At 43.1% G+C, this 123,020-nt stretch overlaps 1 protein-coding gene across 5 annotated transcripts; it reads right to left on the reverse strand.

The window, feature by feature from the left end:
* Window positions 1-20,206: 20,206 nt before the first annotated feature.
* On the reverse strand, window positions 20,207-84,620 carry RAP1A (RAP1A, member of RAS oncogene family). 5 transcript variants are annotated; one of them, XM_067558809.1, is made up of 11 exons: window positions 84,465-84,619; window positions 83,186-83,342; window positions 82,254-82,303; window positions 51,568-51,627; window positions 42,134-42,217; window positions 38,241-38,309; window positions 36,979-37,035; window positions 34,221-34,361; window positions 27,301-27,444; window positions 23,427-23,542; window positions 20,207-21,189 (listed from the first exon to the last, which is right to left on the reverse strand). In XM_067558809.1, exons 5-10 carry the CDS (start codon window positions 42,188-42,190, stop codon window positions 23,456-23,458), a joined length of 555 nt encoding a protein of 184 aa, XP_067414910.1. In that variant the 5' UTR covers window positions 42,191-42,217; window positions 51,568-51,627; window positions 82,254-82,303; window positions 83,186-83,342; window positions 84,465-84,619; the 3' UTR covers window positions 20,207-21,189; window positions 23,427-23,455. The 5 variants fall into 5 exon arrangements, with proteins under 5 accessions (XP_067414910.1, XP_067414912.1, XP_067414911.1 ...); XM_067558811.1 differs by lacking the exon at window positions 51,568-51,627 and having other exon boundaries at window positions 84,465-84,620; XM_067558810.1 differs by lacking the exons at window positions 82,254-82,303; window positions 83,186-83,342 and having other exon boundaries at window positions 84,465-84,615.
* Between the last annotated feature and the right edge of the window lie 38,400 nt (window positions 84,621-123,020).

Here is a 123,020-nt window from a genome sequence, read left to right on the forward strand (position 1 = left end):
CTCCCTGTACCTCAGTTTCTCCATCAGTAAAAGGGGGATAATGGCACTGCCCTCATCTGTAAAGCGCTTTGAGACCTACTGATGAAATGTGCTGGGTCAGCACTAAGAATGAGTATCCTGTGATGACTGGCGCAGGCCGTACGTGGAGGGTGACAGGCAGGACGAGTTTTGGCAACCCTGGGACGTGGCACAGAGCACTCACTGTCCCCTCGGTCGGTCCCTTTGAATCCTCTGACCTGGGAGGTCCAGGCAGTCCTTGGTCAGCTCAGCCCCATGCTCCCTCCTCGCGGTGGGGCTGACCGATGCAAACCCTCGCCCCAGCCCAGTCCATTGTGCCAGGCCTGCACGGCCAGTGCACGCCTGCAGAGAGACAGTGCCGAGCGTTTCCACCATGCCTATTGCACTGAGCGGAAAGAAAGCCCCGGCTGGCAGAAATAACACAGTGAGGAGACGCCAGTTCAGCTCCCAGGGTTGTCAGGGTCTATTTGGGAAAATCGCTGTGATGGGCAGCTCGCATAGACAACAGCTGTCTGCTGCTAGTGCGGCTCTGTCTGACGGCCTGGACATTAAGCAATCAGCATTAAACCCTTTAACCATAAATCAGGTCTCTACCCTTCCTTCCCATTTAACTCTTTCCAGCCATTTGCTTTTCTTCCTCCTCATTTTCCGATGCTCATTACAAAAAAGCTGTGTAGCCAACTGCAAATCTCCGTGAGCCCCCTGTCCCATTTTGGGGTGCAATCCAGACCAGTGAGGGTTGTGTCACCACCCACCCCACAACCTTGGGTGCCCCACAGTGCTTTGCTGTTGTGACTCCCAACCTGGGTCGTTTACAAACAGCTTATCAGCATACAGGTGACGCCTCAAGTGTGTATATAGCCACAGCCCTGGTCCAGCAACTCTGACCCATTTTTCCCACGCTTGACATTCTGGCCCAAAGGGGTCAATTCATGCGGATTTTGCTGGTCGTTTCTGTAGTGGGGATGCCTGTCTCATAGGAAACAGATTCATTTTGCCTGGGCCACCAAAGAGCCATCAGCTCATAACTGCCACTTGATACTAACCTGGGCTGGAAAGGATCCTGCCCCTGGAAGTGGAAAAGCTCCATGACACATTCCCCAAGCCATCTAGGCCCAGAGCCACAAAGCTATTTAGGCACATAGATCTGGAGTTAGGCAAAATTACCTTGGAAGATCTGGACCTTAGATCCTTATGTGCTTTTTATAGACAAGGTGTTTTCCTGCACTCCTTGTTACTAGTCCTGAAGAGCTAGTTCCTTAGTATTGCATGACACAGAGAACAGGAGAGGCTAGAGGAGTTTGTGCTGGAGGCATAACCACATTAGATTGTCCTTCCCACCACCAGCATCCCAGCTACCCAGACACAGCAACCCTCTGTTGCTTTTCATTTCAGCAGACATTTGTTTTCTCTGTGGCACTTGGAGTCAAAGGATCTTTCTTATCTTTCGCATGGTTCTTGCTTGGTTGGCATTTAGCAGCAGAGAGGAAATGCTTGGCAGATGTTTTCACAGGCTGCACACAGCACAGCCCTCATGGCTCAGAGGGATCATCCGGGGACATACCGGAAGTGCCTCAAACGGCTAGGACTTTCCTGACAGCATTGCCAATATTCTAATATTAATAGTCTGTTAGTTCTGCTGCTTTTCTTACCTCTGCCCCACCCTCTCCTCCACAACCTCTCTAGGTGCCAGGGCACGTTGCAAGGAGGCTGCTGCCACTTGCTACCTTCCCATTTTCCAACATTAGGCTGGATGTTGGGCTGCCAATCTGCAAACACATACAGCTCCTTTGCCTCTGAGCGCCGTGCAGGCTTCCTTCTGCACTGCTGCTGCTCTGATGCTTGTTAAGAGAATCATACAAATTGGAGACCTATTCGCTCTAGTGCAAGCCCCTCTGGCCAAGGCAGGTCTGTTCTATCCATCTAGGCAGTGATTCTCCACATTTTCCATACAAAGATCTCCCTCCCATTTAGCTGGGATTTAGCAACATGGGAAGGGGAGGCTGGTTGCAAATCTCACAACGCCTCTTTGCAACCCCAGTCTGGGGAGTCACAACCCTCTCCATAGTATCCCCAGTCTGGGGAGTCACATCACTCTCCATAGTATCAACTCACTGTTAGGGCGTCTTCTAATGTTTGACCCAGTCCGCTTGTGATTGTCCCAAAGAGAGAGCCTTGCATCCCTGGGAGGGACTATTCTCCTCTCAGGAAGCTTCACCTGATATTCAGCCTCCACGCCCCTCTCCTGAGTTCCATCCCGTTTTCCCCATTCATACCCCTTGGCCCCTCTTTGGTGTTGATCCACTTCAAAAGCTTGGAGACCTTGAAAGAGGTTTAGTCGTTCTGTAGCTGAAGTACAGACATTCAGGTCCTGCATCCCATCCCACTCAGCAGGTGGGGCCATCGGTGACACCTGTGCTAGATGGTGCCTTCCCCAATGTGCTGAAAGGAGCAGCGTTGTACAGAGGTCAGATGGATTTGAGCTCCACACAGACCTTGGGACCTGGTCCAAAGTCTACTGAAGCCAAAGGATTCCTTGCATTTCCTGCAGGAGGATTTGGATCCAGCAAAGTGATGGGAAACAAGCCCTGGGATGAAGAGCAGGAAAGACAGACAGGTCCCCACGGCCTTGGGAAAGGTTGCAGAGTGGACAGCGTATTTCATCATGTTCTACTCCTTTGCTTCCTCATCTGAGGTAAATCCCAGGTGTGTTCTTGCTGGTCCTTAGTGAACAATGCCTAAACATTGAGTCTCAGTGGTGGGGTTTGCATAATCTGAACAATTTCCCCGTTCAAAGCCCCGCCGCTGGGCACTCATCTCTGCATTGATCAGTAATCCTTTGAGAAAGGCCACAGGTTAGAGTCCTGCCATCTCTTGAAAGAGAAAACACACAGATAACTTCCCATAGAAAGACCGCCCCCCTCTCCTCATGCCTTCAGTAGATGGCAGACAGAGAATCCAGCAGGGAGAAAAGGTCATTATCTCGTTTTGCAATTTTTTTGCTACCAAAATTGAATTAGTTTGACTGAAATGTCACTAAAATTGTCAATGGGGCAAATTTGCACTTGGCTTCCTGGCATTTGCGGGTTTTTTGTTTTTTTTTCCTTTTTGGTTAAAAAATAAATCATTCTGAAAACCGTCTGCAGGTAGCTGGCAGAGGTGAGCAGGGGAACGTTACTGGGGGTTTTCTCGGGGAACTCCCAGAACTGGAGGCACCTTTGCTCTGGCACTGCTCTAAGCCCTGCCATTTCTGCATGGTTTCACCAACTTTGCTGCTTTACAAGTCAGTCACGGGGGCAGACTTACCACAGAGCAGGACATTTCCCTTTGCAAGAAATTAGCAACCCTAAAACACAGCGATGTGATTTCTCCGCTGATCTAAGCCATGCACCTTCGCTTTCTGCTGCGACGTGCCAAGCGTCCCAGGTCTGTGCCCTTAAACTCTGGGCTTCTGGAAGCTTCTCCTTTCAGCACGAGTCTGCCAGTCCTCACTGTTTGCCTTGCCTCTGTTTGCACAGGCAACATAAGCCATCCCCAAGCACCCCATGTGCCTGACCACATTGTTTCAGCGTTGCTCTGCAGGGTCTCTTCTCGGAACTCGGCTGTTTTGGTTTGCAGGCCTTGGAGGTGTGTATCTTTCACGGCCGCTCAGTATTGCAAGCTAAGCATAAATTCTAAGTGCTCTGTCCTGCATCCCAGGCATGAGTAATCCTTACTCACAGCAGCAACCCTGTGATCTCCAGTGGAACTACATACAGGAGCGAGGACAAATTTGCTAGGCAAAAGCTGCAGGACAGAGCCCTAATTTTTGCATCCGTATTATTATTATTCTTCATGTCATGACAGCAGCTAACATCCCCCACGGCTGCACCAACACATGTTAAGACACGGTCTCTGCCCCGAAGAGTTCACAGTCTAAACAGGCAAGGAAGACCAAGGGTCGGAGAAAAGAGAGAGCATTATCCCAAGATACGGCTAAGGCACAGGAAGATCTTGCCTGAGGTAACACCAGGAGTCCATGGCAGAGCCAAGGCTTCAGACGAGGCCTCTTAAGTACTTGTCGCACTCCTTAACCACAGCCTTCTCATGCAGCACCTCATTTACTTACCCGAATGTTGGTGTTGCAGACATACTGCTGGCCTGGAGTCCGAAGGCCACCCTGTATCCACAGGCAGTGGGAGCAACAGCACGAGCTTCACCCAGGCTCTCGCCTGCCAATGTGCCTCCACCCTGGCCTGGAGGGATTGCCCTGTGTGGAGTTCAGTCTGCATGGCACGTCTGACCCTGGGCCTCTTAGCTGAGGCTCCTAAGAAAAGGGCCTGTAAGTGCCAGCCATCCCGTGGCCCTGGTGATGAGGAAGAGATCCCCTCAACTAATTCTGCATCGGCCACTGCACAGCCATGCAATGGACACGACTGTCAATCCCTCCTCCCAAGCACCCAATGGCCAATCGCACCCCAGGGCATGGGTTCCCATTTGTGTGTCCTTCTGCCTTCCTTGGGGCTCACCAGAAGGGGCTCAGTCGCTCGGACGAGAAATGGGATGGCTAAAGTGAATTTAAATGGAGAGGAAGAGGCTGGGTGGCTCTCGGTAACCTCTGTGTGTGTGTGGGGTCGTGTGTGTGTGTGTGTGTGTGTGGGGTCAGCAAGGAAGCCTGGCAGCCTCTGCCACGCCTTCTCTTTTTTCACGTGCTGCTAGTCATTCATTCATGAACAAAGTAAAGCAGCCAAAGAAGGGAAAAGTTTAGTTGATGTGGGCTGCCGAGAATGCTGGTGACACCCCCACGCCCTCATCCTAGGGTCCCCCAGTCAGCAGGAGCATCCAGGCAGGGCACATAAAGTTACATTTTCCTCCACGAGGGTGGGATTAGTCAAGAGATCAGCACCCATAATTGGGGCTGGATTCTCGACAGCACTCAGCCTATTGTGACCCTAGCAGCTAGGTTTTCAAAAGAACCTGGCCTGCACAACTCTGAAAATCTGGCCAGTTCTTTTGCTGCCTCTCTGGATGGGCTCAGCTCTTTTGAAAATCTGGCCTCAGTCGCTGGTGCTGAGTGCCTGAAAATCTGGCTCATTTTGCCAATCACTGCACCCCTCATTGACACAATTTGCAATTGCTTATAGTTATTGTCCCATTGTCCGTGATTTCCTCTGTCTTGTGCTGTACTATCTGTTCTTCTGGGTGACATTTTGTTTATCCCTCTCTTCTGGAATTAGATCTGATTGTAGAATTGTTACATGAAATCATAACGTGGGAGTCTATCTAGTCGCTTAAGATGTTGGCGTTGTTATATTGATTTTTCAGAAAACTGGTCATTCGCAAGGCACTGCTTTTTTGGGTGGTGAGTTCTTGCTTGAGGAAGTTCTCTCTGTTTTTGCTAGGAGGTGAATTTTCTCTTGCTGAATTAATAAAAAAACTATTTCTAAAAATAAATATCTTTTCTTTCCCCAGACCATCTTCCTCTAAATAAAAAATAATCAGAAACTAAAGGAAATGGCAAATGAAAAGGCGGCGCACTGGCTCTGCTCCCTGAATCCTAGTAGGAAAGTGCAACTACACAATACAATTGAGTACAAATGAATGCTTTCACAGGGAAAACAAATCATTTCCCGAGGCAGCGGATAAAAACAGCATTTAGGCCACAATCCTGCAAAAAAATAGGCAGCTGCTTAGCTTCACATATGTGAGTATTCCCAGTGAACTCCCCTGTGTAAAGCAAACCATGTTTTCCAGCTGGGCCCATAGATCTGATAGGGCTTTTACAAAGCTACATTAGCATTACCCCTGTGCTACACATGGGGAAGCTCAAGCACAAAAAGCATCCTCTGATTTCAGGTGAAAATTCAGAAGAGCCTCCTACCCCGCCATTCTAACTGAAGTCAGTGAGAGCTACAGGTGCTCAGCACCTCTAGAAGGCAATTAGCGAGCTGTCACGCAGAGCCGGAAGGTGACACGCTTATTTATTTTCACTGTACATCAGAGGCCCTAATGGCTGGTTTGTCAGGTCTGAATCAATCCATTCAGGTTGGGAACTGCTGCGCTAAGGCCACCTGGAGCATGCGTTATCCTTCCGTCCCTTAAAGCTTCTGATACAGGGAGGGGATGAATAAGTGTCTCCCAGCATTAGCGCCACACAGGAAATTGGGGTCTCCTGTCTGTCCTTGCCACCCTGATGTACGTACATGAAGCCTGCTACAAGGTTTGTGGGACGCTAAGGGCTCCGCTTTGGGGCTTTTTGCTTAGGCCAAAGACTCCAGTGCTTTCCCATTAAGCACGGCTGGGATTCAATGGGACATCAGTGCATTAAAGTGCAGGGTGGACTCTGCAGAAAGCAGAGCTCAGGGGGAATGGCTAGCTTTTCTCAGCCCTTCATTTCCTGTGTGAATGGGAGACACTCCTGTGGTTTAGAGCTACGCAGAATTACATGACTTCTCTAGATCAGCTACAGCGATTAGTCACTGCTTTGTCAAAGCCCAGCCTTTGTGCTAGGCTCTGTGTGTGCCTGATCATATCTTGCCTGTTGGAGCTACCACAGCTTAATAGAAGTTGGTGCATTAAAGGCCTTGTCCGTCTAGTAAATACCATTTATTGCAAGAGAACATCCCACGTGAGAGCCTGCACTGTCATATTTAATAGTGTATTCTGGTTAAAATAAAATGGTTTCCCTACACCCTAAGCCACATTGGCACAGCAGTTTGGTAGTGCCTGCTTCCAAGAGCAAGCTAATAACGAGTCCCCTGCCCTCCTGTAGCATCTTCCCTCTAAGGCCCTCAGAGTTTTACATCGAATGAACGAACACCCGTGGAAACAAGTCTAGCTTGTCTCCAGTCCATGGAGACCTTCTAAATAGAGGACATCAGTTATTCCCATTGTACAGACAGGAGAAAGGAGTCCTAGGCTGAGTGACTTGCGTGAGGTCACACAATGAATCTGAAACAAAGCTGGGAATAGAACTGAGGAGTCCTGGCTTCTCTCCTCTAGAAATAACCTCACATCCTAAAAAGGAAAGTTGTGGTTTGGGGTGGGACCTTCTCTCTGGCCAGTCAATCCTTACCTCTCCCTTTACTTCTCTGTAAAATGTGGATAACTACTTCCTGGTGCTGGCTGGGAATTTTCTGTTAAAATGACATTTTCTAAGAGGTGAAGTTTTTTGGAACTTTTCATTGCACACACTGTCACTATTTCACCTTTTCCTCCTTGATTTGGGTTGAAACCAAATATTGAGGAACTGGAATTTCCCCACAGGATGGAAATTCTGCTCACCTACCTGAGAGAGGTCCCAGGAGGCTTAATTAATGTGTGTAAAGGACCCAGATCTTTTTGGACAGGAAGGGAGATTATGGGCAACCCGAGTTCCACTGAAAAGGAGTTGGGCGGAAGGGGCTGTTTGTCTCTTGATATGGTCATTTCCAAAAACATGCAGTGGGGAGAAGAGGCAGATAGTCAAGGTGTGGCAATCCCTGGCACGGGGGAGAGGGGATGGAATGTATAGCCAGCAGCATGAACTGACCTTTTCCTGTCAGCCTATGTCCGAGCCAAGGAGCTGAATCTCACTGACTTTTCCATCCATCATAAAGTAAAGGCAACTTTCCAGCCAGAACAAATGTCAGGTTCAATATTTCATGCATTGAAACAGTTGCAGATCTGATTTCTTGTTAGTCAATTGAGAGAGACAAGATGGGGGAGGAAATGTCTGTAACTGGACCAACTTCTGTGGGTGAGAGAGACCAGATATTGCGCTACACTCACCGTCAGCACGGTGCACTGGCCTTGTCTTACCTCGGAGAGGAGAGAGCAGGGAGATCTTTTGGTGCCCAGCACCGCAGGAAGAGGAGCTGGGCTGGGGTCAGCCATTTGGGCCAGAACTGGTGAATCCGGTCAGGGCGTCAGGAGAACCTGTCTGGAGACAAACAAAGCAGAACAGGTTGTTATGTGGCCAGCAGCCTCAACAGCGACTCCCCTCACTATTCATCACAGAGGAGTCCTAGCACACGAGATGCCGGAGGCTCCTTGGCAATACCTGGCTCAAACGGGCAGGAGGAGGATCTCATACGTGCTCTCCTCCAGAAGCAACAGCAGGCGGCAGTAGAAGAGGAAAGAGAAACCCATGCCAGGCTGCAACCTGTGGGCACCAAAGCTCGTGGCCCGCAGAGACAAATGAACCCAGCAGACTATTTTAACAAGGTTGAGACGCCGTGTTTAATTCCTGCCCTTGGGCAGCGACAGTGGCCCCATTCCTCCAGGTCTCATCAGACGACAAAGGGGGAGCTCTGGTTTTTGAGAGAGTGGTACAAGAAATCAAACAAAGGTGCCCGTAATACGCTGGTGGGGTTCAGGCAGGCAGCCTCCGTCAACCTCCTGGTAGATTTTAAAGGGGCGGCTTTGCCTAACTCTGTTGTGCCCTTAAGATACAGAGACACGAGTGCAGGAGGCCACGTGTGGTTCTCTCACTAGAAAGGACCCTTCTAAGAGCGCAAGATACAATCATTGTCCCATCCCGCTTCTTTTGCAAATGAACTGAGAAAATGCTTAGCATGCCACCCCCCTGCTTAGTTAGATCCCGGGAGCACTGGAGGGGCTGACGCGCCACGCTGCCGTAATGCCCAGCCCTGTAATGTTGGCTCTGCACATGGATTACAGAGCAGCACGATCACTCTTTGTGCCTTAAACTTCAGCTGTTGCTGTGGAAAGCATCTGCCAGCTGGGCTCCCCTTACAGTGGGCCGCGCTGCTGCGTCTCTGAGAGCCTCCCTTGTGGGGGACACAATGACTGGACCCCAGCCAGAGGCAGGAGGGTTGGGGAATGGCTGCCACCCAATTTAATGTCCTTTCTGCCATGAGCACAAGGGGGTCATTCTTCGCGCCAGTCACTAGGGTATGAAGTCAGGAGAAATGACTTCTGGCCAGGATCGTTGGACCGGTTGAAAGAAGCTGCTGTGAATATCTTAAATTCACGCTTCCGCTCACGCATTTGAAGCTGGCTCAATGGGAACGCAGAGGCAACAAGTCTGCCATTAAAGAGAATCCCACTTGTTTCGTGGTATGAAAATGGTAGCGCTTGCCGGGGAAGTGACACACATTGAGGATCTGCTAGGGAGGGAGGCGTGGCTCTGGACAGGATGCTGCTGGGCAATGAGAGAAGTCACTTCATCTCTGCTCTGCCTCCCACCCTCGTCAGCTGTGCATGAGAGGACAGTGTCCCCTTCCGCCTCTGTGCGGCAGGGAGCACAATGAGACTTTGCTCCCAGCTGGGGCCTCCAGCTACTCCTGCCATGCAAACAGAACAACAAGGGATTCGACATTGCTTTGAACTTGGCTTCTCGTTCAGGGTATTAAAGCAAGAAGGGGCTAAATTCACTCCTAGGAGAATGGGCACCCGTGCCCCAGATCTGCCACCAGCCAGTGACTATGCTAGCAACAGACTTTTCCATAGAGCCCCCTCCCTGCGGAGTCCGGAGTCCTTTACCAGAGGAATCACTTCACCTGCTGGTGCAATGCAGGCCCCTCTGTCGGGTCCCCCTCCCGCCTTCATCTGGTTACATAACACAGACAGTGTGATCCGCGGGCGAGCCTGGGTCACGGCCTCGCTCTTGTCAGTTCTGCTGGTGGTTGGTATTTTTGGAGCTGCGATGAATTTGCTCTTCTTCTCAGCAAGGTCAGGCAGGCGCATCCCTCCCAGCTCTGTGCTCGAGGGGAGCAGCAAGCCCACCCCATGCCTCAGTGCACACGTTAGGCTTGGCCCAAAGAGCCAGGCAGGGGGTGGAAGGAAGAAATCAGCCTGTTTTAGGAGCTCACTGGGCAGGAATGTAAACAGAGGCACCCAAGAGAGCTGCTGGGACAGAATGGGCCATCCCAGACTATCCCTGGGAAAATCCATCCCAGCCTTTCCTCTGAGCCCTGTGCCTGCAGGAATGAGGTGCTGGGATGGTCGCAAGTGATGCCCGAACACTCGTACAGGACAGGTGCTAGCCACCCAGACTGTAGTTCATTGCTTAATAGCCACTCTCCGGTCTTTCATTAACTGAGCTCCCAACTAACCCAGGTCACAGGCCCCCCAGTCATGCTAATCCCATCCGGGATAGGGGAACTGGCTTCCCGGGTGACTGGTACATCAAGCCATCCTAGCGCACACACACTGTACATTAAAGATATTGACCGGAGAAGTTCTTTACTGATAAATTATTCAGACTATTAATGCACGGAAGAAATGGTAGCTAAACTCAGCTGAGTGGATGTGAGCTTTTTTCTTACCAGGCATTTTGTTTTAAGAGGTCCTCCTGAAAGCACTCATAAACCAAACCGCCTGTCAGTTCAATCTGCCTCTCACTGGGCACCATCCTCTCGAGAAACAAGCTTACAGAAAGAGAACTGCGTGTGGTCCAGGAGCTGCGTGAGAAGGAAGGCTACTCTTTGGCTGGTTTGGAGGAGCAGCTATGAATGGTCAGGGAAAGAGTTAAGAAAAGACACCTGAGAAACACAATGCAGGTGATTGCACCATAACTGGGATACGGGTGCTGGAGATAAATTGCTGCAAAGCTCCACCCCCAATCTTCTCCAGCCAGCTGTCAACAGCCTCTACCAGTGAAACACCAAACAGGGGGCATGGAGCGGGGGGGGGCACTGCACCATCAGACCCTCACAGACGATACTCTAAAAGGCAGGAGGGGGAATATGAATCTCTGCTCCCTTTTGTCATTATTTAAATCTGCAAAGTTGCAGCACAGGTGTGGAATGCCACCATGCTAACTTGACAGAGACAAGGCAGGTGAGATCTTTTTTTTATTGGAACAGTTTCTGTTGGTGGAAAAGACAAACTTTTGAGCATTCCAATTTGATAGAACGTGCCTTCTCTTTGCACAGATGTAAATGACAATGTCACGTGCAAAGCAGTGGAAAATAAACTCTCTCTTTCCAGCAGTAACTGATAGCTGCTCCCCGCCCTCCAATCACTCATTCATGGAGTGAGTGTCATAATCACCACAACGGTTACCAGTTGCAAGGCAGAAGCTATGTACATTTTTATCCAACAAATCAAGCTTGTGTGTTCCTTTGCTGTTGACGACCTAGGGATGTGTTTTCCCTTCTATGATACGTTATGGGTAGCCTGTCTGTAGCAGAGTGGAAGCAGAGCCCTTGCATCCTTGCTTGTTTGGGTTGGGCTTATTATACTGGCAACATGAAGACAGCAGTGTTGAGTCCCGGCTCCTGTAAGACTCTGGGATATTTAGCAATTTTGTCCTCTTCTCTTGCATTACACTTTGCCTGGAAGCAGGCTCCCCAGGGAACAAAGAAGACAGAAAGCTGTACAGGGGAAGCATCCTGGTAGCTTATTTAGCTGTGAGTGTCTTGCAGTTTTCTTACAGAACTTTCCTTCCCTGTCCCAGGGAGAACTCCTCTGAGGTCACCCGGGCCTCTGGCTAGAAAAGAGCCATGTCAGAGTGACAGGTTGTCCCATCTCAGAAAAGATCCATTAGAACTGAAAAGGTGCAGAGAAGGGCAATAAAAATGATTGGAGTATGGAACAGTTTCCCTCTGAGGAGAGATTAAAAAGAGTGGGACTGTCCCACTTAGAAAAGGGATAAGTAAGTGGGAGGGATATGAAAGAGGTCTATACAATGATGAATGGGGGGGAGAAGGTGAATAAGGACAGAATTTTAATTCAAAGGAAGGACTGTACAGTCAAGCTGCAGAACTCATTGCAAGGTATGTTATGAAGATGAAAATGTAACCGGGTTAAAAAGAGAACTAGAGAAGTTCATGGAGGCCAGGTCCATAAATGGCTGTGAGCTAAGCTGGTCAGAGAGGTGCTCTGGGTGTCCGTCAGACTCTGACGGCCAGCAGCTGGAATCGGAGGACAGGGATGGGTCACTGGAGAATCGCTCTGTTCTGCTCATTCCCTCGGAGACATCTGGCACTGGTCGCTGTCGGAAGACAAGACATTGGGCTAGATCAGCATTTCTCAGACTGGGGGGTCCTGACCCAAAAGGGGGTTGCGAGCTAATTGCAGGGAGGGGTCACGGTATTGCCACCCTTACTTCTGCGCTGCCCTCACAGCTGGCTGGCTGGAGAGAGGTGGCTGCTGGCCGGGCGTCCAATCCTGAAGGCAGAACCACCGCCAGCAGCAGCGCAGACGTAAAGGTGGTATGGTGGGGGCGGGGGTGCTCATCACTTTTGTGGGAGTCATCACAGCCTGAAATATTTTATAAGGGGGTCCCAGTAACAAAGTTTGAGAACCCCTGGGCTCGATGGAGCATTGGTCTGACCTGGCCTGGCTTTTATCCTCTGCGGCTTCTATGCTAAATGACAGTCTCCTTGTAACTCATTGCTTCTCCGTCCCCTCTCGAATCTCAGCGGGCAGCAGGTCTTTCTCTCTCTTCCTCTGCGGACGACTTCACCCTGGAAAGTGCTAGGGATGTGGCTGAAAGATGAAGCTGGATTATTGTACAGCATTATCTTTGTTCCCTCGTTGTCCACGACAAGGTTCCTTGCTCCTTCCCCCGAAACATTTGGCAGAGGCCCCTGCCAGAAGTAGGATACGGGCCCCGGGTCTGCTCCAGTCTGGCCATCCCTATGATCCTCTGCAGCGGCTTCTGCACAACCTAAAGCAGATCAAGCATTTAGTTCGGAGAGGACAAACAGCAGCAGCAGCGCTAGACATAATATGGGCTGTAAAGTAGGGATGAGTCCGAGACAGTTGGGATTAGTCTGGGGGAATCTGGCACAGACGCTCTTACACTCTGTAGGAGATGCTAGTGGGAGAACTTGCTGTTCTCCGTAGCAAACATGCACACTGCACAGGTCCACATATATATAGAAAAAAGGGTGAAATCCGGAGCTCCTGTCATGTTTGTCTGCTCACGGCTTTTTCAGTGACTAATGCAGCCTTGGATGCTATTAGCAGCCAGCTCCTGAGGCTCCCAGCAGGGGATAAATGGAAGATAAAAAGATAAAACCATTGCCACACACATTCCCCAGCCTAGTTTTAAAAAAAAATTCACTTCTCCCATTAAGGAGCCCTTGCATAAGACACTGCGCTGTAGGGCAGCACTCTGAAAAAGGAAGCTACAAAAATAGCCTTCAGGATGAACTCTGGGGGATGCTCCACTGAGCAAGAAGAGCACCTGGCAGCTCTGCAAGACGAGCACGCTCTCTTTTGCTCCCAGAGTCAGCACAAGCCTCCTACTTCCTGAGCACACAGCCACACCCCCCACCTACAGAGCAGCAGACACGGCTACGTCACAGGGTGAGCTCTGAGTGACGAGGCGGTGGCTAAACGGGCGCCCCGCAAACCAGGGAGCGCACCTGGGAAGCATTGCCAGGACGCTAAGCCCAGCGTGACCAGCAGCAGCTCCCTCCTGGGCACATGTTCACGAGCATGAGATTAGGCAGTGGCTGCTGCAGATGTTTTCTGATACTGATCCAAAACGGCTGGGACATGCTGCGGGCGACTGGACTAGGTGACCCCTCAAGGTCCCTGCCAGCCCTACGATTGTATGAGTGGGGAGCAGTCCTGGGCTTTAGTGCTGGTGCGACAGTCCTGGAGACAGGTGTGCTCAGCTCTCCTACATACCCCTACAGTAAGAACTCAGCCAGGACGGCCCAGAGCAACGCGACAGAACCGTCTGCAAGTGCACCAGGGACTCTAGCTCAGCCAGCTGGCACCTGGACCCATCTCTTCCCATCCTGCCACTCCCAGGGAAGGCTGGGGAGTGAACTGGGCTGGGAGGCAATGCTGCCAGGCACTGCCCCCTCCTTCCACAGGGGCTAAAACCTGATGGCTCACAGGTGCCCTACGAACAGCTCGCTCCAGACCGAGCCTGGCCTTGGCGAGCGGCAGGCGTTTAACGAAACGTAGCGCGTCCATTTCCACAGTCTGAGCGCCCGCAAGTACGGGAATCTTTCTTGTGGTAGCTGGGGGTCAGCTCTCCGACGCAGCCACACAAGCCTTCTGCTGAGCACTCTGCCAGTCTTCACTTCGCCTTAACACCTGGTCCACCCCCCCTCCCCAATTCTCCCCCTGTCGTATCCAGCCCCTGTCACAGGACACACTCCCTGATCACCAGGTTCGCTGATCCCAGAGAACAGAGCAGACAGCAATTGGTTTGCTTCAACTGAGGAATCACACTTAGTTTTATACCACAGCACTGAGAGGTATTTGTAACCAAAACAAGAATACGTTTATTAACAAGAACAGAGATTCAAAGATTCAGATGAGTAGGGAGTAAGAATATTGGAAGTAGAATTGGTTACACATATAAAACAAAACCTAAAATGCAATCCTAGGGTTCATAAAAGGATTGGGATTTGTTTACCCCCTTTTCATCTCTCTTTTCAGCAGTAACATGGGGGTGGGGGAAGAAACGGAACAATCAAAAACTGGAAATCCAAAAACTGAATTTTTTCACATCAGACTTTTTTTGGGTCAAAATGTTAACTTTTAATTATTTTTTTTAAATGTTCACAAAACATGCCATTTTTTGACTGGCTCTGATTATATGGAACCATCTTTCCTAGGAATAGCCTGACTGCCCGTGGTCCATATACTTCAGTAGCTTGTCTCTGTGAGGGGCCAGCAGCAGACACTTTAGCAGGAGAAAAGAAACCCTACAACAGGCAGATGTAAGATAAGATGCCCTCAGGGAACATTTCCTCTTGACTCTCAAATGTTAGAGGCTGGTTTATGCCCTGAATCCACAAAAGTTTATATTGCTTCCAAAATCCATGTTACATTACTATTTACTATAACTTTATCCTGATATCCATAAAGGCCCAATCCTTTTATGAACCCTCAGTTATATTCTGTGGCAATGAGTTCCACAGGCTAACTGTGCAATTTGGGGAAAAGTGCTTTCTCCGGCACTGGCCAATTATGGACTATATGGTACTGGACCAATCAATCTCCTCACTAACTTCTCTCATTTGAAATGCTGTTGCTACAATGTTCTCAGCTAAGTGTTTCTTTGTGAGTAATTACAGGCCCCCTCCCCCCCCATACCCACGGCAGGGCTGTCTCTGCTCACAGCAACTGGCTTCTTCTATTCATACCCGTGTAAATATCCCCAATGCCTGTCTTCTCATTAAATTTGCATTTCAGGATTTCAGTCATGGGGAGTGCCCATTAATATCTGAATCTCAGAATAAAATAGTCACTTAAAACCGTTTATCTTTGGATGTAATTAGCATAACAATGCTTCCGTTGACAGGGGGCAACAGGGAAGCTGTCTGCCCTTGTCTGCCCTTGCAACAGGGACTGGAATTATAATCTCAGTGGGAAAGCTGACACACCCCCAACCGAAGGGGTTTCAATGAAGCATTCAGCAGCCGCCTAGTAAAAATTAAATATTATGGGCTCACTGAATTGGAGCGTGCTATAAAACACAGCCATAAGGAGCTGATTCCATGTATTATTTAAACGTTAAGGATTTTATTGCTCACTAGAAATAGTTGGAGTCTTAATAAACCCACACGGCCGGTAAAGGCGTATGGGGCTGGGTTCTGTAGAAACCCTCCAGAACAATAGGAGGTTGCATTTTGTGGCTTTCCTTCAGGTTAGCACTTTCCTCTGCCCTTCTGCATAATTCCTCTGTGCTAACTAGAGATTCTTGTGCAGCATAAATAATTCATTAAACAGAGAAAATTAATGGGACATTGCTATCTTAAAAATTAATTTTCTCCCGGCACAATAGCCATCCCTGAGATCCAGAAGCCCCTGAGATGGTTAAAATTGAAACAATTTTTAAAATCCAGCTTGCTCTATTTACACGGATTACTTTTTTTGCATTTCATTTCGTCTCAGGCCTGGGTCTACACTACAAAGGGTTTGCCACTGTGGATAGACTGGTACAGTTACACCAACCACCCTCCCCTTAGCAAAGACACAGCTTATCCTGGCAAAAGCGTAGCTTAAACCAGTGCCCTGAATGAAATAAGACTGTCTACACTTAAATGCACTCCTGTCGCGCTTCAATGTAGACACGTGTTGCAGTGATGGGAAGGGTTTTCCCAGCGCTGTAGGCAGTCCAGCGCCACAAGAGGCAGTAACTGGGTCAGCAAAACAATCCTCCCATGCACCTGCCGCTACCTACCCCAGGGGTTAGTGCAGCTTAACTACATCTCTCCTGGGTGTGGATTTTCCGTGAGCGACATACCAAGGCCAATGTGAATTTTCAGTGTAGCCCAGCCTTAAGCTATCCTATCAGCAAGGATTTTCCTGCCGCTATAATCGGGTCTCACCCTTAGTGCTTTTGCCGGCAGTGCTCTGTTGGGCAGGGGTCTGATTTTTTCATACTCATAACAGACGTAAACTATGCTGGTGCGACTTTCTACGGTAAGCTAGACTCAGCCACAGAAAGTCAGGGTCAGTGTCAGCATCGCTGTGGTGCAGGGTTTGTGTTGCAGACTCCACAGCTGGGGTATTTTTAGGTAACAAAAAAATATATCATGGACACATTTAGGCCTGGTCTACACTTAAAAGTTTTGCTGGCATAACTGTCAGGGAGGAATATAATTTCCCCCCCCGCCCCGACCAACATAACTATGCCAGAAAAAGCCCTAACAGACAGTTATACTGGCACAAAAGTTCTTTTGGCAGCATGGGTCACTCGGTTCTCAGAACTGGTATAAACACTCTTACTTCTACAAACTGCGTCTACACCCGGAGGGTTCTCTCATATCTGTATCAACAAACCCTTTCTAGTGTAGATGAGGCCTTACATTTTGCACGGTTGGTTATATAACCAATCTAATGCGCTGCCCCCATTGGTGCTGAAACTGCCACTGTACCAGCGTTCTCTCTCACCCACCCACCTCCACCCCCAACTGCCCTTCGAGCCTTCGCAAAACATCTGCCCATCAGCTTTCCTGGGGCTAGAGTGGGCTGTGAACTAGAATGTGGACCTCGCTTTAGAATGTTTCTCCAGTTTAAACACAGAGTTTTAGGGGAGTGCTAGGTACAGGAAATCAAAAGCAGCAAGGGATGTGTAGGGTAAATATTTGCATATCCTTACCCTGGATGCCCTTGGCAGCTCACAGTTGGTGGGTTAGGCGATAGGTAGAGAGTTTGTTTTTCTGCAAGGCAGTATCATGCAATCATTTCCTCTTTCAGCCACAAGCCTGTTGGCACATTTGGATTAAATCAACATCTGCAATAATATACAGCTGTTTTTAGTAAGACAGGAGTTACAGTCCAATATATTAGCTGATCAAAAACTAGTATAACAACTCTTGGATGACACTGGCTCCAGCTGAATGAAACACATGTGAGCTGATGAGTTTCAGTTTGGAGAACGGTGTTTCTACCGATGGTGATAGAACACATGAACCAAGTTCATGAAAAGTGTAACAACTGCAGTCTATGGTATTACATGCAGGATGACTTTAGGGCCTCTGTGACTCAACTGAAATTTTAAACGCTAGATCCTGCTTTGTGTGATTGGCTGTTAGGAACAGGAATGCTTTAAATCGGTGTTTAGGGAAGATCTTTATTTCAACATTTATCTAGAACATTCTTGAGTAAACTCTTACTGAAACTGGTGAAACATTAAATGATGTGCTTCAGGATGCATCCTCCCTGCAAACAAGAATATGTAGCTCCCCCTGACGTCAAGAGCAGTAGTGTGCCCCAAGTCCATTAGTTATATTTTTTTTTAAAGTTAGCTCTGAGAACACGAGATTTGTGTGTAGGACAGTAAAGAAGTTCATCAAGGCATCCTTCTGGAGTGCATGCCAGCCATAACAGACAAGGAATTTTCAAAAGGATTCTGCTTTATGTAGGAACTGGAGCTGAGCACACCCAAAATCCAGTCCAAAATTTGAGTGTTCAGCGTCTGCATGGATCCCGCTGTCAGGTTCCATCTCATCTCAAACAGGAACTAATATTTCACATTTTAAACATTTTTTTAAAACTAGAGAAGTAAATTAAAAACCCATTTTTTAAACCAGATTTCTTCATACTATGCATCATGTGAAGCTGTTTTCCAACAGTGCCACCCGGCGGTAAAATGAGAAAATACACAAAGATTAAAAAAAAAAAAAAAAAAAAAAAAAAAAAAAGTCTAACTCAGTTTTACAGCTGCCATACTAAGTTTTCAATTAAATTTTTAATCCAAAGAAAATCCTGAGAAAAACAGTCAGCCTTTACCTTTTCAGGGTGGGGACCCTTAATGTCCAAATTTGCAAGACATGCATCTTACACCCTGGCTTTGAGATGACCTCTAGTAATAAGATGCTTTTGAGCACCAGAGTGGGGTCATTGGTTTTGTGTATATCCACATCCCTCACTTTGCTTCACGTCCTACTTCTCCAACTCTGAAGCTACTCGAGAGAGTGCATTGCACCCACCAGGGTGTCTCTGCATTCCTTTGTCACCCATTCTCCCTCCAGAGCAGGGGCTTTGTGGATGCCCTCTTCCCCCCAATCCCTGGAGCTCAGTGTGCCTTCCGTTTTCCACACCAAGTCCCTGTCCCCTCCCATCCCCACAGTCATCCCCAGTCCTCTGCACATCCCTGTTCCCCCGCTGTCCCATCCTTCTGGTCCTGGTTGCTTTATTTCCCCACCCCTCCAACAAACTGTATTTCTGTTAGAGTCCAGGCTACAGACAATATTCCCAAGCAGTAAATTAAGCTACTGTGTCTGACATGCGAGGACAGCAGCAAAGGCCAGCAGAGACATTCCTCTGCCAGCAGCAGCAGCCGGTCGGGGGCCTGCTTTTCCCATCCTTCAGGCTTTCGGGGCGCTCTGATTTGCCCCACTGAGTAGGGTGGATGCAACGTTCCAAAGGCGTCATGTGATAGAATGCCATTGCGTCATGTTAGACCTGGCTTAATGTTTTGGAACGGATGGGACTAAAGGAAGTTCTAAGTTTACTCAGTGAAGGATAACGCACCATTGAGTTCACACCACCACTTCCTGCAGCACCTGGAGTGGTCTTGGCAGGCTCTCCGCCTCACGCTGAGCACACCCCGCCGCGTCAGTGGAGGTGGAGCAGGGTGCTTTGCCCAAAGCACTTGTGCACAGGCGCTGATTTGTTTAGGAAAAAAAGACATTTCCCTTTTAAATGCAACGTACGTGACCACGGCAGCTGTATTACTAAAGCACCATCTAGTGGCTCAGTTAATTAGACAGCTCAGATTAGATTTCTATTTTTGTACAACAGACATCTGTAACCATGATCAGCAGTTACATTAAAATTACTTTATTACTAAAATCATTATTAAAAATAATTGTACATTTAGTAAAGATATTGACTAACCTCCAGGGACCATGCTTCTGGCCCCCCTACAGACAGAAATGCATATTCAAGTCAGTGAAGAGACGCAGCTAAGCAACTAAAATTTTTCCTAGTAACTGATGAGTATAGATACATATGCCATACCATTCTCATCCACATTCTTTCACTGTCTTGTCAGAGCTGCATTTAGAACTAGGATCTCTGCATAATTCAGCAGCTGCAGCACCTCCACACCTTTTAAAAACATTTTTAAGGAAGTTCCTGGTTTCCAGTAAAATTGCATATCGATCCCTGAACAATCTCCTAGCTACAACTAAGTTCTGATTTCCTATTTCGTTCTTTTGGATAAAAAGTGCAAGAGGGTTGCTTGAATTGACTCCACTGTCACAAAAGGGGAGATAGAGAGGTGGTTCTCTTCTTACCTACTCTGGAGTAAAGCAGAAGTCAGTCACCAATGCTGATGGAATCTCAGCAGTGTAGATCAGACACGGGGAAATCAGGCCCAATATCAATAACAGAAGACTTTTTTTTTTTTTTTTGCTCGTACATAAACAAGAGTGGTTTTGACAAACACATAGGTGTCTCTCCACACCTCATATCCTGTTTTTTGTGAAACTGGGAGGTAATTAAGTAAAACACATTCAACTCGCTGTACTCATCAGGCCAAGTTCACCAATCTCTTCGATACTAATACTTGCTGAGAGTTTTGTCTAAAAAAGTAATAGCTGGTGGTAGCTTCTGTGCAATTACATTTACTCATAATCAACTCTCCAGTCCACAGATTCACTTGAGATGTTGAACATAACACTTCATTCTTGGGCTCCTGCCCTGCAGATTAACAATATTATAACAAAGATTTCCTCAGTGAAATACACAATGATCATGTCAGACTGATGATCACAGACCGTGATACAGTAGTAAACTAATTTTTTACATACAAAAATAATTGTACAGAGGGATATTTTCAGCAGAATACAATCTTTAAATATCCAGAAGAATATACAAAGTATTTAAAAGTAGCCTGCTGTACTTCACCGTGTAGTTTGATTTAATACATCAGCAAGGGCCAGTGTGAAGACAGGTCCTTGGCATAACCACTGTGTGCTTGGGGTTTATTATAACAGAACACTTGATCTACTGCAGGGGCAGGAGGGAATTCACAAAACACTTCTTTAGAAAAACCAAAACCTGAAAACTAACAAAAACACACAAACAAAATTAAAATGTACTAAAATTTAATCATTCATAAAAGCTGTAATTTAACCTGTAACAGTAAAACACAAAAGCAATATTAGAGTTGGTTTAGTATATTATATATTTTTGCTTTGAAAGCCATAGAAATCAGTTATCCCAGGTTTTTTCTCTTATAAAAGACCCATTTTTCCAAAGCATTATGCACAAACATTTTTTAATTAGAATATAATGGCAGAATGAAAATAATGATATTCCGTAACTTTTAAATATAAAATGAAGTCAATGACTCAAAGTTATTTGCTGCAGTGAGTTCAAAGGGAAACATCATAGAGTATATATCTATATAGTTATAGATATAAAGTATAATGGTTGAACATTTTTAGTGCTTGATGGGGGAAGAATTATGATAAAAGTTCAATATGAAATAATTTTAATTATAGTAGCAATATCTAACATTTGAAACGCAACCATGCTCCTTTGTGTAATTATACACTAGAGTCAATTATATTTATTTTCACATTTGTTAACCGCTATTGCAAAGGAGAAATACTATTGTCTTAATTTCCAAGAGATATAAACAGAGCAATTTCTTTTTCCAGGGACCTTGTGCAAACCATTATAAGATCTAAATTCTTCACATAACATATAAAAACAGGAGAAGCCTCTTCAGATATGTTGTTATTTTGTCATTTTTTGAAATCTGGAATGCTGGCACTTTCCAATTAGGCAACAGTTCTTCATTCCTGTAATCTAGGATGTGTAAAAAGAAAAGAAGTTAGGACCTTCCTTAAATCATCAGAGAAGAAAGATCTTAAATAAAGGCCCAAAGATACGTTCCTAATAATTGGTCACAAAAGAGAAAGCAGAGCAAGACTCATACCAGAATGGATAACATTGTGCCACACAGGGCTGTTTTACTTCATCATTGTGATTGGTTTCCAGTGCAACGTCTAAATCTGTGTTTCGAAGTTGAGGAAGAGAAAAAATTGGATTCTCTAGAGACAGTCTGTAAACTCTTTGGAACCAAGATTTTAGTGTGTGTCTCCACAGCACAGAACCATGCAGCCCCTCTCCTGATCGAAACATCTGGGTGATACTGTCACAGCCCAAGGTCTGCATTTCATCGGAAGTTACAGCACAACCAATTCAGATGATTTATAACCACTCACTGATTTGGGAAGTCAGGAATGCAAAAAACTGAGTTGCTGTGGTGTTATTTCATTAACAAAATGACTATCTTACTAGAAATATCCCCTTTGATTTTCTTTTAATGGACAATGAGTTAGTGAACCTCATTAAAGCCTCTCTTGAAAACTTGGGTTGTAACAAACAGATTTAATTAATGAATTAAAATGAGGCTTACAAACAATGATAAGCACAGTGGAGAATCTGATATTTTGAATATCTGTCTCAGACGCAGACATTTCTATTAACACAGAACTAGCAATTCCTCTACCAGCAAAACTGCACAGCCACGTTTTTATCAGTAATGTACAGTATCAGCAGCATGTTCTCTCTGTGTGTACTCATTTAACGGCTGCTACCGTTGCAATCGGAACACACTTGCTATGCTACTGAAGCGATCCATCACAGCATTCCATTTGTTCCAGTGAAAATGACACTAGCTGCAAAAGAGTTGCAGTTAAGGGCTAGCAGCAAATGGCTTAACTTATAATAGGGACAGACCAGCAGATGGCACCTCTTCTAAACGTCAAGAGGAAGGCTGTGTTACAATGGAGTCTGCTTGGCGGATGACACTGGCTCACTTCAGATCCATTGCCTCTGGTGTAGGAAATGGGACATGTCTATGAAAAGCATACTAGTTGTACCATGCTACTGATTTTTTTGCACCACATTTCTTTCCCCTCTTTACTAGCAGACTGTAAACCATTAGAGTCTGGAATTCAAATCACTAAGGAAAGATAAAGGTAAACTGCATAAAGACCTAAGCCACTAGAAACCAGCCAGGTAATCATCTGAGAGCTACTCAGTGAAAAGACATGTTGACATTTCATGAACCAAGTAATGATAGGTGTAGAGATTAGAGAGACCCAGGACACAATGGCTGGTCAGAGGACCAATGATTCATGCAATCTTCAGAAATGAAACAATTCATCTTAGAAATCTTTTGGGGATTAGTTTTCCCCCCAAAGATACATGGCTGCTTCAGGACAAACTGATATTCTGCTTCTCCAGATAAACTCGACTTGTACAACATTAGCAGAACTGAAAAACATGCATCTATGGATAGATCAGGAAAAGTAACCAAGACACATCGTCAGTGAAGTTTAAGACAACTTTAAGTAACTGAAAGCCCAGAGCAGTCACTGGCTATGTCAAATTAATGCTGCCTCCCCACTCTTTTGATCTAGCTGGGCGGGGCTACCATAGCTCGCATGGTATGCGAGACCATCTGCTTTTCTGGGGTCCTGAGACAGAGGGCGCTCTGCATTGCAACATCGACAATATAAGATTTTCTTGTGTTCTGAAGATGTCTCTCCGGCCCAGTAAAGTTGTTTTTGGAACTGAGGGAATAGGATTTATAAAGCAGTGTATGTACAGCCAGCATAGCACCCTTAAGGGTGTCATGCATGCAAGCTGTGTTACACCAGTGTACACCTGTGCAACTCTGTTCAGGGGCATAGGTAAGGGTAAATTTCTGTCCAAAACATCAAGCTTAAGAAAACGATGGTCTCCTTTCACAAGCACTTTATAACAATGACTGTAGCACAGAGCATCTTGCCAAGATACACAGGAAGATTATTTATAGCACATGTCCAACTTTGGTATTTTTTGGGTGGACAGCTTTTCATTTCTTTGCCATTGAAACTCCTGGTCCTCCCACATCGATTTGTGATTGTCCTTGTATCACCTATGGCTGTGCAACAGCTGCAACAATACCACAAGCAGGCCACCAGATTTCAGCATGGGATAAGAGGGTAGAGAGAGAGCTCTGTGTCTTAGGCAGTCACTTCCTTGCTTCATACCTGGCTCAGAGCTGCTGCGTGATGTGATTCTAAAGCAGCAGACATGATTTCTTTTTAGGCTTCTTCTTTTCCACTGGTGTTTTTCTATTTATCTGTCTGACCAGGTCATAAAAGATCTGAAAAAGAAAGATGTGTTTAGCAAACCATGAGTCACAGACGTAACTCGAACTATATACGGGTCTAACTCAGCTGGTTGGCAAGCTGATATTTTTCCTTGGTGGCTGCAAACTTAAGCTAAGGAATTAAAGTTTTTGTTTAATTAAAAAAGTTAAGGAGCAGTACACGGACTGAGACTAAAACTGGACACAGCTTGGGTCAGTACAAGTGGTGCAAAGGTAGCTTAAAGCTCACCTTTGCCTCCACTGCTCCTAGTGCAAGCAGGTCCCCCTGCTCCACGTCAGAGCAGGGTTGTAGTCATTTATACCAGGCAGCAAATGGCCAAAAGGAACTGAAGCTCAATTCAGTGCAGGGGTACCCTGACTATGTCATTGCTTGGACCTTTCTGGATGCTGAGCGGGAAGTGTAAAGAGGCCAAACAACGGTGGGGATTGTCTTACATAGGAGCTACCCTCCTTGGGCTGATTAATATGGCTTCAGGGCAACATTATAGCCATGGCTCAGCATCAAGGGGCCCCACCATATTGGAACAACTGGCCCTCAAGTTTCTGGCTCTTCACCTGCTCTGTGTGAGAGCTGCACTTTTAAAGTTCTACTTTTGCAGCATGTGTTGGGACTATCTCGTGACCTCCCTCATCCCCCATCCCTTTCCCAAAATCTTAGGGAACCCCAGACTTGGCTAATAAAATTAGCACAAACCAGCGACAGACATCTGCCCTGCAGTGAAACTTATCCATAAGGCACCAGTCTCGGGTGTCTCCTTACTGCTGCATAAATGTATTTTTTTTAACTCCTTTGCTCTGGTTTGCTCTGCCCACAATGATCCTTAACAGCTTATTCATGGCAAAACTAGCTTTGGAAGGGTGTTTGGAGCTACATCATAGTATCAAAGAGGATTCTTTATCCCCTCGGAAAACCCCACCCGACTCATTGTTTATTTTTTCCCTTCTAGATGCGTCTGATGGCTCACAAGTGCCTGCTGATTCCTAGGAGCTTTAAAGACAAGGGAAAAAAATAGCTGTGTATATGAACCACAACATCTGGAAATGTGATATGTTCCTGATATTATCTCCTTTAAAGCACTGAAACATAGCCAGATGGTTTTAAATTAAACGATAAAGCCAGCATCGTGTTCAAGCTTTAAAAAGAAAATATGTTAACAGCATTTAAGTTTCTCACACACCCTCCCCACTGGGTTTACTCTTGCAGTTTTATATTGTCAGCCTCAGGCAAAAACAGCAGCTTGTACTCCATTAAGGTCAAACCAGATTGTTCCTAACAGCTAGACATGCTTTGGATGTTAAAGAATAATTTGGATGACATATGAGGAAGAAGGTTTCTGGAAGGAAAAGGACAGCTCACTAACTGGCATTTCCCCTGCTAGTGACAATTAGCTTCCAGTATTTAAATCTTTATAAGCCAGAGGCCAAGATTTTTCAGAAGTGATGAGTAATTTTGGGTGCCCAACTGCAAACATCTTGAAGGAGCCTGAACTTCTGGACTTGCTGAGCACCCCCACTCTGAAAAAGAAGCCTCTTTAACAGGTCTAGGTAGGCAGGCAAAAATGGAGATACCCAACCATCACAAGTCACTTTGGAAACTTTTGGCACTCCACTCTTTTTAATGGATGTGAAAGATTATAGCTAAACGTCTGCATAGAATATCACAACACAGGAATGACATTCCCTTAAAAAGAGAGTCAGCTAAATGTAAGTTATATAAGCCACCAGAAAGATAAACTTTGAAGAGCTGCTATTGAGTATGTACAGCATCAGTTTTTGAAAGAAATTGCTTAGAAGTTACTGCATACTTGAAAGGTTTAACATTATGTTTTCAGATAATGACATAAGGAATTTAATCCCGCCCCCACCCTCCATATTTTAATAAATTTAAAGAGCATAAAATCCAACATTAGCCAGAAAAATCAAGATTAAGGCCAACATTTCTGCCAATCAACAACTCCAGCCTAAACAAATGTAGCATAATAGCTGGCTTTAGAAATGGAGTGTTCCTTCCCTTTGCTTTTTCCAGCTTTTATGTTTGTCACAACCAGATTATGGAAAAAACACTTTTGCTATTGTCTCCAATTCACAAATTGAAAGTCCTGTGGCAGCACATCCCATCAGGTTCAAACACCTTGGGGCGCTCTGGATATGACATATCTGGACAAAGACAAATTTCACAAAACTGATTAAGCTGCCACTTGTGAGTCAAAGAAATCTTAGATACCATGGCAATGATCCCTGTATAAATGCATGTGGGAAAGAAGCAATCTTGGATAACAGGAGGTTCAGATACTTGCCTGGACTAGATAAAGATTCAGCCTACAAATTTGTTGAAAACTATAAAGTCCCATTGAACAGAGTGTGCAATGTAGAGATGAATTTCCATGATAATCACCTTCTCTATGACATGCTAGTGGAGTGAATACACATTATAAGGGGAATGGAAATATCATGGTTCGCTTGTTAGGGATGATTTTATGTAACTCATGAGTGACTATGTCAAACGCAATCACAAGACAGTTAAACATATTCATTGTGTACAAGTGAATCTCTCTCTCCTGCTCAGTTCCCTGGTGTGTGTTAAGATACCTCTGGCCACAAAACGCTCAGTCACCAGTATGTAGAGTGTAGAAATGGTATGTATTTTCCATAAAACTGATGATTTTCTGACTACTCTCCGTAGGCCACTGTGAACTACCCGGCAATTGACACACTGGGCTCATGGTATCATTTACAGTGCACTGGGGTCTGCGTTTTACTACCATTTGAATTTTCACACAAGGCTGAGTTAACAGTACCCTCTCTCTGGGGCCGACTCCGAGTGCCACTTAGTGCAGCATGGAGTACGCTTCTTCTGACTTGTTAGCTTTGCACTTTACATTAGCTGGCAATCCAAGGTTCTACTGCTTTTCCTGATCTTTCCTCCCCCGTATGGGCCCACAATGAGGGTACTTCACCCTTCACGGCTGCAAACCTTGGCTCTGTCAGCCTAGAAATGCTCAGTACTGCTGGAGAGCAGGTGAAGCCTGAATACCTGAGCCTTGTGACCGCAGAATGAAGTGCAAGGCACACCTATTTGCACAGGTGTTTTCCAGTTAAACCTGTCACAAACTGCCCTGACATCACTCTTGTGCTAGGACTTGGCCACAGTAAAATAGCGGCTGAAGAGAGAAGGAAGAAGAACTCTTCCTTTTAGAGAATGAAAGGTGTCTGCTTGTTTGGTAGGGCAGCAAGATACTACAATACAGACATCAAAAATGTGTAAAGCAAATTCATTTTGAGCAGAGCAGACAACACAACTAGTAATATGCTGGGGAATAAGCAAACACCAGCAGTCAGAAGATGGCTATCTTAAGAAGTTACATATCCTATATAGTTATATATCCTATCACGGCTACCCCTCTGGAACTTTTCAACATATCCTATTTGATAAAGCTTATTTTGGGTGAAATCCCTCCATTTATACTCCCCACTTCTGGCTGAAGGGCTGTGCAGGAGCCATTTAAACGGAGACGCATCTTACCTTTTGGTACTTTGGAGAGACCGAGGAAGGGTATTTGATTACAATGAACAGAATACAGCTACAGTAGCCAAGATCAAGACTCCAGAAGTATCCTAAACCTAGATGATCAAGACTCATAAAATGGCCTGCACACTACATTAGTGATATTTATGCTGGGGTCATGAAGTTAGAATATACACAGTACAAAAGTGATCCACTATTGCCTAGCAATGAAACAGTCAGTAGTTACCTCATTAACATTGATTTTAGACTTTGCCGACGATTCTAGAAAGGCACAGTTACACCACTGTCTTGCTAAGTTCTGACCCTGTTCTTTGCCGACTACACGCTCATCTTCCAGGTCACATTTATTGCCAACCAGAATCATTGGAACCTGTGCGGAGAGAAGAATGAGAAGCCTATGAGCAAACACTGTTCCAACACACACAATCTGCATAGAACCTGGGCTGGCCCAGAAAAGCCACCAGTGGCAAGTTATTTCTGCAAAAAAAAAATCACTGTCTCGGTTTGACAGGGCTTCGTTACATAAGAACAAGAAATAATATATAAAATGGAGTATATAACCCAGAGAGTCAGAGCTACATTGAACTAACAGACTAGATTACACTTCAGGTACCTGCTGGAAAAGGGCTGAAGGAAAACTGTGGCATGCAGCCACCATGACCAAGTTTCACTGACAATTAACCACACCCTAAAATACATGGAAATACTCTAGCTTGAGACGGTTACATTAAACAAGGTTCATTTTGAGGTCGTCCACTACCACCACACTAGTCAAAAACATAATTTATTATTGAAACGCTTTCAAGCAACAAGAGGTTAAACTGCTTGTCATCTTAACTGATTTTAGACAACAGAGTATACAGCCTATTTCCTGAGATACATGCTGTATGTTGTCGGGTCTAGTGACCCACCAGTCTGTCGTCAAGTGACAGAAAATAAACGAGGCCACCTTTGAAAAGCACTGTCTTGATTTGGAACGAAAGGGACTAGTTGCATTCACCTAGGAAAAGAAAATTGTAAAGGCTATCCTTGGCCTTCCACATGCAGTGGGGTGCTGCACTCCTAATGGGAAAAGAGACAGTGCATTAAGAGCTCTATGAACACAAAATGGAAAGATTCCTGCAAGAATATGTACTGGACAATGCTCTCTGATTCATATTTATTTATATTAGTGTAACTGAGCAAAAATTGCAACTAATTGTTGTGTAACACACTCTCAGGAGTCTTGATTAGTACGACTGGATGAAATGCCATTTCTTTCTTCCTGTAATTACACTGCTGCCAATAGATACTAATGTTGTTTAACATCAAAAACCATGCTTACTGCATTAAAATCTTATGCGTAACCCGCACCATTGAAGCCTAGGCCCACTGTAGTTAAGCTCAGCTCAGGAGGTTCAAAGAGTGGACACAACTGTATGTATGGTACAAAATGAGGGTAAACCATTTGTTAAACGGCTACCACCTGCTCACCAGGCTGTTGGCTGTCTGAGGAGTCACCTGCCCATTCTCTCAGGACAGAAGAAGGGTCTAAGAGAGCCCACGATCCCTGCTAACCTTTCCTGTGGAGCATTACAGGAACTGGAGAGCCTTAGCAAAGTGACCTTGGCTACAACAAACACTCGTTACTGGTTTATTTGCATTAGGCCAAACAGAAAGGAATAGTCTTTACACACATCCAAATATTGAAACAGTTTTTCAATGAACATAAAGCAAATGATGGATGGAAATGAAGGGTTCTCTTGCACATTGGGAGATGACTGGTTAAATTTTGTTCTACTGTAAGCTCTTCAGGGCAGTGACTCTTTTTGTCATATACTGTACAGAGCCAAACGTTGTCAATATTCAATAAAACAAAAATTTCCCCTTCAAAGAATATACTCCCCCCAAAGCTTCCATGGCAAGCAATAAGATGCTCCCATTCAGTAGCTTGTGACAATCTGATAACCATAAAAAACACTCGGGATTAGTTCAGCCAAAAAATGTGAATTTTTCCATGAACATTTTACCAACAGGCTCCAGCAGTCAAACACCCTTGAGGTGGTACCAACATGTGAATTTCAGAAGACTTTTCCTTTTCCCTTCAGCCTTGTGGTCTACTCATAGATATCCGTGCCCACCACCAGGAAAGAACACATTTAAAATGGCAGGGAGGAAAGCCAAAAAAGTTGGTATGACTTTATATTTAAAGTGTATAAGAATGCTAAAGAAAAGAGCTCCCACAACTGCACGTCTAATTACATTAGATTTCTAATCTGTTTTACGACTCCGGTAAACAAACTCTTTAAGCAACTACAATCTAGTGCAGAAAGTCCTGGGTTGCATACCATTCTTTAAAGCCTGCTTTTAAATTTGCATTTTACATAAATCCCAGCTCCTGAAATGCCCATGGAGTTAAGGTAAGAAATCTCTGGTTCCTTGAGCATTTTTAAGCATACAGGTAACAGCGAGATGTGCATTACATTCTATTGCAGCATTTTACTTACACACACAATGCATATACCACCGTTTCCTCCTAGCCGTGTAAAAGCACTCACTATAAGAGACAAAATTACAGAAGTGCTGATAATGGGTGTGCATGCCAGTCCATGCCACAAGACCTGTACCTTCCAGGTGGAAATTAAGTTGCTGTACATTTCCTTCAATAATTTATAAAGTACAGTAAATTTTCAAATTATGTCTATTATTTAATACTTAATTTTGCACAGAATTGTTCTTAAGCAGAGTCTTAGTCAATTACATTCAAGACTGTTTTCATAAACCTCAAAACAATATGGTTTCAAAAGAGATCAGACAACATTTTTTGAGGGGGGACTATGTTTTGCTTACTACAGCAAAACCAGAAGTTATGAAACAGAAGCTGCAGGCAAAACAAAGTCTCTGTTTCAGATCAAACCATTCTAAATATTCACAATTCACATATGCTTAATTAGAATCTCTTTCATTTTGTATGAGACCAAAAGAAATGATCCATTTTCCCAGCCATGGAAACTGAAGTACAAATGGGAATATTGGAACACATTCAAAACTTACTAAAACTAAATAATGTTAAAAAGTGGTGTAAGTAGAAAAAATGGAACACATAAATAAGGTATAAATGTGTCTAAATATGGGGAGATATGAGAGCCAATAGTTAGCTGGTTTTAAATGGCAAGCGTTAACTAATTGCTCCATACCAATGAGATTTTTAGCTTATTACAGTAATTGAACTTGATGTAGTTTGGTTTTGATAATTTGGTAATTCAAACACAAGACAGCAATTAATACTTTTGTTGCACAGAAAATATGTATTAGTTCAAATACTGAAACTTTAACAGACTCATTCTGCTAGCACTAAACACAGAGTGATCTGTATTCTTTTTCTCACAGGAACATGGCTTAAAGCGGAAAAAAATCTGGTTGGAAATTTGAATCCAATGACTAACGTCCAACTAATGAAAATGAATAAATAAGTTTTCATTCTCATCCAGCAGAATTCACGTAACAGTCTCCACGGTCTGATTAGTTTGACCAACCTATGGTAGAAATGCCATTGCAAGCAGTGTCACAGGTTGAACAGCTCAGTGCATTGACCTAACTGCTAATAAGAGAATCATGTTAGCAGCCAGCATAATCCAGGCAATGAAGATTGGTTTTACTTAAATAAAAAGTTTACCCCGTTAAACCAAAGAGGGTATCAAAATCTGAAAAGTAAGGTAGCCAAGGTTAAGGAACAATGAAGATCTAACAGTAAATACAAAAGTTAAGGGACTACCCTCATTTAACATCCCGGTATGTTTATCCTTCTCCAGAGCAGCCTACTGCATTGTTCAAATAGCTTTTTCATGAATGGCTATTTAAATACAATGCCTATGGCTTACCTATGGTCTGGCCTAAACATGTGCAACAACTGCAGCTCCGTTTACTGATCATCAGCACTACTCTTAACTGGATGAGAAGAAGATAAGGGAACAATATGTGAATGAGAAGCTACCTCAAGCATCCCACCTCACTTACAGGGACCATATAAATGACTAAAGCAATCCAACTTCAAAGAAAGGAGATATTTTTAAGTTGTCAGTGGTCAAAATCTTTTTCACACTCCTCAGGATAATTCCTTGAAAACATTACTAACAACTGTATTAGTCACAGAGTTTAATTTCACTTTCTTGTCATCTAAGCATAAAATAAGAGTCACACAACTGTACCATTCACCCAACACTGTCCTGTAAAATATCTGACACTTCAACGCTATCCGAAGTTTTGGAAATATAGATTTAAGATGAAAAAAATCCAAGATGAAAGATAGAAGGCCCCAGGCAACAGAACTAAAACCTCTAACGACAAGAAGAGCTCCATCTACAGGGTCCAGAGTCATGACATTACTGCATATAATTTCCTCCTATGATGTACAGGCTGATCAGTGCTTTGCCAACTAGAGGATTCAGTGTATGTTCTTTTTTAAAATCATTCCTCACTTTTTTTCAAGTGCTCTAAAATTAACCAACCAATAATTAATTCCTATCATTAGCTGAGAATTTTTCAAAAACTAAAACTAAAATTATTTACACAGCTGTTAGACCCTCTTGGGACTGTAAGGTTTTTGGAAATAGGGACTCCTGTAATAGAACAGTGGGAGGGACAAAGAAAACTGGCCTGAGTTTACAAATCTCAGGCGTTTTATGAGCTGTATATAAAAGTAGACCACAGACCCACACACTTGTAATTCAGGAAGAACAGCCATGTTCAGAGTCTGAGGCCAAAATTCCCACATATGGGTGCCTAAAGCTGGGATCCTAAATCCAACCATCTAAATAAAAATTGCCAGATTAACATAAGTGCTGAGCACTCACATATCCTACTGCAATCAATGGGAGCTACAGGCTCTCAGCATCTCTGAAATCAGTCCCAAGATGGACTTAGACCAAAAAATTAGACATCCCAGTATGAAAGATTTTACTCCCGAATCCCTCCTCCTCCTACTGCAATCAATGGGAGCTGCCCCACACGTTTTCAAGTTTGCTGTCCAAAACCACTGTAACGAAAACCGGTACTGTGCTCAGGAAACAGCCCAAGACATGTTGCTCCATTCAGCCTTAGCAACAACCATGTACAGATAAACCAGCAGGATAAATATGTATTTGGAAAAATAATTATTGACAAACTGTCAGTCAAGTTTTAATGATATGCTGTTCCAGCAATAATCAGAAGTTTAAGGCCTTAATGCTCAAAGCCAACACTGACAAGTTTTGAGATACAGCAATATTTTTTGTTGATTTTAGACTAAGGAGTAATGGAAATAAACAGAAGCAACCCCACCTCACCTGGGCCTAAGAAGGATTTATGCAAGTTGCTGCCCAGAGGACCTCAAAGACCAAAGTCCTCGCCTTCACAACACAGAGAGAAGCACAGGATTCTCCAGGGAACTACGGTTAATGGAATAGAAAGCCTTTCAAACTCTGGTTCTCACACTGGTCAGTAGCCATTAAAAGTAGTTACCCATCTGACAGCTGTTTGCTGGCCAATGTGAAAATGAATTCTTGGTGGGCAGGTACACACATCATAAACGCTACCTCAGATGAAATCCTTCTTGGCAGTCTCAGCAGAGACCGTAGACCAAAAGACCATGGAAACAATCACCACCTCAACCCTAAAGGCATGCAGATCACATGCCTTGGACATTCATTTCTACAAGGTAAAGATCACAATGAAGCACAAATGTGATTGCTATGGGGAGTTTGTTAGAGACTTACAAATATTAACTGTTACGGTTTGAGTTCCGCAATAAAGTTTGTCTGAGTAAGCAGAAAACAAACTACTACTCAGCATCTAGAATCAAGACTTCCTGATAAGCAAGTGCAAAATGAATTCTTATTCTCCAGGCCAGCTACTATGTAACACTATCGCTAGAAGGTTACAAGAGGTGCATGACACTCTTCACTCACCCTAAATCACTTGGCTGATATTAATGCAAAGTAAAAAAGTATTCTCAATCACCAATGAGGGCTGGGGGAATTATCTTGCAGAAAGAAAACTGACTTCGATCCAGTTTATTAAGACAGGAAATTGAACATGTTTTCAAAATGAAGTTTGAGTTCAAAAGTGTATTAGGGAGAGTTCTTTGCTACAAGCTCTTTATCTGTATTCCATACGGTTATAGCTAAACAAAACCCATCCAACGTACACTGAAGCAAGCAAGACCTTGATCTTGGTCATGTGTCAAGCGAACTCATATGGGGGGAGGAGGGGCTGAATTCATTAGAGTAACAGGTCATACAAAATAAATCTCCGCCTCATGCAATATGACCTGAGGCTATGTAACTAAGCAGACTGCTCAATGCTATTATTATTATCCATACAGTTGGAAGAAAAGTAAGAAGCGTGGTCAACAATAAGATTTCGTCCCTCCCACATACTCAAGCTCTCATTTCAGTGCTGGCTGCCTCATCTTTAGGCCATACAAAAATATATGTAAAGTAAAAAGAAAGCCTGACAACAGCTGTAACCAATTTTATCCATTACTAAGGTTGTGACACAATGCAAACATGCGATTAATTTTTTTGGTCAATAAGCTGATCGTGTCTTTTCTAGTTACAGCCCAGGTACAATACATTCAGGATTATCCTTCACATGTAAGCATCCTCCTCAATTTATGGTACAGTTAGAGGAAAAGAAACTAAAGCACAGTAATTAATTTGCTTAATTTTTTAAAAAACAATAATATTCTGATATAGCCCATCTGGAAAAAAGAAAATGCAATCCTGGGAAAGAAAATCCAAGTTAAAAAACAACTAAGGACAGATTTTCAAAAAGTTCAGCAACCAGCATTTCCCATTGTTCTCACCAGGGACAGCTGGAGGCTGAGCACTTTTGAGAATCTGGCCAAGTTATTTGTGTGCTCAATGGGAGAAAAGCGTGTCTGAGAAATCTAGCCTCAGTTTTGGATGCTGAGCTCTTGAAAATCTGCTCAATAATGTTAATGTTTTAGAAAAAGCTTCTTTTTTTGTGTGTGTGTTACATGTAACACAATTTTAATATACCGTAAATAATGTTCCTAGGCAACAGTATTCTTCAGTCATCCATCAACTTTGTGCAAAAACCAGATGCCTGCTTGTTTAGTTACAGAAAGATTTCAATGGCTCACAAAGCAAAAAATCCTTTACTTACATCTTCAGTGTCCTTAACCCGTAAAATCTGTTCCCTCAGGTCCTGTAAGTCATTAAATGTGGACTGTGCTGTAATAGAATATACTAGTGCAAACCCTTGACCGTTCTTCATATAGAGATCCCTCATTGCTGTAAATTGCTCCTGTAATCAAATATTTTGAAAGGTAATTAATTAGCTATTCAATACAGATCAACATTTCAGAAGGAATCCTTTTATTCTAATAGAGACAAGAATGTAATAGCTAACATGACTTTTACATTATTACCCCTTACAGAAATCCAATGAAGCACATGAATTTAATAAAAACATTAACTCAATTCCTTCCCTTCTTCCTTGCCCCTCCCTCAGGAGGGGGGCAGAGGAACTTAGGAAAAAAGGCAGGGGATGCAACAGAATTAAATTGGGTACATATCTTGCAGCGAAAAATACAGATGAATGTATAGTCTAGAACAGTGGTTCTTAACCTTTCCAAACTACTGTACCCCTGAAGCCTGAGTCCCACCCCCACGGGGCTGAGGCATGTAACTTAGTTTCATGGCGCCCCTGTGGCTCCAGGCAATTGCCTTTCTTGCCACCCCCAATACCAGCTCTGCACTTGCGACCCCTCTAAAACCCCAGGTTAAGAAACACTGGTCTAGAATCTATAGAGCATACTGTTAAGACTTGGTTAACACATTAGCAGTAATCTTTCAAGTATTGTATACTATCTGTCCAGCGTCAGCCAGCTATTAGATTTTACTGCCAGAGAAGGGACAGACTGCAAATATGGTCCCTGCTCTACTATTGTGCACAGGCTGCCTAGATGCTGCACACTTTCGGTTTTTTGTGAACACCACTGGGTGAGAGAAAGAGTGAGCTCACATCTAAGCACATGTAATTGTACAACAGTGATTTGCTGAATGTAAATGTCTTGAAGGTTTGGTTAAAAATAAGGCTATGCAAAAGCAGGCTGGAGAATCTAGGGTCAGACCCAAGAAACAGCTTTTGTAAAACTGAGTGGAAGAAACTTCACTAGAAATTCTAACCGTACATACCTTGCATTTCTATCTGTCTGTGCTACTTGCAACACCATGGTATCCCAGTGCTTCCCAAAACAAACAGCAATTGTGTTTTAAAGCTCTTTTAAGAAGCAGATCCTCCTCCCATAGTGTTCTCAACCATTAAAGTCTGTTTACCTAGTGACACCCTCCCACAGGATGATAAAGAGGGTTGGTGAGCTTTTACAAAGCTCTTAGTAGATGCGGGCGGGGGATGCCAGAGGATTCCCTCACACATGGAACAGCTGGGCAGCACAGAAAAGCAGCAACAGGGGAGCTGACCTGGCCCCCAGGAGGCACAAGGCCCTTATATGCTCAAACTGCCACCCCAGTCACACAGGGTCTGAGGAGGGGTTGGGAAGGCTTCCTCAGCTTTGCGAAGGAGACGCCTCCCTTCAAATGTGAGCTCTGGACATGCTGTGTTTCATCCTGCCCTCCCTAACATTGAAAGCAGCTGACAGAGAAGAATGTCCCTTCCAGCACTATCTGGGGGAAGAGCCATGGCGTGGCAGGTCCTGTTTGCTGTAGGAAAGTGCTCTAAGAAAGGAGGCAGCAGACACAAAGGCAGTGACTTGACAAGGAATTTTGTTTGTTTGAAAAAAACAAACAAACAAACAAACAAAAAAACCCACTGTTTCAATGATGCAGGACCTTCAAGTCATGCCCATTGTTAGCTTATGGAATGGTGTGTATTTACGACGGTCACCCTCCCACCCACGCACCCACCTTATCCTCCTATTGCTAGTTATGTCCCTCATGCCTCTGAGTGCAAGCTCTTTGGGGTACAGACTATATCTTCTGTGTGTGTTTGTACGGTGCCCAGCACACTGAGAGCTCTAGACATGAGCATAACATCTTAATTACAAATTATCATCCTCAAATTATAGCACTGTGTTCTAAAGATACCAACTGACTCCTATGCAGAGTTGATGATAAGATGGTGTTTACAACTTGGAGGAGCACTAAGCCATTTATATCCCATCTGTAAGGGAAATTTAGCTGAGTAACACCACTAAAAAGACAAGGTGAGGTAATTTCTTTGATAAGACCAACTTCTTTTGATGGGAAAAACAACCTTTCAAGTTGCACATAGCTCTTCTTCCAGTCTGGGTAAGGTACTAAGAGCGTCAAAGCTACATACAAGATCGAACAGATGGTTTAGCATAAGTAGTTAGCACATGTTGCAAGAGACCATTCAAGATGAAGTGGCCCTTCAACACCCCTGTAGTCATAGGACCAAAAAAAGGGGGTTAGTGGGTTACAGGTTGTTATAATAAGCAATAAATCTAGTGTCTTTATTAAGACCAGGATTTTTAGTGCAAAGTTACAAATTTAAGCTCCCAGGCTCATCTTTCCGAACTGTAGTGCAGGTTTCCTTTGAGGATGAGGACTGATAAGTCAGATACAGAGTGATCACTTTGTGAAAAGTGTTCGCCCACTGGTGAGAGGGTGTTTTTGTATTTTAGTCATTTTTCTATGCGAGTTCACTCAAGAGTGCAGTGATTGTATGCAGTTTTCCTGGGTTTGGTCATGTTCAGGTGACAGCTTCACCACATTGTCTTTTGGGTTATTTAACAAAACACTGCAGTTTAGCACAGCAGCAGTCAATTTAAAATTTTTCTTTTGATAGGATGGGGCTATTCCTATGACAATTCCTGCTTTTAAAATGCAATCTCATTTTTAACATTAAAAATTCCATATTTTAGAGAGATTTTTCTTACTGTGCCTGCTGTATCGAGGATTTCAAGCATACACTGTTGGCAGTCTACTTCCACTTGCTGGAAAAAAAGGAAGAAACAAGCAATTTTCATATCCTCAAAAATGTGCTAGTGTGAGACATACAGAATTAGAAACTAAGGATCCCTTTAACTTATGTTTTCCTTCATTTCCCCTCAAACCCCCCAAAACCAAAACCAAACCTTGTATAACTACAGTTACGTTTTCTCAGGGTCCCACTTACTAAAAATCATTTCAGATCAAAAAGGGTAATTCCAGAAAAAGCAACTCTTGACTTAACAATTTTTTCACTTGATTGTCACACGCACAATTCGTTTTCTGGTTTGGGGCCTTTAATTATGACAACAATTATTCTAATCTCCTAGACAATGGGGCTCCTGACATCTATCTGAGTGGAGAATGCAGCTCACGGCTAGAATTACATCAAGCCCCTGTGTCAAGGAGTCTAACAAAGGCTTCTTCTTTGTAACGGCAAGCTTATTTCCAGAAAGACAGTGAAAAACTTCATATGCCTTCAAAATAAGCAACATCTATTTAAACTAAACAGTGAAGGGGTTGTTTCTTTAAAAAAAAAATTACCATACTGCAGTAATTAAATCTGTGATATTTGTGTTATTTCCTTTACGTACAGTAGGAAACATTGCAAATGCCACAGAATGGTAAATTCTGATTAATTTATTTTCAAATGGCAATCAGTATTATGTCAGCATACTATGAAGTAAGACTGCATGACATTAAGGGTACATCTACATTGTGATAAAAAGCCTGTGGCACCAAGTCTCAGCCCGGGCTGTGGGCCTAAAAATTACAGTCTAGACTTTCAGACTTGGACTGGAGCCTGGGCATACTCCCACCTTGCAGGGTCTCAAAGCCAGGGCTCCAGTCCAAGCCTGAACATCTACACTGCAATTTTATAGCCCCACAGTCTGAACCTCATGAGGCAGAGTCAGCTGACCTGGGCCAGCCACGGCCATGCCACAGGTCTTTTATCGCAGTGTAAACATACCTTAAGGCCCTGATCCTTCAAAGAGCTCCGTACAGGCACAAGGAACCAGCTGCATGGATCAATTTGTAGGACTGGAGCCTAACAAGCCAACAATACTACACCAATATAGATCTAAACTCACACCTTTTATTCAGACAAAATTCCCCAGCGACACAGAGAAGTTTTGCTTGAATTTTTTTTAAAAAGACATGGGATCAGATCCTAAAAGTTGATAGAAAACAGCACCATTTTATACTTTACCTTTCTGTATGAATCTTCTATTGTGGGGTCATATTTTTCAACAAAAATTCCCTGAACAAATTGTACAGTCTGGAAAAAAGTGAAAACAGTTAAAAAATAAACTCAAACATGGTCTACCGACCTTCAAGTAGCAGCTCTTCAAAAACAGAATAGTATAAATTCTGCATCATGTCAGCACCGCCAACCATTCAAAATCATGAGCCCCCGCCCCACACACACACAAAGATTTTTAAAAATAATAAAATTTGGGTTTTTAGGTTTTGAGCCTTCAAGGTTCACGTTATATTTTCAAGATTTTCTTCGTAACCCTGAGGGATAGAAAGTTATTTATTTTTTAAAGTGAAAGCTGAGTGTCCCACAAAATCTCACAAAGGAACTGAGCCTTAGGAAAACCACCAAATATTGTGAGACTCGCGATAAAATCTGGAAGGTTGGCAACACTGAAAAGCAGGTCTGTGAAAGCCTCTGTACTTATTCAGAGCATCTTGGTCTTATTAAAGTGCAGTAACTTAGACTGTATGCTCTTTAAGGCAGGAACAATTTTTTTTGTTCTGTGTTTGTATGGCGCCTAGGGCAACGGGGTCCAGGCCCATGATTAAGGCTCCCAGATGCTAAGATAACACGAATAAATAAAATACGAATAGTGACACATTCAGAGAGAGACCAGGATTTTAGAATGACAGATTTAAATACTATCTGTAAGTCATTCACCATTTAGTACTTTTGTTTTTATAAAAATCAAAAAATGAATAAAAACCAACGAGAACACTACACCAGACCCCAATTTATATTAAAATAGAAGAAAGGAGATAGCCCTGGTTTCAAAGCTGAAGTTCTTTCCTCTGCTATGCATGCAGTCAAAGTGAAACCAGGATAGGAAGCTTTTGACATGGCTGGTGTCTGGACATCCAGTATTTATTTTATTTTGTAAAGGACCTCTATATTTTTACTCTGTTCTTTTAGGGCTTTTGGATGGCAACTTTTGCTCTTCCTCCAACCATACTATGATTGTCTACTTTTCCCCACTGAGATGCATGAAATACATGTTCACCTATTCCAGGGCTTCACAATTTTTTTCCATAGCATATCTGAATAGAAAGGCATGTGGATTTAGACATTTCCTCTCCCATTTGTGATTGAAGAGCATCCCTGCATTTACTTATATAGAAGAGTGAGGTTTTTAGCATCTTTTAATGTGATTTAATAGCAGAAAATAAGAAGACAGTAGCACCGAGTGTAAGTAGCCAGATCTCTGCCCATCACAATTTGAGAAATTCTGAACTGCTCTATTTTCAGGATGGTTGTTTTGGTTTGTTTCAACCAGATACCATTACATAATCTAAAACTTGGGTTTGTGAGCTACTAAATTCTAATGCTAATCTGTCACTAACTTACTATGTAAATACAGGTAGCAGCCACCTCCTGGGCCTCATTTTCCTACTCCATTAAATAGGGATTAAACTTACATTGCAGGATTGTAGGGAGCTTTGATTAATATTTTTTAAAAATTTTAAAAATATAAAGTGAGGGATAAATGCCAACAATCTAGTATTTATCACTGCCGACTGAAAGGAAAAATAAATAGATCAACAATCTCTCCTGCCAATGTGTTTTACATAAAAATTCTCTTCAGTCACAACCTTGCTCTTACAGCTGCCTCACTTTGTTCAGGTAGAAAGCTGAGGTGGGGTGGGGTGGGGTGTGTGTGTGTGTAAAAACAGAGCTCAAACACACTATTGCTCCTAAACAGATGGTTTCAAATTTTGAAAGAGTAGCATACAGCTAGGTATCTGCAAAAGGCAGACAGAATACCTACTGGTTTCTTTTAAACTAGGAAGAAAACAATTTTCGTGTTAAGAGAAGATTTCCTGCAGAAAGGAGGCGTGTGCCCTCACACAAAAATCATTCTACCTCACATGGTAAGCCTATTCTGTTGTCTAGACCCCTGGGGGTCTGCAGACTACGTCTACGATTTCCAAAGGGGTCTGCACCGCCATTCAAATGTTTTAGGGGTCCTCAAATGAAAAAAGGTTGAAAACCACTGGTCTAGGAGGACTTAAAGTCTCTTTTCTGCCATTTCTCTATCACACTGTATGGTTGTTGTCTCAAATGTCTCTTCAGATAGAAGATCCCAGAAATACCACTGTAAATTAGATCATTAGTAATGCAATAAGCAATGGTGTTATATAAGGCAACAGGAGCCTAATCACAACAGGCAGCACTCCTTTACATTGTGGTGAGATTTCTTAATGGTTACTCCCAAAAAGTATCAAGAGACTTGTTTTTGGTTAGGAGGCTAACACCGGAAAATGTGATTCATTCATGACTCAAAAAAACAATTGTCTCTCATTTGTATACTGTTAATAATTTTCCCATGTTTGTAAACTGGTCTTTAACAAAGGGGCACTAGAACCTGGCAGACTACTCCCAACCTCTTATCCGTCTACTGTGCTATCCCGACACAACTCATTCTGTAATCAAACATATGGTGCATCTCATGAAGAAAGTTACTAACTGAATCCACAGGGCCTGATTTTCAGAAGAAACTGTTCAAACACAGCTCCAGCCAAACAGCCTGGGAGCTGCAGAGGGTCAACACTTCTGAAAATTAATTCTTTTTTTCACCAGGTACAAGAATGCCCATTACATAAAAACATCACTGTATTTACGGTTAACTACACTGTGGCTCTATCTATGTAGTATTCTTCATCTTCCAAGCACTTTACAATATTTGCTGATCTCCACACCACTTTCTGTGAGGTAGGTAAGTAGTCCCCGCACTTTATATGTAAGGTAATTGAGGCAGACAGGGGAAGATAATTCAGGATTTCCTGACTCCCAGACTCACCGTGCTCTGTTACTTATGTCACTCCCCCTTAACATGGAACTTGCTCGTTTACTCATTTTGTGTTTTTTCCTATTATACATATGACATTTGCAGCCAGACGCTGGCAATTTTACTTTCTCACTGATTCTTCAAAGGATGTCACTTGCCATTAGAAGGGAGTAGAAATACATCACACAACAAATGACTATTAAAAGAAAGCTTTAAAATAATTGTGTATTAGTTACTATTACAGGCTTTCTGTTGTACTGCCATTAGAGCCAGAAGGCACAGCAAAGAAAAGTGTTGCACAATCAGCATCACATTGGGAAGTAGGAGTTGAAACAAGAAAGGAGGCTTTGCAGTGAAACACCACTACATTGTATACTAAACTTTCGTTCAAACGCGGAACAGAATATAAATAACAGCCTCTTTCTAAGTCATACATAGCTAACTGCATGTTCAGTGCTGAAGTCTCCATTATAGTGCACTGGCATTGCTGTCAGCACTGCAACACAAACCACTGAGAAGCAACACTCATACTTCAGGAGGGAGCAGCACCATCAGTCCACTGTTATTCTTCTACACTACCAGTGGTCTGCTGTTTCCTGCCATAGCAGTTTTAGTTTAGTTCCATCTGCAATGGAAAACACACAGCCTTCAAGGTAAGCCACCTATCCTGCGCCTGAGGCATCACCAATTCACTATCATTCAAGCCAACACGCTGTGCTTCATTTTATTCTAGATTACATGCTTGCCACTTAGAAGAGATATATTTATACGCTAGGTTATATATGTAAAAACTAAAAATGAAATAGTAATTTAGGTCTTTTCACTGAAAATAATCTCAGTGCTCCACCTTTAAAGATTTGGAAATTTTAAATTTAATAAATTTACAACTACTTGAGCAGTTCAATAGCGATTATTCAATATACTGCTGTGTATGTAGGAAGTAACAAAAATGTCCCCATATTATAAAATAAAAATATTTGCCACCAGACGTTGGTATAATTTTTGAGACTGCCCTCCAATGTGCAATTTTCAAATCATTTACTGAGTGTCCACTCACCAAAGCAGACTTCCCCACGCCTCCTGAACCAAGGACCACTAACTTGTACTCACGCATGATGCGGTCTCTTCAAATTCAGGCAATCTGAAATATAGGGGGAAAGCATGGAATTAGGAGCAATGTTTATAAGCATAACCTCAGAAACATTACATGTTTTCCCAAAGAACCACTGTCATAGCATGTTTATTTGTGAGATAGACTATTTTGTATAGCTAAGCACAAAAATCTCTTCAACAGCAGCAAAAAGATTTTTATTTTAAACCTGGGTACCTATGCGAATGTGTCCTTTGATGGCTGTAATTTACTGTACTCAGTGCATTAACCATCAAATTAAAAAAAGAAGCCCACAATATTCTTTTCACCAATATCTTCAGCAGGATGCTGGTATATGTACGAAATCTTTTTATCGTTTCTATTCAACACAGTAATATCATATGGGCTCGGATTTACCTTTTGTTCGTTTTATAGACTTTAAATTATTCAAGTATTTCAGGAAACTTGTGAGAAGTCTGACTGCGGAATTCATTTCTGGAATACTGAAAAGTAAATCTTTTCTTTCAGGTGTTTGGGAAGAAAGAGGGTCAAATGTGGAACTTTGATGGTGATAATGGCTTGTTGTAATGATAAACAGCCATCTTGATATATATCCATCCATTAAAAGGAACAATTCTTCCCTAAAATCTAGCTGCACAAAATATTACTACCTGCTTATGGCACCTTTTCCTTCCCTTCCCTTCCCCCTCCCAACATTTAATTGCATAAAACTACAAGCAATTAAATAAGAAAATTGAACCAGTGAAATGTAAGTACAAGAGTTCACTTCACCCACCCACCCCCAACAGGGAATGATTTAGGAGGTCAATATTTTCTTTCTGAAAAAGGTCAGGCCTAACTTACTGCTGCCAAGTCAGAAACCTCTCTGCTCTTCCAAGCAATGCCTGTGCCTTTTTATGGAAATCTCTCAACTCCCTGAACTCACTACGCAGCACCAGAAAATTTCTCACTCTCATCAAGATGCCCTGAGAAATAAAGAGAATGACAAAGCCAGTGATAAACATTTTACACTATGTTTACATTATAAGCCACGCTTGGCTGCCCCATCAACAGAGCCCAAGCAAACAATTACCTCACCAGCTAATTATCTGTTCATTCTTCCCCAAGTAAGATAGCACTTTCTTCCCAAGTAAGGATTCAGAAATATGAATGCTATGAAACTGGATTGGTTTAGTTTCTCAAAGGGATTTCAAACTAACTTTGCCACATGATTTATGGGCCTTTCTAACTACAGTTTTACGTTTTGTTGTAAAAATAAAGATGTATTCCCTGTAACTGATATAAAAATAAGCCAACTTGCTCACTGGAGTTAACAGTGTACAGGGGGCATGGACAGTGTTCCCAGCTCTGCCACTGATTCACTATGTGACCTTGGACAGCTCATTTATAACCTGTCTGTGCCTCGGTTTATACATCCATAAATTAGGGTGAAGCATGTAACCTACTTAAATTCTTGAAAAGAAAGTTGCTCCATGAACATAAAGTATTATTAATGGAAAACTGGTCCTGAATTCCAAAGATGCTCTGTAGCTAAATTACTTGGAGTTTATGTTCTTGAACAGAATGACATACATCCTCATTTGTTTTAAGTTCAAAAATGACGTAGGGTGAGAAAGACACAAAACTAAAAGCATTACCTAAAATTACCAGGAGGGATAAAACAAAAACAACAGGTCTAACTTGTTTTGATTAGAGGATCAAACAGTCCCTCACTATAAAAACACTAACAGAAGCACTGATGGGAATATGCAAAATTTTGTAAATGTACATGCACTTTTGAACACATCCAGTTTGCTCAAACCCTAATCTGCATGTGCAAGTCAGAATCTGTGTGCACGAAACAAAATACATACGAAGGTGTACACCGAGAGTAGCACGTGCATTTTTTAAAATGTAGCCCACTGAATTTATTGGCTCTGAACATCAGGAAAGGAATGGATGGCCACTTCAGGACGAGACTTTATTTTAGAATGTTACGTTTATAACATTTTGCCCTGGGTGGTAGGACAGGATTGTGACAGAGAAGTCAATCAGACCCTGGTGTACTGCTTAAAGGTCTAGTTTCCTCCTACAGTGCAATATGTCTGCATACTGCAGTCCTGCTGCTTAAATACTCAATTTTAAGCCTTTTTGTTGTAACACACTTGACCTGTGATCCAATGTTGAGTAACACACACAAGAATGGTTTTACTTAATCTCTGTGTTTTATTACTGTCTAGCTTTTAAGCTAGTACAATTTACAATGGATCTACCTTCCTCCTGACCTACCAAAGTACGTAGGTGAGTCCTTATGTGTGTAGTGGTGGGGGGAGAGACACGGGATGGGACAGGGGAATGGGTGTTTTCTGGATCAGGCCCTTAATGCTCAGTTTTAACAGCTGAGACAGTACTGCAGTGAGCTCATCACTGAATATTCACATGAAGCTATATTAATTTAACAAAATGTATCCTAATAGATTAGTACAGTGCCACAGGAAATTAACAAACTACACTTGTCAAAATAAATAGAAGTAATTTTAGCATTGAAATACTCTTGGGTTTTTTGCTTATTCGTTCCTTTTACTCATTCATTTGCAACACTTGATTATCTGCAATGGGGCTCCCAGGCAGTGTTAGCTGGTAGAACTCTTCCTCTACCACATTTAATGTCAGTGGAGAAAATTATGCTGCATTAATTATTGCAAATATCATCTCTGAAGTCCTGTCCTCTGAGACAAAAAAAAAAAAAAAAAAACCCCAAAAAGGAAAGTGCCACTAACATTTTTAGGTCAGGCTGATTTATATAGAAGGCTACATTTTATGGCCACTAAGGTATCAATACCCTTTACAATTAGAATTATATAAATAAATCTTGGATACTATATTTAAAGAGCTAATACAGTAACAACCTACAAGAATTCTTTACAGAAGTAAGATTATTTGAAAATCAGCATTTTGAATGAGACCAAAATACCCAAATAGCTGTCTACTCACTGTGGGATCTGGGTGACTCTCAAACAACAATGAATTTATCTTTGTGTTTGTGAAATAGGAAAGTATTATCCCCATTTGCAGATGCAGATATTGAAGATGAGAGATTAAGTGACCTGCCCAAAGTCACACAGGTCTATGGCAGAGCTGGTTATCGAACCCAGTTTGTCAGAGTCCCAGACCAGTGCCTTAACCACAAACCATCCATCCATGCTTATGTGGCGATAGATACACAATACAACACAAAAATCAGAGAGAAGAAACCTGTTAGGCCAAATCTCGTCATCTACTCTGGTCACTTCCTTTTAATTAAACATAAAGATACATAATTTATGAATGCTGGACACAAATCAGAATCTCATACGTTCTAGTATGTATGTCATGTGGCTAGTGTGTTTTACAATGTATGTATCTGTAGCCACATAAAAGAGTAAAATATTTTGCAAATTACTCTGTTCACTGGGCCCTATGGAAAAAGCACTCCAGCTCCCTGCAAAATTACCCCAGCAGCTCTTACCGAAAGAAGAGTTGCAGCTGATTCTCTTGACTAGGAGACTGTCTAATGAGTGAGTCACTGTGGTTCAGTGGTACACAGACTGGGAGTCAGCACTCTAGGCTTCTATTCACAGCTCTGCTACTTAATCACTGACACGCCTCAGGCAAGTCACTTCCCCTCTCTGTGCCTTAGTTTGCTCTGTACAATGAGGCCAATGATGCCTCCTTCGTAAAGCACTTAGAAGAAAGGCACCCTGCAAGTGCTAAGTGTTGTTTATTAGTAGTAGTAGAAGCCTCACTCCACGTTTTGTAGCTTGAGGCTCTACCTATTAATTCACACAGGACCATGCTAAACCTAGACCAAACCAAATCTCTCTCTCGAAGCTGCAGGTAAGACTCCACCCCCTGCTCTGAACAGGAACTCTATCCCAATGCAAGTTTCTCATGCCAGGCAGAATGGTCATCTACTCATCTCTCTAGGTATCCTTATGCCCCCTTTGCTGTGATATCAGAGCACTTGAATGCCTTTTTTTTTAAAACCACATTAAAATCAGGATTAATACATTCTGTGTCTCTCTGATCTTTAATGGCTTAAAGTAAGTAGTCCTCATAAGTCTGTATATAATTGCATAACTATATCTAAACAGGAAATACTAGCATTTTGAGAACAAACTGTCAGAGCACTTGGTAATATGGAGGAAGGGAAAGGAAAGCAAAGCAAACCAAGAGTCCAGAGCAGCCAAGTCTGGTCTCAACTACTATATCCTACAAAGGCACAAATCTTTTTTTTTTGGTTGGTGGTGGAAAAGCAGGGTAGCTAGGGAGAAGTGAACACGAAGGCAAATTGATTTCTATGGTACAAAAATTGCAAGAACAAGTTAAGTTATTAATGAACCAGACCACAGCAGCAATGCACGCAACGCACTAGGTATACAGAAAATCACAGGCAATGTTACATGCAGGCTCTTTCCAAAGGGAGTACATCCTCTCTGGGCTGACCAGTTAAACTAAAGTTTATGCAACCCAGAGACTGAAAAAATACTTGACGTAGTCCTCGCTACCATGTTAAGCAAGTCACTGGGGTCCGGGGAGGTCTTCTCACATCCAGTCCAGTGCCCTATCCATTACCTATCATGACCTGAATTTGACACAGTTGTTGGTTTTTTAAGTCAATATGCCATTTTAATATTAAAGATGCATCCATGTTTTCTTTGCCAATTCATTTACATGATTTTGCACCTATCACCCTTTTGATTTGAGCCTCATTTTCGAAAGCTGTAATATGCAAACAGTACAAAGGCCAGGTCTACACTACAGGCCTATACTGGTATAACTATGTCACTCAGGGGTCTGAAAAATTCACACATCTCAGCAATGCAGTTATACTGACCGAACTCCTGTGTAGACAGTGCTATGTCGACAGAAGAGCTTCTCCCGCCAACATAGCTTCCACCTCTCAGGAAGGTGGATTGACTACGGAGAAGCTCTCCCATCAGCACCGGAGCATCTTCACTAAAGCAGCATAGCAGTGCCATTATAGTACCGTACCTGAAGACAAGGCCTTACTCACCCGCCTGTGGCTGGGACATTTTAAGTGCTGTATCTCAGATCTTGCCTATATTCAGTATCACTGTCCTCCCCCACCACCCAGATTTTACAGATGGGGAACCTGAGTAAGAGAGGTTGGGATCAAAATTAACTTTGGGTGCCCAATCTTACACAACTTAGGGCTGTTTCTCCAGTGCTGATGAGATGAGCACCTGCCACTTCCATAGACTTCAACTTTGTAAAAACTGTAAAACTAAAATCAATCTGTAGAGGATTCTCCAAGTATGGCAACTTCAAATATCTAAAAACATGTGAACAATATTTATACTCTGAAATTAGCTGGCAATATGTTTTTGGTTAAAGTTTTGAGCACAGTTTATTTACGTAAGTTCTTCCACTTGAAAATTTCTCTGAGTTCAGACATTTGCTTCCTTTTTTCAAAACCATCATTTTGGACTGAAAAAAGAAGGGGGATTTCTGTTAGTTTAACTGTGGGTAATATGGAAAGGAAGATCTATTCTTAGGATTTAAAAGGAAATAGCTTTTAAGGGAAATATAAAAGCAGTTTATTTTATCCAGTCTACCCTTTCTTTCTATAACTCCACACTCTGTCCCTCTCATTCAAAAGCAAAGTAATCAAGTTAAGGCTTAGATTCACTTCTTATTTATAGTAAAAAATACATGCGAGAAAGTTTCAGACAGGGGTATTACAATAATTACTTCTCACTTTTCTACAATATATCCCAGCTACTTCTTTTGGATGCAAAAGGAAGCTAAGACCTTGCGCACTTGTGATTAATCTAGGTACTCATCTGGCCTGTTACTGTAGTATCTGAATGCTTTAATTATCCATGGCACTTTTGCAGGAGTATTAATATCTGTTTATACTTCACCAACAGAGGGCTAGGGGCTTTTCATACAGGCATTATTATGCAGTATCCTGGTCAGCTTTTCATTTGGATAATTATATTATGCCCATCTAAATTCCCCTTACATTTCAGTTAAACACAGTATCATTCATTTTCACCCATAACTTTGTGTAGTGGTACTATGTGCTGTTAAGCAGTGACTACATTTCAGTGGTGTATGCAGGGATTCCTCTGGTTGAAAAGTACTTCTTTCAGCTCAGTGATGGAGCACATTCATTGAGCAGTTTAAGAAATCTGTATTGCTGCTATCCATGCTGTGGATAAATAGATTTTTTTTCTGTTCTTTGTCTTTAAATGAAATCAGTGCTTGTGATGGGTGCCAGATGGACAACCTGGGAACTGAAATCTTCTAAGTAAAAGTCCTCCCTGGGGAACTGAGTAATATACCGGCACTTATTTTATAAACATCCAGTTAAAAGGGCCAAGAAAGCCACTAGGCAATCACAACAGGCACCCTTAAGATATAGGGCAAATGCAGTAGACAGCATTTTGACCAGCATATGTTTAGTACTATATCAGTCAAATAGGACAGGATTAAATAGAACTGCCCTACACACATGCACAAAAAGCTTACACACATGCACAAAAAGCTATCTACTGTATTTAAAATAGATACACAGCAGGGCAAAGGAATGATTTCTGATTTATTAGGCAGCTGTTGGAATAAGCAGCAACCCCAAATTACAGAATATTTGAGAAGAGCAACAGGGCAAGTCTAGGCAATGAAAAGGACCCGTTTCTAGAAAAACAGAATTAAATCACCCTCTTATTTTCTTCTACTATTACTGTCATAAAAGACAACTTTCTAGAAAGCAACAGAAACTGGGACATTTTATTACTTATGCCAGCACCCACAATGTGCCAGGTACTTTGCAGACATTCAAGAAGGCATGGTCCCTGCCCTGTGCAGATCACAGTCTAAAGACAAATGGACAAATTAGGAGAAGGGGAAGAAGAGTGTTATTTTAATACAAATTAATTAGATGAACTGTAGACAGCCTGGTAGAAGTGGGTCTTATAGGGTATGTCCACACAGCAAAAAAAAAAAAAAAAAACCCCACACAGCATGGCAGTGAGTCTCAGAGCCTGGGTGACTGATTTGGGCTCACGCTATGGAGTTATATATATCACTGAAGCCTAGGTTCTGAGACTCAACCCCCCATCACTAGGTGTCACAGCGGGGGCTCCAGCCCAAGCAGGAACATCTACACTGCTATTCTTGGCCCCAGAACGTAAGCCTGAGTCAGATGAGCTGGGCTCTAAGACTTGATGCTGCGGGGTTTTTTTGCAGAAAGACGTATAGCCCTAGTTGAGCAGAGCACTCAAGCATGTGCGTAGGTCCATCCCAGCGAAGCACTTGAACACACGATTTAACCCCAAGTACTTTAGCATGCGTTTAAGTGCTCTGCTGAATGAGGGCCTAAATAAGCAAAGTGTTAGGGGACTTGCACAAGGAACTGAGGAAGGCATGCAGAAGGGCCATGCAGGACAAGACCTACAGGGTATGTCTCCCCAGATATTAAACACCCACAGCTGGCCCAGATCAGCTGACTCAGGCTTACAGGTTGGGGCTGTAGGGCTGTAAAATTGCTGTGTAGATATTTGGGCACAGGCTCCCGCCCAAGCCCAAACGTCTACACAGCAATTTTTAACTCTGCAGCCTGAACCCAAGCCAGCCAACCCAGGCCAACCACGACCATGCCTCAGGTCTTTTATCCCAGCGTATATATACCCAAAGAGCACTGCAGGAGCTCTTGACAAAAAACAAACAAACAAAAAAAACCCTTTTTTGCAAAAATGCAGCAAAAAAATTGAGACATGATCCAATTAAAGTAAAAGGACAGAACTGTTGCTGACTTCCATGGGACCGGGATCGGGCCTGTCAATTTTGACAATTGTTAACTCAGTATTAAAGCAGAATGAAAACTGTTTGTGGGATCCCAAATGATTCCATGTTTCAGCACGACAGCAGATGCCAGAAGTAGCTCAGAATGCCTGTTTTAATTACATAATCTCTTCACACACATCGCACGCTGTGAAAGATCGTGTCCTATCAGGAGAGGGCAATTTTATTTATTGCTCAAGTCAAGTGCGGTGGCATTCCAGGTTTAAGAACTGTGTTGTTTACCAAGATAAGAATTTAATACATTTGTTGCAAGTACAGAAACATGCAGATTTGAATGGAAAGGGCTGATCAAAGGGTGGAACATACTATTAAAGGCTCAATCCTGTGAAGGGTGACAGCAATGACAGCATGCAGCTCTTAAACAGCTCTCTACATCTTCAAAACACTCTACAAGCACTAATTATTCCTCATATCTGCCCTGTAAAGTAAACAAGTAATGTTCATTTTGTACTGCACAGTGGCCACAGAGGAAGAGGCAAGACTGTAACTTGAGCAGTGGACAGGGAGCCAGGAAATCCAATCCATGACATGTTCCTTCAGACAGTTAATATTTCACGAAAGGGCTCAATCCCATTTTCACACACATCTGTGCTATGTAAAACCAGCTACTGTGCTTGTGCACAGACACAGATAGATTTTACACAAGATTTAAGTAAATGCATACACTGAAACACTATATAAGCGGGATTGGAGGGGAGGGGGAATTAAGACATCTGTCAGCCAGTCTCTATTTTCAAAAGCTTTACCTGCAACCATTAAGAGGATTTAAATACTTGTGACTTTATAATAAATATGAGGATTGTCTTTGGGAAGCCCTTCTGGAACTCACAGCTGGTCCAACCCCTTTTTTACACCTCCTTCCCAAAAAACCCTAGCAACTCACCAGGAAATTCCTAACATGGGGGGGGGGGGGGGAATGGGGGGAAGCCAACCCAACCCAACACTGAACAGATGTCAAGCATAAGAATTTCTCACTAACCTGAAATGTGACGCAAGCTCTTTCAAACATAACTAGATGAGTACAATTTTATATGTTTGAATAAGGTGGTTTACATTTGGTTGGTTCCCCCTTCCTCCAGCAACTGTTGATGGAACCACAAGTAACATCAGGGGAGTGTCTGTTGCTAAGCATGTGGAGAACGGGGCAGAAGCGTGGTCTGAGGGTTTTGCATATCCTGATGAAATGTGCAGCATGACTGAAGACAAGTCCCCCCATTTAAACAAGACAGTGACAATGGACTTTTTTTAAAGCATAGTAAGTATCCACATTGCTGATTGCCCCTGAAAGAATCTAGAGTTGCCTTCAAAAGGGCATGGCTCGCACCACTATGGATGGAGTTTGGAAGAAGTAACACACACCTCCAACTTTTTGTAAGTGCAGGAAACAAGGTTTAGATAGTTTAAAAAAAAAACCAACCACTTGTATTATAAATTAGTCATTCTTAAACTTCCCTTCTTGCCTCCCCAACCCCCACACTTTCATAATTGGCAATCTCATTTGAATATATGCTGAGAACATGAAAAACTCATACCTTGGCATAAAGATCTTTCATCAGTGTTAACAGCCCTACTGGAGGTGTTTGCCAAGCTCCCTACAAGGGATTGAAAGGACAAAAACATTTGCAATTTAAATATTTCAAAACACTTTTTAAAAGGATAGTGTACCATAATAATCAAATCTAATTCTTGCTTTACAGTTTACAGAGCAGTCCTGTTTTTGGTTTCAGTTTCAAGCCATTAACTGTTTTGTTCCTCCAAATGAACTCAGACCAACTTTTGCCTATTGTAATTAAACTACCCCAAAGTCACAAACTTCAAGGTGCTTTGGAGTCACTTCTGGAATGGTGCAAGTTTGACTGTTTAAACACAAGTTAAATAATAGATTCACAGATTCCAAGGCCAGAAGGGACCATTGCGACCTGCTGAGTTAACACAGGCCACAGAACTTCTCAAAAATAATTCCTACAGCTGACCTTTTATAAAAACATCCAATCTTGATTTAAAAACGATCAGACTCCACCATGACCTTTGGTAAACTATTCCATGATTAATTACCCTCATTGTTAAAAAATTACATCTTATTTCCCATTTGAATTTGTCTAGCTTCAACTTCCAGCCATTGGATCATGTTTTACCTTTCTTTATTAGACTGAAGAGCCCGTTCTCAAACATATGTTCCCCAGGTAGGTACTTATACTTATGGATTATACTAATCAAGTCACCCCTTAACTTCCTCTATTCTAAACTAAATAGACTGAGCTCCTTGAGTCTATAACAATAAAGGCTTCTTGTGGCTCTTCTCTGAACCCTCTCCAATTTATTAACGTCCTTCTTCAATTATGGACACCAGAACTGGACACAGTATTTCAGCAGCAGTCATCCCAGTGACAAATACAGGGGTAGAATAACCATGGGTTGATCTTTAATCTCCCATAATGTCCACTGAGTCCCTCGTTTTCCTCTCGCCTTTCACCTCCCAAGGATAGACTGTACTAGTCCTGCAGAGCTCCTCAACCTCGCAGACCTGGGAACAAAGCCTTGAACACATACCGTTCCCTTGGGTCCCTTTCTAAACAAATCCATGACTGTTAAGTACAAGTACTGTTAAGAGGTCAATTAGAAAACCTGAAAGTGAGCATAGTTGACCAGTACCCTGCATTTGTGACCTTCTCAAATCACCCATGGAAAATGCTTTGAAATTGGAGGCAATGTATATTGGGTCAACAAGATTTAAAAAAAACAAATAGTACAAAATACTTCTATGATATGTCTTGCAAGCTCAGTCATAAAACACTTGATGCAATTACTGTAATTAATACAATTAAGGAGTTGAATCATTATCATGGTCATTAAGCTACTCTCTGAAGAGAGATTAAAAGCACAATGCTCCTAGACATGGGTTTCCAGAAGCTCAGAGAACATCACACTTCCCCAAATTGCAACAGATCAACATAATTTTATAGCAAGCCTAAATCATCTGATGTTATTCTCACCAGCCTTCCTCCTCCCACTGTTTATTCTTACTTACATCACATTATGCAAATAGGCTGACACTGCATAGAAAGTATTGTGTTACACTAAACACTACTACAACATAAGGAAGGTTTTACAAAAATTTTCCATCAATTGCTTTATGTTTTGTTCCCATATTTTTTCTCTAACAAAACTCCAAGGGTTTTTGTTTCTGTTTTTTTTAATCTTCAAATCAACTCCACAGTGTCAGGCAAAGGCCATGAAATATTAGGCAGCTCCATTACCAGATATTAGTCAGTCTGTCTAGTAAAAACCAATGAAAGAGGCTGGCCAACCAGCAAAGACAGTAAACAAACAGCTGGATTTACAGATAGAGTATTGCTCTCCAATCCCAGTGGAGCTGGTATAGGCCTTCAGAAGGTTTCTAACCCACTGAATTGCAGAGGACAAAACTGTGGACCCTAGCTTTAGAAGAGATATACGATGCTGGGGCTCCAGAGCAAGCACTGTAACTTTCAGTAATTACCTGTTTGTCTCCTTTCTAAACAAGCACACGCGCAATTCACATTATGTTGCCAGTGTTTGCAGCACTCGGGATATTGTGTGTTTTTCTTATCGCCTCTGCTTGTACCATCTGAGGGTTCCAGGAGTATCTCATCTCTTCTCTCCCCCCCGGTCCCAAAGTACCTTTCTGGTACCCAAGTGCACCCAAAGGCTCTAAAGCCAAAATACAAATTTCAAAAATCCAATCTGTATTTAAATCTCATTATATTCTGGGACTTCACTCCATTTTTTAATACTTGGGATCGGCAACACTGACTGGCTGAGTCCACAGCTACTCTGTATACTACAATCTTGCAGGTGGGAAATTAACCCAGGCTGTATTACAGAACACCCCAACGTGCATAAAGCTCCGTTTATATTGTAGTTTGCATTGTGACTCCCCACAGACAAGACTTACAAGCCGAAAGGCACTTAAAAAAAGAAAAAAAAAAAAGACTGCTGGGGCAGTGGTTCTCAAACTTTTTTTTATTATGGCGCATGCCTCTGTATCAATTCATAGGCTACCTCCTGTGCAACTCTCCCAATTCAAGTCCTGCAACTTCCCTGTAGCGTTTGGCTATCAGAAACAATATTAACATTAGAGAGACAACATTGGAAAAAACAACAACTTGATGTAATGCCCTGCTGGGTGGCTGCTTCATTATATTCTCACAATTTTAGATCTGTGCTGTCTATTTCCTCATGAGTACACAACTTTAGAATTAATCCTGAATTCCCCCCGCTGCCTGCATCCAATGCCCAAATGGTTAGCCTTCTTAAGAGGTTTTTGACCTTCAATTTCAGAAGTCTGTAAATTGAATCACACTTGCTTTAGCTTTAGGCCAGTGAGCCGGTATACTTGAAAGTCCCATTCTACAAATCAACCTAGTCTGGCACTGCTCAAGCACTCTCATTCTAACATAGTTTTTTGTTTGCAATGTAGATGTGACAGCCCAGTTATAGAAACTTAGGGAAAGATTTCCTAGAACGGTTGTGATGCCCCTTCCACACTATGAATAAAAAACTGTTATAACCCTGACTTTCTTTCTGTCCAGGCACGAGTACAATGCTAAAGAGGGCAGTGGACAGTTGTCTAGCACACGGTGGGGTAGAAGGAAAGATCGAAATACTTCTCTATATCTCAAGATATGGTGGCCATTAGCATAGTCAAAAACTGGTTGCCATTGTGTCTTAAAATCAGGTATTTAGAAGGCTATCTGCTAGCAAATATGCTTACAAAATTGCACTTGCAATTAAATGATAGTATGAGCATAAAGCACCCAATTATCGATAATAATGATGTCTATTTCTTATATAGCATTTTTCATCAGTAGATCTTAAAGTACCTCACAATCTTTTCATGTATCTAGCCTCACAACTCTACTCTGAAGTAGGGAAGCATTATTATCCCCATTTTACAAATAGGGAATTCAGGCTCAGATAAGCTGAGTGACTTGACTAAGGCCACACAGGAGGGTAAGTGCTGGAGCAGGGAAATGAACCCGTGTCTCCTATATCCTAGGCCAGTGCTGTATCCACTGTACCATTTTTGCTCCCAACTTGGAGCCTCTCTCTAAGGGGGGAGGGAGAGATCAAGGTCATGAGCTATCCAGGCATACAAGCCATTTGTATTAATACAATAACACACTGTCTTATTAAAACAATAAGCAAAGCCTGTCCCTGAACTTTACATGACAGGGCCGTACTGTTTGTGTGGTAGTGCTTCTCTCACTCAGCCATCCAGCTAACTGAGGGAGCCTCAGTACTGATGATCAGCCTCACTATGAACCACAACCCTAATGCTTTTGAGAGAATAAGAGAGTCCTCCAGCACTTACCACCTTGCTTTGGGTAGCATGCACCACCTACAATTTAGATTTAAGCCTAAAACGACCCTATGTTTGCTCTCTAGTTACCAAGCATCTGGTAAAACGCCCTTGGTATGCACATCAAAAAGGCATCAGCAGCTCAGAACTGCATTCCAATCTAGTCTTCATCGTGTATGTTAACCAGGGGAGAAGTTCCATTACCACAAACAACCTCAGGGCAGCTTTTTATGTGCTAGTGCCGCTGCCGGTTTCTTTAGAAGTTTCAGTCACTAGCACAAGTTAATTCTTTAATATATGTGTAATATTTAGTTTTATACAGAAATTCCCTACAAATAATTATCTTATAATGGACACTGGTTTTCATACACCAGAAAATGATAGAAATAAATCTATAGTCCATAGATTCCTGCTTGAAACAGTCTAGGGAGGACAGTAACATTCCCTCTTCCCATGCATCATTGTAAAATCAATGTTTAAACAGCCTGCCCGCTGTTCCTCTTGTATTGGGTTTTACTGGCCAAAGATGTATATAGCATGTGGTTGCTTTTGTCCAGGGTCCTTTTGCTAGCTAGGTTTAGCCTCAGATCCAGATATGTTTTCAAAGCCCTGCTCTTTTCCTTTCCCCTCTGCAAGGCCTTTCATACTTCAATACTATCAATTCTTCTCAACAGATGCATTCCACTGTATTTGCTGTCCCTTGATTTCTAAGTTATTCATTTTAAATATTACTTTTTACAGCATAGGGGATAACCTCAAGGTTCCAAAGGTTAGTTAGATAGTCCAGCTCCTACTGAAAAACCTACAGGAATTGGGTAACTCCCCAATTGTATCTTTGAATATATTCCTTACTATGTCCATGCCCTCACCATGTACTACTGAATTTGTTTTTACAAATACCAAATTTGCACAGTGGGAAAATGTAAACAATTCAGTACAAGAGATGGGATGCTTTTCATAAGTTCTGGCCTACAGTGGAGAAGGCTCTGTTTGTATCATTTGTGTCTACCACTAAAAGCTATTAGTTGTTGTGTCTGCAGGTGTGCATTTACAGACCATGTGTTTCCTGGTTTATATTAGAGTTAAACATTTTATTATAGATTGAAATTCACACTGTAATACTTTTTCAGAAGAAATTCAAAAAGGTAAAGAGCTTGGCCTCTAGCCACCCAAACCCTGCTCCACAAAAAAGTATTAAAGCTCTTCGTTGTTTAGGTACCTGCTTAAATGTAATATAATCTAGTAGCAATTTAAATGCAATACATTCCAACAGTAGGGCTTTGGTAAAACTTTAGAATTTGTATGTCTGTAATACTTCCCAGCTCAAAAAACTCAAAATAATTTACAAATATTAATTAGCTTCAAAACCTTCCCTGTGCAGTAGGTAAGTATTATTATACCCATTATACAGATGAAGCAAGAGTTCAGAGGTGAAGCAACTTACCCAAAGCCATGGAGGGAGGCTAGTGGAAGAGCTAAGAACTCAGGAGTTCCTGGCTCTTGGTCCTGTCCTAAGACCATATCCTTGTCTATACCCTCTTCCCCCCAATATACTTTTGCTACTAATAAGCTATCCCCATATATCTTAGGTTCAAAAAAATACAAGCCAAAATGTCAAAATTCAAAATCATGAGTTATCAACAAGAAAGTGTTATGAGAATGAGTTTGAAAAGACCTCCTCAACAGCCCCTAGATTTTACACACAGGAATATGGTTGCAAGAGTCATCTTTGATCTCAATTAAATTGACTGAGGGGAAAACACTTTTGAAGTTTAAATACTAACACCTACTAGTCATGACTGAATAACAACTTTCAAGAAAGAAAGGAATACATCTTATGAGAAAGGATTGGGTTTTCATTTTAAGTGAAACAGCGATCAGTCCAAATGCAAGTCATAGAAACGTACAGTATGCCTATGTCCAATAATGGTAAATAATTTGTAGTGCTGAAAGTTAGCTGGATGGAAATTTTGAATGGGTTTTAACTGAATGCTTGCATCTTGAAAGTCAGAGCAGGTCATATTTACAACTTTGAAAGTGCTTCTCCTGATGGAATTGCACAGGGATAAACTCAATGGGTCCGCACACAAGAAAGAAAGTTCTGAGGTGTCCCTTATTTCCATACAACCAGAGACACAATTTATTTGTCAAGAAGATACCTTCTCTCCCAATAAAGACTTACTCCAGTGAGAAGCCAGTTTAAAAACATCTATAGATTCAGTTTACATCACAGCGACTGAGTTTCTGAACAACAGTAGAATCCTCTACTTGCATTGGTTCACTGCATTTTTCAGTGCCGGCAGTGTGATAAATAGTGAGTATGATTTTTCGGTATGCTGTATATATGGCAGCTCCCAGTGATGTGATTAGTTAGTGAAGTTATTAGTTTAAAAACTTACAGCTGTTAAGTCCGATTCAAATCTCTTGAAATGTCCCACCCAACCGCCCGCCCGCTGGGGGGCTCACATGGCAGCGGGGGCAGTTTCCATGCTGAACTGTCTCAGATTTCCTCTCTAACATAGATATATGATGAAGACCTACAGCTGTAATTTCAGGTACAGTAGCAATTTAGCTTGTAAGCCTTTAAGCATTGGCAAATGTCTGGACACATGTGGATTTTCTCTTTGCAATGAGTTACTGATCTCAGTCCATTTTCCAGTGGATAATGTGAGCACATCATAGGAACTATTCTTGTCAGGCTCAGCACAGGAACCACTGATACCAACTACACTCTCACCTTGAAGTGGGCCCTCCCCAGGACCAGACAGACATTTCAGGTAGGTGTGGGGAAGCCTATATACCATAGACAAACTGGACTTCAGTTTCCAAGGATGTCAAGTCAGTACTTCTAACTAGCACTAAATGTATTTTCAAGTTGGGAGAAACTGCCCCTCTCGAGATTCACAAATGACACTGTCCCTAGCAAAACTGCTGTATTCTGAATGAAGATAAAACCGAAAACTTTTGTATGGTCACTATCTCATCTATGACCAAAACCTACTCCAGATTCACTAAGTTGGGATATAGCCTCAGCAAACTGTGTACAGAGAGCTGGAAGATATTCTGATGAAGACAAACAGTTAAACACTCTTCTACTGCTTTCACTGTGCATTCACGCTTGTTTCCTCCCTTCAAGAAAAAATCATTATCTGGTTCCTTACATGAAGGATGAAGCGAGCAGATTTCAGCAAATCTGCAGTCTGTGCTTAAAATCAACAGTTAAACAATTCCCAAAATTCACCCCCAAAGCTCTCCACACCTTTCCAAACCCCATTTACACCTCAGTTGGAAGTTTGAAATGGAGCTGAGGGGCTACAAGAAGGCCCTCAGTACTAGAGTGAGTTTCATTCTAGAAAAATTGCCCATTAAGGGAAAAATCTCTCTGAAGAATGAGCTACAGCTTCCAGATGAGCAAGATTTTTTTATTTTAGTCACTAATAAATGAGTCATACACAAATAGCTTGGCTTTTAAAAAGTGGGGGAGAAGGGGCAGGAACACAGAGGAAGCTACTAATATTTAAACTCCTACTTATAAAATGAACCTTCTTAAACATGCTATACTATTAACCGGATAAGACAGCCAAAATAGAGAAGGAAATGATACTGAGGGCGGTGACTAATGTTTCTACTGAGCTTCAAGTATACATCAAATGGCTAGTTCTATACAGACATGACCACATCTGCACAGAACAGAAAACGGAACAATTTCTATTAACTGGAATTATTCAAACAATACTCAGGGTGATGGAAATATTTTGTTCTAAAATTCTGAATGTTTATTATGCAGAATGGACAAAGCTAAATATTTACTCCTCTCCCATGGTTTTTGTTCTCCCCAAAACACAAAGGCAATTTCATTCTTCAGGAAAGAAAAGTGCTGCTTACAATCAGTCTTATTCCCTTTGGATTTTTTCGCCCTTTTGCAGTGAACCAGAAACATCAAACTTACCTTGAAAGAGATATACCTGCAAACTTGGATATGGCTATTCAGAAGGAGGTGGGGAGGCTATTATTCTTGCTACTTTTAGACTTCATTTTGAATAAGCTTTGCACTCGAGCCTTTGAAAGCTTATTTCATATATAGAAGTATTGCAGAAATCTGGACACTCTTGTAGTCCAAAAAGAAATCTCTAGTGCACAAGTTAGGAAAGTATAGTCCTATAACCGAGGAGACATCAGAAATCGGCCGCACGAGAACATTAACTTTTGTTTTCAGTGATTACGGTTGGTACATTTATGAGAAATTTTACAATTGGGCAGTTTGTTGCTGTAGTCAAATTTAATGTAGGGATCATAGCGACACCTATTTAGAACTGACATGGGTTACTATGTTGCATGTTTTGTTTTTAAAATATGTAAATACACCCAATAAAATATTTGATGAAGTCTAAAGTCATACCTGAGCCACCATTTGTGTTATTAACCCAATCCCAAATTATTGTATTGCATCCAATGCACTTTAAGAGATGCAAACCAGGTTTACGTTACTACAGGGAGCTCATGAGACCAGCTGAATTAGAGCAAAGTATTTTAAGTTTATGCCTCAGCTGTCAGATTAATCTTAATCGGCAGAGACTGTAGCAAAGCCACATGGTAGAGCAGAGCTGCTGCAATAAAAATCTAATTTATGCTATGCCATCTGCAAATTAATTTATCAAAATTGTTGTATGTAGTAGCCCAAGAGACCTGAAAAAGAACACATTCTCAGCTCTACAAGAGAAATATGCAGCTTCTATATCAGGGGCGGCTTTTACAGTTAAAGTGAGGCTCACGGAGACCCCTATGTCCCCCCTTCTCCACCTACCTGACTGGGATGGGGAGTTCGGAGCTTCTGCCCTGAGGCAGGCTGGTGGGGCTAGAGGATTCTGCCTAGTGGGGAAGGGAGTCTCAGGGGGGGGTCAGTAAGTTTGGCCACCCCTGTTCTATATGAATGAACAGTTAACTAACACACCAATTGCATTGTGTGTAGCTGAGTGGGCATCTCTGCCACTGAGCTGTCATGTAACATTGGGCAAGTTGCTTTACTTCTGTTCAGTTTACCCAAATGTAAACTGGGCCAATGATAATGTCCACCTTCACAAAAATTATAGGATCTACAGATGAAAAGCACTCTGTAAGTGTTCATTATTGATGAAGTCATGAGCGGTGTTCACTAGAAAGCACTATTTTTCGCCAGTGGAACTTAGTAAGATAGGTTTCTAACTAGATTCTCATTCTTGTGAAATCACACTTGACCTTCTGTTAAAGAAACAAGAATCTGTCAATACATGTTAGCTAATAACTGAACCAGCCATGAACCACTGAAGATGAAGAGTTACCTTGCTTGTTAAGACTGGCCTGGACATTGGGTTCAATTGCCAGCTGTACCACAGCCTTGCTGTCTGATGTTGGGCAAGTTGCTTCATCTGTCTGTGCCTTAGCTGCTCCTTCCTATTTAGATTGTAAATTCTTTGGGGTAGGGACCATCTCTCACTAAGTACTCAAAATAACGAGCCCTCATCTCATACAAATAATAGAAAGAAAGGGACTTACGGCTTTTTTCCCAGATAAGATTGCATAACCATCTATTCACGTTTCCAGGACCTTCCCTTTGAAGGCTGCTCAGGCTGCCCAAACACTATTGCAAACAGCACAGCTCCCCATCCTCTCCGAAAAGCAGAAGGAAGCTCTCCCAACCTCTTTTCCCTGGCTTGGGTAACCTGTGCTCCCTTCCTACCTGGCTGATGCAACCACCCTTTTTGCATCTTCTTTATCTAGCAGCTGTAACCCTTTGAGATTGCTCCATCCAAAGCCACAGGCTGATGACAGCGGTAACAGACCTGGTCTAAAGGATGGCAAGGGTGCAAGTGCCTCTAAGTTACAGCACTTTCCATTTCTGCAGAACCTCAAGGAAGCTCTGCTTGGCATGAGTAACACCACAGTACAACCAACAAATTATGTTTCTTCTCCCTACCCTGCCAAAATCAACAAAAAACACACAGGCAGAAAACAGTTTCCTCAAAGAACCAGAGACAAAAAAGGTAAAGTTTAGCTCCAGCTTATTTCTTTCTTCACAAAGAGAGAGCTCCTAACTACTCACTGTCCTGTTCCCACCCCCCACCACATCTCTCTAACCTGTGCCCCCATTTACAGAATGTTGCATTTGAGGGATGGAAAGACTCATTGACTCAACCAGGTTATCCCCTACTAATGCAAGATTTTTCCCTGTTGTACGTTTATCCTTTCTTCATGCCCACTTCCTGTGCATCAGGACCCAACCCTCTCTCATTTAAAATCACTCAACCTTTTTTCATGGATCTTCCTTTGTGGACCCCCCCCCCGACTATGTACTCCAGGCCTTTACCTTTTGTACAAAAGCTCACCTGAATTAGGGAGACAAGGCCCCTGACCTGAGGAAAGAGACCGAATTAAAATTTTTGTCCTTCTGTGAGTTAAACATCAGGCAAGTGGTTTTTTGGACATTCATACAGAAATTTGTTCCTGGGCAGTGCAGACACTTGGAATGCCACATTTTTTAGCTAGAAGTGAATCTTTATAGGTGAGTTATAACGCCCTAAAAATAAGACTTAGTAAACAGAATTAGACCCTGGACTATTTCAATGCTAGGAAGCAATTCAATACGGTAATTACATTATTTCCTTTAACATATTCATATGTGTTGAATTCATTTTCAAGAGCAAGTGGAAAACATATTATTTGATTTAAAAAGGGAACTTTCGCCCAAGATCAATTTGGTTATGGCAACACTCTAGTTACATTACTTGCTCAAAATGTAAGGTAACCACAACAGATCAGTTTAAATAACTCTTAAATAGGTCAATTAATCTCTGTTTCCGAGTATCAGATACCACAATAAGTTTCATGGACACATTTGCCCACACAGTAAAGCTAATGACTAGCCAAGAAAACTATCAACTAACTATTCGAAGAATGCTTTTGTTCTTCATGTATGTCATTGGATATGCGGTTTTACATTAAAAAGAAAAAAAATGTAATTCAGAGAGTTCAGTATGTTATGGACATCTCAGACTACACATACTGGTGCTACTGCTTCTGTACAGTCTTCATTTCGTTCAGCCAGATATGGCACAATGTTCACCATCAAGCTTTCTTCCATGAACGATTCAGACAAAAAGGTTTGGACAGATCCTTTCCTAAAACTCAGCTGATTATGTGCTCTCTATAAAGCACTTCCACAAAGAATCCTAGTTCCTACCATAAACCTTGTAGGATCTCTCATTATGTAAGTTGTGATGATCACTCCCATCAGAGACTTTTATAACTTAGGCCCCAATTCTGCAAATCATCTGAGCAGTCCCAGTCAGTTTCAGTGTGACTACTCACATGATTAAAGTTAAACACCAGGTTAAAAGTTTTCCTTTTTTGAGACCTTAGTTCTGTACCGCAATTCATCCAAGATAAACCAGAGAGAAACATTTAAAAGAAGCAATTAATTTAGACTCCGAAAAAGTGATACTATGCACAAATACACTGATCTGTCTTAGCCTTTTTTTTTTTCAATAAAACTTTTAGTTGGTAAGCATCAAAACATGCACTTTAAGTAAGTGACTGCCTACTTCCTTGCTGTGCATTTTAAAATGCTTCCTACCTCTGTGCATCTATCTACAGCTTGAGGGGCTCAAATGGCGAGACTTATTTTTTGTCCCCTTGGTCTACATTTGCAGAAAGTTGTTAGGGACATGTGCCAAACAGACAAAGACAACGGAGGGGAAGCCAGAGGCAAAGCTCAGAGACCAACACACACTGCATCCTCAAATTAGACCAAAACACTTCTGTCACTGGCTGTAATTGGCAGGCTCCCCTCTAAATGGACTGCAGTACCACTGCAGATTTAATACTAATGAGTGCTACTCTGGGAACAGAAAGAAAGGAGCCTACCTAAGTTGTGTGTTTCTGGGGGGAAGCTGAGCTTTTATCAATTATGTCTACAAAAGAGACTCAGTAGAGCTGCTTCCACAGGAAGTGCTGTGTATCTGTATGTGGAAACACAAGGTCACAGTGAAGTACACAGTTCATATGTACCAAACCACACTAGAATAAAAGGCCTCCTGAGGAGCCATAACACACAGCTGCATTTAGGCATTTCTCTGCTCTTGATCTATAGCTACTAAAAGTTTTCAGCACAGGATTTTTTACAATATGGAAAAGTTCTTGACAGCTTTCGCTCTCCTATAAAGGAAGAGTCAGGTATTTCCTTTCTCCCTCCAGCACCATCAAAACAAGTCAATGTTACAGGACACAAACACTAGGCAAACTGATTTTGTGTGTGGTCCCCTTCCATCTGTGGTCTGCTGAATCGTACTGTATGTCATTAATTTCAAATCATATATAATTTTCATGTTTCTTCATAAAGTTGTGGCACTATTTTGAGACTTTTGGTAAAAGATTCAACATGGAGCAGAACTGAGGTTGCTTGCTGAAATATGCTTTATTCTGATCAAGTAATTTGTTATGTAAACAGGGTATGATTGATGATGTTTTTAACTAGGCATTTCCTTGTTTACGTACTTGGGTTTTGTAAATGACATGGTAAGGTGCTAGATGGTCACTAAGTATCCTTCACTGGTTTTAGAAACAATAATGATGTTTCTAAAATCAACAACAGCAGCAGCAGCAAAGAGCCGTGGGTAAACTCACTGGCTTTCTCCCTTCCAACAATGGCGTAATGCTTAAGAGGAGAATTTGGCCAAACACAGCTTCACACGTTTATTAATTTTTAGACCCATATAATGTAATCGATACAATTTTTTTTTTTGCCAGTGAGAGCAGAAGAGGAAACTAGTTCTTAAGTTTAAAGGATTTTAAAATTCAAATGATAGTACAATACAATTTTTAAAAGGTGGCTTTTCACTCTGGAATCATTCCTAGAAGAAGCATTTTAGATTCATACTGCATCTTAAATATGAATATCTCCCAAGCTTAAACCAGTGTTTTTTGTAGCAATTAAGAGGGTGACTTTAAAGAAATGCATGTATGATAAATAAGAAATAGTATCCCAACAACTGTACTTAATGATTGTCTACACCATCAAGGAGTTTTAGTGGGATCAAACAAAATGCAAGTCAAAGACCTTTGCTCGGGGTAGTATTCTAACACCGTTAAAAAGCTCACCTTGCCTAACCACTGCTGCCATCTCACTCCTTCTGTATCTCTTGCTTAAATCTCTCTCAACTTCCCTCTACTGGGCACTTAGATTTTATCCTCTTCCCCACCTCTGGTGTTCTCAAGCTGTCCCTAGGAGCAACCAGAAACTGCCAGGCCACAGAGTAGACATTTTTTAAACTAAAACACTGACATGATTTTGCATTTTAAAATTGCTTTTCTCGTTCCTGCATCAGGCTACCACAGCTTCCAAGAAAAACGTAGGCTACCTCACAAGAGCAGTCCCTCTGGTGAGCTGCCTCGCAGCCACAGGCCCTGGAAGCCTGGGCCGTTGAGGAGCTGTGAAGGAGGACACCCAAGGCTTCCAAGCTCCCTATCAGCTCGCCAGGCAGGCTGCCAAGGAACTGTGAGCCTGGAAGCCAGAGGCTGTCACGGAACTGGGTGGGTGAGCTGGCAGGGACCCAGAGAGGATTCCGATGGAAGCCTGCCTGGGTTCCGGCGGGACTTCGGCAAAAATGAACTGTCTCTGCAAAACGTTTCAATTTTGATGAATGGGCAAATGCAGATAATAAATGTTTTGTCAGAATTTTTCCAACATGCTGTTTATTATGAAGCAAAATAATAGCTCCTATCACAAGCAGGTGACAACTGTATTCTCTTGGTGTAACATTGACGCATACATTTCCTTACCACTATAAGATCCCCTATTTCAAGAGGCTGCACATATTTTTGCCACATTTTTACTATTGTGAAAGCTGTTCACAAAGTGAATCTTCAGTCACTTGAGATGCCTCAATAGTTTTTATACTTTGTATGCTAAACTCACTGTGTGCAATTTTGCACCAAACCCCATTGACACAGAAGCCATTCCCTTTGTCTCCTCACCCAATCTTTATTTTTGCTGCTCTATAGATTCAAACATAATTTCTAGCTTAAAACTGAATCTAGGTCTATGTATCACATTTTAACCCCAATATAAGTTGAAGGGTCTGAGACATCAAAATGTATGGGGAGGGCAATATATTAAAAAGCATAATTCTAGTAAGTAGTTTTTTATTTAAAGGCCTATGAAAAATAACCAGTATGCACTGGACATTTTTCAAATAGTAACTGCTTTACTTATTTCAGATCACTTAACCTACAAGAAAAAAATTCACAGCACTAATTCAATATAAAGTTTATTTTAAAAAAACTAATACTTTCCCAATGTGAATTTGAAGGCAATTAAAATATCCCCTGTAAAAAACCACCTCCAATCTGCACAGAGTGAAAACCAAATTGGACTTTAAAACAGGCCTTTAAATAGACAACTATTTCTTAGAATTATGCTTTTTAAATATATACATCGTTAGGGGATATGTTGTTGCTCTTTTTAAAACCAAAACAGTTACCCCAGTAAAAGCCCTAGTGTAGGTGCAGTTACATGAGTATAAAGGTGACATATTGGTGTAGTTATTCCCTTTGCAATGGAAGAAACTCTACCATTATAAGACACCTGTATACCAATGTATCTGCATCCACATTAAGAGTTGTACCATTTTAACTGTAAACTTTTTAAGATAAACAAGTCCATAGTCTCTCTGGGCCTCCAATCCCCATCTGTAAAATGTGAGCGCTTCTCACCCTCACCAGGATGTTGTGAGGATAAATACATTAACGATTGTAAGGTACATAAATACTATGGTAAGTGGGCGGGGGGGAGGAGGGGGTGCCTGTAAGTTCCCAAGATAGACAGAGCGAAGAAAAAGGAAAGAAGCTAAGAAGCCAGAACACAAGGCAAGGAGGACAGCACCCTTTGCCCACCACAGAGCTGTTGTGTATTCCTGTGCCCAACATGTAGGTGTGGGGATGCTGTTAGACCCACAATTACACAGATTCAGCAGCCACTTTCCCATGCCAATGGGGGTGTTAGGGTTTGCCCCTAACTGCTTTTCAACAATGAATCCTTTAGTTCTGAGGGTAGCAGAATAACCTCCCTAATAAGATCTTTTTTAAAGAAATTTTCTTTTTAAAAAGGTCACAGATTTAAGTTGGTTACAAAAAGTAACGTATCTATAACTGACAAACTGCAAAACACATTTAACATTTAAATGTGCTTTACATAAGAGGGAGGGGAAAAATATTCAGCCTTTAACTCTAATACAGTGTCTGCAAGATTACAAACTAAATTCCAGAAAATACTAAGATTCCTTGAATAGCTGAAGCTGTAATAATCAGCTTGTGTATATACATTTAATTTAACGACCAAGTCTGCTCTAAAGGTCATGTTTGCATATGTAAGTCTACAGGTTCTCACTGTCTTAAAACGCACTTCCAAGTTTAGTCTACATGTAACTCATAAGCAACAAAACTATCTCTACCTTTTATGCATGAGGGCTAATTAAATGTCTTTTCTAACTATCATTGTTAAATGGAAACATCCACTATGGTCAAACAATTTTATGTGCACCAGTTTATATGTCAGTGCCTTGGGTGATGAGCATCCATTTCAGAAGAAGAAACCCTTAATAAAAACAACATGTGATGCTAAAATAAATCTATTCCTAAGCAAAGATGCATGTCTTCAAATGCTTCCACTAAATACCAAGAGCAACTCAGATTTCACAGGAGTCTGACTTGCAGTAAGTTAATTACACCACAGAAAATATAGCAGTTTTAATAACTTCATTTTATTGCAAGTGAGAGCATCTAGTATGCCTGCTAAATCCTTTATTATTTATCTCTGTCATTTAGCACTATTCCCGGAGCCTAAGGAGAAAACCACATACATACTTCATTCCAGTACCAACAGGCACTGAAAACACATACACAAGTTTGCTGAACAGGTTGTTAAAATATCAAAATAGCAACATCTATACTGAGCATAAAAAGCTCTATTTTCCCCTGAAACTCTCAACAAGCAGTGCAAAGTTTGTCTTAATTATCTGCTGGGTACAGTGCTCCAAAATCTTTCAAGTCTGCTTTTAGACTACCTATTTTGCTCAAAGCACAAACTATGGAAGCTTTAGGTAAAACTCAAATACATCATCTTAATAAAGGGCTTTGGTAATTCGAAGACTATTCATCACACCCCACATTCTGTCAGTGAGTCAGTATGAGGCTCATGAATGTTGGAGATAGCCAGGTACATTGTGGGCAGGTAGGACGTAACTCCCTCACATCGATCTAATGCACCTCCATTCTTGTGAACCAACGCCCATGATAGTCTAGTCTTGGACCGACCTCTCTTCAGCAGACATTGCCAACTGTGTGGTGGCAATCGTGTGGTATGCATGAATGAAGGCTAGGAGGAGACCAAGTTTATTTTTGCTTGTAACCTAAACTTTACACAGATCTTCATACAGGAGCATGAATTTGAAAGTTTAACTCAAGTTGATGTTCTGTGCAGGGCATGTGGCCATGGCTTTATTTGGCACACCCACTTTAGGCTGGACATAGATATATGAACATTTTGCATGTGACTAAGTGAAGTAAATATCTCCAAATTGCCTACCTCCCCACAAAAGATACTGGCAACACCCTCAAGCAAAACACTCCCCACTGCAAAGCAACAGGATTACTTTAACCCCTAAAATAACTAAGATCTTCTTTTATAAAAGTAAAAGACAGACAGACCAGGTGGTTTCCATGCTTAATGACAATATGATTCAACACTTATACAGCACTTTTGCAAACAACTAATTAAAAGTGGATATACAGACGGGGAAACTAAGGAATTGAGATGTTAAAGAGACGGTCTCGAGATCACATAGCAAGTTGCACCCAAGACTGTCCTGCCCTTTAAAACTGGCCATGTCATTGCACTACCATGCAAGTGACTGAGGAATTTTTAAGGTTGGTCTCTTGCTTTCTTGGGCCAAACCCTGCTATCTTTACTCAGGAAAGACTCCCAGTGACTTCGAAGAGAATTTTGCCGAGTAAGGACAACAACATTAGCTTTTGATTTGCAGGGACTCAGAACATTTGCTGGGAAAACAGGTTAGGTCACAGGGAGAAAAAGGGTGCTAAATTACTCGTACGTACCCCTCTGTCCAGTCTTGGAACCACATTGCTGGGCTAGAGTTGGCTGGAAAACTGTTGAATTTTTTTCATGACAAAACTGAGATTCTTCCTTCCATGATAATTTTAACTGAAGGAGTATTCATGTTTTTGACAGCTCTATGAAGAGAATCACATTCAGTCCTTCTTGGGCAGCAGAAGGTCCTACAACACAGTCCTTAGACGTTCTAAAAAGGAGTACCATTACTTTCACAGTGAGTTTTAGACCTCTTGCCAGATTCTATTAAAGATTTAAATCTTTCCAAAGCTGACAGGCTTAAGTGGACAAAACAACCTTGGCAGTCCACCCCTAAACCTTCTTAGGGAAATGAATCTGGCACCCTTCCCCAAAGAGGAAAAAAGCTTCCTATAGTTGAACACAGTTTTGTAGTCAGCTTTAGCTTCTAAAAAGATCAAGACTCATTTCAACAGAAATAGCAAACCATTATACAGCTGTTCAAAAAAAAAAAAAAATCTTGTGGGCCATCTGGTTTCAAAAGATGACACTGACTTTAACATATAGGAAATGGAGAAGGCATCAATAATCAGACACCAACTAATCCATGGACCGTCTAAGCAGCAGTGGCACTGATTCCAGAAATACTCCCCTGCTCATCAACTCTCCAAGATGGAATTAAAAGCATCTCCAATAATGACACAGCAGTAATTTAAAGAGAGGTTAAACATGACTGAGGCAAACTAAAGCCAAAAAAGAAGAAAAAAGTCTCTCTACATGACAAATCACAAGCAACTAGAAAAGGATATTCTCACCAGTTTTAGTACATGAGATGCTTGCTGCATTCCAAAAAGAGCTCACAGCTTAAAACGCTTGTTCAATATATGTCCTGGAGATTCTCAGTTTTGTACATCTATCAGTCCTTTGGAGTACACAAGATTTTAATTTCTGTGTTAATTGTCAGTATCTACAATATCCTTAATTTGCACCGCTCTTAGGAGACATTTTAATCTTCCCCACTAAACTTTCAAAATTAAAACGTCCATTAAATCATATTTTCATGAATCACTTAACAAATGTAAAATTGTAATTTGAGACTCTGTAGACCATGGAGTTGTTTTGAAAAGGATTTTTTCAACCCTCAATCCATATAGATGCAGTTCACATTACAACTAGTTTGGCAATAAAATGATAGCATCAACCACAATAAACTAAGTTTCAGCCTTCAAGCTCCACGTACATGACTTATTTTTACTGAGGTAGCACCCAGAGGCCCTGATGTCCACTAACATCACATTCAGTTCCTCTACAAATTACAAAGCTCAACTAATTTCAGTATTAAATTGACTAGTGCTTCATCTTATGTTTATAGTCAACTTTAAACAATACAGGACAGTACATACAAAACACAGAAACTGCAGTAAAAAAAGCCATACACAATCAGCACCTGCACCATTCTGAGACAATACCTTCTTAGAGCACACACTGGCCATCAGATAGGTTTCAATGACATTCCCAAAAATGATTTTTTTACTACATATGGACTGTAATAACCTTATAAGACATTTTCAGTTAGGTTAAGAGCCTGATTATTTGCATAAATGTTCCATGTGAACATGCAATCTGGGACAGCTAGCACCTGCAAGCTGCAGCTTTAATCTGACCTACATTATTTTTCAGTTATTGCCAATTACAATTAGTGTCAAAATAAAGCTACAACCCAAAACAACCAAAAGCATGTTATTTATTTATATGCATCTACACATACCTTCAGGCATAGTAACCAAGAAGAATATTCAACACCTGACAATAATGGATCAAGTTCCATGATAACCATGCTAAAGTGTCCCTGACACGGACTGATTTCAAGACCTATTAGGGCTTGAAAAGAAAACTAAATTGTACTACAAATTACACAGTGGACTATTTTACCTTTAACTATTGCATGCACTTACACTTCATGGCAGGTGGCATATATTATACTACCTTGGATGTCAGTTGTCTGTAACTATAGGGTTTGTCTGATCATCCTCTCCCTAAACCTCCAAATGTATTCACATTAGAGAAGAGAATGCTATAAAAAGGGACACACGGAGAAGGGCCCATTTGAAGTTAATTCAATAAATTGAGCTCATCTCCTCCTCTTCCCACGCAGGCCTTCCTAACTTAGTCAACACTCCACTGTAAGCTCTATTTTCAAGTAATTTATCCCAAAAGGTACATGACACCATCCACGTCAACCACATGAAACAGCAGAGCTCATCACAGCCTGGTTTCCTGAACCACTGAGTACCCAAAACTCCAACTGAGGTGAATGGGAGCTGTGGGTGTTCAGAACTTTGCCTCCGTTTTTAATGAGGCTAATGATGATCTTGGGGATAGTAGTAGGGTGCCTAATGGGAATGATGATATGGAGGTAGACATTACCACATCTGATATAGAAGTCAAACTCGAACAGTTTAATGGGACTAAATTGGGGGGGCTGGATAATCTCCATCCAAGAATATTAAAGGAACTAGCACATGAAATTGCAAGCCCATTAGCAAGGATTTTTAAGGAATCTGTAAACTCAGTGGCTGTACTATATGACTGGAGAATTGCTACCATAGTTCCTATTTTTAAGAAAAGGAAAAAAAGCGATCCGCATAACTACCAGCCTGTTAAGTTTGACCTCAGTAGTTTGCAAGGTCTTGGAAAAAATTTTGAAAGAGAAAGTAGTTAAGGACATCGAGATTAACAATAATTGGGACACAATACAACATGGCTTTACAAAAGGTAGATCGTGCCAAACCAACCTGATCTCCTTTTTTGAGAAGATAACAGATTTTTTAGACAAAGGGAATGCAGTGGATCTAATTTACCTAGATTTCAGTAAGGCATTTGATACGGTTCCACATGGGGAATTATTAGTTAAATTGGAAAAGGTGGGGATTAATTATGAAAATTGAAAGGTGGATAAGGAACTGGTTAAAGGGGAGACTACAATGAGTCATACTGAAAGGTGAACTGTCAGGCTGGATAGAGGTTACTAGTGGAGTTCCTCAGGGATCAGTCTTGGGACCAATCTTATTTAACCTTTTGGTTTCTGATCTTGGCACAAAAAGTGGGAATGTGCTAATAAAGTTTGAGGATGACACAAAGCTGGGAGGTATTGCCAATGTAGAGAAGGATCAGGATATCATACAGGAAGATCTGGATGACCTTGTAAACTAGAGTAATAGAAATAGGATGAAATTTAATAGTGGAAAGTGCAAGGTCATGCATCTAGGGACTAAATAAGAATTTCTGCTATAAACTGGGGACGCATCAGTTGGAAGTGACAGAGGAGGAGAAGGACCTGGGCATACTGGTTGATCATAGGATGACTATGAGCTGCCAATGTGATGTGACTGTGAAAAAAGCTAATGTGGTCTTTGGATGCATCAGACGAGGTATTTCCAGAAGAGACAGGGAGGTGTTAGTACCGTTATACAAGGTGCAGGTGAGACCTCATCTGGAATACTGTGTGCAGTTCTGGTCTCCCATGTTTAAGAAAGATGAATTCAAACTGGAAGAGGTGCAGAGAAGGGCTACTAGGATGATCCGCGGAATGGAAAACCTGCCTTATGAGAGGAGACTCAAAGAGCTTGGCTTGTTTAACCTAACCAAAAGAAAGCTGAGTGGAGATACGTTTGCTCTCTATAAATACATCAGAGGGATAAATACCAGGGAGGGAGAGGAATTATTTAAGTTCAGCACCAATGTGGACACAAGAACTAATGGATATAAACTGGCCATCAGGAAGTTTAGACTTGAAATTAGACGTAGGTTTCTAACCATCAGAGGAGTGAAGTTCTGGAACAGCCTTCCAAGGGGAGCAGTGGGGACAAAAAACCTCGCTGGCTTCAAAGCTGAGCTTGATAAATTTATGGAGTGGATGGTATGATGGGAAAGCCTAGCTTGGCAATTGATTGATCTTTGACTACTGGTGGTAGATATGCCCAATGGCCTGTGAAGGGATGTTAGCTGGGTGGATTCTGAGTTACTACAGAGAATTCTCTCTTTGGTGTCTGGATGGTGAATCTTGCCTACATGCTCAGGGTTTAGCTGGTCGCCATATTTGGGGTTGGGAAGGAATTTTCCCCCAGAGCAGATTGGCAGAGGCCCTGAGGATTTTTCCCCTTCCTCTGTAGCATGGGGCATGGCTCACTTGCTGGTGGATTCTCTGTACCTTAAAGTCTTTAAATCATGATTTAAGGACTTTAATAACTCAGTCATAGGTCAGAGGTTTATTACAGGAGTGGGTGGGTGAGATTCTGTGGCCTGCCTCATGCAGGACGTCAGACTAGATGATCATATTGGCCCCTTCTGACCTTGGAGTCTATGAGTCTCTGAGGACCTCTGGAAAAATCAGGCGGTGTGACATTTAGAACATATGCAATATTGCAATGTAAGTGACAAATGTATATGTTCTAATTCTGACAACATTTAACATGGGTGATATCTTTGGATCCAACAAATACTTTAACAAAAAAACAAACATTCCAGCAAGCCTCTAATCTGCGATTTCAGCCACTCAAAAATTAAATACAACTGGCGTGTTCTCCTGTAGTACTCTCACAAGCCGCAAATGGTTATGCAATGTGGCTGATTGACAAACACAGTAACTGCTACTAGGTGTAACAAATTTCCAGAATGTAGTCCCCTCCAACAGCATTTGACACAACAGTAACAATTAACTACTATTCACTCACTCATTCCAGTCCCTCAACACATATATTAAACACTGAAGCTGCATACGCATTCAACAGTCTTATTTAAAATGATGCAATTACATAGATCTGCTTCAGGCATATTACATCCGTCGCTATGATCCTTTCAGCAACTGCCCCCTTTAGGAGCATGAAATGCAAGTAACACAAATGACTGTGTTAACACAGAACCACTTTTGCCAAGTATGAGCTTCTGCAGGCAACGTAGACACAGCAAAGCCACAAAGTTCCCGAAGTGAGTTCGGCAACTGATTAAGGATTTAACCATAGCTGCAGTCCTCAAATGCATCAGAAAATGTAAAAGACAATGGCTGTTTTTTAAAATGATATAATTATGCTAACGCATTGGGCATTAACTACAAGATAACAGAGCTGAAATGCCGGTAAAGCAATACAAGCTCTGCTTATTGAAAAAAACAAAACAAAAAAACAAATGATCAGGCCCCAAAATCATATGTATGCTATGTGCTCACATATGAGGATAAGTACAATATAAACACCTAGACAGACTCCATAAGGGTAATCCATTTTCCATGCGAACAAAGGACTGAGTAGTGCAAGACCCAGACTCAAAAACTTCCTTTCTCTTTTAGTAGTGTCCTCTTATGAAAGCAGTAAAGTAAAAGACAAGCTATTATTGCTCCGAGTAGAGGTAGGCAGCATCGATACACAGAAATGTTTCACTGTAGTCTAATAATAAGACCTAATAATAATAATAAGGGTTTGTTCATTTGTGCTGCCTTTTATCCAAGGATCTCAAAGCATTTTACACACATTGAGTTAAGCCTAGAAACACACAGACTACAATTCACCTAATGTAAATCACCACTGAAGGCCTCACTTAATTAGGCTAAGCAGCTTGCACATTCAGTTGCAAAAATGATTTAGCAAAGATTCATTTTAACTTATTAAAAATTGTAAATGATATGCACCTGACTAATAATTAAAGAAGTCTGTCATTAACCATCTCTCAGGTTAATGGAGTAATTCTTTGCAGTGCAGATCTTATTTGTGTGTCAGGGATTCAAAAGGTCACTTTTCAAAAAAAAAAAAAACAGATTAAGCTCTCACTTATACCAGTGCCAACTGGAAATATTCCACTGACTTCAGATAAGAACTGAACTTGACCTCAGTTGAAAACTGACTTCAGTGGAGGCACTCTGGATTCACACAGTAATACAGAACAGAGTTGGGCTTTAGATTTAAGAAGGACCTAAAAGCAGGTCAGTCAAATTCATTTTTAGAAAGAAAAGGTTAGTCAATTACCCTATATACAAATGATCTTACCCTCACCCTACAGGAAGAGTCAATATTTTAAATCTGCCTATGGCACCCATTAACACAGTGATGAGTGCAGTATAAAAACCTAGAAAGATTAAATTGTCTAGGTAGATTAGACACAACATTAAACACAAAGTAAAGGGCTGATCCAATAAATAGGCAGACTACTCTGTGGTGTTATAGGGACATGAAAGGCACAAGTTTCTCTGCAGGTTTTGTACCTCATTTAGGTACAAATCCTAAAATTACTGTAACAGAAAAAAGCTAGCAAGGAATGTATATCCCATGCCTCATGTTTCCAATCTGTTCTCTCTGCGCATTTGACAGCATTTTGTATAGTTATTTTTCACTGTTTCCAGGGTAGGTTCTGTTTCTCCTTAGCTGCAAAGACCAATAAAGCTAAACCAAAACAAAATGATTACTGACCAAAAATAAGCCAACTCTCCACTTCAGCCCTTTACCCACCCACATACACCATTGCAAAATGAGCCTGGCAATGAGCTTTAAAGGTAAACAAAAAGTTTCTGTCAAACCAGTGCAAGTTACAAATGTAACAGTCAAGGACTCCTCCCTAAAAATCCAACCTACCCAAAGTCTCTTCATGTTAAATGCATTAGCTAGCGTGTGTGTCAGATAGCCTTAACTACCATGGTATCATGTGGGGAAAGGCAGTCTCTAAGAAACCAAGGTCTGACCCATTTAAAGATGTGACAGATTAAACTATGATTTTATACTGCCCCTGAAATGAACAGGAATTAGCACCTGGAACACAGATATTATGTGCATCAGCAAGAAACATCAGTTACCAGCAGCCGGTCAGCTATACCCTAGAACAGGAGAAGTTTTACCACCACCTTCTATTCAACCTTCTCACACCCCTCCATAAAAGGAGATTAGAGAAGAGGCAATCATTAACCAGATTATCAGTGACTTCGGGAAGCACTGACAGTCCTCTAATAATGGGCTTGTCAGCCTTCCATAAGGTTCTTATCAACCACCAGAGACATGGACCCAACTCCAAGGCGGAAGCTTGGGACCCCATGCCCCACTACTACAGTAATATCAACTGAAAGCCAAGCAGTGAAGCCCCTGCTCTCCATAGACGCTAAAAGCTCCGTCTGATCTAATTGATCTTATCCTCAACATAAAACAAAGACTCCTCATGGTGAGCAATGCTGTGCTTCCAAAGATTGCAGACAGCAACCATCTGCCCAACCATCCCCCACTCAGTCTAAACCCACAGACCAGAATCTTCTGGATGCAACAGTGGAAGGGAAGAGCCTCAGCTTTTCAACCCAGCTAGTCACAGCATGAGATAAACAGAAACATTGTAATTAGTCACACTCAGCCTGAGACTTTGGCCATAGATGCTCTAGCCATCTCCCCCACCTTCCGTCTGCCTCAGCCACCAGCATACCATGGTGACCTGTCAGCTGATAACAAGGCATTTGAGTTCTACTATACTGATATTCATGGACAGAGAATTATAAAGTCCTACTAGACCACCAACAGAGCAGTTTTGCTGGCTGTACAGAAATTGTCCTTAGAGCAATGTGACACCAAAGTGGTTTCAGAAGCCTGCGATATGGGAACAATAAAATAAGTCATCTGCCCTGATGGGAGAAGTGCAGCCCAACCTCAGTACCCAAGAGGTAGTAGTTTGTCTATGAGAACGGCCTGGCCCTCTACCCCCTTCCACCTCCATAAAACAGGACTCTTCAGATAAATGGAGTCAACCAGCAACAGTGAAAGTCCTGTGATTGTCATGGTAGTCATAACAACATACTAAATAGTTTTATACTGTTTGAATAAACTGAAAATGTAAGATCTACGGCCTAAATTTTCAAATTAACTAGTAATTTTTGAGGGCCCAACTTCAAACGCCTTGAAGGAGCCTAGCTTTAAGGGAGCAGATGCTGAGCATTATCTGTAAAATCAGACAACTTGAAGATGTCTCAGTTTGGGCTCCCAAAGTCACTAGTTACTTTTGAAAATATAGGTCTATGCAACTGCATCTTAGTTTAATTGGAGTGGAGAGAGCTAGGGAGGAAAGCCATTTGTCAAGCATCCACAACTGCCTGGAGATTTTTGAATAAGATGCTTTTAAGAGTCTACCTAAACCAATCATGTATAAACTCCTTTAATGACTTGTCAAATATTCTCAGTTTCCAATGCTACAAGGTAAACTGGTCATAAAGTAATTAGCTATCTGCTTTATCTACCAAATCAGGTTTAGTATGAAAGGTTGTTTTTAGCACACGCCAGGCAATATACACAGAAAACAAGTTTCCAGCTATAACCCCTCAGAACCATTTCTCTATAACAAATCGCATCTGACCTGTGAAGATTCTCTGTTGTGGCCTGCTTAGACAGTTATTAGGAAAAACATGATCAAATCAATTCAAAACATATTCATCTAGGGCCTTACATCTTAGATTAATGCCATTTAATCTTGTAGGTTTTTTTCCCCAAATGCAGGCAATTCTCTCTGACACAGAATTGGGACAACACAATTTATATACTATAACCAGGTTTTATCCTGGAAGTCTTACATTATAACAACGAATACTATTTGGACTAGTAAACATGATATTTCACATGGTACCTGTGGAAGCAATATATTACATGTCCCTTTTTACATCAACTTTTTTTTTTTTTTTTTTTTTAGAAACTTAAATTGATCAGACAAACACAACCTATTATATGTTGCTGGGGGGGCCGGGGGATTAGAAAAACAACCTTTATAGAATAGATAAATTAAGATCAAACTATAGAAAGTAATCCCCTTGGTAAAATTCATAAAGGATGAACTATGCAAATCTAATTAGGAAGGACAGAATTAGACATGTTCAGGGACATCTTCACAGTTTTTACCAAGCATGGTGTTTTACCACAGTACTGCAGAAGTGGGGCATTGGGCCTATGTTACTGAGTTAACCTCAGTCAATGGAACTACATTGGTTTCACTCTCAAGTCTTGGAGTCAGAGTCCAGAAATGTTGTGGAAAAGGTAGCTCCCTGCAAAAGTGCTTCCATCCACCAGCACTTAGGATTTTCCATGGGAACACATGTTAGCATTCAAAGAAAGGGTGGAAGAAAAACAAATAAAGGCCCCCGAATGAAGGAGTAGGGGGATCTTTAGGACCATAACTGGGCACAGGCCAAGCTCAGATCGTGAGAACCTCCACTTAAATCGTAAGGGAAGGGTCACCAGAAGAACAAACCTCAACTGGGTATTTTGTTTTCTCTAATTAAAATAATTTGATGCTCAAAGCTTGAAACATTAAACGACATCCAAATGAGCAACCATTTCTGCAGTAACTGCTTATATGCCCAAGGATACTTTTATTTTTCTTCCAAAATTAACCCTGAAACTCAAGAAATGATCTAGCCATTCTGACATCCGTTATTTCAACTTAAAATGGAAAAGAAGATACACTAGCAAATCTAATGGATGTGCAATAAGATTATTTCATGTCCCCTAAACTAAAAAATTCTAAATTTACTCAAAAATAAAAACTCAACAAGATAAGAAAATAAAGGAGTTGTGGTCTATGACTTAATGACAACTTCTGTTCTTGTTGTCCAAGTGTGAAGAAGGGGGAACAAGTTGATTGTTTCTAATTGTATAGATTTAAGAACTCAACCATGCTTGAAAACACTACACAAAATTATTTCCCTTCTATTGGGCTGATCTAGTCAAAATCATGGGGATTTATCAGTAGTGTGTGTCACATGTGCATGATTTAAAAATTCATCTTGCACAATGTTTTATGCTCTATTTGAAATACAATGAGCTTCATTATATTTGCAGTTAGCAGCAGAAAGCATATTACATTTTCAATCATATCCAATATCAGCAAAAAGCTGATAACGCTATATTCCCATTCCATGGTATATCTTTACATAAAGAGACCCTTCATTCTTTGTCCGCACTGCACTTACTGTATGAGGAAATAATACAAACTCATTTGAAGTGTGGGCTTTTAGGAAATTAATTGGCATTACTGAGCCAAAATGGTAGTTTAGCAAATTAATGAAATATTCTCAAAGCTTGGTTGCCACCCACATGAGCTATGACAATAAATAAATAAAAATAAATAACTTCTCTGGGTATGGCAGCTGAACATAGGAAGATTGGATCAAACATGGTAGATGGGTAAGATTCAGTTTTCTTTCCAGCTTGTGACACCCTTATTTATGGTAGTTGGTGGGATGGGAGAGGGAGGGGGAAGAGGAGCATGCACACAAGGGCCTGGTACACACTACAGAGTTAGGTCGATGTAAGGCAGCTTACGTCAATCTAACTCTGTAAGCATCTACACTAAAACGTCACTCCCACCGATGCAACTCGCCCACTTCACCAACTTAATAACTCCACCTCCGCAAGAGGTGCAGTGCTCTCATTGATGTAGTTAGGTAGACATTGCATTGCTTAACACTGACTGTTGCTGCCTTTCAGAAGCTGTCCCACAATGCCCCACACTGACAGTTAAATAAATCAGTGCAAGTGCTCCTGGTGAGGACATGCACCGCCGAGACAAGGAGTGTAATGTGAACATGCAAAAGCTATTTAATTACTGCAGTGGCTGTAAGTTGACGTAACTTAGGTTGGTTTAATTTTGTAGTACAGACTTGCCCAAAGAGTGTCGTTCCCAGGATCAGAAGCTTTCACAAGTTATGTACACAGTTGGCTAATTAAACCAAAAGTTAACTAAGAATCATAAGGTTCACTATACACTCCCATACAGAGAAGGGTTCACTACAGTTGTGCTTTATTTCTTACCCTTCTATTAAATAATGATAAACATTTCATTTAAGCTAAACCATATGAACATAAAGGTCATGAGTTTATTCTGCATTTGGACAACTGCATTCTTAACTAATAAAATACCTATTTTACTGGCATATCAAATCAACACTAAAAACATAACTGCTACAAGAACACATGCAACTACAGCTAAACCGTTATCTCAGTATAGGCTACTAGACAAGTTGTCTTCAACAGAAGGAAAAGAAAAAATTTTAAGCAGAGTGGAAAAAAAGTCAGTATCTACCATTTAGCTTAGCATAAAGAGACTTCAACAAACTGCACTCTAGTGAGAAAAAAAGCCAGCTAACTTCCCTTTACAAATGCAAGTATGCCTACAATGAAAAAACTATCATCTATCCAGATACAACCCTGGGATCAGTTGACTCGAGTTACCTATCTCCAAAGCCCACTTCTTGTAGAACCCAATATATACAAAGTCACCACAAGTGCTTAAGGAAAATTGAAGTTCATGCCACCTCACATTAGAAAACACAAGGAACATGAATAAATGCAGAGACCCTCTATATTAATAATAATCTAAAAAACACTATATTTATTCACTTGAGTCCCAGTCCTGCAATCAGATCCACAAGTGGACCCATGCACCCATGCAGAGAGCCAGTGAATTGTCTTCAATAGGGCTTCACGGCACATGATGGATCAGATTGTAGGACTGGGAACAATTCTGAGTTGTAAGTAGGTATCTGCGCAAACAGCATCCCAAATTTTATATATGTTCAAAAGATTCACTTCCTGCTTCACTAAAAATAGAGACATATTTCTTAAAACCAAGATACTAAGATTTTTCTTTAAACAATTAAATTAGTGATTGATTACTTAATGTTGTATAAAACTAGAGACAACATTTCTGGAAAAGAGTGAGCCTATTTCTAGATCAATTTAAAAATATATGTAAAATTGCACTGAATACATTTACTTTCCAGATAACACATCAAGTACTCTACATGTGGACTTAGTACAGGACAGAAATACTACTGTGCTATATTAGTACATACTAATTTTTAGGCTTCATTATTCACGAAGACTGTGTTTCAACGTACCGTTAAGACTTAGACATTATAGTATGCTCACGTTATATTAATGCCATCTAACTAAATTTAAGTTCTTTAGTTATACCTGTAATGCCCTCCTCCTGTTAGGTGAAGATGCATCAAAAACACCACAAAATAGTCTACATATAGCTGTATATTTGAAGCCTTTGGTTTCAATTCTAAACTATTCTGACATACTGTATAAGCACCAGTCTCCAAATGAAAACATTAACAGGTCACTGGAACTACACTGTGCTAGTAAATCATGCCCTGTTCAGCACGTGCTCTTCTCAAAAATCTGACCAAAAGATACCTGATCTAAACACCACCAAACTGAAGCCAAGAAACAACTACATATTGTGTATTTGGTTTAATTTGAGCCCTCAAACCCAACATAACCTTTGCTCTCCAAATACCAAGTGGGTCTACTAAATGCTATAGAAGTTTTGCGTTTTATGTAGCCCCTGGTTTAATGTAGTTCAGTTACAAGCTTTTAGATTCAGCTACCCTAAATTTATAAATGCCATGGGAAATAGCTATGAAAATAAAAGGCTAAATCACTTTACTGTTGATGATCTTAGTCTGATAGAACACCAGTATTCCCCCTTGTCCCTGTGTGTCATGCTTTGATGAAAATACTGTGTATGAAAATAGATTGTTTTTAGACTCAGTATGTGAAAACACAGCACTTCCTGTCTCAGCTCCACCTTAAAAACTACACATGCATTCTCTTTTTGATTTCTGCAGCTAGTGTTTCATAACCCCTGCTATCAAAAGCAATAGATGGGATGTCTAAGGGACAAGCTGTTAGAAACTTGAAATATCAATTCCCTAGTTCATAACTCTGCACAAGAAAAGTTTTGTTAAAATACACTGTCACTCTTAAGGCAACCATGTCATATTAAAACGATGGCATTTTTATCTGTCACAGCTATGAATAGACTCAAATATTTTTATTTATAACACTGATGTTTTCCATAGCAACAGGACGTGAACATGGCATTCCCAGTGTAATGAAGTCACTATAGCAACATGATAATGATGTCAGAATAATCAGAAAGTATTTCATACTTCGGAGATGGTGTGCACATTAGCTGTGTATAAATTAAAAAGTTACAGATACTGCAAAAACTAGCCTGTTCTGCTGTAAATTTCCTTCACTTAAACTCACAGAAACAACATAATGGTACAGAGTTTTTTTATTATTAATCTGTTACTTAGTGACTTCAGTCCTTCTTGTCTCACAATTTCTGAAACATCCATACTAAACATATTTCACCTCCTGAAGAGTCTTCCATGGTCAACTGGATAAATAATCAAGTGCTTTCCATTAACAAAGAAGGAGAGATTTTTCAAAATATTATAGATCAAAATAGGGCAGTTGACAATTCAACCCTGACCTTCCTCAAGTAACACAAGTTAGATTATTTGATACCGCTAAAGTTCAAACACATTTAGCGCCACATTTTAGACAGTGAACAATTCACAAAGCCAAAATTGCAAACTATCACTATATTTAAAAGCAATTTAACAAATACAAACACAAACAAAAAGTTGTGGTGCCACATTTGCAGATTATTGAAAATGAAATAATTTTTTTAAGGTATTCATTACCTGTGGTATTTGTTTACTGCTGGCAGTTTATCCCAGTATATGACAAGTCAGTTTCATTTTTGTTTCTAGTCAATTTCAATTTCTGGTTCTCAGGCATTAACACAAGACTGCAATGTTTGGTTACAAACACTGCAAAGAAATATTTAAACTCGAACTCAAAATGATCTGCAATTACATTTAAAAATATATATTGGCAATCTTACTACAGCTATTAGGTTTTGTCAAATTTCCTGAACACAAAAATACTCACTGGATTTAGACCTCAACAGTGTGCCTTCAATGTGGATAATTTTTGCAGCTCTGTGGAGTGGAAAAAAAATTAAATTTGACGGTGTATGGAGACGTATAGTAGTTTTTCTGCTGAATATACTAAAAATTACTGGAAAAACTACTATATTGGTGATTCTTGTGGTAGTCAACTCCCTATTTTAACAGTTTTAGAGTGATGTAGATAATGCAACATAACCCATGCCCAATAAATCATGTGATGTTTAGAAGTTTTGGTGCCAAGCAGAGGTACATGCTATTCTATGTATGTGCCCAAAGTTAGCCAAGAAAAAGATTCTGAAAGAGTCCTACAAGTCAGAATTTAGCTATCAGTAATGAAAGCAGCCCTTGAAAGATATTCTTTGACGTGATATACAACCCAGACTTGCTGAGCCATAACTTACAGAATAGAAACAACCCCCTTCACCCTCATGTTTAAATAGAATGGCACAAGCCAGGGAGAGAACAAGATCCTCCCTGAAATGACATCTCCAGAAAAGTGATGTTTCCAAAGGAAATGTAAGAAAATGTTTCAAAATAGGAAGCGCTATAAAGACATGACCGTGCAAATGAAAAAAGAAAAGAAGATGCTCTTTTCCCCCTTCACCCACTGCCCAAAATAGCAATCTGAAGCTAGCATGTTGCTCTGAAGGCCTTAATAATTCAGGTAACAGTTTTCTGTTCTTTTGTTCTAGGGCTACAGAAAACTTCAAACCCATACTGGAGAATAGTTTACAAACTGTCTCAGGGTCCGGTCCCAAACTTTCCCCTTCAAATTCAGGGCAACAGGGACAAGAAAATAAACTGACTACGAATCTAACATTCAGACACCCAAATCCAAGTATCATCCACTTCAAATAGATCTTTCCCACACAGACCACCTACGCCTTGTCTCATATATTAGCCCCAAGTTACCTTCAAGGCCCAGGGACGAGAACCACAACAGCTTTTTATGTCCTCTTGCTAGGCCTTTGGGAGCAATGAGATGGTCTGCTCCTTCAACTTGGGGTACCTTGGCTCCCTCTTCAGTTCTGGGCTGTAAAGCCCCTCTACGACTGAGAAACACCCCAGACTGCAGTGATCAGTTAAAAAAAACAACAACAAAAAAACTTGGGATTTTCTCAGGCCAATTACACAACCTGGGGAGAGTTTCTGCTACTGCAACACTGAACGTATCACTACTGAAAAGGCAACAGGAAGCGATAAAGAGTCCAGGAAGGAGGTGGGTACGCCAGGTTGCCAGACAACCTATCACCCCCGCAGCCCCAAAATAGGTAAGTGCAGCATGGATTTTCCCTTCCTCTGGAGGTCTGAGAGACACTGGGGAATTCCTGGTTTCACTTCCCCCTTTGCCATGACACTAGTATGCCTTAGGTGGGTCTAGGTCGGGTACGGGAGAGTGGCTGGGGGCAGTAACTCAGGGAACGCACAGAACTAGACTGCTAGGCCTGGGCACTGCCAACACAGGGTCGGGGCCACCCCAAATACACCGGCCACATTCAGCTCCAACCAGGCGGATGGGAGGCCCATGCCCAGCGCCCATCCCCACGCCCTACCCCAGGGAAGCACCACACAACCCTTCCTCGGGCCGGTGCCCCACACACATCCCTGCCCTGCCCTGCCTCCTAGTGCCAGTGCCAGCGCCTGCCCCTCCAGGGGGAACCTGCCAGGCCCGTCCCAGGCGCCCCCTTCACCCTGAGGGTCCCTTGCCCGCCCCTGTTTTACCCTGGGGGCAGGCACCCCACACCCTCCTCCTGCAGGGCTGGGGGGGAGCCAGTGCCCCCCCACACACACTCTTTGCGCCCCCAGGGCAAGCACTGCCACAGCGCCAAGGGGGGCACCCCCGGGCGTGTCCCTGGATCACCCCGCTGCCCTCGACAGGGGCCGTGTCCCCCAGTTACCCTGCCGGGCCCGGCGGGGGGGGGGGTGGTGACCGGCCGTGCCCCTCACGGCGCTGGCTCCCCCTGGCTGGGGGAGGGGGGGCAGTCCGCCTAGGGCCCCCCAGCCCTGCCCCCGGGCCCCCCGGCCCCTCTGCCGGCGAGGCGAGGCGAGCCGGCCCGGGAGTGACGGCTCCTCCTCTCCCCGGGGCCGGGCCTCGCGGCAGGAGGGCGGCTGGGCCCCGGTGCAGCGGGGAGTGCCCCGAGCGGAGCGGGCCGGGCCGGGCCCAGCTCAGCGCCGCCGCCGCCGCACTCACCCGCCGCCTCCTTCCGCCCGCCGCTTGCGCTCGCTGGCTCCGCTGCGGGGCCGGGCTCGGCGGCTGCTGCTGCTGCTGCTGCTGCTCTGCGCGGCGGCGGCGCATCCGCCCCGCCCTCCCCAGCCCCCGCCTCCGTCTCCGGCCCCGGACCCGTCCTCGTCCTCCTCCCCCGGCCCGGCGCCGGCCTGGGGAGACGCCAGCGGGGCGGGCCCAGGCCCCGGCCCAGAGGGGACTCGCCAGGCGGGAGTCGGGAGAGCTGGACGGGGGCGGTCTGGAAGAGACAGGACCGTTGGAGGCGCCCGGGGATTTGTGGGTGGGGATGGTCGGAGGGGTCCAGGGCAGTGGGGGGCAGGCAGTGGGATCTGGAGGGGACAGGGCCCATTGGAGGGGTCCAGGCGTATTGGGGGGCTGTGGGATCTGGAGGGGATGGGGCCAGGGATGTGGGGGGCTGGGGGATCTGGAGGGGATGGGGCCAGGGATGTGGGGGCTGGGGGATCTGGAGGGGACCCCTTGGGAGGGGATATCTGGAGGGGACAGGGCCCATTGGAGGGGTCCAGGCGTATTGGGGGGCTGGGGGATCTGGAGGGGATGGGGCCAGGGATGTGGGGGGCTGGGGGATCTGGAGGGGATGGGGCCAGGGATGTGGGGGCTGGGGGATCTGGAGGGGACCCCTTGGGAGGGGATATCTGGAGGGGACAGGGCCCATTGGAGGGGTCCAGGCGTATTGGGGGGCTGGGGGATCTGGAGGGGATGGGGCCAGGGATGTGGGGGGCTGGGGGATCTGGAGGGGATGGGGCCAGGGATGTGGGGGGCTGGGGGATCTGGAGGGGACCCCTTGGGAGGGGATATCTGGAGGGGACAGGGCCCTTCAGTGGTCCAGGGATATGGTGCAGTGGGGGGATCCGGAGGAGATGGGCCTGTTGGAAGGGGACAGGGACGGGGACGGGGTGTTTGGAGGGGGTCAGGTTGAGGCTTTTCTATGGGAAATCCCTGTTGAAATCTTATCTGGTTCCTACCGCTCTGAATCATGGACCAGATTCTGGGCAGAGCAAACGGGTCTGCGGGTTTTTATTTTTTTTACCATCACTTGATGTTGTGTTTTATTTATTTATGCAGGGGGCCCTTCGTGTACTTGGTGCTTTACAGACACATGAAATAAAAGTTTCCTCCCTCAAAGAGTTTATAGTCTGTCCCCAATCCTGCTGTCACTTGTTCTGTGGGGGTGGACCTCTCCCCTTTACTCCTCCAGATCCTCCCCATCACCCCGTGAGGGACAATATGCGGCTCCAGCCATCGCCCTTCCCCTCCTGTGGAATCACAACAGGACTAAATGAAAAGAGGCAAAAACAAATATACAGGGAGGCAGGGCAAGGGGACAACAGTGACTACACACCAGCGATGTGTGTTGATGGGGGCTTACATACTGTTTTTTTTATTGACAGTGGGACTACTCCCATGTTTAAGTGCTTTGCTGGATTAAGCCCATGTGCTCAATACCTTGCCAGATGAAGCCCCCACCTAGGAGTGGCCTGGGAAGAGCAGAATGTATCTACTGAGCATGATAAGCTAGTTTTTGGCTATGCCTTCCACTTGTCTAGTGTGAAATTCACTCCCATGTGGAGCGCCCACAGTCAATGCGCCACACAGGGCCCTATTTGAGTGGTGCATAGGACTTGTATGGGGCCTCTGCAAAGAGGTGAATTTCATCCATAATTCAATAAAAGACAAGTAGGATTTTCTCAGCAGAGAGAGGGCAACCTTAAGAATGTTTTCTTCTTCTGTCGTCTCCTGGGGCTCACAGCCCAATTATTCTGCTAGCACCAGGTGTCATAATTTTTATTTCAGTGTGATTCAAACCTAGAAACTCTTCTCAGCTTCAAGCATGAATTTTTTTGATAATATAAGGTGTTCATCGTGTGCACATGATGATTATGTGGCAAACTGCAATTTCATTTGCTTTTCATACATAAATTTGCTGAGGCCCTCTTTCAAAATTCTTTCAACTTACGGTGACTTTATAATCAATTTTGTCTCACATTCAGGAATATACCTGCAAGCCAAAGTCATAGCTGCTGGGCTGGGGTAAATTTAGAGACAGAATAAATCATAAAAATTTCTTTTAGACCCTGGTGCAAGCCATAACTCAGGTTTAATAAGTATGATCTCAGGAAAGTATGAAAGTGTTCATAGTTCAAGAGTAGTATTGGAATTATTGTAGCATCACGGTATAGTCATATAAAATGTTGTGTTATAAACAGCACTTTTCACTGATTGTTTTGGTGCCTGACAAACAATGTAAGTATTTACATGGAGTTTACTAAACTTTCAGTTTAATGTAACTAGTTTTTACAGCCCAGTTCTGTTAGTATATTAAACTCTCCATTGATTAGATTGCTTTGTCTGTGCTGCCTCGTTCTGTTCTTTATTGGGGTTTTTTTTTGTTTTTTTTACAATACCTAAAAATGCCTAGCCTCCTCCAGTACAAGATAAATTGCACATGGTTCCTAACTTAGAGAGATTATACTCCTTCCACTCAGGATGTAACTGGGGAAATAAGCAATTGGTTGGGGTTACTGCTGGCAAAGAAACATTTCACACTATAAGATGACATTGTTACTTGTTTTCAGCAAAGGCATGTGCCTCAGCATAGCTATAAAAATAATTTAAATAAATATGTCTCACAAACGTCTCAGGGAAAGTCACCCTCTGCAGAAAGTCAACTCAAGGTCTATTTAAGGTTGAAATCTTAAGTGGGACTTAAAGGGTAAATAGGAATTTTGAAGGGTGAATTTCATCCTTGTAAAGCAACAACTTTGACCCACTTCAGGGGTGTGTCTTGGTAGAAGTAGATCTTAAGAAAGAGTGGGTAGTGGCAATCAGTCTTGCTTTGCTTCTCCTTTTAGTTCTGCCTACTTCCAAATTTTATTCTGGTACAGCAAACGTGTTCTGCTGCATTAGATTTATCCATGGTATAGCTCCTGGCCTCCCCATCCAACAGCAGGTAAGAAAGTATTGAAACAACAAAAACAAACATCATGAAACTAACATGACATTTTGGACCATCTCACTGTTCATTTTCTATATATGTCTTTCACCCACCCTTGGTCTGTCTTGTCCCTTTAGACCCGGTGTAGTCAATAGGCAGACTGTGGGCCACATCTAGCCCACCTGTTGCTCTTGAATGGACCCCCCAATCATTTTATTTGCCTGTCATTATTGTTATTTTTATTATAATTATTTTCTCTGGAGTCTGGACCTTCACTATACCTTGACCAAGAAATCTGGATCTTGACAAAAAAGAATTGACTACCTCTGCTTTACACTGTAAGCTCTTTGGGGTAGAGGCTGTCTCTTATTCTATGCCATACAGTGCTTAGCACAGTAGGGGCTCATTCTTGATTGGCCCCTACACGCTACCATAATTAACTTGATAAATAATAATCGGTGAATTTGGACCAAGGTTTTCTAAGAAGTGGACCAAGGAAAGCTGAGGGATGGGACAAAGTTGCTGAGTGAGGACAACCCAATCAGCATGAGAAGACAGATAAGGAAAGAAAAACACTCTCTCACTTATCATACCAAACAATGTGTTGACAGTTAACAGTGCAGGATGGGGTGTATCGTCTGTGGGGGTTATTAGAAAAGTGGAAATATATTGGAGGACTGGTGACATAACAAAAATGCTAGATCTTTTGTGAGTAAATACCATGCTGTGTAAGTAAGAGGTTGGGAGCCTGATGTGTGTGTTAGCCATGGCATACAGTTCCAGCTGGCACCTTTCTAATCCTTTTGGCCCTTGAACATTCAACATTTGCACAGTGAGCTGTTAGGACAGATGTCTGAAGGCCATGCTTACAAATCATATACATGTGACACACTGTGCATCTGAATTTTCCTCATGATTTTCATAGAGATCAATGCTGGAGATTGGTGTAACATTATAATAAAGCCATAAGGAAGCATTTACCATTTCCTTATTAGGCCTAACTATGCATGCATAGGAAATATGCCCTTTTCACTTCTCAAGTTGGGGAGGGGGAACTCACAAGTTACTTTCGCTCATTCCATATTAGTGGAATAAATAGACATATTGGACCAAATTCTGCCTCACTCCACTAGAGCCCAAGAATTTTCTCCAATATATTTATAAACCCTCATGCATCAAAGCCACAAGTGATGGGGGATAGGAAGAAACTTACCTTATGGACATATTATTCCATCATTGTCCTCTAAGGAGTTTCTTGCACCTTCCTTTGAAATATCTGAAACTATCCACTGCCGGAGACAAGATACCCGATTAAATGCACGATTTGTCAGCTCCAGTCTGGTAATTCCTATCCAGTTACTACACCTGACCACACTGTTCCAATAAACAATTTTCTCATTGCATGAGTAAAAAGAGCAAGATTAAAAAGGATCCTTCACTGTCTGTCATGGCTTTCAGTACATTTTATTACTGCATGGTCAGCACTTATATAACAACATGTTTGATTTCATTATCCTAGAGTGATGGCACCAACTAAAAATACAAAAAGGAACAAGTAGCATTTTAAAAAGGGACCAAGTGGCCATTTGCCCACCTGTACACACACAGGAATGGCATATTGGATCAGAGTTGTGGTCCATCTAGTCTGGTATCCTGTTCCCAACAGTGGCCAATAGGAAATGCTCTAGATGATGATGAAGCAAGAAACCCTGCAGTCAGCATGGCATAGAGATTTTATCTATCTCTTCTTTCTATTTTGTTTTTATATTGATTATCTGTTAGACTGTAAGCTTTTGGGGCAGACTGGGTCTTATGTTACATGCAGAGAGAGTCTGATCCAAAGCCCGCCCAACTCAATGTAGAGATTCTCATGTTCTGAGGGTTGTTAGACTTCTTCCCCAGTTCAATGTAACTTATAATTCATCTGTAAAATACAGATTTGAATTTTGCTCTAGACAAGTTCAGATCCAAGATAAACCAGTTTTACATATTATGCAGAATGCCTGTTTTTGCCAGTTTAAAGCTTTAAAAACACCCAAAGTAAAGCAGTTCAGTCTCACTGAATCTGAATGTTTAGCTCTCAGTGAGTATTACTTAAAACGCATAGAGAGATTTCTTTTGTTTGCAAGCACATCTTTTTCTCATTACATAACCAGCTGTCAAGAGACATAACAGGTATAGCAGCCACTATCTCTGGAGATATGCCAGGTTAGGCTACACAAAGGACTCCCAGACTGCTGTGTGAGGTGATGCTAAACTGCCATGCAGCAGCTGCAAGCAGATAGAACTAAATGATGCATGGTCCTTCACTGTGCCCCTCATTTGTCTATCCTGCTTCCGTTTCACTGGTGAACTTCAGTGGATGTTAGTAGGAGATTTGCATGAGGACTGGTTATAAAATAGTAGTACTTTGCACTTACACTGTCTTTCATCCAAAATGCTGTAGCAAAGCTGTAGTACATACTGTTAGCTGCATTTTAGAGATGAAGAAAATGAGACAAGGAGAGGTTAAGTGATTTGCTCAAAGTCACACAGCCAGTCAGTGGCAGGGAGAAGAATAAAATTCTGACTCTGTTCTCAGCTCTAACTACTAGATAATACTGCTCTCGCTCACTCTCTTTCAGCAATAGAGATCTATTCTGCAGAAGAATTTTGCTTCAAGGTGCAATTCCTGGGTTTTGATACTGATCTATAAAGCCCCGTTATTCAGGGCTTGAGTCCTAGCTACCTACAAGATGTCTCCCACTGCCCCCTGTACCATCATGACAGATGACTCACTCTTGTTCACCATCCCTCAATTTGTATGGGTCAAGGCAGGCTGTTCTCAGCAGAGAGCTCTCTGCATTCACTTGTCCTCTAGGACTGACAGCTTGCAGACTTGCTAACCACTATTCAAAGTCCTTTTCATTCAGGCTTTTGTCTGAGGGAGCTTACTATGGAAGGATCAGATGTCTTTAAGGATAGCTCTGATTACAGGTTGGGGATGTTGCCTCTGAGTTTATATATATTACTGTGGAATCTGTAAATGTAGGGAGTGTTCTTCTGACAGAAAATTACTGGCTGCATAAAGTTAAAAATACAGGGCCAAATCTTGAAGCCTTCTTCTTACTTAAGCAAAAAGTCCATAGGAGTTGTGACTTTACCTGCTGTAAAGTCAATAGGCATGAAACTCAGTCCTGTGCAGAGGGTCAGTACAAGGGCTAGGCACAACTTAAATTCTCCATATTCTCTCATTGGAGCTTACTGCGGTTGAAGTGCTACATAAACTTTGTGCTAGGCCTTGGCACTGGGGTGAGAGAATGTAAGGCAAGCTCCAGTGTCTAGTGCAGTTAATGGGAGTCTTCCAGTTGAGTTCAGTGGGTGCTAGATTGGGTCCTCCGGTCTAGTAATGCACCAGCCTGACACCTCTGGAAGCTGATTCCCTCCATTTATTAGCAGAACAGGTATGGCAGCAGCAGCACAAACCTCCATACATGGGGCCTGACTCACCACTATATTACTCCACGACCACTTCTTGTGCAGTGAATGCTTCTTCATTGATAACTAGACTGAGATCATCGGCTCGTAGAGGTAAATATTGTAAACAAACCCAGCATCTTTTTCAGATCGGCGCATTTTCAAAATGAAAACAAACAAACTCAGTTCACACACACCACCGAGCAGCCATCACCTGGTACCAACTTGCAGGCCAGATTTGAACCAGCAACCTAGGCGCAAAGGAGGGATTCACTGCTGCTTTGCAGTTTGTGTCACTACTTATACCTGTGTAAAAAGGGGTAAAATGCTAACAAATCCGAAGAGAAGAGATTTACTTACACTTTGCAATGTACATGACAACACAAACTGCAGGGCACAAAGAATCAAGCCTTCTATATCCTGTTACCCCAACGCAGAGCCTTCCAGTCCCCCAAGTGATGCTGAACTTTACAGTTTCATAAAGTATGTTGCAAACTATCTTAAATCCTACTTCTACAAAAGTCCTGAGTTGCTGCACAAAAACTTGTTTCCAACCAAATCCACCTCTGGTGTAAATCCGCTGATGTCAATGAGGTTACACCCGGGATCATTTGGCCTGGTGTATTTTGAGATGTGGCAGGAGTGAAAGACTGAATGCAGAGCATGGTTCAGAGCACCTGCACTGGGCTTGGAACAAAGCACCTGGAAAGGCAGCAGGGCTCTGTGGGTTACACTGATGTTCATACAGACAGATGAAAATTAATCACACTCCCCTGGGATTTTTTTTAAAATTACAGTTGCCCAATTGGATAAATTATCACAACTTCAATTGATGCAAATATCTAGTTAATATCCATTTGCTGACTTAATGAAATCCAGAAACAATTTGCAATTTCATAATGAGCCTGGATTCCTAACTGATAGAATCACTGGAGTGGAGAAGAGAGGTCAGCTCAGTAAAACAGATCAATGCTACATTTAAATGAAAATGTTTTCAGCACTGTACAGGTTCCTAATGTGTTATTATTATTATCTTTAAGTGCAGAGCTGCTGACTTCATTATGAAAGTGTAAGCTCTGCAAAGTGTGCAGAAACAGGGTTTTTTTTAATCCCCTCCAAGTTTCATGTTTGTTTTTTTTAAATATAATCAAGAAAGAACCAGATTAAATGCTTGTTACAACAACAACAACAACAAAACCCCCACTTCATTAGGAGCTGTTGAAATTTAAACATGATTTTTCCTTAACATGTTCATTGTAATGTATCATTAGAAATAATAATTATTAATTATAGTAGCAATGCATAGTAATAGCTAACATTTTCATGGCTCTTGCAGACAGCATGTGTCTGTAGAGATCAGAGACATTGCCAGTGCACTTTGCCTCATGGCACCAGGCTATCCACCACTGTGATGCAATGCACCAAAAACATTCCTGCTGGAGCTTAGACAATAAAGATCATTTAAAATGCACCAGCAACCTACAAACTATTTGGAGGCAGGTGAACTGCTAATGTACTGGGGCCATCACAAGAACAAGCAGATGGGATCAAATGGGCTCCTTGACTGAATACATCCTACACCTTCAGGATCTAAGCATACTCACTGTCCTGTGATCCGCAATCGGTCTGTGTGAACTTAGGTGGCTTACCATCCCTTCCCCCAACTTCAGTGAGCAGAGGAGACCTTGACTGGGGGGCGTGGAGGTTGGGGTGGGAGTGTTGATTCCACTGCATCATTCCCTCATCCGCTCCCTGGTACCCCACAGAAGCGCCTCTGCCCATAATCAGTGTGGCTGCAGGGGCTGGGGTCTCGGGGAGAGGTTGTTGCTCTCTGTGCCTTTTTCCCCTCCAGAGTCAGCAGATATCCTTAAAGCTGCTTGAATATGCATTAGGGATGGCTCCCAATGGGAAGTCTTGGCTCCAGTGGGAGTTACAAATCCAGGACTGAGCCCTAGCTAAGATTCTGTGCCTGCACCGGGAAGCATGGGGCAGCTGCCTGCAGGAAGAGGGAACCAGCGAAGCAGTGTGGAGGGGCTGACCCTTCACAAGACTGGGGCTCTCTTCATCCAGGAAACGCAACATCCTTCAGGGTGGGAATCTGTGACCTTCCCTGAGCTGTGTCTTTGAGGGGAAGTTAGGAAGGGAACTCCTCATGATGAGAGTTTCCTGCTCTGCCTACTACCTCCCCTTGGCAGGTGCAATCTGGCGCAAACTCTCCTTTCAAACAGGCCAGCTTGAGTTGCTGAGCAAAGCACTGTCTCCTGCTCCTTTCTTGGTGCATTTGCACAGGGAGCTGATGCAGCTCTCTGTCCCTGAGTCTTGCAGATAAAACTCCCAAAGTGCAGTTAAACTTGCTAGTGGGGACAGCATAGATGAGGCCTCCTGCAGTTTGATTCTACCAAGACCCTGCTCCTAAGCACAGATGGAGTTTCCCATTTTTGGGGGGCTAATGGGATCTTAATGGACCGATTTTATTATTTGCCTTCCAGGAGCAAAATTTTCCCTTTGTGGGGCTCTGAACACGTTGTTTTTGCTACTAGGATCAGCTGTTGGCAATGGGACAAACCCAAATGAGCAAAGGATATGAACCGAAAACTCTTCGCTCTAATTGTGTCACTCACTTGCTTTCTAATCACAGACATTGATTTCATAGCTATATTTAAAATAGTTTGCCAAGCAATTTGTTATCCAACCCCTCCCCATCCCATCCCGGCAAGTCTATTCATGGAGGAGAGAAGTGCTTTCAGGGTAGAGCTTGGTATGTTTTTTTTTGGACAGTGGAGGCAATTTGGTACAGCGTAGGTGTCGGTTATACAATGGGAGAGGCAATAGGCCCAGTTTTCCTCTGCCTGGCACCTCCTGCTGTCATTTACATTCCTGCAGAGTGGGCGAAAGCTATTACCACCACTGGGAGGACCTGGAGAATTCTAAGGGGAGCAATTTACTCCTGCATTACTCAGGTTTAAGTAGTTAAACAAGGTGCCCTGCAAAAGAGACTGGGGCCCTCCCAGGGAGTCAGGACTCCTGCGTTCTATCCCAGTTCTGGGCTAGAACAGTGTCTAGTAGGTAACTGGAAGGACGTGGGAGCCAAAACACCTGGGTTCTGTTCTTAGCTCTGCCACTAAGGTTCTGTTTGCCTTTAGGCAGCTCCTTTCCCCCATGCCTGTCAAACGGGCTGGCATGAGGTTTAATTAGCTAACGTATGTCAAGCTCTGTGGACTTCTCCCCTTGCACTGGAGCAGAGCAGGAAGAGTGCCTGGTGGGAAGGCCTGAATGATGTGCTAGCACTGTGCTCTCAGGGGGGTATAGCTAGACCCTGGTTGCTCTGCACACGTGCTGCTATCTGCAGTAAGTGCTAAGCTGTGGACTCCTTGGTCTGTGGCACCAGAAGTCATCTGATGGCTCAGGGATGCTCCACTCAGCTGCTATTGCACCACTCCTGCTCCCAACCCACTTGCAAATGCAGAATTCTGCAGAGAGAGGATACATAAGCAGCCATGCAAAACTGTCATGAAAATTTAGCAACCCAAGCACAAGACCTACTTATCCGCCCTTCTCTCTGCTGCTCTGCTGACTGGTGAAAAGGAAGGGGGGAAAAAAAAGAAGAAGACTATTTTTCTCATCCATAAAAAAAGAAAATTACTCACCCTAGGCAAGAAGAATTGTGTGAGGCTGCATGATGGCATGGTGTGGCCCAATGTTCATTCATATAAATGTAATTAACAAAATCACAGCAGACAGTGAAACAGGCGTTCATACAATATTTGACAACACATCCATTTCAATTTTTATGCAAATTCTCCTTAACGTCTTTAGGCATAAATCCAGCTATCTGTTTCCTTCGCTACAGTATATCCTTGGACCTGCCTCTGCTCTCACCTACACCGCTGTAACCTGGAATAACTCAGCTGAAGTCAATGGATTTGCCTGGTGTGGAGTAGCAGTGAAAGGAGAATCAAGCCCCCTAAATCTACAGAGCAGTTTTCACACCAGTAAAGGGTCTTGGAAGAAATTCTCTCAAGTGTGCAAGGGCTGATATGCCATGTCCAAAACAGAGCAAGGAGAAATATTATTCCTTCAGCTTGCATCAAACTGTGTTTGCTGATTCAGTGATCAAAGGCAGTTGCAGGCGCACATTTTCTTCCCTCAACCAACTTCCTGTTGCACAGTACTTTGGATCCTAACATTCACTCATTCAACTTAACTCTGTGCTGCCAGGTAGCAGCATCTAATCTCACCACCCATGATCACTTTATGAACTCTTCTTTTTGTATACGCAGAGATCAAGTGAGAGGCAAAACATTATATGTGAGCTGACAAGGCCTCTTTCTCTCTGGAAAGTATTTCAGCCTTTACATTTCCTTTTCCAGTCACAGCTGAAGGCAGGAAGTGTGGAGGAGTGTGACCATGGGAAGGAGGAGACAGCAAAAGAAAAGAAAAGGTTAAGTGAGATTTTATAAACCTCAGAAAACGTTTTGGTGCTTCAGTTTAAATTTGAAGCAAAGTTCCTCATTTCATGCAAACAAGGGCTGTAGTAATGACAACAAAACAACCACAGTTTGTTTATACACAGCACTTTACCTGTGTTAGTCTCCAAACACACAGCTCCCCTCACACACGGCCTTTCTCTGCTTCTCCCAGGTGAGAGGGTAAACATTGTCATCCCCACTTTAGCCATGGGAAAACTGAAGCAGAGAGAACTCATTCCTTTCTCACACCAGCATAAGATAGAAATAATTCCAGTGAAGTCAATGGAGCTGAAATGATGTGAGAACAGGGTCTAGCCCAGACAGTTCCCTTGACTTTCTGAAGGTCACACGCAGCAGCGTACTGGCAGAGTCAGGAATAGTACCCAGGGGCTGGATTCCCCACTGCCTCACGCTGGAGATAGTCACTTACACTTGTGTGAACGCAGTGTAAAATGCTACAAATTCAATGGCACCAGTTCACTCTCACTTTGCACCCATTTTGCGCTGGTGTAAGACCCCAATTCAGCAATGTACTTAAGAACATACTTAACTTTCATGAGACTTAGGCATGTGCTTGGGTGCTTTGCCGAATCAGGATCTGAGTGGCTCCAGAACGTGCAAGGCGACATAAACCCAGTGAGCTTGGATCAGGCTCCTGCCTTCTCTCAAATCTGAGGTGTCTGTGAGTGACTCTTCTGCTCCAGAGCTGGTGCTTACCAGTATCAGCCTCTAAAGATTATGGAGAAGGAAACTGTCGGCCCTGAGCTACTTCACTTTCTGCCTCCACTTCTGACAACCAACTTCCAGGAGCGTTCAAGATGGAACAGCACCTGGCTACATTAAGTGTAACAGGAGACCAAGTCGTCTGAGGTTGGCTCGGGCAGATGTCACCGAGGCTATGTGGCTGGGTTTTTAAGGACAGCTGTGAGTTCATAATGCAATCACTGGTAACTGGATAAGAGAAGCGGGTTTCCATTTAATGCTGCTGTAATATCTAAGGAGGAATTATTCATCCCACGGCCGTGGTGACCATCTGGCATGCAACGGCAATGCCCCGCCACCTCTGCTCCTTCAGGTGTCGTCATTAGCTGCCGCTCATCCTGAAGCAGCTGTTTCAGAAGAGCTCATGTCACAGCTCTTCCCATTAACTATTGCACTGTCATAATTGAAATTATAACAACACTCAGCCTTTATACAGTGCTCTTCATGCTCTGGAAGCACTTTGAGGATGAGCCAATAATAAATATTTGTGTTATATTTCTCCACCCACAAAGGACAACAGATACTTTCATTCAAGGTGGCCTTGATTGTAGGTTAAAAGAAGAAAGCAGGAAAGAGCAAAAGTGAAGCCTGCATGAGAGACAACAGGGCACGCGTGTCTCCTCTCACTGTCTACATTGAATTAGCAAAAGAGAAATGTCTGCTGAACTTGGCATGCAGGGAGAGAGTGCTTAACAATTTAACCATGTAGAAAACCGTGATTTCCCACCGTTGCTAACAGTGGATTACCTCCTTGGTTAGTACCGCCTGAGAAAAGGATGGTCGTGTAGTCAGGGCATTTGTCTAGGCAGCATCAAGAGATGTAGGTTCTAAGACCACCTCTGCCCCCAAATTTCACTGGGAATTTGGGTAAGCCACTTAGGGCATGTCTACACTACCACCGTGGGGTGTGACTTCCCGCTTAGGGAGACGTACATGCACTAACTCTGCATGAGCTCACACACCACCGATAGCAGTGTGGCGACAGCCACTCTGTTCAGCCAGCCACGTACAGCCCTGCCAAGATCCTAGGTACGGACTCAGACGGATCCCCCAAGCCACCACCACGAGTGGATTGGTTGTACTGGAGTGACTAGTCCGAGTGGCTGCTGCCACAGTGCAATTCATAAAGGACTAACTCCAGCAGAGCTGGTAGCGTGTACGTCTACCCGAGCCAGGAATCACAGCACCCCGCTGCAGTGTAGACATGCCTTCACTATGCCTCAGTTCCCCATCAGCAAAAGGGAGACAATATTTCCCTACCTCGCCGGGAGGACGTGGGATGAATACATTAATATTGGAAGCTGTGCAGATGCTATGGCAATGGTGGCCGTATAGTGTAGAAAGGGCACTGAGGGACACTGTTATCTTTACCACCACATGGTCTGGAACTGCTCTGAGCAGCTTTCAGCTGAGCTCAAACCAGATTTTCAGGTATTCAGCCCCCCCCCCAACACACACACACAAACCTCGTGGGCTGGAGCTCTCCTGAGATTCATGGATGTGACAACTCCAGCAGCTGCAAGAGCCTTAACTGCACTGGCAAACTCATTATTGCTACCACTGGGGGAGCTGCAACAGCTGGGAATTTCCCGCAAAATAAGCCGAATGTAGATGCTCCCAAGTTATAAGCCAGATCCTGAATTCTTCACTGGAGTCAACAGCTTCCTCCTCACCCAGTCAATAGACTTGAAAGCTGAGAAGCATTAAGCAGGTCCAACGCCCACTGAAATTAGGGCCTACCCAGTCAATTGGAAATAGGTGGAAGATTTACCTGAGTAATATCTGAAGAGTTTGTCCCCGACTTGCTAAACCTTGTGATGTTTTCCCATCAATAAAGTAAATCTTGCTAGTCAAATTCTGCTCTCACTTACATCGTGCAGTCCAGCTGGCTTCACAGTGTTTGCATGACTATCCCTCTGAGCAGAACCCAGCCCAGGGTACCAAAATATTTCACCACACCATGTGCTGACCTGCATTTCCATAGCAGAAGCTGAAGGGAAAGTAGCTGAATCTCCATGAGGTTAACCACAACCTCTCTCATTAGCATGCTGCCTGCATTTCTGCAGCGCCTTTGGCAAGGCAGCGTGGTTGCACTTTGGAGGTATTTTGGTGCGTTAGCTTTCGCCACGTTGCTGAGGCTGTGCTGGGAGAGGAAACGGTTTGTATAAATAATAGCCGATAGATTTTAAAATAGCTCCTCTACCATCCCACTGTTTAGCAGCTGAAATGAGGAAAGATAACACACTAGAATATGACACTAGCAATATAGCAGATGGGCTTCTTCGGAGTAGCTGGTCATTCCTTGCTTTCTAGTTTGTTGAACTGGCCTTGTTTCACTATCTAATTCCACAGGCCGCAGCATATCAGGCTGGATCACTTGCTTCCTTCTAAGAGTCAGTGACATGCATTGCAGCTATTATCACTGGAATTTTTTTCAGCATTTGTGTGAATTGTGTGTGAGCAATTGACTAGACAGAGGCAACCATAGTGCAGGTAATAGCTAAGCAAGCTTCCCACATGCAGCTTTCCTGCACCTCAATCCTGAGATGCAGCACCTCCAGATAGTCCTGTCTTGTGCCATCACACAGCAATGCCAATATATCTCAGTGCTGACAAGCAACTTCTCCCTGCTTCTCCAGTCCTGAGGCCCCTACACACTTCCGCAATTTACCTCCTTCCTGGCCAGCAGCACCGCTGCGATTCCAGTTCTTCAGCCTCACACAACTCCCTAGAGTCACCTTAATCCCAGTTTGTGGCAACCTTCAGTGCTGGGTACCTTTTGAGAATAGACCACCAGCCATGCTAGACTGGATGTGAGTATTATGACTCGGGAAAGAGAGGGGACTAAAATACAAACCTACAATTTGTGAATTTGTGACCTGAATTTGTGACCAAATTCCCTGAATTTGTGACCCATGGCAGGATTTTATCAAACCAACAATTGGATCAAGATACCTGGAAACAAAAAGCTTCCTAAAAAGTTGTCTGCTAACAATTTCCGCATTACAAGGAGACACTGAATGATGCTACAGTCCCACTGAAGCAAATCTGTTTTAAAGCCAAGTTTGAGGTGAGAAAGTTTATACTTGGATTGTCTTCTATCTGTTCTGTTTGTGACCAGTCACAGGATAACTTGGTTACTTTCCCTCATACACACGCATGAATAAGGCCTCAAAAGCTTCAAGAGCTTTTCCTTCACCTTATAAACCATGTTAGTTCTTCCCAAGATATGAGACACAACAAACAAATTGGATGAAAACAAGAATCAGCCCTATCTTGCCTTCAGAACTCAAACCTGACTGAGTCGGTCCCATCTTGAGGTTCAAATGCAAGCATCTAGTTAACTTTATTTTATGTTTATTTTAACTTTTATGGTTTGTGGCTTCTTGCTTTCAGCCAGGAACAGAAGCAAAAGCATCAAAATGGCATGAGAGAAGCTGTTCAGTCCTCAGGATATTGTGAACCAACTGGTACCTTTTTCTCCTACTTGCAAATGATGATAGGTCTCTTGCCATTGCTCTTCTCCAGTGGGTGTCAAGCCATCAGGATTTTGTCGAGTGACACATCATTCACTTTGGACATATATTTTTATTGTTGTTGTTGCTTTTTCTCTAAGTTTTCTGAGAAAAAATGATTACACCAAAATCCAGAGGAAGAAACTCAATTTCTGATTTGGGAAAAAGTTCATGTCTCTTTCCAGCGGAGGTGAAATTGTGAGCTTAGTGATTTTTTTTCCCATTTCACAAAAGTAACAAAGCATTTATTATAAACATTGTTTTAGGCTTCAGATACAAAGCATGGCTCAGCTGATAGCATGATTTGTAAACTTCCTACAGGGGAGGGCTTTCATTTACTGTGTGCATGTGAAGCTTTGCAGAAAGAACACTTCTGCACTGTGATCTTTCAGAAGGCACAGCTTTGTCACGGTTCCCAGCTTCCCTCGTTCTATTAACTAATGGAGGCTCCTGCTTACCAGAGAAGAAGAAAAAATGTATTAAATATTTGTGCATGGGAATTACGTGCTGGTGAAAACATGGGATTGACATCCATGGAGACTAAAGCCCACAGGTCAGGGGCAGAACAGACAGCAGTGGCTGGAACAAGTATGGATACAGCATGCCTCCTGTATAAAAGGCTAATTCATTCTCCGTGGCACACACTCACAGCTCCAAAGTCTGCTAATTAGTTCCTGGCATTAATGTTCTGATGGAAACGGAGTGACAGCTTTTTGATGCAAAGTGAGTGGATGTTTGAAATACCTCGTCCCTCAACTGGAATGACACCACCAAAATACATGCAGGCAAGTGGATATCCCACTGTCTGCTTCATACTCAAAACAAATACTCTGTCCTACAGGCCATAGCATTGTGAGCCAGTCACGAAGTCCTGCAACAGAATCATTCTAAGATACATGATACAGTCGTGCTTATCAGACTATCATCCCAAGGAGTAAATGTGCTGCAGATGGGGGCACTTGTTTTCCAGTGGCGTTTAGAGTTGTTTATTGCAGACAAGCTGTGAAATCTTCCAGGTGACCTTGTCCCATCAGATACACCAACGTTCAGGGATCCCGTGATATCCACCGGTTCATAAACTGGCAGGTAGCTAAATCTTCAGTTACTATACCTTTAAACAGCTTCAGTTGCATTTGCAAAACTAAAGTGCAAATACAGCAAAGATATCAGGCTGTTTAATCTTATTGTTTTATTGGCTGCATTTTATTATGCATTAAGCTACGGTACCTGACTGACTGGTTCTCACTGCAACAGCTTTTATCACCATGAATTTATTATAGCTGGGGAAAAATACATGCAGCATTTCAGGGAGAGGCAATCAGGATTCCCTTCTACTAAGTAAGCCCCTCCTTTGCTGATTAACTCTAGGCCCATGGTAGCCTCCTAAGTGATTTCTGTCCCATGAAACACATCTGCTGCTACCACAGGGCTCCAGCCAACAAAGCTATCTCTGCCGTTCTGAATCCATCTCATTGACATTTTAGCGGTGAACACTGATCTGCCGTTCTATGGGCAAATGGAAATGCTTCTTATCACCCAAGTTGCTATCTAGCAGACACACCTACGCAATTGCATGTGTTCCAATCAGATGTCAATAGTCCTCTGACTCATACCTTGCTGGGGCTTTGTATCTCGCTCCATTGATATATCAGGATGCTTTTCATAACCGTCTAACAGATGTTCTGGAAACTTACAATTTTTTTCCATTGAGGTTTAATGCTCAAAGAAAGGAGCTGATCTCACCACAGCTAGGTGCTGTGAAAATTTCCCCTACACGGCTCTATCAGTGCATCTGAATTTTGACCTGTGGCACCTCCTATTTTTCCATTCTGAATTTGCCAGTAACGTGTGACTTAGGGGGTGGCTTTGTGACTTGCACACAAGTACCCAGGGACTAGCGTGAGGCAACCACATTCACACTTGTGACAAAGCCCACTTGGGGATGCACTTTCCCACACACTACTGATTAACTTGTGCACGAGCCACTGCATCATGCATCTCCCCGTGCACCAGCGTGCTGTACCGTAAGGCTAAGGGTGTTCAACTGCTTATGGCTTGCATTGTGTTCTCTGTTCATTAGTGCATCACTTCTCCACACCATCTGCCCACCAGCAGGCTATCACATTTGGCCAACGCTCCTCCGCTAAGAACTCTTTTTTAACTGCAGTGTTTTCCTCTGCTGACATCAGTTGTGGCAAACAACGCTGTAAACAATTAAGAGTGAACTGTTATGGCTCAGACTAAGGTTGCCTCAAAATACGTCCCCCCTTAAAATAACTGTAGTGTAACTAGAACTAGATTTGCCCTGGATAGTGTTGCAAAAAGGGGAATTCTGTTGAAAGATGATCTGACGAGTAAGGCACTAGCCAGGAATTCAGGTAAGCGGGGTTCACTTCCCTGCTTTGTTGCAGACCTTCCTGCATGACCTGAGACAAATCCCTTTGTCTCTCTGTGCCTCAGCTGTCCATCTGTTAATAATGGCATTTCCCTGCCTCTCGGTAGTTGTGTTAGACTATGGTGATGGGGTCTATAGAAGATCCTATGGTGATGGAATCCATAGAAGTACCTTAGAAAGAGTTGGGACTTGAACCCAAGAGTTTTGCCTCTCAGCTCTGGCTGCTCTAATCCCAGAGCTGGGAACAGGTGCCCCGACTCTGAGTCCTCTTCTCTAGTTACGAGAAGGCACTGCCTTTCTAGTCAGCGCCAGTCTGAGTCATGAATGAATTACCGGCTCTGTTCATGGCAGATATGCCCTGCCTCGGAGAGGCAATAGGCAGGAAACGGACCAGGGCCAGTTTCCTTTCCCCAGGGGGAGACGCAATGAGCATTGAGGGGCTGGGTACACTTTGCACGGCTGGAGCACGGCTGGAGACGGTAAGGATGTTGTTCTTGGGCAGTGGGTGGATAAGCTCTGCCAAGAAGGAGGCCCTCAGGCTGCCATTCCTTCGGAGAGACTCTTCCGTTCCATTTTGCACAGGGAAAAGCAGTTGCTTTGGGATTTTCGTGGTGTGGCGGCAGGATCTGATCTGAGTGCTTTCTAACTGGCCTGGTTTGTGGTGCTGAATAGCTCTGACCTTTCCAGCCCATCCAGGGAGGGGAAAGGGATGGAGGTGAGCTGGGCTGCATCTGTAATTTACTAAGGAGTCATCCTCCCTTTTCCTGCTAGCAAATAAATAAAGGCTCTCAGTGCACGCTTCTCTACAGAGCAAGGCTATTTAGTTCACCTTCAGCAGCTCCTTCACTCACCCACAGAGGATCTGCTTTCCAAGGATTGAATACAATTACATTACACAGCATGCAGCAGCCTCTCCGGGCCCCGCGTCCCTCCAGCTTTACTGCAGCGCTCCGGACTGACTGCAGCAGAAACGTAATCCATCGAGTGATTGTAGCGTGTGGAATGGGAAGTGCACTCTCTCAGACTCTGCTATGCTCAGCAATGGCTGGTAGGAGCCCACAAAGATGCAGGAGGCTCAATGCATTATTTAAAAAAAAAAAAGAAGTGAATTTAGTGCTGGTGGAAGGCACTGGGGTTTTAGCCCTAGAGATGAAACGCTCTCGCTGCAGAGTGGGTACAGTAAAGGCAGAGATGCTTCCCCAAACCCGGCGTAGAGGGAGCGAGTCATGGGGTAAGCAGGTCATTCCCTTTCTTTGTTACTAATACTGAGGCCATGTCTACGCTACAGCCGCACAGCTACGGCGCTGCAACCACGCCGCTGTCGCACCAGTGCTGACACTTCTTACCACGACAAAAGAAGTTTTCCCATTGACGTACTTAATCCACCTCTCCCAGAGCAGAAGCTAGGGTGACGGAAGAATCCTTCTGCAACCCAGCTATGCTATGCTGGGTGTTAGGTCGACCTAGCCGTGGTGCTCAGGGCGTGAAATTTTTCACAGCCCTCACCAATGCAGATAGATCAATCTAATTTTTAAGTATAGACTGGGCCTGAGCCTCTCACCCACGAATGCCAAGAAGGGTGCCATTTAATGCAGCTTGCTATGTGGACATAAACAGAAGGACACCAGGGGATGTAACCACCTGTCTATCTTGGGGACATTTGTACTGCTGCAGGATATCTCTACTGGGGGTGCGCGCTGGAATAGCTATATCAGTGTAGCTACATCGGCACAAATATCTCTCTTCCACCCCCCGCCCGGACAGACTCTAAGAAAGGGAGACTTAGGTTGAACATCTGGAAAAAGTCACTAACAGGCAACTTTTCTAGGCTGTTCAATAATCTTTCTAGGGAAGCGTGGAAAGCTCCATCACTTGGACCCTTTAAAATTGCACAAGACAAAGTATTAGATAACAGTGCTTGCACCAAGATATTGCACTGTGATGAATACATGACAGGAAACAGTGCTTGATTCGTCTCTCCTCTGCCGCTGTTTTACACTGCAGTAATTCCACTGACTTGGAGCAGTTACTCACGAATTGTACCAGTAAAAGTAGGAGGAGAATGAGACCCATACATTTTAAGTAAGAGCATTAGCAGAATTATATTGACTGTACTGATGCTGATTGATGCTTATATATATTAATGAGAAGTAGATTTCTACTTCATCACAATTACTCTTGACCTAGCCAGGTAGTCTCTGGGAAGGGCAAATGATAGACATTCTACTCTTCATTTGTAATGCAGTCAATACTATAGACCCACACTATTGAGACAGGAATAGTCTTGGGCAGTCCTGTGCTAAAACGAACCTTTTTATTTTGCTAGAAACAGCCAAATAAATAAATAAATAAATAAATAAAACCCCTAAAAGCCAGGTGACATTTGCTCAGCAGTATGTCAAATGAGTTTCCGGATACAGGGTGAAATGAATCTGCAACTTTATATTCCAGGCATGTTTGTGCTGAGCTCTGCTTAACGAGTGCTTAAATAGGCCCCAATTAATCTGCAACTCATTTTTGCCTTGTAAAATGCATGTTCAAGTCGAGGGAGCTCTAAGTTAAACAGTGAATATTTGCTGTCAGAGAAAAAGAAATTATTTACTGAGTTTAAACCAATATTTAGAGAAGGAATATGGAAAATGTAGTGCAAGTCGGAGGGGACGCATGTAAAAATAAAGTGTGTGGGATAGCATGGTCTAGTGGCTACAGAAGGGAGGGTGGGCGCAGGATTCTTGGCTGAAAAACTCGCTGGAGCAAGCTGGCTAGTGGGATTTTTGACTACATCCTGATTTCCAATGGGCCAGAGATACAGTGAGGAATCATTTCTTGAGCTATTTAAATATTTCCATCTGTGGACCCAGCTGACGTCCGAACGGCAGAGAGGCATGCTAAAAGCATCCATTCTGTACATATAGATAACCTTCACGTGTTCAAAGCATTGCCCCAATATTCACTAATTCCCATCGCAATGGTAGAGGAGTGAGCATTACTAACCTTATTTTACAGAGTGGGAAACTGGGGCACAGAGTTTAAGCCCTGATTTACAGTGGTGCTGAGTGCCCGATGCTCCCATTGGCTTGAGCTGGAGGGCTGGGTGCTCACGCCTCTACAGTTGTGATCACGCTTCCACTCGAGCACACAGAGACATGGATGGCCCTTTCTCCGACCTACAAAAAATAATCTCAGGGCCTGAGCTGCTTTGCCATGTCCTAGGAGGCCTCGGAGCCTGCTGAGCCAGCCTCCCTCCCAGGCCCAGAGGTTTTCTGATACCTCAAGAAGCTGAGCCAGACCCAGAAGGTGCCTAAGGCAAGAGGGAGGCCCAGACTCAGTGTCCACTGGGAGCATTTCCAGTGCCTTCAAAGGGCATTGAATCAGGCCCGGAATGTGTTTGGGAGGAGCCCGTGCATGGCCTGGATACAGGCCAGGTACAATTGCAGGCCATGCACTCAGGGGAGCACAGGAACTGGTACCTGCATAATCCCGGGCCAGTGCGCTGTGCCCCACAGAGTGAGGAGGGAGACAGAGCCATGGCCTCTCGTGTAGCCCATTGGTTGACACATGTCACGCATCCCTCTCGGTATCCGGTCACCAGGTCATACTCCGCTGCTGTATCACTTCAGGGCGAGGCGTGGTCCACAGCTCTCTTCATCTGGCTCCCTCTGCTGACAGCCACTCTGGGCCTGCAGCGGCCTCCTTCTTTCTCCTGACTTTGCTCGCCAGCCTGGCCATGCGTGGTCCTGCTAGGGTTACCGCCTTTGAAATGCAAAAACCCTGCAATCCCCAACCACAAGGAAACTCTGCCACCTTCCCACCTTCAACAGCCACTTCTGGTATCTAGAGAGAGAACACAGATAGCTAAGACCCATCACATCACAGGGTCCTTTGTTCTACCAGCACATTCAAACAGTCCTTTGTTCTACCAGCACATTCTTTGTAGTCTGTTTTGTTTGTCATTGAATGTGCAGTTTCTGATGTGAGCGTTTTTTTGGGGGATGTAGTAAATAGGGTGACCAGATGTCCTGACTGTATGGGGACAGTCCCCATCTTCCGGGCTTTGTCCTATACAGGTGCTTATTCCCTCCCACTCTTGTCCAGAGTTTTCACACTTCTCACTCTCGCGTGACGCAAACCCTCTCTCACACACACGCACGGTGCACTTGTGTGTTGGTGGGCAGACACACAGCTGCTGCGTTTTCAGTAGTTTTAATCTGTTATCACTTAAACTGCGGGAGTGGGAACAATGCAGCATCTTTATCTGGGCACAGAAACGCTTAACATTAGAGATCCCAGCGTACTGTGATAATAATGTAAATCTTTAGACCCACATATAAAAAAACCCCTGGCTGATTAAATTATTTTTCTGGCAACTGGCAAATCCATAAAAAAACCGAACAGGCTGGTCCAATACTGCCAGGTGGTCAGCCGAGGTCCTGCCCCTTTCGGGGTCTGTCTATAACCCAGCGGCCTCATCACCGGTTTTCAGCCCAGCTACAGACTTAAGTCCTTTCCAGCCTTTATTTCCTGGGCCTCCATATCAGCTTTGTCATGGGGCTGGTAGGGGAACCTAGGAATGTAGGGCTGGAAGGAGCCTCAAGAATTCATCAAATCCAGCGCCTTGCGCTGAGGCATGACCAAGTGAACCTCGATATTGGCATATGTCATTGGTAAGACTGTTACTGGAATACGGTGTCTACACTTTATAAAGGATGTCAAGACAATAGAGGGAATCCAGAAAAGAGCCACAAGCCTGTTATCAGCTCTGGAAAATGTATCTTGCAGAGAGATACCTGAAGAGCTCCGTCTATTTAGTTTATCAAAGAGAAAGTTAAGAGGTGATTTGATCACAGTCTACGCCTATCTTTCTGGTGAGAAGATTTCTGATCATAAACCCCTGGTTAATCTAGCAGATAAAGAAAGGCATAACAAGAGGGCAAAGGATGCAAATTTTAACAGTGAGAATTATTAAATCTTGGAATAGATTGCCCTGGGGCGTGGTGGAGTCTCCAGTCTTTGACTTCTTTAAATCAAGGTTGGATTTCTTCCCAAGACACATGCTCTAGTTCAAGCTTGTTGGAAGAACCATGGTATGAAATCCCGTTGTCTGTGTTGTGCAGGAGGTCAGACTCAATGATCATACTAGTTCTTTCTAGACATAAAATCTATGAATCAAGCATGTAAGAGTTTTAATTAAGGGCTTTGTATGATGTCTTTAAACTTTACTCTGTTTTTGCAACCAAAGACAGCATTTTCAGGGCATAGTTTAAGGCAGCTATAAATCATCTATTTGTCAGAGTAGCCCCACTATTTTGGGAGTTGATTAAAATGTTTGCCTCTGGTAGCCTAGTAACCTACAATGCTGTGATTTATTCACCTACAGCATTATCTTCCATGGACCCTTTGTTGCACGCTTGCCAGACGTATGGTAACGTAGCTGCCTTGGAGAGACTTCCTCCCTTAATGATGCTAGTCAGGCAGTGGGAGATGGGATTTCCTCAGCAAATTAAACTGCCACAAGATAAGGAAATCAAACATTTGCTGGCGTGCAGCAAACAGCATAATAAAAGACACTGTGCTGCTAAATGCCACGGAGACCTTTTGTTCCATGGAAGCGTCACTCTGTGTCAAAAACAGAACTCAGGTCTGAATGAGAGGGCCAGATTCTGCACTGGAGTCAATGTACTGGTGTCACCGAGGGCTGAATGGATCCATAACGTATCGGGCCTGCCTGTGCAACCATTAGCCACGCACATGGAGACTTATCCACCTGAGCAGCCCCTCTGAAGCAACATCCGAAATGATGCAGCAGCCCATGTGTGTATTGTCCGCGCATTGGACTTTGCCCCGTCTCATATAAACACCTAACGCAGCTCCCCTCAGCTGCCGCGGCAGCAGCATGAAGCCCTGAGCTCCAGGCTTAGCCGGGAAGAGTTTTTCATTTTGGGGCTGTCTGTCCTCATCTCCCGTCGAAGCCACCCAGGTGCTTAGCACCTTGCAGGATTAGACCAAGTGTGACTGGGGCCCAGTCCCGGCAACGCGTTGAGCCACTGACTTGAGCCACTGGTTCAGGCCATTGTCACCTAAATCTCAACATTAATGAACTGCAGTTTCTGTCTGAAAGTAAGTGCAGCTAAAATTAGCAGGTTCCCTCCCCCCAGACTTTAAACAGCATCACAAAAGAGGAAGGAGCCAAGAAAATGGAAATAGTGATGCCTTATCTTGCTGTGCTTCAGGACACACGTTCCCCATATTTCTTTTTTAGCAAAACCTTGATGATTGTGCTTCCACCTTCTACAAATACAGCCGTTCCATCTCCTGGCAGGCTCCTTATCGGGCTCTGACGTGCTATAAAACTGTGCAAAATGGTCCCTAAATCCCATTCACAGGCCCCTAACAAATGTTTCATTCTTATTTAGCAGGCAATCCACTCAGTTTAATTCGCCTCCACTTTAGAGTGAGTATGTTGCAATTTCTCCAAAGCCACCCTCATCTACAGGCAAGCACTTGATGCCTTTTTATGAGGCTCAGAGATGTATCATTGAGAAAACTGATTGTGAGCAATCTATTTCCCTAAAAATTGCTGCTGAAGTCTTGGCAGGGAGTGAGATTTGCAACGCTGAGTTTTCTTCTTCACTGAGGGGCGTGTGTGTGTTGCTGCAAATAGATTTTTTTTTTTTTAAACTTAACTCTGTTTTACAGGAACAGAACCGTTGTCAAGATGCTTGGAGATGAAAGGAAATTGACAAAGCCTCAAATTCTGTCATACATAACTGAAAGGACTGGATCCAGAAAATAGAAATTAAGAATAAAATGGTAGAAACAGTGTTTCCTGCCCAGAGAGCTTCCCTGGCAAACTCAGAACACGAACACATTCTCAGGGATCAGGGTGCATGCAGCTTATCTTCCCTTGGGCACTGAGACACATCCTAAAAGATGCTGCTGAGCTCCCTTTGAAACCCATAGGAGTTCCAAACACTCCAGATCTTTTCAGGATCAGAGCTGTGGAAAGCAATTTGCTTTCATTGGTGCCTTTGGTGCTACCAAAACTGGTATATATATGTGTGTGTGTGGGTGTATATATTGGACCTCTCATCTCTTCACACTTAGAGTAAAGTTTAGCTTTCTTATTACAAAATATTCATTTCCCCAATATCCCCAGGAACTAATGAATGTTTCTGTTGCAAGGGACGTCACCATTGGATAGACTTAACCAGCTTGGGTTAGATTTTCAAAAGTGCCTAATGACCTAGGAGCACAAATCCCACCACTAAATTCTTATCTATCACTTGTCACCGTGGTGTCTGACGCATGGGAGTCAGGGCATCTGGGCTTTATGTCTGCTCCTGCCTAAGACTGATTATGTGCTCGCACGGTGCCAGTCACCTGACCATTTGCTGCTCCAATTGGCTCCCCAGTGAAAGGGATATAATAATAATACTTTCCTACTTCCTACCATGATGAGGGGTTGTGGGATTTTAGTCACATTTGTCAATCACTTTCACACAGAAGGACGACACAAGTGCAAATTACTACTTTGGGGGGCAGAAAGGGAGTTGTGCATCCACATATGAAGAAACTGACACAGGATCAAATACTTCTCTCAGTTACGGCCATGTAAACCCAGAGTGATTCCCATTAGTCCAAGTCCAGTTTGAAGTCATTGGGGCTACTCTGCATTTACACTGGGGACAGTGAGCACTTTCACGAATAAGCACTTAGCTCAGGGTATTATTTTGCGCTGGAGGGAAGCATTTTAAGGACGTACGGAGGAAACATAAGCCCTGAGGCACTTCAATACTATGCTGAGAAGCATGGTATAAGAACCTATATAGAATAAAATAGAACCATTTATTGATAATTACTATTGTGAATAATAATACCTAGCTCTGATATAGAGCTTTTCATCAGTAGAATGCAAGGTGCTTTAAAAAGGAGAGCAGCAGTCTTATCCCCATTTTACAGATAGGGAAACTGAGCCACAAGGCAGAAAGTAACTTGCCCAAGGTCACCCAACAGGCCAGTGGCAGAGCTGGGAAAAGAACCGAGGTCTCCTGAGGCTCCATCTAGTACTTCAGGCTGCACTGCCTTCCTGGTGGCCTAGCCTATGAATAGGAGTCAGAGAGGAGAGTCTCACTTCACTGTGCAGATAAATAACACAAAGACACGCCTGGTCCCATAGGCCCCAGAAGCTGAGAAGTAGTCAAAATGTGACAGTTGAATACACAGAGAAATGGAAGGGTGGGGAAGGGGTCGGGTGATGCTGACTCCAATCCTGAAATGTGTTCTCACTCCTGACTCAGGCTAGACTCCCACTGATGTTAAGTGGGAAGCGTCATAACTTATCAAAGTGGGCCAAGTCCGGGCAAAACTATCGGGAGGAGAAATTAGCTGAGATATGTATAGGAAAGGGGGTGGGATAATCTCAGGGTTGTACAGAGCACTGGGTTTAGAGGTGGGGAATGTGGTTTGGATAAATTAAAAGAGCAGAGCTAATTCTTGAACCCAGATGCTCATCAAAACTGCTTTGAGGTTTAAAAAATTCAGATCACTTGTTCCCCTTTATTGTTCACTTCCAGGCACCTCTACACTTCTTGCTTATGACCAGGACCAGAAGCAAAAATGCCAAAATACCATACGAGAAGTTTGCTCTTGCAAAATGTCCAGTTGGAGAACATCTGAATTTCTGGCTGCTTCTCTGACCCAAACATACCAAGCTCTGTCTATTATTAACTCAGGCCTTCTGTGCTTATAGTATTCATTTTTTATTTAGCGTCTATATTTCCCAGAGACCCCAATCAGGATTTGGTCCCAATTGTGCTAAGATGTGGAAGTACAACGTCCTTTGAACAAGGGAAAGGACAGAATATTGGAATGCAAACGTTCTGCAGCAGCTGGGAATGGAGAACATGGAAACTCTGACTCCGGCTGCGGTCGGTCCATGAGAGTGGCAAACAGAACTGTGCAGGTGGAATTGGAAAGCTGGGAATGACTGTTGGGAGGAAGAGAGATCTGACTGTCTGAGGCAACTCTGGTGCCTCCAGAGAAGGAATCAGAGAAAGAAGAAAGGTGAAGAGGAAGCCAAGTGCATGAGAAGAAGATTGTCAGAGTAATGAAAATGAGCTGAAGAAAGAAAAAGGGATGGAATCAAAGAAGAAACCAAGAGAGTCAGGGAGAAAGTGAGAGCAGAGAAAGTGGGAGAGGCAGAAAAACAGCTGGAGAAACTCAGCTGAGAAGGTAAGTGAGCCCCTGGTTACTCTCTCTCAGTGCTCTGAATGCATGTGAAGAGCTTGCCTTGGTGCTGGGCTTGTCCTTTGTTTACACAATGATCATTGTCAGTGTTTACACAGTGTATTTAGTGGTGCACTCATGGCAAAGAGCGGAGGAGGGTCCACAACCTGACCCCCCCTTTGTAAAAGCGAATGCTCCGTTGGTGACAGTGATGATGGGTGACTGCTTCTCTCTGCAGGAAACAGAGCAGTAATGTCTCCAGGTGTGGAAAAGCTATGCTATTAATTCACAATCTCTGTCACAGGACCAGACAGCCATATGAGATGAGAGGCGTTTACACTGGCCTGTCTAGGTCTTTCCAGCGACTTCAGCAGGCTTTAGATCAGGCCCCTTCTCATGTTGAATAGAATTAGATCCACTCCTATTATTTTTGCTTGGTCCATAAATCCCTTTTGTTAGCTGTGGGGTTTCTGAATGCTTTCCCTTCATTCGTGCCTCTTCACCAACAGTGGGGAAGGAGAAGGAACGCTTTCCAGAGGATTTTGCTGAACAATTGCAAAACGAAGCCGCATCGTTACGAACCTTTTGCTGCAGCAATCAGATAGTCAGGGCAAATTCTCAAATACTGGGCCTGGGCTGTGACCAGGCCCATTTGTGCAATCAGGCTATGTGATCGTGTCTGGAAGGGAAGAGCTCTTCCACACAGAGTTCTGACCTGGTGAGCTGTGGGACTGAAATCTCCTGAAGACAGCTCAGGGGATTTCAGAGCTGTCTGACTGGAAGCACTAACTCTGGCTCAGCCTCAAGCCAAGCCCCCATGCCCTAGTTTTAATTTCACCTGGCTGTGCCTGGGGAGCCGGATGCCCCATTCTAAATCTGTTTGAGTTCTTACATCCTGCCCATCATGCACCAGCTCCGTGGTACCAGAGAGAATATTTCTATCCGATAGATGTTTCCGGGTTAAGGACAGGTTAGAAAGATGTTGCAGCTAGTCCGACAGACAGGCTATTCTGGGTCTGAGTATAGCCCCTGTCTGAACTTGCCAGGCAACAAAGCACCAGCCAGAAAGGCATTCTTGGCTGCTATAGCAGCAGAAGGTTACGACTGCTCCATGATCATGTTGACCTGCTATTTCCACTGCCTCTGCCCTCTGCATCCACAACTGAATTTGCTCTGCTCTGTTCTTTAACTCCCCTGCCCTGGGGAGCCTGCATTTGCATCCTCTTCCTCCTGCTCCTGCCACTGGCTGAGTCAGCAGGTGTGCCTGCGTGTTGGCTTTTGTGTGCACAGTCCTGGCACTGCTTTGTGTTAGAGGTGAAGAGCTCCTTGCATTAACATTACCGGCAGCCGGCTGCAGCTGCCAGGATCTTGACTTATTGGCTGAGGAGCTGGGCAGTGGGTGAGCCGCAGTTCCTCCAGGAGCACATGCCAGCACTATTATTCAGGGAGGCAGCAATTCAAGGAGGCACAAATAATGTGGAAGCATTGCTACCTAATATTGTCTTCATGCTCTTTGAATACACACTGTGGATTTCTTTCTCTGGCCTCTGACTTCATGGGGTGAAGACTTCATCCTTCAGTGCATCACACATGGGTTTAGTTAACACTCTTCGGCCCAGGGTGCAGCATCAGAGCAGCACTGGGCTTTGTCTAATGCTGTACACACAGAGCATCACAAATAATTGTTACTACCAGCTACATACTGGCAGAGCGTTGACTGAGCAGCCATACTGAATTCAGGAATAGCAGCCAGGGACATTAGAACTTGTGTTAGTGAAATGAAATTATCTATCCATCCATCCATCCATCCGTCCATCATCCATATCTATGTTTCTGTTTTCCTATATGCCTGCCTGCTTTCTGCCTCTCTATTGCCCTTATAACCCTCTGTGTCTGTCATGGTATCTAAAAGCTGTCTGCCTGCCTCATCCTTTACATTATCCAGAAAATAACATGGGACCTTTCCTTTCCACCCAGGCGGCCCTCCCAAAGGGGTTCAGAGGGAACCTCTGCCTGAATATCTCCTCCTGAGAGAGGCAGAGATTAAATGAGATTTCATTTCTATTTCTTTCCAATCCACAGGCCGAATTCAAACTCTGAACCTCCACGGGCAGTGAAGGGAAAACCAATGGAGTGACTTCAGATTTACACCAACGCAACGAAGAGCAGAATTCAGCCGAAATATTTCAAAGGTTGCACAATTCAACCCCAGCTCTTGACAGGCTCCTATGCTTTGCCTCTGAAGCCCAGACAGGCTTACTGAGTCATTCCACTTGCGATAAGGAGGATCTGTGTGAAGTTCAAAGGGGCGGGTGAAGTGGGCCGGTGCCCATCTTCACATGGAGGCAGATGGGCTGCAGCTGAGCTGACAGCAGTGCTTGCACGCACCGAGCATACTCCTTTTGAAGCAATATAGGAAGGATGGAGGTGGTGTGGGGAGGGGAGAGGTTTGCCCTCAGAGTTGCTCAGTGGGATTGATTTACAGCAGTAGCTGTCTGTGTATGGTGGCCACTCATTCCTCGAGGTGGGTCTGAGCTGCAAAGCGTGGATTCAGATCCAGACCCGAAACTCCCGTTGATTCCAGAGATCCGGCTCAGGCCCAACTCCTGAGATACGTGACGCTCTTCAGATAAAACAAAATCTCCTTCTAAACCGGAGCCCAGAACTCAATGTGAGCCTGAGCCCCTGGACTTTTCCTGAGGTGGGAAATAATTTGGTCAACTTGCCCCTCCACGCCCCACTATATTCCTTTTTCACCATGGAGCCTCTGGGGCAAAACCCTGGCCCCACACAAGTCAATGGCAAAACTCGTATTGATTTCAGGGGGCCAGGATTTCACCACAAGTTTCCAAGCAGGACAGGGGCCCCAGTGCTGAAATACAAGGAAGATGGCTCTTCCTGCAGTATTTCCAGCCCAGGAGGGAATAGCAAGAACTGGAAATGCTGCCTGGAAATGATGCCTTTTATGAGCCGTCCAGCCCCATTTCACAGACTCACTGCGTTGGGATTAGTGCCTCAGATTCTGGAGCTTGTCCAAATGGGACTCCTAGGCCTTCTGCAGATGGCTAATTCTTCATCATAATGGGCCAGATCATTGCCTTCATCTCCATGAGCAGAGGAAACCAACACAGGAGGAGACCTAGGGTCCTGTTTTGAGGGGGGCATCACAGAAGAGGGCCCAAGATCCCTGTCAGAGCTGGGAACAGAACACAGGTCTCCTGCCTCCAGTTCCTGAGCTAAAGCGCTGCATCCTACTCCCTCCCTGTGAAACGTCAATTTCATCATGCTTCAATGCACGCAGTACCTGGGATCAGCAGAGATGCTTGATCAAATGTCAGAACAGTTTCTATCGTGTAATCCAGATCATTTGGATAAACAGTGCTTCTTTATTGGGTTGATTTAGAAGCCTAAACCTCTCCCCCAGGCCCTCAGTTTATTTATTTTCTTAAGTAAGAGGGATGTAAGGAAACTACTGGGCTATGAAGAGTAGTATTCAATGAACTGCATATGATTGACAGCTGCCAGAACCCCTCCAAGAACGTTTGTTTGCGGCTGCCTGTCAGGTACATGGTAACAAGAAAGTGGAAAGGCTTTCAGAAAGAAAGTGAGAGGTAATTTCCTCTAATGTTATGTGGGAGATGAAAATTCAAGACTATTATTGCTTGATGTGTTTTGTGTCTGTGTCGCCTGTGCAGTGGGCTAGAGAATTACTCCCAGGAATCAAACACTTCAAAAAGGTTCATTTACTGAGCATTACAAAACAGCTAGGAAAAGTGAAAGAAACCATTGCAGTCCTGTCTGTATTTCTTCAAAATAACCATTTCTTTATTATCGTGTCAGATGGATTTGTGCAAATAGGAAATTCACACAGAGAGAAAGCGTGACTTTGGACCCACTCGGACCCCCAAAGGGTCTAAGGCAGTGGACAGGTAGTCAGAGGAGTTGATTTCTACGCCTGGCTCTGCTATTCTCCTTCCGGGTAAGTCACTTCACCTCTCTGTCCCCCGCTTCCCCTCCTGCCCCTTGTCTATGTAGAGTCGGAGCTTTTTGAGGCAGGGACAGTCTCTTGCTATGTGTTTGTTCAGTAACTACCGCAATAGGGCCCTGATCTCAACTCAGGCTTCTGTAGTGCAATAATAATAATGACCTCTAGAGCCTTGTTGAAAGATCTGAATGAATCTAAGAGGTTAAACTAATAAGGTTCTGGAGAAGTTACTCTAAAAACTCTAAAATTGCAACTCCATGATATATTTCCTGCAGTGCTTTTTTAAGCATTCCATAGAGTTCTAGAGCAGGGACATAAGTACTAAGCTCTGTCACACGGTCCAAACAACTTATAGACAAGTGATAATTGCCTACTAAATTCTACAGGACTCTTCAAAAAAAAAACAAAAACAAAACCATCAAATAACAGAACCCAAAGGTTTGCAAGGGATCTAAGCCCTTCTGCTTCAGGGGATGAACCAACCTCTGACTAATGGGAGATAAGTAAGAAACTTCCCCTGTGAGCAAGTTAGCCCACATTTTCTGCACCCTCGGAAGTAGCTGGTGCGGGCCAGTGTCGAAGATGAGATACTGGAATGGATGAATCACGGGTCTGACCTAGAAAATGAAACAGACTCAGCTGTATCCCTATGGTTTGAATAACCTAACGGTCTCTCGGTGGCCTGTGTAAAATGGTGTCTGTGTGTGTCTGTGCGGGAGGTCTCAGTCTATTCCTTTGTAGTGAGCTGCCCATTTCATAACTGACAGTAACTGGCATCATCTTTGACGGCAATCTCAGGAAAGAGGCCAGGTGGTACCTTTATCTTTTGCCCCACAGCGCGGGTAGGCTGGACCGTCAGGGCTATGTAGTAAAGTGCACGCTATGCCTTTACTTCGCAGGTTGTTGCAGTTTAGCTGGGGACTGATACGTCTTGGGTAGGCGCCGATGCTGAGGTAACAAGGGCTATGCAAGCACCTGTGATAGATATTTAGTTTAGCCCCTGACTCAAGCTTCCTTCCTAGTTTCCCCTGTTGAGTACCTATGGCTGCTTTGTGGGGCAACCGTGTTGGTATATGATTATTCCGATACTTTATTACCCTGACAGGCTTAACCCAGGACACAGCAACACACGTGCAACAGCCTCACCTCCTACTGGTTGGAAGCCAGCGTGGAAAATAAATATTTCCCTTCATCTAAAGACAGCAAGAGGCTAGTCCCCTTTAGCTCTAGCACTCACAGCCCTGCTTTTGGGACGACAGGGGTTTAGCTGAAGATCCAGCCAGAGACAGATTCCCTCACTGAATGCAGAGAAATGCCAAGTCTCAGCAGGCCCCACACTCCATCTTGAAAGCTGTTAGAGTGTTTTCAATCTGGGAGCTTTAGACATTTATGTTGTATGATCACAAGGCTTTACTTATCCAGGTTTTTTCGCAAAGTGCATTTTGCCTATGGCAGATGTTGCAATCACTTGGTCGGCAGATCTATTATGTATTTAAAAAGGGACTTGTTTAACTCTATAGTCATGATTTCAAGTGACAGACGAAGGGTATTTTGTTAATGTGCTGGCCTGGAGGGATTGAATGCATTTTTGCTGGAGTGGTTTGGGTCCATTTTGTCAGAGATGGCAGAACTGTTCAGCCTAGCAATGAGAGTGAGCTGCAAATTCAGCAAAGATCTAGCCATCTCTCCCAAATCCCTTAAGGAATACTGTGAATGCGATCACAAACTCTTGCACGCTTGCACACGCACATTCAGTTGAGCAGGTACTAGTAAGACACACGAGACAAAGGCTGATTGGTGGTATTTAAAATAACAGCCAGGCAAGGGACGGGTTAGTTCTCTAAATGGTCAAATTAAAGAGGACACATTTGGGACTAACTTGGCTTTCCTCACAGGGTACATAACCCATACACGGGAGAGATGATCTCAGTTGGCAGGAGGGAATTAGACTATTCCTAGCTCGATGTTGTTTAACTTGTCTATTTAAACAGTTAACCATCCACCAATGGGTCTGTTTTGCCAGATATCACATTTTTATCTAGGTGAGCAGTGATCAAACTTCTTCAACTTGATTTTTCGGGATGGATTCTTTCTTTCTAAAAGTGGGGAGAGCCCATTCAGTTCTGTCACTACAATAGGAACATTCCTAATGACACAAAAGAGGAACAAAGAATCATGTCCAATAGATGTGTCGGAGATGCAGAAAACCTTAGTAGTCAGCTCATAATCACAAACTACCACAATAGCATTATTTATGCACTACAGTAGGGTAAAGAGTGCTGATCCGAGACCAGAATCCCTGCTGAAACCAGCTTTTCAATGGAAAATTAATAATTTTTGGTTTTGTAACTTGTGTCGGGGGTGCCTGGATAGACGCCCTGTTCTATAACTGTAGAAATCCATCATCGTCATCATCAAAATGATAATAGCAGCCACAGATGTGAGCACCAGCCTCTCTTCAGTGCCAGCAAGTAATGGGTTAATATGCAAACAATGGGAAAGCTATATTTCTGTAAATAAATGGTGTTATTTATAGGCATGACGCAGCCAGCTTCAGAGTTAATGTGTCTTTCTAACATGAGTTGCAATGTACACCTTATGACATGTCCAACCTTCACATTAAATGATTTATTCTGAAAGCTGGAAATGTCATAAGACCATCCAACCAGCAGTGAAGAAATGTCTAAGAAATGAAAGCGCAGATGAAAAAGAAGAAGCCAGAGAAGGGAAAAGATACCACTGAGAGGGCAGGGAGAGATCAAATCCTGAAGACCAAATGCACTATAAATGCTGTTGGAGAAGGTTATAGAAGGTGACATGGCCCAACTATTTTTATTTTATTTTTATGCACTGGGAATCATTGCCCTTATGACAGTGCTTGAATTATTATCTCACCCATTTAAATTGTTTTAAAAACATTATGACCAGACTGGCTGATTTTCGCTACAGGACAATGAGCTGGCAAGCTATCATTAAAAAACAGGGAGTGTTGTTGTTTTTTTATTTTATTTTAATACTTTGTTGACTAATTTAGAATTCAGCAAATTAATTACAAAAATAAAAATAAAAATAAAAAAAGAGCAAAGAAGCATCATAAATGGTAAACATCCTCTTTTTGTATAAAAACATGGAGGGGCTCAACTACATCCAGCTTTTGCATCACAATTTAGGTGTGTCCATATTAGGAGGGTTTCACCAATGTAGCTAAATCCATGCAGTGCAAAAACCATGTGTACCGCAGCCCGTAGACTAACATAAAAAGAGACAGTTTTCTTATATAAACTGTCTCTGATGACGCTGGTCTATTGTTTCAATGACATTATCTCACAACAGATAGGGAAATAAGTATCATTACCTGCATTTTACAGGTGGGTCAGCAAGAAAGAACAAGTGATTTTTCCCAAAGTCAGAGGATTCAGTGTCAAGAATTCAGTCATGAGAACTCAGGGCCCCAGAGCTGTGGTCAGACCATATTTTCTCACCTTTAAGGAAATTTTCTTCTGTCTGAGATTTTCTCCAGAATGAGAGGCAACGTTTTAATTAGCAGCAAATTTGTTATGCTTGAATGGGAATGTCTGGGCGTGTTGTATTAATGGGAGCTTTGATGACAAGTCCTCACCTACCAGTACAGAAGCAAGGAATAAAAATCAAAGAAACACTGTGCTTTCCATATGACTCCCCCTGTGACGTGATGGGATGAGACAAGGGCAATTCGTCTTCATGTGATGTGTCGCAATGCAAAATATCAGCCTGCGCTAATGGAAAAGGAAAATCATGGCCTGAAAAATTGGCGAGGGTGTTAGATATGTGCAGTAATGTAGGACAATTGTTTGCAATGGCACCTGAATCTCTTCAGCAAGTAACTATTGGGTCAGTAAGAAAACACGGCATGGCATAGTCCTCCATCAACCCAAGATATTTCAAGGGCATCAAATCCAGTCGGACAATAAAAGATGGGATAATTGAGGGAGTGACTCTTGGATGCTGTTGGAACATAATCATGATCAGGGTAAGATCCTGCATTACCTGCTGCACCCACAGTAGCAATGCTACCCACTTAAAGAGCTGCATCCATTGAAACGCTAATGACGAAGTAACTAAACATGAAACATAGACAAGCATTCGTCTTTCCTTACGAATGAGCACCTCTTATCTGTCAGGACTTTGCCTTGCAGCCCTCTGCCGGATAGAGAGTGAGGTTTGAACCTCAGGCGGCCTGGCAGAGCCCCTAGCGGCTATCCCACTATCGTCCAAAGGGAGTCACCATCAAGCAATGCAAGTGAGGCAGCCCCTTGTCCTCGTGCTACAGTGCTTTACAATTGCCTGAACTGAAAAAAAAACCCGGGTTCAAACATGCCCAGGTTGCAGGGTGTTTAAAATCCAAAGCTGAATGACATGCCGAGGCAGAACTGTGTGGGGTGCAGAGGACCCCCCCCCCCCAACTCTAGAAGGCCTTCCTGTAAAGGTTTTGCTTTGGGGTCAGCAACTCCCTCAACCCCAGTGAAAAGTGTTCAGTTCCTAAAGACATGCTGACGTGGAGGAAGCATCTACAATGGACAGAATGTCTTGGTACCACTGAGTTTCCCTCAGACGGAGTAGGGATGTCTGTTTGGCTGTGTCCTCAGAGACCGTTTGAGCAGCCGGCCACTGAAAGGATACTTCTCCTCTGACTGAAAGGATGCCATCCCCATAAATGGAAGTGGCCATTACAGCATGAGTTTCCCCAGGTCCCCTGTACTTAAAAGGAGTTAAGTTCTCTTGGCAGCCAGCGTGGGGGCTGGAACTGGCAGCCTGCTCTCTGGAGCGCCTAGGTCCAAATTCACTTGTTATGAAACTTCTGTTCAATCCAGCCTCTTTCTGCTCACACAACAGAGCTGTCAACAGCCCAAAGGTCGGGGCCATGTTTCTTAGAATTGTCAAGTTGTCAAGCAATTAATCCACCCTGGGGCGGCGTGCGAAGTCCTGGGACTGATGCTGGAGGCTCTACTGCTGTTTACAGCATAAAATTTTCCAGCACGGGAGAGGCAATGCCAAGTTTGTGAAGGTTGTGTCTGTTAGCATGGGCAGGGATCTCTTCGAGTTAAAGAAATAACTCAGAAGTGTCGCCAGATCTTAGCTCTCGCCATGTAACCTGGAGCAGAAAGTCAGGCCCTGAAGAAGGGAATCCTTTGTCACATACAAACCCAGGATCTTTGGGGGAATGGGGAAGGATTTATTAGTAAATTGTTATTGAACAGTCCCCAAAGAGATGACTTCTGCTAGACGGCATCTCCTGCGCCTGCCTCATGGAGCATGATGCCCCCTTGTTGCACGGCGTCTCTGGACATCAAAGAGGGGGGAAGAGCAAGGTCAATTGTTTTTGTCCTTCCAGCAGTGCCAGTACCTTGCTCGCCGTGGGTCACTGAACGGATTTGTATTGTGAGCTCTCTGGAGTTGTCGTACCCTGTTGGCTCTGCAAACGTGGGGTGAAGGTTGCTACATCGGTTCTGGGGCTTAAGCCCCGACAAACTACCTTTTCTTTCCCACGACTTTTGCATCCCCAGCAAACTCACAGGTCAAGTCACCCTGGTTGGATAATTCATTTGATGGATACTGTGGTTTTTTTAATGAATTATTTGACTGGCTTGTTTTGCATTACTCATCTGGTTCTGTTCAGGGGTCCCTTCAAGATCCCTCTTATTAATGACTCACATGGTCTGTTTTCACTCTTTCTCCAAGGTCCCAGTTCAGCAAGGCATTTAAGCACGTTTGAGCTACGCATGAACCGAAAAGGGAAGTAAAGAAATGCAGAAACATTTTTCATGAAGGATTGAAAACCAGGGACAATATTTCATGAAAAGTTTTAGGAAAAAAATGTGTCAAAAGTTTCAGGCAGCTCTGCTGCTTAAGTGCTTTGCCAGTCAGGGCCTTACATGTCTTTCAAACCCTTGCCTGCCACTTTCACTTCCTGGTGCACATGACCTGTATCAGGCCAGGAATCTGCTCACGGACTGTATTACTCCCACACTGGGAGAGGAGTCAGCAAAGTCAACAGTACATAGCTCACTCTTAAAGATTGTACAGATAAATACCTGGGGTCTGATCCAGCCAACGTGCAGGTAACTTTAACCGTGGAGCAGTCCCATTGGCTAAAATGGAACGTGTCCTATGAGAAGAGTTACTCTGGTGCTTAAGTGTTTGCAGGATCGTGGCCCTGGGGATCAGTGGTTTAGGCAGCAGGTCCCTTGGGAAGCCAGATAAAGCCCAACGTAGTGGTATTTGAGAACCACTTCGCTCAGCACTTGTGTTTGCTTTCCATGAGCTTGTTTTCATGCTCCAGGAAGTCAATCAGTAGATCAAAACAGGGCCAGGTGTGGTCTGTGGTCTTGTCACAGTATCTCCAACTCCCAGAAACTGACATACTGAGAGAGGACTGGATTTCACGTTATTTCAGCTCTATCGTTGGCTCCTTGAGGCCCTTGAAAATGGGAGCACAATAAAGACAAGCACATTACTATCACTCGCCCTGCTAGGGTGCGGCTTTACTTACTGTTTGCTGTTTGTTTGAATGACTGTTTATTTACTGCTGTACTTTCATTGCCTGCATGGCATCCTAATGCACACGTGGTGGGTTACGGTGGTGTGTGTGGCAGTTATGAATAAAAAGATTTATTCTGTTACTATTTATTCTTTTTCTGATATTTGGTTTTGTGAAATCCCAGACTTATGTGCTCTTCTGCTGTGCTTCACTTGCATAGGTTGTGATTCTGTCACATCCATTGCTGTGGTGGGCCATGTCATTTAAAGAGAATGGGCCAGATCTTCTCCAAGTGTAAGCCAGCATCGCTCTATCCAAGTCAGCGGAAAAAAGGACTCAGCCAGCGGCGGTCATCAAGCTATGGCAGTTTATACCAGCTGAAGATCCGTTCCTAAATGTTAAAACGAAGCCCTTCTGGGTGGTGTATTGAATACTGTGTAAAAATTACAAGCTGCTCCTGCTTGCCGGCTCACCTGCTCCGTAGGGCAGCGTACGATCTGCATCCTCAGCAGTCAGTCTTCATAAAGCCCCAGCCTATAGTAAGGTGGGGTGGGTTGTGGCTCTGTTTTAGGGAGCAGCCTGCTTCGATTCTCCCTCTTGCAGGGTTCGTGCATGTTACCATTTCAAATTCTAAGAAATAAAGTAGTGCTCAACTGCAAGATTCCTGCAAGAGCAGTTCATTTTTATCTCACTTCCCTGAGCGTCAGCCATGAACATAACATTTTTGAACACTGAGCAGGCCTCTGGGGTGGAAGTTTCCTTCCCGCAGCCAACATACCCTATCATCTTTCCTGTTAGTGTAGTTGATAGGGTGGCTGTAAAACTACAGCAGGATTAAAAAACAAAAGCTACAGTCTGTCAGATTCTTCCAGGGAATGAGCACCAGAGGCCAGAGAGACTCTGCAAACAGAGGTACTATTGGTTCGACTAATTTTTGTCATTAGTCTTTTTCATAAGTATTCAGCAAAATAGTCTCCTGTAAAAGCTACCTGTCAGTGTCTGCTTTAATCAAATGGGCAGGCAAACATGTAACAGTCAGAAGCAACATACAAAGAAAACACAGTGAACCAGATCCCCAGCTGCTGCAAATCAGCATAGCTCCATTGCCCTCGCTAACTGTCTTTTTCTCCCTTGGCTCCACTGGAGATTTGCCAGTTCATAGCAGTTGAGGATCTGGCCAGTAGGATGTAACGTCTGTGCATGAACAAGATGGGACACCTGGGTAATGCTGGTACCCTTTGAACCT

Source organism: Emydura macquarii, unplaced genomic scaffold, assembly GCF_026122565.2.
Source record: "Emydura macquarii macquarii isolate MOO-44397 ecotype Brisbane River unplaced genomic scaffold, CSIRO-AGI_Emac_v2 contig_2184, whole genome shotgun sequence".
NCBI lineage: Eukaryota > Metazoa > Chordata > Testudines > Chelidae > Emydura > Emydura macquarii.

Bases quoted from the DNA above. Each gene is read 5' to 3' on its own strand.
- RAP1A (XM_067558811.1), bottom strand. From the start codon at position 42,190: ATGCGTGAGTACAAGTTAGTGGTCCTTGGTTCAGGAGGCGTGGGGAAG. The intron at 37,036-38,240 runs GTAAAGTATAAA...CTTTTTTTCCAG, and splicing joins TAGAAGATTCATACAGAAAG to CAAGTGGAAGTAGACTGCCA. The intron at 34,362-36,978 runs GTAAGAAAAATC...ATTTGATTACAG, and splicing joins TCCTCGATACAGCAGGCACA to GAGCAATTTACAGCAATGAG.